The sequence below is a fragment of the Equus przewalskii genome, chromosome 2, assembly GCF_037783145.1.
Source record: "Equus przewalskii isolate Varuska chromosome 2, EquPr2, whole genome shotgun sequence".
Lineage (NCBI taxonomy): Eukaryota > Metazoa > Chordata > Mammalia > Perissodactyla > Equidae > Equus > Equus przewalskii.
Window position 1 is genome coordinate 117,262,006 of NC_091832.1, and position 144,179 is coordinate 117,406,184.

Below are 144,179 nucleotides of genomic sequence, written 5' to 3' on the forward strand. Positions count from 1 at the left end.
CTATGTGGGATGCCGCCTCAGCATGGCCTCATGAGCGGTGCTAGGTCCATGCCCAGGATCTGAACCAGTGAAACCCCATGCTGCCGAAGTGGAGCACACAAACTCAACCCCTTGGCCATGGGGCCGGCCCTCTGGCTTTCTTTTTAATCTCAATTTTCATTTCTATTACAGGACTATAAACATCACTAAGAGGGAAGGCAAGAGAGAAGGGGGAAAGCATCCTCTTGACTAAAAACGGGGAGTTACTTTTGAAATCTGACCCAGACCCCTGGTGCTGTCTGAAGGAGAGTTCAGGGAGGTGAGTGGACAGCAGCAGTGAAGCCAGGCCCTGCTGCTCCGCCCGACTCGCCCTCTCTCCTGAACAGCGGCTGCCAGACCCCGGAGGCCGGCCTAAGCCCCTGGGGCTTCCTGCTGAGGCTTCCTTTGCAGCCCAGGCGGTGGCCACCGGCAGTAGTTGGTCCTTCTTTGGAAGCGGAGGACCTGACCGGTGCTTCCTTCTCCCCACGGAGCTCTCGGTGGAAGCAGCTGTGCTCACCCGCGGAGCAGAGGCCTGGGGATGGCGCTGAGAAGCCACTCTCAACTCCGTGTTTAAGAAGAGGATGTTCAGACTTCCCTCCTGATCCCAACATGATGCCCGGAGAAGACTTTTGAAAACGACACAAGAATGTTGAGAGGCCAGGCCTTTGGCCTTTCAGGCAGGCTAAACATGCCTGTGAAAACCTCAGCCAGCAAGGATGGCTGCCCCCAGCCCCGAGTCCTGGCAGGCTGACGGTCCCAACCCCGAGATCCCTCCTTCCTGCAGTGCAGAGGCCAAGAAGGAGCCCTGCCACTTCCAGGACAAGGGCCCACGTCCTTCGGGCACTCCCGTCAGAGAGAGAGGAAGTGAAGCCCCTAAGCCCAGGGCTCATGTCAAAGGTCAGCGCCAGCCTGAGCACAAGCTGGCGGCCAGCAGACCACAAGGGTAACCTTCAGTCACGGAAACGGTGCTGGCGTCACAGGTGCTTCCTTTTCTCGTTAGGAAACATAAGAATAACCTGAAAGTTTCCTAAACCGGGCTCTATTTGTGGTAGAAAGATATGTACATATTTATTTTCCCATTATGTTATGGTAAGATTCCAGTAAAAAAAAATTAATAAACTCCCTTCTATCAGTCATGAAATGGAGTGGAAAAAACTCTCAACCATTAGAACTGTGACCCAGGACACCAGACGGGTTGGCCATTTCGAGGACAGTCCTGTTTGAAAGTTTGGATTTGAGATCTTCAAATTTGCTGTTTTGTATTTAATTTTATCATCAAAACCTGGCTCTAATCCCAGCTCTGCTACAAAATTCTGGAGCCCGTGGGCACAGCACTTAAGGTGCCAACGAGGCCACTGGCCCTCAGGGTTTCTGATGCTCTTCCAGCTTCAAACTGCCATCTTGAAGACACTTTCTCAAGCCAGTGATCAAAAGAAGCTTATGTTGCACTACTTTTCTTTCTTGGCAAAGAAGAAACAGATGTTCCTTAAACACTGTCTTCTGTGCCCTTGTGGTCGCTCTCCTGGTAAGAAGGCTGGAGTGGCAGCTGCCGGGGGCTGCATGTGACCGCCACCCCGGCCCGGGAAGATGCGGGACATTCCTCCCTAAATGATCACTCTTTACTTTTATAACCATTTAAGCACACTATGATTTTAAATTATACATGTGTTTATTTCGATTCAAATTTTCATAGGTTAAAAGACTGCATTTCATTAGAGTCGATTTACAGGCAGCTTGCATCAATGATTTGTCACGGAAAAAAGAGAGACAGACAGTCATCATTCAGATTTCGGGTGTGAATGAAACCTCTTCCTGCAGACCAGGCACGGGAGATGGTCCCCCCACTCTGGCAGCAGCGTCTTGAGGATGAGCTGGAGAAGGACGCGACATCTCACGTCACCCCCGGCAGGCAGGGCCAGGCCTGAAGCAGCAGGAGCCAGTGGTGGCGCAGGCCCGGGCCAGAGCTGCTCATGGCAGCGCCTCAGACACACACGCGATGGCTCTCGACACTGCTGCGAGCAGGGACGGACACAGCATGCCCTCGGAGGAAGTGCTTCCCTTCACAAGGGAACGAATTCAGGCAATTATTCACGAAAATGACAAGGTTCAGAAGAAATATTTGCTCCAAGGCACCAAGGGTGTAAAGCTTTTTAGAAAATACACAGAAACAAACAGACTAAAAAAGGGAATTAGTTCTCAATGGAGAAATCTGCCGTTACTGTAACTAGTGTAAATAATTACTTCAGAGAGATTACAATCAAGATGCACACAGGACAGACTGTGCCATGGGAGGGAACCTCTGACCCAAGGGTGCTCCTGGGCGCCCGAGGGCTGCTGGCGCTCCGGGGTTCCTCCGGGAGCCAGAGAAGCTGCGCATCACTTGTATTTGTAATATCCTTCTCCAGTCTTCTTGCCAAACTTGTTCTCCGCCACCAGCTTATCCAGGGACGAGCTGGGCTGGAACAAGGGGTTCTTTGCATCCATTTCATGCCACCCTATTGAGAGAAGGGAAAGGGCTTAGGATGAAGGGCTGGGTTTGGCATTCCCAGGGCCGGTCTAGAGGCAGAGCCTGGGGAGAAGGCCCCACTCTGTGGTGGGAGAGCTGCTCGGGCCAGCACCAGCAGAGACCGAAGGCAGGCTGAGCTGGCGCAGCCACATGGGCCCCAGAGCAGGTGTTCTGCCCTTGGCTGCACTGCTTGAATCCTGGTTCCACCATGGCCCTCCTCTTGGTCCAGGCCGTTCCTGGAAATCGCTGATGCCAGAGGCCCAAGGACACAAACAGAACCCATTAACCTGCTGGTTGGACCCCTGGGTGGCCCAGTGAAACAACTTTCAGAATACAAGCTAAAAATCTGAATTTGCTGCCATTGGGATTTTGCATCCTCATAAAATTCAAAAGTTCACGCTTCAATTAGAACCCTCTTTGCTCCTCCCAAATACATAACTATTTTTGTGAAATTTGGTAGTATGAGCTACATTCAACTTCAGTAGTCCAATTTCAGTAATTATTTTTACCCTGTCCTCAGAGCCACCATAGTGAAATGGACACATTTTTAAACGCTGGGTATCTTGACTGCAGTGGAGGCTGCAGAGATGGCACACGTGCAGAAGGACACGGGGTAGTGATGTCAGCTTCCTGGTGTTGTTGGACTGCAGTTATGTGAGATGGGACCACTGGGGAAAGTGGGCAGAGGGGCACACAGGACCTGTCTGTGCTATATCTGAAACTTCCTGCGAAGCTATAATTATTTCAAAATGAAAAGTTAAAAAAAAAGTGACCATGTGAGGAGACACCAGGCAGTCACGTCTTTCCTTCTCCCGCCCTCTACTAACTTGAATCTTTATGCTGGCAGGGCAGGGCTCTGAAGGCCCACCAAGACCCCTTATAATTTCTTTTTAAAATAGGCTTATAATTCATAGTTGAGAGACTACCTCAACCCAATTACAGAGACAACAGAGAATTCCAACTCCTACCGTCCAAGATGAACTTTGTGGTATCCAGCCCAACGTAATCGAGAAGTTCAAATGGGCCCATGGGGTACCCGGCACCCAACTTCATAGCCGTGTCGATGTCCTCCTTGGATGCGTCACCTACAGGAAGAGGGCAGCACTGAGTCTCCACCATCGTGCCCACAATTCTCCTCGTCATGCGGTTATCCCAGAATTACTGGAGTTCCACATATTTGCAGATTCAAAACACATCTGGAGTCAGGATTTCTGGTGTGGGTAGATTTTGTCTCTGAGGTACATGCCAAATAGGTCACCAGATTTTTGAAGCTATTCCGCCAAGCTCTTCTGAGAGGTGTGTTCTAGGCCACTGCCAGTGTTCCCAGAGACGCCCCGCGGCCTGGAGACACTCGTACTTTCCAACACACTGGGATGCTCCAACTCCACAATGATTTACTAAAATAGCACTTAGAGCCAGAGCATATTTTTGATTGATAAATGGACTTTTTTCAAAAAAGAACTAAACATAAAATAACTCATGTTTTTGTACATATTGTATGTGTACTTTTTTGCCCAGCTTTCTTTCTCATTTCTTACAAGTAATGAGTATTCCTGTGGAATCGCATTCACATAACCCTTCAGTCAAGATAACATTTAAAGACAAGCCCAGACCTGACACGGAACTGCCCGCGCATTTGAGAGTGTTGAGCAGACGAAGACAAGGGCCCGTGTGCTTCTTCCTTGGAATTTTATCCTTAACGTACTGTCCTTAGGCCACAAGAGGTCTTTACAGAGAAAAACGTGTCCCCTTTCTCCAAAATCGGGAAAGGAAACAGTCTGTAACAAGTGGCTATCTAGGATTTTGTCCTAAACATTAAATAAATGGTCAAGTATACTAAAGCTAAGAAAAAAAACTTTAAAATACTCAGATTTTATTTCATATAATATAAAAATATTTCAGATTTTAGGCACAAGGAACAGCGACTACTTAAACGTCTACAGACATCCTTTTTCAAAAGCATATGAAGTCCTAAAGTAATGCCTAAAGATTTCAAGGCAGGTCAAGGTGACTGAAATACCAACAGACGTTTCTTCTGGGTGACATCGGCAGTACTGCACTTACTGACCGACCAGAGGACCCTGAGGCCCACGGCTGGGTGTCAGCCGTAGAGAGCAGAGTGCAAAGACGACCGCAGACGCCAGTGCATCAGGGGGCCCCACTCATTCATCCAACCGCTTTTCACACCTGTCACGTGCCAGGCCCCGGAGCCCTGGACTGGGACAAACACAACAAGCATCAGGTACTCCTGACATAATGGGGGGACTTCGATGTAAAACCAAACGTTTCATCCTAACTAAGCTGGAGACTCATGTAGATTCAAGAAGATTCACACGGCTCTGTGTGCACAAAGATGGGAGCTTTACCCACACTGCTGTGTCTTCACCAAAACCACCAGCCAGGATGTCCTGGAGAGAATCCCAAGGGAAGAGTGGGGGGAAAGGCATTCCAGGCGGTGAGAACAGCAGTGCAAAGGTGGGAAGGAGAAAGAACGGGGCAGTTAAGTGGATTCTGCTGGGAGGAGTCCAGGACCCCGAAGCCTCTCCGGCGTTAGACCCCTGCTGGCCTCTCCGGCTCAGCACGCAGTGCCGGGCACCCTCTGTGCACAGACAACTGCAGGCCTCTGCTCGAGCGTCCTCTCACAGAGCAGACCCCACACGCACACCGGCAGCCGTCTGGCTCATGCCCACCTCCCGCAGCCCTGGCTGCAGCCTCCCTGAGCTCGTCTCCTGGTCACTCTGCTCTGGCCATCTCCCCTCAGGAGGGGATGGACCCCTCACAGCACACGGTTCCAACTCACCTGCAGCCTTTAACCTCATCTGTGTTCAAGGACAGACAGTGAGCCCTGGGGGCAAGACTGTAATTCCAGATTCAGAGACTCACTGGACTATTTCAAAACACAATGTGAAGACACAGCATATCAGAAAACAATCTGAACAGTTTTACAAAGGCAGCACAGCTCTAGAACTTCTGTTCTGAGTCATACAGAGCAAAAGAGGCAAAAAGAAAAGAGAGAGAAATAAAAGACACTGATTGGCGAGCGCAGTGGGAGTGGATGTGGTGCCGTGTTCCAGACCCATGGTGCCTCAGCTTCTGCAGCCAAGCTCTCCACTGAGAACCCGACGCCCTCCCCCGAGATGTGCGCGCACACAATCGTGCGTCAACCTAGGAGGGCCACGGGGGCTGCCCAGGTCAGGGCTCTAACCCCAGCAACAGAGACCAGCCCGCTGGCTGAACTCCCAGAGCCTCTATCTGTGCGCCTGGCAGCCAGGGACCTGCTCCAACACGTGGCTTCTGGTGGCTCGTCGGCACCGCCGCCCACCGTTCTTGGCGTTAACAACAAACCAGGGCCACAGCAACAAGGACCGGCACAGTGGGCAGCACAGCCACCATCCCTGCTTTATCAACAGCCACTGGCACCTGTCCCTACAAGCGCCTGGGTATGAAGGTGAGCCCAGTACCATCGCCACAGGAGACAGCAGCAGGGGGAGGACACCGGCCAGGAGGCACGGGAGAGAGGGGCACATGCCTCAGGGAGAGCTGGAGTGGATGGAGGGTTACGACAAAACAGGTATGAACGTGAGCACGCGGCTACCAGTGCCACAGGAGACAGCAGCAGGGGGAGGACACCGGCCAGGCGGCACGGGAGAGAGGGGCACGTGCCTCAGGGAGAGCTGGAGTGGATGGAGGGTTACGACAAAACAGGTATGAACGTGAGCACGCGGCTACCAGTGCCACAGGAGACAGCAGCAGGGGGAGGACACCGGCCAGGCGGCACGGGAGAGAGGGGCACGTGCCTCAGGGAGAGCTGGAACAGACGGAGGATTACAACACAGGCAGATCCACGTGCAGCACGAGGACCTTCAGGTGGGGCCTGTGAGCGAGGCAGGAGTGAGATGGGTGGTGATGGGAGGGACGGAGGTGAGGAGAAGGAAGGTCCCTGGCAAGGGCAGTGCATTTGGTGGGCTAGCACAAGCCGCTGAAGGTCTGGAGCAGGATGGCATACAGTGACTGGGGGACAGGCTCGTGACACTCCCGGGCATCAGCCAAGGGGAGCTAACCATGTGGCCCTACCACCCTGCCAGAGCTGACTCTGACCCGTCAGCCATCTGCAACTGGGCACCAGCCTGGTCAAAGGTCTGCAGAGTGACCGCTGACCCCGGGGGATGAAGGGGACCAACCCCACCGATCAGGCCTCAAGTACAGTGGGAACAAACGAGAGCAACAGAAAGAGTGAGGACAGGAGCTGAGGGACCACGAGCCTCAGTGGCAGAGCAGTGGTGAGGGGCCGTGAAGCGCCCCCAGACACCACGAGGAATTGGCAAGAAGCACTGGTGGGGCCTGTGGCATCCTGGAAGCTGGACCATTGCCCAGGAGGCCCAAGTGGACACCAGCTGAGATGACTGTCAGCTCTGACGCCCACACATCCTTCTGACGAGCCCGCACCACGAGGAGCAGCGTCCTGCCAACCCCAATCGCAGCATCTTGTGAATGCAAAGCACTCATGCTCCAGGGGTATCAGTCATGTCTGTTGTGAACCGAGTGTGTGTGTCCCCCCAGATTCATACACTGAAGCCCTACTCCCCAGGGTGATGGCATCAGGACAGGGCCTCTGGGAGGTGATCAGGATTAGATGAGGTCATGAGGGTGGAGCCCCCGTGATGGGATTAGTGCCCTGCAGGAGTCGGGAGAGAGCTTGTCCCCTCTGTCTGCTCTCCGTGGTGTGAGGACAAAGCGAGAAGCTCCCCATCTGCATGGGAAGAGGGCCCCCACCAGAACCTGGCCGTGCTGGCTCCCGGACCTCGGACTTCCAGCTCGAGAACTGTGAGAAATGAGTGCCTGTTGTACCCACCACCCAGTCTACAGTATTTTGTCACAGCAGCCCAGGCTGACCCAGACAGCGCTGTACAGAGACTTTCTCCCCAGACGAGTCCGGACAAGGCCAGCCTAAGCACACTCAGGGTGTCGCCACTGTGCGACTCTGCTGCCGGGCCGGGTTCCCCGGCTGTGGAGGTGGCTGGCGTGCGCCTCCTGCTGGCCCCCGTGGACGGCGTGACGCCTGTCAGCGAGCACAGCAGAGGCGGTGGGTTTGGAAGAGACAGAGGGGACGTGAAGTCTTCTGCTGCCTGAGGAGGAGCCTTGCTGAAGCAGCTGACCGGCACAGGCAGGGGAGCGGGGACGACAGGGAGAGACGAAGCGACAAAGGAGCAGACGTGGCAGGCAAGGGAGGGTAATCCAAGATGGCTTCAGGTCTCCGAGCAGAAGAGCAGGTGAACGGAAAGCGGCGGGCGGGCACGGAAGCCCCACTCTGTGTTGGCTGGAAGAGGGCAGAGCCTTGAGGTGGCAGAGGGGACGTGGTGAGAAGCCCGGGTGCAACACGGGAGCCCAGGCCATGATGGGCTTGCTGGGAAACAGCACCGCCCAGTCAGGGCACCCGGCTCCTCCAGCAGCATGTGCTCCGGCTCACAGGCCCCATGAGGGCCGCGGGCTAAGAGGCCAAGGGACGGCAGTGACAGGAGTCGAGGGCAGCGCCAAGGCAAACCGAGTGCTTGCCCATGGGGTCAGATCCCCTTCCAGCCTCAGCTCACAGGTGACGGCGAGGGTCACCTGCCCAGAAAGGGTCACCTGGCTGGGGGTCAGACGAGAACCTGGCCTTCAACTTACAGCCAGACATGCGCAAGTACAGCAAAGGGACAGGACATTTCAGCGAGGAAACCACCACTCAGAGGGGCTCCCCATGCTCCAGAACAGGCAAGGAAACCCCGCCTTCCAAGGTCAGGCAGGACGCTTCGCACCCTGTGAGGGGTAATTGGGCGTATTTGTTGATGGATAAATGCAGAGGTGTTGCGTTTGATCTCAGAGCAAAAGTGAGGCAAACGCTTCTATGAAACAGAAAAGTTTTAATATTTAAAGCACATTTTGAGGAAGCAAATGTGCTTTCATCTCCGGAAGAGCTGGTGTAAATGTTTTGTTTCAAACATGACATTCTCTGGAGCAAGCATTTGGGAATGAAGCAACCGAACACAATTACACTCGCTTGTCATCCAGTCCTGTTGGGACCTGTGCCTCGGAAGCAGACAGGATGGCCACCCTTCCAGAAATGCAGTGGGGAAGGAGGCAGGAAGTATACAACCTTCTGTAATCCGGGACCAAGTCTACAACAGGGACAATCAGTGTTTGTCAATCAACAAGCACTGAGGAAAACACTGCAGACCGTTCTCAAGGTTGACAAACCTGCATGCTTGCATCATTCAGTAGGGACCGAGGGGGGAGTCAGAACAGTCCCCACCACAGTTGCTTCCCGTCACCTGTCACACAGTCACAATCTTGGAACCTTAACAAACTTTAAAGGTTCCCTAGCCTAGTGATTTTTACCTTGTTATTATTATTATTTTAAGCAATAACCTTTTAACCAAAAGCAGAGGTCCAGGATAGAAACCTGGGCTACCATGCAATTGCTCTGGCTGGGCCTGCAGTGGGGCCCCGGGCACAGCTGAGTCACTCGGCTAGAGCATGGACGCTCCTCCCGACTGTGCATGGCCCAGCCCCTCCTACAGACCCTGCGTGACAACTCCAGAGAACAGGGCCAGGGCTGAGGCCCGAGGCTCCCGGTCGGCCAGGTCAGGACGCCTACCTCGTTCATACAGCCTGACCGCTTCCAGGAGGTATGGCACAAGGAGGCGGTTCACAATGAACCCAGGCGTGTCCTGGTTAAGGAGAGAAAAATAACAGTGAATTTTCACGGCACTTATCCCTTGTGAAGCCACAGATCGCCCTTCTCACCCGGATCATGTTGCCCACAGTTCTCAAGCTGGACATTTCAAGGTGCCAGCATAGCCTTACTGCTGTATTACATGACAGTTTATCCAACAATCACAGTACTTAAAAACACACAGAACCCCAGACGCCCCCTGCACTCTGAAATAAAGGCAGATCAGGTGGCGGAGTCACTAGAAAGAGCACGGCTTCGGGGACAGCAAACCTGGGCTCCCACTCTCACGCTCTCTGACCACACTTCATTCTGAAACTCAGCCTCATCCGTGAAACCACAGTAAGCAAGATACACCAGGAAACCTATATGCTATGCACACAGCCCCACGTGCAGGGGGGCCCCTGCCCTCCTCTCCTCTCCCTCACCCCAAAAGGAACCTGGAGAAAGTAACACTCCGTCTGGAACAATCCTCAGAGGAGCATCACCCCCGGGCTCCCTGGAGCCCTGCCTGGGCCACTCAGGATTTGCCCACTTGGCGCACGGGCCGAACGGTGGGGTTGGGGCTCGTGCAGGACTACTGAGCGGCCCCCCGGCAGTACACCACCTGAGACCCTTGCCCTGGACCGCACAGCCCTTTCATCATTTCCTCCTCGTGGCAACACTTCACCATCTCTCCTGGAGGCCAGAGTGGGATCTCTGCTCATCTCTTCCGGGGGCTTGTGGGGCAGGCCAGGCTGGTAACTGTCTGGTGCTACTTATGTGGCGCTGATGTCCATCAGGTGCACTGCACCCCACGTTTAACACAGGCGGTGACCTTCCTCGGGCAGAAATCCTCACCTGGCCCCAGGCCTGGTGTTTCGTTTCTAGCACAGCTAGGCAAGCCCTGGACATCGGAACGACAGAAGCCTCCTGCATCCTCCGACAGCTGACCTGACTGTGCTGTGTGGACGGGGAATGAAGCCAAGGGACCTGCACCTCCTTTATTCGGACAAGCTGAAGCCACCCCACTCCCCTCTCCATAGGAACACAGAGAGGCACAAAAGGGCTCCACCAGTTTAACCAAGATTGTATGAATGAAATGACGCTGATTTTATGACGAGGGCAAGAACACTTTTCAACTTCAAAAAAGTTATTGTAGGAACTCAGGAGAGGGTACCCAACTGCCTGCAATACACCACTTACAAGGCTGGAGATCAGACAGCAGCCTGGGGAAAAACATTTGCTCCAATTATTATAAACAGACTTTTCATAGAGATACTTAATATGGTCTACATAAAGAGCTCATGAGCTCAACGAGGAAAAAGTGCTGAAACACAAAATATTTAAATTCACTAGGAATCAAAGAAAGTTCATTAGAACAAAACAGCATTTTGCCAGTAAGATCACCGGCAAAGGGTTTTCCATCCTGGTAACATTCAGTGCTGCTGAGGACCAGAGGGGCTGATCCTCCCACGACACCGGCAGAGGGCAAAGAGACACAGTCCTTTAGTGAAGGAATTTAATTTTATGTAATCATACACTTGGCATTTTCATACTCATTTATCATTACTCGTGTATTTATTAAATATACTTATACACTGTACTTACTATGTGCCAGGCATGGTTCTAAGTACCTGACAAATATTCATTCATTAGTTCCTCATAATAATCCTGTGAGACAGCCACTATTATTACCTCTCTGTGAGGCAGAGGACACTGCGGCACAGACAGGCTGAGTAGCTTGCCCAGGTCGCACAGCTAATAAATGCCAGAGCCAGCCCTGACCCAGTCAGGCTGGCCCCAGAGCCCATGGCCTTCACCTTCTCACGCCACGCTCTCCCGTGAAGCCTCACTATGCAGAAAGACACCATCCAGGCACATTGATGCCCTTCCCTTCTCCTCTATCGAGTGTGGGGAACCTACAGTTCCACAGGCCAAATCTAGCCACAGCTGTTTGAGCAAGGTCCCCCTGGAGCCACAGCTGCCCTCGCTCCTGGTGCCCGTGGCGCAGCATGCCTGCAGCACGGCACAGCTGAGTGGCCACCAGGAGACACCTGCCCACGCCGTGTGCCTGTTGCCCCACTGTGCACAAAGCCCAGTCTCACGCGGCTGCCTCATGTAGCAAGGGCCTGAATTCCTGATCCAGAAAGATTCAGGAAGCCCAAAGGTGCTGCTGAGAGAAAGATGGTTTTGCTCTGGCGTGGCAAGGGCGGCTTCCAGGACCAGAGCTCCCAGCCCTGTGCCTGCTGGGGCCACTCGACGCGAGCACAGCTCATCACTCCATGGATCCAAGACCACCCCTGGCCCATGCCCGCCCTTGCACGCTCATGCCCAGCTTCTGGCCTGCGCCACACTGCTGTTCCCTCCCACACCACCACTCCTTCCTGCCACTATCACAGCATAAACCGGCAAGACAACACAACAATGACATCTGGGATCAGTGTGGTTTTTAACAATCCACAGGACCTAAAACCACAGAACTAAACAAAGAGCAAACAAGATCTCTAATAACACTGTCCTCCTGGCCTGGGAGGATGGCCAGTCCCCGCTCTCTTTGGCTACTGGGGTCCCATCAACAGATGACGTAGTCTGATGATTCATGAACAGGGGTTTCATGGGTTAATGCAATACTATGAGCTCCCACTTGGGACTATTTTAGAGAGCAAAAGTTTGCTAGGAGAAGAACACAGTGATACAAAAGACCATGGTCAGAAAAGTAGACGGCCTGTTTGTAAAAATCTGCAATGGTGTGGCACTTCTGACACGGATGCCCCTTTAGAAAGCTGCCTCATCATGTGGAAGCGTGGTCCTGAGCTCTGGAGGAAGTGCAGCGGAACTAAGGCAGGTGGAGAGACGGGCATGAGGACGCAGGAGGCGGGCTCCGCGCCCCACCAGGCTTCTCACTGAACAACCAACCAACCCGAAAGCAGCCTGCCGCTGACCCACCGGGGACTCGGCCTCTGCCTCATTGCTTCCCCCGCCACCTGTGGCGTTCCTCCTGAAGCAGAGCCCGGCTTTCCGCTGGGGACGCAGGGGACACGGGCTGGCCTGACACCCACAGCCCGGCTCCTGTGGCCCAGCAGATGCTGAAGCTGATGGGGAAACGAAACGGTGCAGGGAAACAGCCGTCCCCAGAGGACGAAGGCCGAGCTCAGGAGAAGCCCGAGTTCACTCTAGGGGATGCCCTGGGTGCTGTCTGGATCCAAACCGTCCGCCGGAGGCCTCAGGTGTGCTGAGGGGGCTTTCCTGGCAGGCAAACCAGAAGGGAGGGCAGCTGGCTCTGCACAGCCTGTCACAGGCCCGCGGGACACGTGCACCATCACCCGTCAGGAAGAAGTCCACCCAAGGTACCATCACTACCTTGCAAGAAACAGGATGCTTCCCCAGGGATCTGCTGAAGTCGATGAGAGATTCAAAAGTCTTCTGGCTGGTCATGGGCGTTTTAATGACCTGGAGATGCAAGACAGAGATGATCATCACAAGAGAGCCGGCCAGCGAGTTCAAGAGCGGTTCAAGGAAACACTGATCGAAAGGTCCACTCAGGTGGCAAAAACAACTTTTAGTCTCAGAATAGAAGGCAGGCTCAAGCCAGAAATAACAAGTTTAGGGGAGGACTTTAAGACTTTAAGACAGGGGAGGACTGCAGCCCGCACAAAACCAAGGCCCAAAGTATAGGCGTGCGTGTGTGTGCAGGCGAGGTTTACAGGCTTTGTCACTGACACAGGCCTGGGTTCAAATCCCCTGGCACCACTTCCGGCCCAGTGCCGCCAGGCATGTTTCTTGAACTGGAAATGACACTGAAACCTCTCCCTGACCTCAAGGACCCAAGGGGAGAAGAACAGAGTGAGACTAGGAGGCAGAGCGTTCAGTGCGGCTCCAGGAGGCTGCAGCGCTGGGGAGGCTGCTGGCTGTGCTGGGGTCTCGCTAGCTGATTGCTTCAGGGAGGCGAGCGGGGTCTGCAGGGAAGTGCTCTGTGGAGCCCGCCTCCTGCTACAAGGAGAACCGAGCGACAGGCCCAGGTCACAAGCATCCTCCCCAGGACTCCACCCTCGCCCACAGACGCCCCAACCTCGACAGCTCCCTTCGCTGCAGAACAGGCTCAGCCCACAGAGGAAGGCTCCCAGTGCCAGCACACAGGGCCTACGGCTGGGATGCCACCTGCCAGGCACCAGGAAGGCTCCTGGCAGCCCTCCTGGCCTCCTTGGAGGCGGCTGCTGGCACCCACCAGGGGCGGCCCCAGGCCCCCTGCTTGGCAGTCAGCCCTCAGAAAACAGAATTCCCCCGTCAGGAATTAGATTTTGGTAAATGGAGAGAGACTCAGGTAAGTTTAAACATAAAAAAATAGACACATAAATATGTGACATAAACGCGAGTTAAGGAACTTCAACAAGAGTCACAGCCAACAGGCTCTGCTTCTGCTTCAGCCCCTCCCACAAGCTGGGCGCGTCCCCCAGCCCTCCGAGCCAAGCCTGTCCCCGGGAGACGGGCGGTGTCCGTGGCCTGCAGTCGCTGTGCTAGGAGGCCGCAGGGAGCTAGTCCATGCAGGACGAAGGGTGCTGGGCTCACGAGGAGCATGAGGACCGTTCATGCAAGTGTGCTCCCAGCTCGGGCTGGTGGCTGCTGCGACACCGAGGAGGCAGACAAGTGGACAGAGAAAGAGCACCATGAAGGTGGGGAGAAGGCAGGGGGCGAGAGGGGCCAGAGACCGCTCTGCGGGCGGCACAAACCCACCCGTGCAGAGCCTTCAAAGTCTCCGTCAGAACTGGACACACGGAGCCAGGACAAAGGCAGCTCCCCGTGGGGTTTAAAAGTAACTTGTTGGTTTAAAGAAGTGAATACTGAAAGTTGTTCAACAGAAAGGATATTTATTCATTCGTTCATAAACCGAAATGTGCGGCAGATACTCTGCTTATAATCCCAACAGAGTCTGGGAGAAAAATAGATATAAATGAGTCCAGTTCCACACAAAAGAGAAGAGCCAATCAACTTACGCTACAATTCTTCTTGGTGCTCACCACCAGCAAGACATATGTGAGAGTTAAAGTTAAAGAATAAAAACCGAAGAGAGAACAGCACTTTTAGAAAACGTTGTCTAGAAAATGCGCACATTTGCTAAGCCTTAGCTGTTAACAACCAACGTGCTACATTTCCAGAGACACAGAGGGACGTTAGCAGATAAATGCAGTGGAAAACAGTAGAGTTTGAAGTGAATCTATAAAATGTCTCTATCTCCAAAACACAGGCGTACATGATCCAGTAACTAAAGAAGGTAATTAATCCCGACCGACTGGAACATTGACCCCTCCACCCCGCTTCTCTGCTCTTTCCTGCACAAGGATAAATGCTTTTCCTTCTGTTCCCTCACCCTTCCCCTTCATTCCTCAACTTCAAGAACAGCCTTAGGGGGTGGAGTCAACTGGCAGAAGCTGAGGAGCAACGTCAGTGGAACAGAGACGTTCCCATCGTGAGATGGGTCAGAGTCGTCCCCTGAGAGAAACTACAGGAAAATACAGTCACTGTTAAACAAGAAGGAACGCTGAGACCAGGGGGTGTGAGGCGATAAGGGGGGAAAGGGGCTCAGAGCCGGCGGCAGGGGGAACACGGACCCCGAGCCGCTCTCCAGGAGGCCCCCGCTGGCCCAGGTCTGCCTGGCCCCACAGCCCCCACACTTCGCATGGCAGGACCTTCTCATGCCCAGAGCAGATGCTACTTTAATGGCGGCTGCTCCGCAGACCCTGTCATTAGTCCCCCCGAAAAGGCAAGCTACCACAGTTCGGGTGCAAATGATCTACTGTGGCTCCCTAAGTCTCCGAGCAAGCAGCAGCAGCCCCGCAGGAACGCTGGGGCAGTCCTCCCCGGCCACGTCCCCACAGAGGGTTTGTGGTCAGGAGGTTCATGGCTGTCAGGAGCTGCTTCAATAGCTCTGATCACATATACAGGAGACGTGCCTCATCTGGGGACAATACCAAGGCCCTGTTACATGGGGTCGAGATCGTGCCAGGAACCACGGACAAGGTGGCACAGTGGCTCTTATGTAACACCAGGCTGTCTGATACGAATTCCATTTACAGCCTGGAGCCAACCGACCTCAATGAGACAATGTGAGCACATGTGGCTCCCCCCGGTCCCATCAAGCCAGTGGTCTTCAGTGCTGCCCCCCAGTCTGACCCTCTCTGCACTGCCCATCAGCTCTGGCACAAACAAGTAAATGACATTCCACAAAGTGAGCAGCCTTCCTGGACATCAGGGGCCAGAACACAGGGCTGCGAAGAAACAAAGCACAGGGCCTTCCTGGGTATTAGCTGCTTTTTCTTCCTTTGGCTCTGAAAGGACAGACGGCGGCCAGAGAAACACAAGGACAACCTTCCCTCCCATTAAAATCCTTTCAGTGCAATCCCCAGTGGCAGGGCAGGTGCGACTCAGAGAAGCAGGCCTGAGCTGGCAGAGCAGGCAGACGCGCACAGGCAGAAACCCACTGACCTCCACAAGCTTCATCAAGGGCACTGGGTTGAAGAAATGGAGCCCGGCGAATCGGTCCTGTCTGGTGGTGGCGTTGGCTATGCTTGTAATCTGCAAAGAGGAAGTGTTGCTGGCAAAGATTGTGTGTCTGTGGAGAGAAGGATGGTGGAATGAGTCCCATCTTTGGACACAGGGTGCGACGCACAAGGCGACGCACCCTGCCCAGAGCTGCTGTCAGAGAAAAGACACATCTTCACACAAGTGCTGAGATCAAGTGACCCGGCTCATTTAATTTAAAATGTTCTATTAAATAATTTAAAGGTTACCTGTTTCAAAGCATATTTAATCTTTACCAATCTTTCTGTAATTTTAGGGAGCAAAATTTCTCGTGTCTACTTGTACTAGATAATCTTCATGTATGTGAAAAAAAAGGAGGCAGCTGCTTAACCAACCTCAGCCACAAAAGGAACCCTAAGAGATCAAGGAGCAACGAAAGAAAGAAGGGTGCGCCCCAGACGCTCCAAATAAAACACCCAAGCCTCAGCAGCAACGTCTGATAATAAACACAAACTAGGATCTTTTCCCCTCAAGTGAAAAGCTTTACTTTTCCACCGAATTGGAATTAAAAAGAAAACAGAAGAAAACCAACACGGTGGAAAGAAGTCTGAAGGCGACACAGGCAGAGCTGGGGACGGAAGGATACACGTCTGTACTAGCTACTCTGCTCGTAAAACCTCCAGGAAAGCAGTACCGTCTTCTGTCGTGGATATAAAATATTAAGTTATTAGTTTTTAGAAATCCAACTGACTTAAACGAAAGTAACTTGTAAGACCAGGAAACCGAGGGTGCCGAAGGCCGGGGCTTCCCTGCAGCGCCACCTGGTGGACTCGCGGCGCTCTGCGGCCCCGACCCAGGCAGGGGAGGGTCCCTGCTCCCCGGATCCACCTGCGGACCGGGCGGTGGGAGGAGAAACAACGCGGAAGGAGGGCAGAGCCAGGGGGCCCCTCCCAGGCTCGCCAACACCCGCCTCTCAAACCACTTCCGACTCCGCCAGTTTAAAAGCAGATGGGCGGCTTTTCTTTTTTTTAAAAAATGACATTTTTGAAGTTTAAAATTCCAGTTTTCAAAGTTTTTTGCTTTTTGATCAACGTGGGAAATAATATAAACTACCGCCTATCCCAGAGAGCGATGAGAAGACCTCTGCAACCACCACGAGCGAGGGGCGAGGCTGACAGCGCCGAGCGGCCGCGCCCCCCGCGCTGACGTGATGCCTCCACAGGGCACCTGAAGGGCAACGCGCCCCCACAAGCGGAAAGGACGGCACATGGCTGGAGGGCACGTCCGTCAGAGGACAAAGCAGCACAGAGCCCAGGCCCGGCACTGTCTCCGCAGAGGGATGCCCGCCGCCTCCGGCAGACCCCGCCGCCTCCGGCAGACCCCGCCTCCCCTGCAGGCTCCGCCCTTCGGCAGGCCACGCCTTCCCTGCAGACTCCGCCCCTCCAACAGACCCCGCCCCTCCAACAGACCCCGCCTCCCCTGCAGACCCCGCCCCTCCAACAGACCCCGCCTCCCCTGCAGACCCCACCCCTCCAACAGACCCCGCCTCCCCTGCAGGCTCCGCCCTTCGGCAGGCCACGCCTTCCCTGCAGACTCCGCCCCTCCAACAGACCCCGCCCCTCCAACAGACCCCGCCTCCCCTGCAGACCCCGCCCCTCCAACAGACCCCGCCTCCCCTGCAGACCCCACCCCTCCAACAGACCCCGCCTCCCCTGCAGACCCCGCCCCTCCAACAGACCCCGCCTCCCCTGCAGACCCCGGCCCTCCAACAGACCCCGCCTCCCCTGCAGACTCCACCCCTCCAACAGACCCCGCCTCCCCTGCAGACCCCGCCCCTCCAACAGACCCCACCTCCCCTGCAGACCCCACCCCTCCAGCAGACCCCGCCTCCCCTGCAGACCCCACCCCTCCAGCAGACCCCGCCTCCCCTGCAGACCCCGCCCCTCCAACAGACCCCGCCTCCCCTGCAGACCCCACCCCCTCCAGCAGGCCCCGCCTCCCCAGGAGACTCCACCCACTTCCAGCAGACCCCCACCTCCCCCTGCAGGCACCACTCCCTCTAGCAGGCCCCACCTCCCCAAGAGACTCCACCCACTTCTAGCAGACCCCCACCTCCCCCTGCAGGCACCACTCCCTCTAGCAGGCCCCACCTCCCCAGAAGACCCCGCCCCCTCCAGCAGGCCCCGCCCCCCAGGGGCGGCGGGCTCTGCCAACGGCATCTGCACCGCCTGCCTCCAACACGAACACACTGCGGAGACACGGGAAACACGCAGGGCTGTCTTTATCTGCACAAGAATTACGCCCTCACATCTTCCGGGGACCACTCAACCCTCTGGCCCGTCTTTTGTCTTTCCCTTTCTAACACTCAGGTACCAAAACAGCGACTCCTCTCGAGCGTACTAACAGAAAACGGACAGCGCCAGCTTGCCGATGGCCGCGCGCCCCCAGGCCTCGGCATGGAGAACCCGACACTGCGGCCGCTCTGTCCCTGCCGGCCAGGGCAGGGCCACTGAGGGCCCAGCCAAGCGCGCTCGGACCATGAGGGCGCACGCCCTCCTCCTCCAGGACAGGCGCCTCATCAGGGCCTCCGCCCAGAACATCATTCCCGAACACTCGCCTCCCGTCATGGCATCCACCTGCACATCTCAGCAGGCGGTCGACAGAGGCGGAGACTTCAAATGGGCACGAGGGCGGGAGGGGGGCTGGCGGCTGGAGCAAAGTGCCCCTTACGGCATGTGCTGTCCTGTGTCCCGTGGCCCACATAAACTGAGGCACAGAGCCTAGTTCGGAGCCCAGCCCACAGCAGGCGCTCAGGAGATGGGAGCTGACTCTCCCCAACCGTCCTTCCGTTCCTCCATGCTGACAGAGGGCACACAGAGCTGTCCCTGTCACTAGCGAATGACCAACACTTCAATAACGGGGCAGGTGTTTTATTATCTTGGAGGGCTCCCTGCTGACTTGAGGGCCACGCCCCCACCCAGACGACCTGCTGTTCCTGTCCCAGGTTCCGCAGCAGCCCCTAAACGCCAGTGTACAGAGCGTGAGCATGCTGATGAGCAGAGTGAGGGACAGGGGACACGGAGACGGTCGGGTATGGCCTCTCCAGACACAGGCCACGCAGCCCTGGGGGTGACACTCCCACAGGCCTCTCTGCAGCTAGGTGAGGGGGTCTCTGTACTGCTGCTCAGTGCTCGCTGCCTAGGAATCACTGTTGCCGTATCTTACTCTGACACTCAGTTCCAACCAAGAAGGGTAAAGGGTGGCCAAGCAAGCCACAAGGAAAATGAATGAAGCAGGCAGGTGTCACACCTGCCAAAAGCCGAAAGTCAGACCCAACGGAAGCTCCGGATTCTGAGAACCAGGGCTGCGGTGTGTGCCAGCTTGCAGACACCACACAGTCCTGAGCCCCGCCCTCCCGCATGCCTGACCCACATGGGGCCAGCTCTCCTCTCCCATCCTCTGCCAGGAAGCCTGGCAAGAACTCCATGCTCCTTTAATGCTCCCAGGAGTGTTCTGGTCCAACCCAGACAAAGCCCGAAGCAGGAGAGTCCTGCGGAACTCCGTGTAGTCAGAGGCGTCCATTCCCTTCAATCACACTGTTGTTTGTGCCACCCAAGAACAGGGACATGCGAAAGTGCTCTAAGGTTCTTCAGCGACATTAAGGACATGCCCAGTGTCCTCCATCCTCTGGCCTGGGAGGGCCCATGACCCAGAGGCTGCAGGAGACAGAGGCCTTCCCAGATGGCCCCTTCATTCTACTGTGGGAAATGCCACCTCGTCTGGGGACAAGGACCAGATCAGGGCAGCCCAACCCTCAGGGAGCAAACTGGGAGTGGGAGGATAGAGAACAAGGGAAGCAGTGTCTAGTCTTCTGGAACAGCTGCTGGGTAGTAGAAAGAGAAGCAGCTTAGTCTCAGAAGACTCCTTCCTGGGATAAATGCCCGAGCCCAGGGAGGGAGCCCTCAGACCCAACAAGAACGCCCAGGGCTCACGTACTCAGCGGCAAACTTGTCCAGCCTCGTGAAGAGCTCGGTCTTCACCTTCAGATTCTCCACGATGGCCTCCACCACCAGGTCCGTGCTGTGGACCACAGACGCTGCGTCGGTGCTGGTCGATATGCTGCTCAGGGTCTTATCCACAAATTCATCACCAGCCTAACACAGTGGGAGGAAGGAGAAGACGACAGTCACTGGGCGCACCGGAAAACGGTGTGTGATCTGCTGCTAAGGCACAGGAAACAGGAGGGGGACGACAGGCCGGCACACCTCCAGACACAATCTGAATGCGCCCTGAAATTCTCAGAAATAAAACTCCCCCTGTTTTTGCTTAGGGATGATGGCATCTCAATGTACTTCCAGACAGCAGGGCAAGAACCAGCTTGTGAACAACCCCAACTGTTGGTCAACTGTCACTGCCATGTATAGCTCGTCTTCTTTCGAGTTCTTAGTCCTGTCACTGAACTGTCTCTTGGGGGTCCCTGCATCGGTCTGCTGGGCCAGTTTCTGCGGGAACACACTGCCATGCATTGTCCCGGGGACAGGCTTCCCAGAGGCCACAAGCTGTTCTTCCAGAAAAGGCAGAAGCTCCGCTGGGCAGCATGCATTAGTCTGAGAGGTGGTGCTGACCGTTCCCCTCTCACGGGAGGCAGAGACAGCTGAGTAAGGGCAAGAGAGCTGACCCTAGCGCTCACTCATCAGATGAGAAGCGCCATCATGGGCCAGCAACTGGCGTTTCAAAACACGCCAAACACAGCCTCTGTGCTCAAAGGGCATGCAGTCCCATGCTTCCTCGTTCGTGACTCCAGGTCTCCACAAACAGACCTCAGTTAGGGCAAAACCAGTGTCTTTATCAACGGCCATTTTATTTCAAGATATAATTTGCCCACAGGGCATCAAAACGGTCATAATCAGCAAAGGAATCCAGAATCACCACGTTCAACAGAAATAGCGTGTGAGACGAGAGGTGATCTTAAATTTGCTATTGGCTACATTTTAAAAAGCGCAGAGAAACTGGTAAAATTAATTTTATTTAACCCAATATATCTAAGATACTATCATTTCAACATGTAATCAATATAAAAAATATCGAGATGTTTTATATTCTTTTTCTATTAAGTCTTCAAAATCTGGCGTCTACTTTACACTTATAGCATACCTCGATTTAGACCAGCCACATGTCAAGTACTCAACAGCCACTTGTGGCTAGTGGCTCCTGCACTGGTGAGCGCAGAGCTGGGACAACACAATACGTCAAGCAGGCAAGCTGAGGCCCACACGTCCCTCCTCCAAGCACGTCCCCGGCCGAGGAGAGAATCCTCAGGAGACTGGACCTCTGAGGAGCGGCCAGGCAGGAGCTGAGCATCCTGAGCACAGGCACCATCTGTCTACCCTCAGGGCGGGACCCAGAGCCCCTGCCAAAGGGGACAATGGGCAGAAGTGTGCAGAGTAAACAAGTGAACAGCGCAGGTTATCTGGGTTCAGACTCTCTCTGTCCTGCGCCCCAGCCCTCAGCCCAGGGCTCTTAAAGCCCATGCCTGGACCCTCATCACGACACGCCCTGTACCAGGTCCCCCTGTCATTAAGAAAATGAGGCACAGGTGACGGAGATCTTAATCTCTCTCTGATAATTATTTCTTGGAGTTCTTCAGGGAGAGGGTAAAATTATCTCCACCTCTGCCTCTGATTTTTAAAAGGTGACTAGACATTAAGAAAATGCAAACCAAAACCACAATGGGATACCACTTCACACCTCCTATGATGACTCTTATGAAAAAAAAGGAAAATAACAACATCCTGTTGGCCAGGATGTGGAGAACTCAGAACCTCTGTACATCGCCTGCAGGTGTGTAAAATGGTGCAGCCACCATGGAAAAGTCTGGCAGTTTCTCCAAAAGCTAAACGTAGGATTGCCACACAACCCAGCAGTTCCACTCCTAGGTATACACCTGCAAGAACCGAGACAGGGGCTTGAGCACACAGTGCACCCAAGTCCACTGCAGCACCATTCACAATAGCCCGAAAGTGGAAGAACGCCAGCGTCCACTGACAGACGAGTGGATAAACAAAACGTGGTGCATCCACACAGTGGAACGCCGTTCAGTAAGAAAAAGGAATGAAGTTCCGACATGTGTGACAGCCCGGAGGAACCCTGAAGACCCCAAAGCAAATGAGATAAATCAGTCAAAAAGGACAAATACTGCAAGATTCCACTGCTAAGCGGTCCCTGGAACAGGCAAATTCAGAGACAGAAGGCAGACTGGACGTCTCCCGGGCGGGGGAGGAGGGGAGGCGGAGTTACTGCTTAGTGGGTACAGAGTCTGTTTAGAAAGATGGAAACATGTTGGAAAGAGTGGTGATGGTTGCACAATAGTGTGAATGTAATTAAAGTCACTAACTAAATTGTACCCTTAAAAATGGTTAAAATGGTAAATTTTACCACAATAAAAAATGTAAAAAGACAAGTAGACACATTGCTGTGGACACCCGAGGGGAACACACGACAAACCCAACTGCACCTAGTCTCTGCCTGTGACAAGGAGCCCATGGAGCTGCAGGGGGATGAGGCCCCAGCTCCTGTACCGAGGCGGCGAGGGCAGGCCACACTTCACGTGGTGACCTGTGCGGTGTCTCTAAGGAAGTGGGGACAGGTCGGCACACCGGAGCCCACCCTCCGAGGGCCCCTCGAGTGCGGGAGCTCTTCTGCCGTGGGATGGGGAACACAACTCACTCTCCATTTTCCTCTCTTTATAAAAAGTCGTCACGATTCTCTATCTAAATGCCACATTTACGACAGCATTCTCTTTTCAACTTGCAACTACAAACATTATCTTCCTGTTTCTCCCTCTTCTATCATTTTAGCAAAATAACTGATCTTCAATCCCAAATTCTCAGCGGAGATAATGAGTTCACTACCTGCAGAATCTTTCTCCTCAACCTCAAAACCTAGCCAACAACAAGGTTATTTACTTCACGTGTTTTGTAATCAGCCCCCAGGGAATGTGCAGTGACCGTGTTATCGGTTATTTACCTCTCCTGTATCAGTCCCCACGGAATGTGCAGTGACCGTGTTATTATATTGGTCTAAAGTTAACGGGGAAGTAAGTTTCACACAAACAACTTGAAAAGGCAGAGCAAAGGCCAGAACGGCTCACAGACATGACGTGGTCAGAGGACTCATCTTGAGGACATCAATGACAAGAAGTCACCTTGGGGTTTTCTGCAAACTTCTTCTTGGCCACTCTCCTAAGGCTTTCCTCAATTCCCTTTCTCGATTTTGCCAGGATGTCCTCCGTCTGATCCACCAACACCACTGTGTGGCCAGTTGCTGCAGCAACCTAGAGCAAAAAAATACAGAAAACATAAAAGTTAAAAAAAAATGTAGTTTCATATTCCACGTGAACTCTACCACTATTCTATTCAAAATACTGAGTCAACACAATAATAAGCCAACATTAAGTAAACACACACTTCTTGCCAGACACGGCTCTAAACCCTTTACCTGGATGACAGCAAAGCCTCAAAACAGCCTTATAAGGTTAAGAAGGGTGCCCTGGTCACACGGCGGGCAGGCGGCAGTGGGATGTGAATTGGGCTCTCGAGGCCACACTGGAACCACCTCCCTGACTGTGCTGCCCAGCATGGGAGCCACTAGCACACGTGGCCACGGAAACTAAATGGAATTAAAAGCCAATCCCTCAGTTGCACCAGCCACATTCCACATGCTCGACAGCTCGTTCACAGCACCCACTCCCCGCCCACCACCTGTCTCCTTAGACCGGGAGCACCTGTGCAGCTCTAGCCCTCAGCTCGCTTCTTCTGTAGTCCTTAAACCAGCAACAGGAAAGACTCCAATAATGGTGGCAAAGACTCCTGTCCCCAAAGGCTATGTAGTGACAACACTCTCAGGAAAGCAGGTCCCTGGTGCTCAGCCAGTTCAGGAGGGCGATTCCCTCCCCCCACGCCCACCCTGGCCGCACAGTGAGGAGGTTTGGGGAAGTCGCCCCAAATGCACCTGGAGCTGGCTTACTTGGGCCACAATCAGTGACAAGTCAATCCCTATTTCATCACAGTTTGCCAACAGCTTTCAAAGGACTACGGAATAAGTAGTGTGGGTAAACACAGCTCATCGGTCACATTCCAGGCGGGTGTCCTACTGAGTTGAAGCATCAGTAAGAGGATAGACAGGACCTAACACAAATACACGTGATGCAGGACACCAGCACCACTGCCCCTCAGGGTCCAAGAAGACCCTCAGAATCCCTGCTCTGACCCTGTGTGGACCAGCGGTGCATACGAATGGACCTGCTCGCAGATGACAGTACAAAGTCACTGTAAACCACCATCACGGTGTGAGATTTCTCAAACCAGGCAACTAAAACTCAAAGCTGAAAACCAAGGAGGAAAAGCAACAGAAGAGCAGAATTCAGAGGCAAAGAGGTTCAAACCCCACGGCAAGATTTCCAAAGAACGCTTTAAAAATGGGGAGCCAGGCTTTAAGTAGACGTGAATCACACCGGCGCCTACAGCTTCTCCCCAAGAGTTGCACAAGGGCTGCGAGCCGGGGCCTGTGGGGCCTGGAGGCAGCATCAGCACCGCCAACGCCCACAGCCCACCCGGGCTCCAAGAACAGGAAGTGCTGCCAGGACTGGAAGGCTCGACAACCACGGCGGGGTCGGAGGGTCACCGACACAGGCCGGTGGTGAACCTGCCCTGTGGGCAGAAGCCCCGGCTGCCGGAGCCCCGGATGCAGGCAGGCAGGCAGCGCGGTCAAAGCAAGACAACGCCCCAGAAGCAAAACACCCAGCAATCTCGACCTGAGTTCTCCGTAAGCAACAGAGAACAAGGCCCACGTGCCCACACCTCCAGTCCACGCACAAGAATCTGAACCTCCAATTCAGTAAATCAGAGTAAACAAGCAAGAGCAAATCCAGAAACGGTGCCCAGGACAGCACAGCAGGCCTGAGATGTACCCTCAGGAAGGCCTTGGTGGCATGGGGAACAGAGTGGAGAGGGTCCAGTGATAAGAGTGGCTCGCTGGGCCTGAACTGCTTGGCAAGGTGATTTATGCCGACGCCTGCTTTCCTTCTGGGAGCCAGGAGTTTGGCACTTGCCAGGCAGAGGTGCCCATGTGCCAGCCCCAGTGAAAACCCTGGCTCTGGGTCTCCAAGGAGCACCCCTGGCAGACGACACTTCCCAGGGCTGTCACCCTGGCGCTGGGGGAATGGGGCGTATCCTGTGCGACCACGGGGAGAGTGCTCCGGAAGCCCGCCGGCTCTCTCACGCTCCGCCCCGCGCTTCCCCCTTCACTGATTCCACTCCAGCCTTTGGCTGTAGCAATCACAGTATGACTTGTGAGTATGACGATGGGCTGGGTCCTGTGGGTAAATCCCAAACCTAGGGGGGCAGGACTGAGTGGGGAGCCCTGACATGGAAACTAAGAAAATAAATCTCAGTTCCAGATGCAGCTGGTGATGACACTGAGCCGCTCACAGACGGGCACCCCGGGGCCACAGCTGACTCCGTTCCCAGGTTGGGAGGCAGAGGTGCGGGCTTGGGCCTCCCGCTCTTGTTCTGGTCCCTGGGCCTGACAGTGCCAGGGAAGAACGCAGGTGATTTTCACTTGATTTCTCTTAACCTCTGACCTGTGTCATCCTTTGAGGGACAGGACTCCTCTGATTCCTACTGGCCCAGGTCCCAATCTGCCTTCCCTCCTCCACCTCCAGCAGGCCTCACTCGGGCTTTCTGCTCCTCAAGGAGCTGGGGAAGAAACTTCAAGTCCATCTGGCCTGAGACGGTGCCGAAGCCGAAGGGAACAGAGACAAAGACAACCAGGGCAGAGTCCTTTAGCTGAGAGACTTCAGAATTTCACTGACAAAACATTAAAAAAACCCAACTCAACAACAGAAGGCTCCACATGTGGGATGTCAAACAAGATAACTCAAGTTCCTACATGACATGCAAGGCCCTCAGGACGGAGACGGCCTCCTCCCCACACACCACTCCCTGCCGCCTGACCCCCAGCACCACCCCAAGCCTTCGGCTCCCGGCACCTGCTGCTGCCTCTCCCCTCTGGCCTCTCACTGTCCACGCCTCCGCCCGCTTCACCGCGTTACTAAGCCTGAGTATTACCTCCAGATACTACATAAGATCACTTCCCAATCTTATACCTCAAGATCCTCGGGGTCCCAGGCTGGGTCTCCCCTCCCTTCATGCTCCTGTAACACCCATGCGTACCCTGATCACTGCACCACCCCACCACACTGTGTTATCACAGGCTGTTTAGGTGCCGTCGCCCCCACTGCAGGCCCCGGAATAAATGTCATTCATCTTTGCTGAGTACCGAGACCCCGTGGCCTGGCTGTGGCGGGTTGCCAGGAAATGCTGATGGAACAAACACATCTGGTAGACAAGCCAAGACGAGATCAGGTCTCCTGAAGGTCCAGGGCTCTTGTCATCCATGTAGCTGAGGGGTTCCTCTCACAATGTGAAAGTAACTACATTATTCAGGGCTCTTCCTGAGAAAAGAAGCTCGTGTGTCCTGGATGCAAGAAAACCAAGCACAGGCATTGTTCTCTAATGAAGCCACGACTGCGCCCAGGGGGTGGCGGAGGGTGGACCACAGAAAGAAGAGGACTTTCCTCCTCCTCCCAGAGTCTGTCATGTCTCCACTAAATAAGCAGGACTCCTCCTAGCACCAACCTGAGTGACTGCAACTTAGATTGACCGCTGAGATCTCCTGTTTCACATGATAGTGACCAGCACGCTGTGAGACGTTGAGGACAAGCAGTCCGCAGTGGAAAAAGTTTTATTTGAAGGCTATGTCCTCAGCTCCAGGACTCGCTAGCCTTGGTGGAAGGCAGGCTTAGGCAGAGAGAAATATTTTTAGACTAGGGTGCTTCAGACCTGTAAAAATAGGCCGAGTGAACAGCACGCTTGTCAAAGGCCCTGAGTACTTGGGCCGCAGGGCCAAGTTGACATGCCGAGCAGAGGCACGCTGGATTCAGGTTTCTGCAAACGTACCACCAGATCTGAAGCAGCTTCCCTGAAGCCTAACTTGAATGGTGAACTACTGAGAACTCCATCAGCTGGTCCAGGGAGGTGTCCCATCTGCCCCTAACTACAGGAGGGCTGAGTTTCATCAGCATGTTCTCTCATAAAAACTGCAGGGGCCGGCCCTGTGGCCTAGTGGTTAAGTTTGGGGTGCTCCGTGTCAGCAGCCCAGGTTCGTGGGTTTGGTTCCTGGGCAGGGACCTGCACCACTCATTAGCCATGCTGTGGCAGTGACCCACATACAAAATAGAGGATGACTGGCATATAGCTGGCTCAGAGCAAATCTTCCTCAGGGGGAAAAAAAAAGAAAAATTGCAAAGCTGTGCAAACTCGCTGACACACCCAAATTCTGAGTTCCTCCCAATCCTCAGAATGCACGCAGCAAGTCAGCACTCTCCATGCTGACTGCGCCCCAGAGGCAGCTGTGCCTTCACACCAACGCCTGGCTTTGGGTTCTCATGACTGGATCCAGGGAGGAAAAAGTCATAAATCAGGTGTATCTCTCAGATCTGGCAGCGCTGGCTCATGCTGATCTCTGTTGCGCAACCCCCTGAACCCGGTCAGCAGCAGCAGTGGTCTTCAGAAACTTCCACATCAGAAAAGGGCACTCTCCTGAGGCTTTCAAACACCGCCACCACCATAACCAGCTGGTTTGTTCTTAAAAGAGTTAAGTTCATTGGCTGGCCTCCTTTTTTGGACTTGGATATTTATATCTCAGAAAGTATTTCTGAAAAGCCAAGGATATGTGTCTCCATTTTTAGACAAGAATTCTGTTAAATTCACAATTTTTTAAAAAATTCAATAAGCATCTGGATTTGATAACAGAGAAAATATCTTCTCTCCCAGGACACTCCCCTCCCCTCTCCCACAAATTCTGGAAAGGAGAAGGGATAACTGGCCATGTTGATGTCCAGTTATCCACCAACTCAATTATATGGAAGGCCCTCTGAAAGAGGTTGCCACGACGGACACTTCTGAGCAGAGGAGAGAGCTACCAACCCAACTTGCCCTCCGGGAAGACGCACATGGCAATGTGTGTCAGGATGAGTAGATTTTTCCCATTAGTTTTTGCTGAAAAGGACCAATCAAAAGGCTCTCTCGGGGCTGGCCCCATGGCCTAGAGTTAAGTTCGGCGCACTCCACTTTGGTGGCCTGGGTTCGGTTCTTGGGCACAGACATACACCATTGGCCAGCAGCCATGCAGTGGTGGCGACCCACATAAAAAATAGAGGAGGACTGGCATGGATGTCAGCTCAAGGTGATCTTCCTCAGCAAAAAGAAGGCTCTCACAACAATGCAGGTACCGTACCAGTGCCTGGTCCAGGAATCACAAAGCAGAGAGCAGGGAAAGAGCCCTCCTCAGAGAGGAGAGCCCAGAGCCTCTGCAGTATGCAGGAGACTCTGACCCCGACCCCACCCGCAGATGCACGTGGCTGGGGGAACAACAACGGCAAGGACAGAGGGAGGACGCTCTCCAGGAAAGCTGGAGGGGCACAGGGAGGGAACAAGATGCATTCACTAGGTCTTGGCAAGTGAGCTGGAGTCTGTTATGGACAGAAAGATGCAGCAGGGCATCCAGAGGGAGACAACCAGCAGGTGACTCATTTTGAGTCCAGAGCTGAGCAGAGGTGAAGCTGACACCTGTTGATCCCAGACACCCACAAAGGATGCCCTTGCTCATGGAGGCCACACTTCTCCCCACAAGACAGCAGAGGCCAGAGGTGCAGGCAGAAATGTGATCTTCTCAGCCTCGGGGTCTCTGGCCAGCAGCACAGGAGTTGAGAGACCCCAGACCCAGCCCCCTGCTCTGCCTCCGACCCCTGACCCCAAATGCCATCTCTGCAGGGGTGATTATTATAACAGTCGCATGAAATGATAGAAACATCAAACTACTCTGAATACAATAAAGTGTCACATTTGTAGAGTGTTAGGTGCGAGGCTCTATTGAACCTGAACACGTAACACCCAAAATCGCACAAACGGAACACTAAGATCCTCCTTCTCAACAACCCACACAACAGTCTTAAACCTTTAGCGCTGTTTGAACTCCCCATCAAACATCTTCAAAGCCAGTTAGGAGAATCTTTGTGTGTATGTGAGGAAGATCAGCCCTGAGCTAACATCTGCTGCCAATCCTCCTCTTTTTGCTGAGGAAGACTGGCCCTGAGCTAACATCCATGCCCATCTTCCTCTACTTTATATGTGGGACACCTACCACAGCATGGCTTATCAAGCAGTGCCATGTCTGCACCCGGGATCCAAACTGGCAAACCCCGGGCCACCGAAGCAGAATGTGAGCACTTAACCGCTGCGCCACTGGGCCGGCCCCAGGAGAATCTTAAATGAGAGAAGTCATGCCTGGACCAGATCTGATGGATCTACATTTCCTGAAGGGTCACCACTGAACACGCTGGGCGACTCTGAGCACTTAGCTCCTCGGACCCTCACGACACTGTGAGGCGGCTCCCATCTCTCCCAAGAAAGGAAGAGGCAGAGAGGGGTTCGGTGACGGGCCCAAGGTTCCCACAGCCAGGAGAGGAAGGGCCGACACCTCCCTCCTGCCCACTTTCAAGCGCTGCACCACGCTCAGCAGAAACCAGCACACTGCCTCACTAGGTAACCCAGGGGAGACATGGCGTAGAGAGCAGGGGCATGACCTTCCTGGCCCCAGGAGACCCAGGCAGGGAGGGGGTGCCCAAGGTGGACACAGGGAGAAGAGAGAAGGGGGAGGAAGGAAATCAGAAACTCAAGCAAGGGTCAGGCAGTGCGAGGCTGGACCTAGGGGACCTGGCGGAGAAAACCCACAACCTGACCTGGGTGCCGCTTACGCTCTACAACACCCAAACTATATCCCGGGCTTCTTTCTTCTTCGCCTGGCAGCCGTCCTCCTCATGCAGCATCTGCGGCCCTGTCCCAGGGGCAACAACTACTACGCTGCCAGAGGCTGGTTTCCCCATCCCAGGACATCACGAGAGCAGAGGAGGGCCCAGGGAAGAAGTGGCCACCCCGGGGATGAGCGGTGAACTTCCTGACAAGCACGATCACACACCCTCGACGAGGAAAGAACACCTGGGAACAGAAACGCTCCCTCCCAGAAGGACAGGAAAAGGAGAGCTCACAGCCAGTGACTGCGCCATCTCCTGCGACCCTGAAACTTGTCCCAGGCCACCGCAGTCTCCAAGCAAACTTCAACAGAGACGCGCTCACTGCAGCAACAGAAAAGAGGCAAACCAAGAACAGCACAAAGCGATGCACACCACGCTTCTCTTCGGCACCAGAAACTCCAGAGTCGGGAAGAGATGGAGTCGGAGAAGAGATGGGTGAGCAAATTCAGCGGCTGGGGAGAAAAGCAGCTTTGGGTCCACGGGAGTCCTCCTCAAGCACGGCAGAGCAACACCAACGCCGGGGAAACATCCACCTGCAGCTTAAGATGCCCCCCCGCCCCCAACTTCCGAGGAGTTCTTTCCAGAAGAAAGGTGTACTTTTGGCTCTTTAAGAGGGACACACACACAAGCTTTGGGTGAGAAGGACCGGGCCCCAAACCCCTTCAGGACGCAAACTCTCTCACACCCTCGAAGGTGTAGGTAGCGCACTAAGGAAGGCTGCACAGAGAGCGCTGAGAAATCGGGGCCCTGAAGTGCCATTCCCGGGGAGCCCACGGGCTCCTCACCACACACTGGGGAAAGCTCCAAGCTCCCTGGGCCCCTTGGGTGGAAAAGGCAAGGGCCGAGCAGAGCTCAGAGAGGACGCGTTCTATAAACTGGAGAAGCGCACCGTCAGCAGGTTTCTTCTCATGAAGCAAAAAGCAGCCTGTGCTCCCTCGCGGGTCTTTTAATTCTGTACACTTTCTTGCCACCTAAGTACCAGGCTAAAGATAAAGTGGCAATCAGAACCAAGGCAGAGGCACATAATGATGCCCACATAATGGGCAAACACACAAAATGCGTTAACCTGACTTAAATATTAACCTGCAGGCTGAGGGATTTTTTTTTTTTTTTTTTAATGTAAAACAAACAAAAGAAATGGCAGGCCAAGTAGACCCTCCCGGAGAGCACAAATGGACAAATGGCCCGTGCTCTGATCAAACGTAACCAAGCACAGACCTCACTCATCTTAAATTGCTTAATTGCTTGAGATAAGTGTCAGGCTCCCACAAAACCTATTCAAATTTTTTTCATCCTACTCAGCATGAACTGGAACATATGGCAAAACGATAAATTTTTAAAAGATTAAAATTGTAAACAGAACTATACCTTAAATAAAATTAAAACTGCAGGGGCCCCATGGCCGAGTGGTTAAGTTCAAGCACTCCGCTTCAGTGGCCCAGGGTTTTGCTGGTTTGGATCCTGGGTGTGGACCTAACACCGCTCATCAGGCCATGCTGAAGTGGCGCCCCACATAGCAGAAGCAGAAGGACCTAGAGCTAGAATATACAACTATGTACTGGGGGGCTTTGGGGAGAAGAAAAAAAACCAGGAAGACTGGAAACAGATGTTAGCTCAGGGCCAGTCTTAAAAAAAAACCTACAGTCACTTGCCACATAATGATGATCCGGTCAAGGACGGACCGCATATATGACGGTGGTCCCATAAGATTGGTACCATATAACCTAGGTGTGTAGCAGGCCATACTATCTAGGTGTGTGTAAGTGTACTCCATGATGTTTGCACAAGAAGGAAACCGCCTAACAACACATTTCTCAGAGCATGTCCCAGGTTGTTAACGACGCATGACTATAGTTAGAGACAGTTCAGGAGAGTGAACATAAATGCATAACTTAGATGCCAGCCTGTGCTTATGCTTTTAAGGCTTTTCTGAGGATTTACACTGCGGGGAAGATAAAAAGCGCCTTCCCTCTTTTCAGAGGTCCCAAGCTGCAGTATCAACTGGCACGTACCTCCAAGATTAAGCAAGATGCAACAGAATCATGACCATTATTTTCCATCTAACTATGACACCTACCTCAGCAGCAACGATCAGAGATGGAGTAGATAAGAGAGCAGAAGGACAAGGAGAACTGCCAGAAGATAACAATCACAGAGGCACCTAACATTGTGTGAACTCTTATTAGACACCATGCTGAGCACCTGACACGCACTAGTTCGTTCATCCTCTCCATCTCCTGCGAGGCTAGCACTAGTTATCAGTCCTACTCTACAGATGAGTAAACCGAGGCTTTCCCATGTCAACACAGCCAGCGTGAGGGAGAGCCAGCATACAGGTCGTCCCGTTGCCCCACACTGCACTGGAGCCAATCTACACGAAAACACATTAACTAACTAGTTGGTGGCACTCAATAAGCGAAACAGATTCACCCTGTGCAAACGCTGTAGGTCAAGGAGCACAAAGAATGAGGCAATACTCCTAGAACGACAGGCTGAAGGGGAGAGAGGAGAACAGATGAGCTGACCCACTGGAAACACCCCTGAAATCAACCAGCTGGCTGACAGCAGCACAGACGTTTCACAGGAAAGCATGAGTCCCCTCCACAGGATTAGAGCTGTCACCTAAAGTGGCTGAGGCTCTTTTAAATCCTGTTACGTACGATGGAACTACTGTTCCTTACGACCGGCCACTTTTAGACTTCTGGTCTTCAACAACTTTTAGAACAACAGCTCCATTATGTTTCCAACCTATGGGGTAAATAACTCTCTTTTTCCCCCTTAAGTTTGAAAAGGGACTCCCTTGTCGGACTACTTAAGGATTTGATCTACAAGTCTGTGTTCCTATCAATGTCAATTATTTCTCCTCCCGTCGCCTCAGATGAAAGCTCCAATACCATACCCATCATTTTAGGTGCTACCTCTGTGCTTTTTCATGCAACCTAACACCCTTTTTTTATGGTATCCAGTAATGGGCACAGCATTCCAGGTTCTGAGCTATCCGACTTTGTACAAAAGTTGAGGTGATGCGTTCTACCTAGTTTCTACTTAGTTTCTAACCCTCTTCCATGGATGCCTTCAAGACACGGTCCACAATCGTTTCTGCGTCCATTTCCTATGTTGTCACTTGAGGCTAAAAGCCCTAATACCTTGTCAGTAAGATGTTGTCTAATTGTTTTTAAACAAATACATTATTTGATACCTGCACACAACAAATCTCACTCTCACAGCCTTGGGAAATTCTGTTGGAGCAGGGGTACAAGTGCACTCAACCCAAACTTCCTCCTAGGATCACATACTATAATATATGGAACTTTAAAGAGACCCACTCCTCCTCATGTGTCACACAGATTATGGGGACACCACAACCTAGCAGCCAGGGCAACCACACCATAAAAAGAGGAATGTATGTCCAAAATCATGATCTCAGAAGAAAGAAATGGAGACTGTAAGATGCAGACCGATAAAATGGTTATGAAATACACGTTAGGAGAAAATGCGATCAAATTAATGTGTTGCAAAAAAGTTGCAGGGAGGGGAAAACCAAGAAGCGTAATAAAAGATTTTCTAAAAAGCAAGCATGGAAGTGTGAAGTTGGTAGGAGACAGACACTGAAAAAACTAAACTCTTCCACGACTGGAGCCACTGCACCTGAGCCCTCCGCTAAAAAGTTAGGTAAGTGCCGCCCCCAACCATACAAGTTGCAAAAGGGCTGAATTGCTAAAAATACAATCAGCTAAGATAGGAAAATCTATAGGTTCTCCAACAGGAGCTGGAATGTAACCACTAAAAGGAAGTCAGTGACAGGCAAGTATCCCAGCATTCGGGTAACCAAGTGCGCAACGACCCTGAACCACAGCTCAGCTGGACCTGGGCAGAGTCCCGCAGAGCGGAGACTCCTCCCGGCCCTCACCCCTTTATCTCCCCCGCCACCCTCCCCAGGGCCCAAGCCGCGCAGCTCCCGCAGAGAGGGCACGAAGTCAAAGGTCGCCCAAGCACTGCAGCTGCCAGGATCCCAGGACCTGCCAAGCCCTGATTAGGAAACTTCACGCTGTGCTACAGAGGTGATGACTTTGTAACCCAGCAAGCAAAGGAAACCCCCGGCGGGAAGAAAGGAGACGCGTCAGGGAGGGTAGAAAGCCGCTCTGACAACGACTGCAGAATTGCAACAACTGATCGAAAGGTCCTGGAAGCCAGCGGGGCTGACGGCGAGCGGCCACTCCACCCGTGCACATGCACACTCTCTTCTCCGCACCGCTCGGGCCAAAGTGCATGCCCGACTGCGCCTGGACCGCCGTCGGGCCCGGGAGCGGGTGGAACCCAGGGACCAGGAAACAGGCTCGGCCCGGGACCCGGGCCCTGGGGGCGGAGACTCGGGCCCGCACTCCGGACCTCCAGGGCGGGCCGGCCGACGGCCCTCGCGCTCCCATCCCAGGCGCGCGGCACGGAGCGGGCGCTGCGGGGGCGCTCACCTGCGCGATGCCCGCGCCCATCAGCCCGCCGCCGATGACCGTCACGTGCTTGACCATGATCTTCTTGGCTGCGGCCGACGCGGCGGACGAGGAGGACATGGCGCGCACGAACTGCCTGGTGACGAAAGCCATGGTGCGGAGGCGGGGGCTGCGACGAGCCGGGCGGAGAGGGTCGGCGGGCGCAGCAACAGCAGTTCAGACCTCGGGGGCGGAGGCCCAGGCGCCCGTCGCCCCGCGCCCAGGGCGTGGCCGTGACGTGCTCGGCGGCGGGGCGGGGACTCACGGCGCGCTCCTCCCACTGGCCCAGACGAACCCCGCCCCCGCGCCCCGGGCGTGGCCGTGACGTCATCGGCGGCGGGGCGGGGACTCGCGCCGCGCTCCGCCCATTGGCCCAGACAAACCCCGCCCCCGCGCCCTGGGCGTCGCCGTGACGTCCTCGGCGGCGGGGCTCGCGCTCTAACGTCCGGGCCGGGCGCCGGGCTCACGTGGTCCGCCTGGCACCCTCTTCCGCCGCCTGGCGGGCTGGCTGGTCGCGGGAGAGTGTCCGCGCGGGGTATCCCCTCCTCGGAGAAGCCCCCGCCGGTACCCGATGGAGACGGGGTCTTGCCTGCTACCTTCTCGCCGTGAGACTGGTGCACTTCTCGGCGCCGAGTACATATGGGCTCTTGGCTGCGGGCATCAGACCCCAAATGAGCGCCCTGCGTTCACGTCACCGAATACCCAGCTCCAGGGATGCTCTTAATCCTGCGCGTATTGATTCCACTGAAACGGAAGGAAACAAACTGCCCACGCCCAAAACAAATGTGCGGAGACCAGGAGTCCCGATGCATGGATGAGGCCCAGGGCAGGGAGAGGGAGTGACCTTGGGTCACCCGTGCAGCTCCGTGCGGTGGACATGTGATCGCTCAAGGTCGAGGAGCGATCTTTGTGGTGGAACTGATAATAGAATCATGGGAAAGGGATGTCTGTCCAAGGAGTGCAAGACTTGATACCAATCAGGCCAATCTTCTGTGAATAATCCTTCGTTATTGTACCTTAGTGATAGAGAATTATTGCTTAGTTTTTAAATATGTGATAAAGATCCACAACCTCACCCTGCAAACAGGAGTCAGCCTCCCCCATTGGAAGTAACCATGGTAGTGAATCCTGTGTCCACCATTCCTTTGTGTTTCTCTCATTTTTATAGATAATTCTGTAAGAACATGGGAGAAGCGCTATTGCTGAGCACTCGTTAGGCTTGGGACAATACAAAGAGGATCCTCCTGGCTGAGGAGACAGTGTTACATCCAAATAATGAAAGTTCGTGGGGTGCCAGAATGTAGGGAATGCAAACGCCCATGGGACTAGAAATGGAAAAGGAAGATCACAGAGAGAAACCTAGAGTTTCTAGAAGTTGAAGCATGAGTCAATTTTTGAGGAAAAGAGAATTCTAGGAGCAGCAGCAGCACATGCAAAGGTAGAAAGAAAAGAAAATATTGCCACGGAAAAAGGGAGAGGAATTGGGTGTGGTTAGAGGTGAAGCTAGGATGGTAGATGAGGAGGACTCCCTGGTAATTCCTCAGGTGGATTTTAACTTTTTGTTCTCGTTTGCGAGTTGTGTCTAATGCAAAGCCAAACATTCTAAAAAGAGTTGTAGAGGAGGAATTGTCTTCCTCCACCCTCTAGGTCCTTCTGGCTGGTCTAAGAATTAAATTGACATGAGGCAGAATAACAGGAGAAAATGAAACAAAGTTTAATAACATGGGAGAAACCCAGGAAAACTGAGTAACTTGCCAAAATGGCCAAAGCAACCACCTTAAGTACCATCTTCAGCTAAAGACAAAGGAGGATATTGGGGGTAGTAGTTTGGGACTTCCAAGGGGAGGAAGGCAATTTACTGGAGATGGGAAAGCAAATGTTTAATAAACGGGTGTTTGTTTGACTGCCTATAGACAATGTGACCAGAGAGAGAACTTTGATAAAAATGGGCTTAGCAAGGATCCTCCCAGTCTATCACACTCTGGAGTTATCTGTGGTGATGGCCTGTCCTGGGGACAGGCCTTCTGTCTTGAATTCTTACAGGCAGTTAGGGGGAAGGTTAAAGTTTCTTTCAGAGTCTTTTGTCCTTAAAAATAATGAAGCCGGGGGCTGGCTGGTGGTGAAGCACTTAAGATCATGCACTCCACTTCAGCGGCCTGGGGTTTGCCAGCTCAGATCCCCGGGCATGGAATCAATGCACCATTTATCAAGCCATGCTGTGGTAGGCATCCCTACCACATCCCACATATAAAATAGATGAAGATGGGCACAGCTGGTAGCTCAGGGACAATCTTCCTCAGCCAAAAGAGGAGGATTGGCAGCGGATGTTAGCTCAGGGCTAATCGTCCTTAAAAAAAAGAAAACAATAATCAAGCCAAAGAGACACATTTTGGAGTGGGCAATTCTGATCCCCCCCAGAGTGTCGTCGCCATAAATTTTTTCAAATGTATCAGTGCCTGAGTATGGTACACTTTCAGATCTGTGATTTGTTTTCCTCAGGAAAGAAAGTATAACCGTGGCCGTGTTTCTTAGCGATTCTCGAATCTGAGGCCGTCTGTGTTATGTGAAGCTATGATGTAATGAAAGGAGCACTGGGCTGCATTAGGAGGCCTGGCTCTGTCCCCTGTGTGCAGTATGACGTCTGCAGACAATGCCCCTCCCTGCGCTCCAGAGTCCTTGTCTCTCGGAAGAAATGGTTGGACGGATAGCTTACATTCTAGCCACGAAGAACCAAAGTTGCTTTTCCTAACTTCTGAATTATCTTTCATAAAGATCCCAGTTGCCAGTTTATTTATAAATGCATTAAAGTCTATAATTTTTTTACTGTACTTTGATGATGTAGTATTTGACTATAATTCACAGACATCTTCAGAGCCCAATGTTTAGAAGAATGAGACTGATAGTGACTCTTTGTTTCATTTTTAAAAGTAAAATCCTTGATTTTGGATTACAAGTAAGTTCTTCATTGTTTTATGTGAGCAAGAAACATGATCCTAGGGGCTGGAAAAATCAGAGGTGACTAGAACATGATCTTTGCCTTCAAGCCTCGTAATTTAGAAGGAATAAACATGGAAATACATCATGACAGCAGTGTTGTAAGCGCTTTCCAGAGGGGAATGCAGGGGCTGTGGGGTCGGGTTGGGCAGTGGCAGGGCGGGTCGGGGGGGGGGGTGGGGCGCGGCGCAGTCACAAGGGTAAAACTAACATTTAATGAATGCTCAATTTGCCAGACTCTGTGCTAAGCATTTCACGTGTATTTTCTCATCCACTCCCATCAGTCTTACGGGGTATGTCACTATTTTTATCCTCATTTTGCGTGTGGACAACTGAGGAGGGTCACTCACCTGAGATCTGAAGGGGGAAGTAGGGAGCCTGGTCTGAAACCCAGGTCTTCCTGAGGGTAAAGTGGTTGCTCTCAACCCATGTCCAAAACTACTTCCTCATGAGGGAGCTGTTACAGCCGAGTCAGGAGGATGATTAGAAGGTTTCAAGCAGAGAAAGAGTTATAAGGACATGCCAGACAGAGAGAAAAATGTGTATGTGGACTGAGGAGGAACCAAGGATGGAGAGTGGTCTGGAAATACAATTAATGTAGAATAACCAGACAGGGTTCTTCTAGGGGAATGAAAGTGGAATTGAGAAGGGAGGCAGAGGCCAGATCAGGGTGGACCTTTTTGTGAGAGTCATGACCACAATTACTTTTAATTTTTTTCAATTTTTTAATTTATAAATAATTACAAACTTGTAGAAAAGTTGCAAGAATAAGAATAGTGCAAAGAAACACATATACGCCTTACCCATATTTACCTATTGTTCATATTTTACTGCGTTTGCTTTATCACTTGTTTTATCTTATCTATTATCCCTATCTACATTAGCTATCTATAATAGATAAGAATTATATAATATAAAGAGAGAGCTATATAATTTCTGAATCATTTGAGGGTAAGTTACACACATCGTGGTCCTTTATTATAATATTTCAGTGTGTATTTCCTAAGAGCTGGGTGATTCTCTTACGTAACCACAGTACAGTTATCAACTGTAGTAAATTTAATATTGATATAGCATTTCTGTGTAATAGATCACTTGTATTCTAATTTAATTAATTGACTCAAAAATGTCCCTTATTTATTTTTTTTCTTCCCAGTACTGAATCCAGTTTAGGGGCAGGTATGGCAGTTAGTTGCCAAGTCTCCTTCTCTCTTTTTTAAAACAGCAGCTTTATTGAGGTTTTAATTAGTTGGTTTTTATTTTTATGTTTAGGCCCTGGCTTTTCCATGAACATTGTGTTTGTGTACCAGGAAACTATATAAAGGGCTTAAATATCCTTGGAAGAGATCTTTCAAAAACTATAATAATTGACAACTCACCACAAGCCCCTAAGTATCAGGTGGGAAGGCGTTGGTAAACAAATTCCGATTGAAAACATACAGTGAGGACAAATGCTGCCCAACAGATGTGATGGGAGAGGAACAGAAGTTTCACTGGTGGAATTTCCCCATTTAGTGTCATCTTTTAGAATTAGAAACGCCAAATTGGGATATTCCTTTTGGAAAATTTTCTTTTAAGTGAAGCACAACATAAATGAAGAAAAATCTGAGTAGCAAATCTGAAGAAAAAGGAACTATAAGATACATGTCATTTAATAGCATTCTTACCAGCTGTTACATTAGTAATTTAATCATAAACATATTTGAGAATTACAAATAGCTTCACCATATTCTTCTGGTCTGTTTGATTTGACATTCTGAAAGATTTTCTTAGACTATTTTGTCAATATATTTGTACCCTTTGTCAATGTTTCTTTGAAATACAACTATAACTGGAGATGAGCCATCCTTGCAAAATGTATTTTACCTTATGAATGTATTCATGTGATATGTCTGTGATTTGTTTCACAATAAATTAGTGCAGAGTGGGGATGGTGGGAAGTGGGTTAGGTAGAGATGAAACAAAATTGTCCTTAACTTCTGTATGTGTTTCAAAATGCCCATAATGAAAAGTAAAAGAAAAGAAGGGGAAAACTGCTTATGGTATTGAAGTGTGTTCCATATCAGACACTACCTTTATTTCTTGCATTTTGAAATATGTTTTTAAGAATTTCTTCTTGGTTCCTAGATAAAATCATTTCAATTATCCTTCATCTCAAACATAATATTCAGCCTAAATGTTAAAGATATGTTATCCTAGAGATTATTTATTATGAAACAAACATGGCTTGCATTCTTGTTTTCAGACTCCTCTTCAATGAAATAGCTTCAAGTCAATATGTTATGTTCCTACCATGTTTCAGGTTATCGGCTAGTTTTTGGGAATGAGATTTATTTTACATATAATAAAATTCACCATTTCAAGTGTGCAATTCAATAATTTTTACCAAATGACACAAGCATCACTATAAATCAGTTTTAAGACATTTTCATCCCCCCAGTAAGAGCCCTATGCCCATTTATTCCCACTCCCAGCCCTGGGCAATCACTGATCCACTTTCTGTCTCTATATATTTACCTTTTGCGAACACTTCATGTAAACAGGGTCATATCATGTGTAGTCTCTCAGCGTAATGTCTTTAACTGTGATTTATTTGTGGCATACCACGTTTCAGTAGTTTGCTCCTCTTTGGTATCAAATAGTATCCCATTGTATGGATCTACCACGTTGTCTATTCAGTCACTGGTTGATAGACATTTAAGTTGTTTCCAGTTGCAGACTATTGTAAATAATGTTGCTATGAACATTCACAGGCAAGTCTTTGTGTGGATGTGTGTGTTCATTTCTCTTGGGTAGACGCCTGAGGGTGGAATTGCTGGGAGGTATTGTAGTTTAACGTTTAACTTTTTGAGAAACCCCCAAACCGATTCCAGAGTGACTACACCATTTTATATGAGCATTGTCGACACGTAAGTGTTCCCAATCCTCCACATCTTCACCATCACCTGTTACCTTCTGTCTTATTTGTTATAGTCACTCTAGTGTGAAATGGTATCTCCATGGTTCTATTTTGGATTTCCCTAATTACTAATGATGGTGAACATCTTTTTATGTGCTTATTAGTCACATGTTGAGAACCACTGATCCAGCTGAATTCTATTCCGTGATAGCAAGGGACCTCGAGGCCCAAAGAAGTGAAGTGCTTACCAAAAGTTACACAGAGCAAGGAGTTGCAGAGCCAGGGCTTCACTCCAGGTGCCGTTTTCCAGTTCAGTTCTCCTTCCCCGAACTGTATTTACTCCTGGATGCGTCACTATAGATGAGGAGCAGAAAAGCAGGGAGGAAAGAGATGCCCAGAAACCCAACTCCCTCCATATGGGAGCTGCAGAAGGAATGAGGGGCTATGAGGTTATTAGTTCACGGACACAGCCGAGGTGCTCGACGTGGGAGGCTGTAATGAGGGGGTAGGAAAGCCATGCAGAGACCTCAGAGATCCCCTCTCCAAACCTCTGACAGATGAGAAAACTGAGGCCCAGAGACGTCATCTGGCCAGTTGCTGGCAGGGGCAGGACTTGGGACCCAAGTGCGCCACGCTCCTAGTCCAGTCCTCATTATCCCACTGTCTTCGCCTTTCATCCCAGCTCCACTCACCTGAGGCAGCAGCTCTCAGCACCAGCTTGAGCTCTGGTCCCTGGGAGTTTCTGCCTAACTTATTGGAAGGAGCAGGGCCTCATTGTTTTCCATACAATTACATTTCTCACTAACAGAGCAGAAAGAACGCACCACTCATACAGCTAAGTGGTATTCAACTGATCTCAGGCCCCAGAGAAAATATCTTTAACTTGCAATGTAACTCTTGCCATTAAGACTTTTTAATAGGAAGATCTTTATTCCTCCACAATTGAGCAGCAAAGAGCTTTTCAACACAGTTTATAGAGTGCTTAAAACCTGATGGTGGTAGCACTTCTTATTTTTAAAGAATCCTCCTTAGGCTTTTCTTTTCTTTTTTTAATGTACAGGGAAAGAATTATAAGGATAGCTTTTCATTTAGGCCAAATTCTTCTTCATCTTAAAGTTTTTAACAGAGCTTGGTATATACTAGCCATTGAACATATTTCTTAGTGAATAAGTGAATAGTTTAAAATAGATGAACGTTTAAAAACAATACCATTTAGCTTAGGTGGCAGAAACAACAGGAAGTAGGAATCCTTCCTTTGATGTTTTAGGTTGATCCTTAAAATTTGGCATTTGCTCCCAATTTTTTTTGTCCATATGGTCGAATCAGACAAGGTGTCAGAACACACAGGTTCTGGTTCTGGGTCCACGAGCCCTTGGGCTGGTCACTTCACTTCTGAGCCCTCCACCTCCTCATCAGTTAGGAGAATAAATTACATCATCTCTACACTTCGTTTTAGCTCAAAATTCTGTCATTTATAAGCCCTAGCCTATCACAATTTTATACTAAAAAAATAGACAAATTTGACTTCATCAAAATTAAAAACTTGTGGGCTGGCCCGGTGGCATCATGGTTAAGTTCCCAGCTGTGAACCTACACACCGCTCACCAAGCCATGCTGTGGTGGCGTCCCACATACAAAATAGAGGAAGATTGGCACAGATGTTAGCTGAGGGACAATCTTCCTCAGGAAAAAAATAATAAAATAAAATAAAATAAAAACTTGCACATCTAGGGGCACCTCTGCCCAGAGTGGAGGAGATGGCGGGAACTGAGGGTTTAAATAAGCAGGTTAATGTTAAAAGTGAGGACAGCTCTGGAGGAAATCATGTGGGTGATGGGATTAGGGAGGTCTCAGTCCATTCTGGCTGCTGTAACAAAAATACCACAGACTGAGTATCTTAAATAACAAATTTATTTCTCACAGTCCTGGAGGCTGGGAGTCGGAAATCAACGTGCCGGCAGATTCAGTGTCCGGCGGTTACTTCCTGGTGCATGGACAGCCTTCCTCACACTGCATTCTCACGTGGCAAGAGGGGTGAGGGGCTCTCTGGGGTCTCTTTCCTAAGGACTCTACTCCCATTCATGGGGCTCCACTCTCATGACATAATCACCTCCCAAAGGGCCCACCTCCAAATACCATCACACTGGGGATCAGGTTTCAACAACTGGGTTCTAGGGGGACACTAACATTCAGTCTAGAGCTGGGAGCTCTCAGGAAAGCCACCCTGAGGAGCTGACCTCTGAGCTGTGACCTGCAGGAAGAAGAGCGGCATGGGAAAGGCCAGCAGGGGCTCATCTACAGGTCAAATCCATAGGTTCAGGTATTTAAAAAAACTCTTCTTCCAGAGCTGAGAAGTGTCACGGAGACAAGCAGTCAATACTTGGCCGCAATGAGCTCGTGTGGACTCATCCTGCCCCCAGATGATTCCAGACTTTGACCTGGGAAATAACCCTGGGCTGGGATAACTGTGCTCTGAGAGGACACTTTAAAGGAATTCTCCTCCCGACTGAAGACGGTGCTTGTTATGCTGTGGCCATCTCTCTCTTTGCAGAAGCCTGTTCCCTCTTCCATTTCCTAACCTCATAGCTGGTAAAATGGAATTCCGTTTAGCAATTAAAACAAAAAACCAGACATGACACTATCTCAGTTAAAATAAAAAGTTTAATAAAAGCATCAAAAACTATGCTAATGAGGAAGACAAAATTAGGTATTATGCAGACTTATAAACAAAGTGCTATTATTTTTACATTTCAAATAAATCATGATTACAAAATTATAAAATATCAACATGTGTGAGGAAAGAATTAGCATTTTTTTCAGGGATTTACTATTTAAAGGTGTTTTTAAGGTGCTACAGTTTAAGGCATTACGTTTAAGAGTTTAATTAACATCTGATTTCAACATAATCTCACAGAACAGTTTTTTTCTCAAGTAAGCTGCAAACTTTTTGGTAGTAATGCTGAAAATACACGTACAAATTAAAGAGTAATAAACTTGCTAGTGCAAAGTTATTAGTGCAATTGAAAAGCATATGAAATTCCAGATCAGGAAGAAACTCTCCTGTGCAAGGAGCGGTGTGATCCACACACAGCTCAGCTCATCTAGAATCTAGACAGCAACGTCTCCATTCACTCACAGTTCCTAGGCATTTAGTTTATTCATTTTTCTTTCCTAATTAACAGAAGTCCTCGAAGCACCTGAAGATTAGCCTGTATTTCCTTTATCTATACTGAAAATGCAGAGGGTGGACTCCTCGGGGATCAAGCGGTGGCAGGACAGAGAAGCGGTTCAGAACGAACTGTCCAGTCGCAAAGGTGGGGAGGTTTGAATGCACAATGTACCTTTCAACTGTGTGCCTTCCCTTCTCTAAGCCTCAGCTTCATCAGCTACAATACAGCATCCTCTGGATAGAGTTTCTCTAAAAATTAGGTCATCATACAAGTAAAGCACTAAGTATGGTGCCAGCATGAGGAAGGGCTCAAAAGTCGAGCTGCTCATGTGACTATCATGATTACATCTCCATAAGGAGCACCCTGGGACCATAAAGGAAGGGCTAGTCATTTTTGGAGCATGATCTCTCTGGGGGAAATACTGGTGTACCAGGCAAGACAATTCTTCATTGTATAGGACTGGTCAGTCATTCAGCATCCTGGCCTCACAGCAGCAAAAGGCCAGGAGCTCGGCCATCATTGTGATAACCAAAAATACACCCCCACATTTCCAAACACCCCCTGAAAGGAGTCATTACCTTTTTTGAGAACCGCTCTTTGAGAGGGACCTTCTTCATTAGAAAGGATTCAGTTCTCCTCATAAGAATAAGAATGCCTTCTTGTCTTTGGGAGTATTCAAGGATGACAGACCTTAGGCCGGTGGCAGGGAGAATAGGAAAGGAATGTTCAGTACGGTTGGAATCCTTTCCTGGTAGATCCCAGGATCAAAATTCCCGAGTTCACTGTGCAGGGCTCAAGTCGAAAGCCAGAGCGACATCTTTGCAAGTAAACCCAGCAGAAGGAACTGTGCCCTGAAGCCACTTCTTCAGTAGGCTCACTGCTCACGTAGTTGAAGTAGACATGTGAATTCAGAAAATAACCTTTCCTCAGCATCCTAAACAAGGCTCCACTTCATCCCACGTCTACAAAAAGCAAAACCTAAAATAATAAACAAAAAGACCACAATAACAAAACGAGCCCCCCAAAGTGACATAGGATCTGTGCCAAGAAAAGCTCCGATTCCTTATAACGTAAACCACATCCATCTCTGACCACACATTCAAGTCTGAACGCCACCGTCACACTGTCACGCGTATGAACAGGGAGGTCTTCCTTCTACTCCTGAATCTGTTCTCCAGAGCTTGACAGTGTTTCGTCAGTCAGAAGGGATATGGGGTATTTGACCTTCATTAGTGCTGAGGCACAGAGAGAAGGTAATTTTTGTTACCCTCATTTCACACAGGGAATGACTGAGGCACTGAGATGAGAAGAAATGCCCACTGAGGGAGGCCACTGGGCATGAACTCCAGATGCCCTGCTCCCGGTCCAGTGCTTTTGTCCTCACCCCCTGAGTCACAGACACACACTACTGAAGCGGCTGAAGTATCTCTGAGGAACCCCCTCGACGAAAGCTCCCACACGCTCCCCGCCGCCCGCCCCCCCCCCCCCCCCCCCCAATCTGAGCCTAACACGGGTCCACTGTCAACTGCACAAGGAAAGAGGTGCTTAGAAGGACACCAGTTTACACTCTGTTTACCATCTCTTCTTGGGGATCTTCTTTATCTCTTTGAAATGATTACATTAAATGGATGTGGGGCTAAAGTGAGACCGTATCTTCCAGTCAGGAGGGGCGTCTCAGAATCCTTAGGTAAAGCAAACTTGAAACTCTGGATTAGGCTCGCAAACATGAGGAATAATTCCATCTTGGCCAGTTGCTCTCCCATACACACCCGCTTCCCTAAAAATGAGATCAGAGCAAAAGTGATGATTATGACACCATCCCTATTCCTATGTCAAAAGGAGAAATTTATATTAAATTTGTTATGTATTAAATTGTTTCAAATACAGATAGAGTCTTAAAATAAAATTGCCACATATACCACATGCCCTCCCACAGTATATTCTGATCAGAATTTTTACATACCAAGTTCACAATTTAACTCCTACTCATAACAATGTACTCTCCTCCTGAACAGGAAATAGTGACAGACTCGATGTCTCTCCATACCTACTTCTCTCTTTCCTTGCAAGATTAGGGAGAAAGTGAGTCAGATGAGAAGCTCTGGAGCATTGCTTTTCTACAGAAAGAATCCTACATGGCTAATCTCAGAACCTAAAGGAGGGACTGGTGAGAATAGGGAACCCAGCCTGTCACCCAACAGCCCAGCAGGACAGGAGCTGCCCTTCACCCCAACAGTCACCTGGGCAGCTCAGAAAGGAGGATGTCTACTCAAAGTTAAGGATTTAAAGCCAGTTGCTTTCTTTTTTTTTATTGAGGTCATATTGGCTTATCACATTGTGTAAATTTCAGGTGTACATTATTATATTTCAGTTTCCATGTAGACTGCATCGTGTTCACCATCAATAGTCTGGTTTTCATCTGTCACTGTACATATGGGCCATTTATTCCCCTCTTCTTCTCCTCTGCTAACCAGTAATTTCTGTTCTCTTTGTCCACGTGTTTGTTTATCTTCCACATGAGTGAAATCATAGGATATTGTCTTTCTCTGAATTATTTCACTTAGCATAAAACCCTCAAGCTCTATCCACGTTGTTGCAAATGGCACAATTTTGTCTTTTTTTATGCCTGAGTAGTATTCTATTGCGTGTGTATATATATATGTCACATCTTCTTTATCCATTCATCAGTTGATGGGCACTTGGGTTGCTTCCATCTCTTGGCTATTGTGAATAATGCTGCAATGAACATAGGGGTGCATAAATCTCTTTGAATTTTTCATTTCATGTTCTTTGATAGATACCCAGTAGTGGGATAGCTGGATCATACTGTATTTCTATTTTTAAGTTTTTGAGGAATCTCCATACTGTTTTCCATAGTGGCTGTACCAGTTTGCATTTCCACCAGCAGTGTATGAGGGTTCTCTTTTCTCCACATCCTCTCCAACATTTGTTGTTTCTTGTCTTGTTAAGTATAGCCATTCTGATGGGTGTGAGGTGATATCTCACTGTAGTTTTGATTTGCATTTCCCTAATAATTAGTGATGTTGAAAATCTTCTCATGTAGCTGTTGGCCATCTGTATATCTTCTGTGGAAAAATATCCATATCCTCTGCCCATTTTTCAATCAGGTTGTTCATTTTTTTGTTGTTGAGTTGTATGAGTTCTTTATACATTTTGGAAATTAATCCCTTCTTGGATATACGATCTGCAAATATTTTTTACCAGTTAGTGGGTTGTCTTTTTGTTTTGTTGATGGTTTCCTTTGCCTTGAAGAATCTTTTTAGTCTGATGTGGTCCCATTTGTTTATTTTTTCTTTTGTTTCCCTTGCCTGAGTAGACATGGTATTTGAAAAGGTACTGCTAAGACTGATGTCAAAGAGTGTACTGCCTATATTTTATTCTAGGACTTTTATGATTTCAGGTCTTACATTCAAGTTTTTAATTCATTTTGAGTTAATTTTTGTGAATGGTGTAAGATAATGGTCTACTTTCATTCTTTTGCACATGGCTGTCCAGTTTTCCAAACACATTTAAGAGACTTTCCTTTCTCCATTGTACATTCTTGGCTTTTCTGTCAAAGATTAGCTGTCCATAGATCTGTGGTTTTACTTTTGGGCTTTCTATTCTGTTCCCTTGATCTGTGTGTCTGTTTTTGTGCCAGTACTATGCTGTTTTGATTACTATAGCTTTGTAGTATATTTTGAAGTCAGAGAGTGTGAAACCTCCAGCTTTGTTCTTTTTTCTCAGGATTGCTTTGGCTATTTGGGTTCTTTTGTTGTTGCATATATATTTTAGGATTCTTAGTTCTAGTTCTGTGAAGAATGTCATTGGGATTCTGATTAGGATTGCATTCAATCTGTAGATTGCTTTAGGTAATATGGGCATTTTAACTATGTTTATTCTTCCAATCCATGAGCATGAATATTTTTCCATTTCTTTATATCTTCTTCCATTTCTTTCCATAATGTCTTATAGTTTTCAGTGTATAGGTCTTTCACTTCCTTGGTTAAATTTATTCCTAGGTATTTTATTCTTTTTGTTGCGGTGGTAAATAGGATTGTATTCTTGACTTCTCTTTCTGCTAATTCGTTATTAATGTGTAGAAATGCAACTGATTTTTGTATGTTGATTTTAGATGTACAGCAACTTTGCTGTAGTTGATTATTTCTAATAGTTTTCTGGTGGATTCTTCACGGTTTTCTATATAGAGAGTCATGTCATTTGCAAAGAGTGAGAGTTTTACTTCTTCCTTTCCAGTTTGGATCCCTTTTATTTCTTTTTCTTGCCTAATTTCTCTGGCTAAAACTCCCAGTACTATGTTGAATAAGAGTGGCACATGTGGGCACCCCTGTCTTGTTCCTGTTCTCACAGGAATGGCTTTCAGTTTTCCACCATTAAGTGTAGGTTGGCTGGGGGGTTCTCATATATGGTCTTTATTGTGTTGAGGTATTTTCCTTCTGTATCCATTTTGTTGAGAGTTTTTGTCACAAATGGATGTTGGATCTTGTCAAATGCTTTCTCTGCATCTATTGAGATGATCATGTGATTTCCATTCCTCATTTTGTTAATGTGGTGTATCATATTGATTGATTTGCAGATGTTGAACCATCCCTGCATCTCTGGAATAAATCCCAAGTGATCATGGTGTATGTGCCTTTTAGAGTATTATTGTATTCAACTCACGAATATTTTGTTGAGGATTTTTGCATCTATGTTTGTCAGCGATATTGGCCTGTAATTTTCCTTTTTTGTGTTGTACTTGTCTGGTTTTGGTATCAGGGTAATTTTGGCCTCATAAAATGAGTTAGGAAGCATCCTGTCCTCTTCAATTTTTGGAATAATTTGAGAAGGACAGGAATTAAATCTTCTTTGAATGTTTGGTAGAACTCACCAGAGAAGTTGTCTGGTCCTGGACTTTTGTTTTTTGGGAAGTTTTTGATTACTGTTTGAATCTTTTTGCTTGTGGTTGGTCTATTCAGATTCTCTATTTCTTCTTGATTCAGTTTTGAGAGGTTGTATGATTCTAAGAATTTATCCATTTCTTCTAGGTTACCAAGTTTGTTGGTGTCTAGCTTTTCATAGTGCTCTCTTATAATCCTTTGTATTTCCATGATGCCCACTGTCATTTCTCCTCTTTCATTCTGATTTTATTTGAGTCTTCTTTTTTTTTTTAGTGAGTCTGGCTAATGGCTTGTCAATTTTGTTTATCTTCTCAAAGAACCAGCTCTTAGGTTCATTGATCCTTTCTATTGGTTTTCTTTAGCCTTTATTTTATTTCTGCTCTGACTTTTATTATTTCCTTCCTTCTACTGACTTTGGGCTTTGTCTGGTCTTCTTTTGCTAGTTCCTATAGGTATAGGGTGTGCTTTTTTGAGATTTTTCTTGTTTCTTCAGGTAGGCCTATATTGCTATAAATTTCCCTCTTAGTACCACTTTTGCTGCATCCCATAGGTTTTGGTATGCTCTGTTTTCATTTTCATTTGTCTCCAGGTATTTTTTTATTTCTCATTTGATTTCTTCATTGATCCAATAGCTGTTCAGTAGGATGTTGTTTAGTCTCCACATATTTGTGACTTTACCAGCTCTTTTCTTATAGTTGATTTCTAGTTTCATAGTATTGTGGTCCAAAAAGATGCTTGACATTTCAATCCTCTTAAATTTACTGAGGCTTGCCTTGTTTCCCAACATATGGTCTATCTTTGAGAATGTTCTATGTGCACTTGAGAAGAATGTGTATTCTGCTATTTTTGGACGGAATGTTCTGAATACATCTATTAAGCCCATCTGACCTAGTGTTTCATTTAAGGTCACTGGTTCCTTGTTGACTTTCTGACTGCATGTATGCATGACATTTCTGACTGCATGACATTGATGTAAGTGGAGTGTTAAGGTTCGCTACTATTACTGTGTTGTTGTTAATTTCTCCCTTTAGGTCTGTTAATGGTTGCTTTATATACTTTGGTGCTCCTGTGTTAGGTGCACATATATTAATAAGTGTTATGTCTTCTTGGTGGAATGTCTCTTTCATCATTATATACTGCTTATCTTTGTCTCTTTTTATCTTTTTAATCCTGAAGTCTGCTTTGTTTGATATAAGTATGGCCATACTTGCTTTCTTTTGTTTGCCATTTGCTTGGAGTATCATCTCCCATCCCTTCACTCTAAGCCTGTTTGTCTTTAGAGCTGTGTTTCCTGGAGGCAGTATATTGTTGGGTCTTGTTTTTTTTTAATCCATCCAGGCTTCTGTGTTTTTTTATTGGAGAATTTAATCCATTTAGCTTTAGAGTGGTTATTGATATATGAGGGCTTAAAACTGCCATTTTATCTCGTTTTCTGGGTGTTCTATATTTCCATTTTTTCTTTCCTTGTATTTCTGTCTGCCATTTCAGTTTGGTGGTTTTCTGTGATGACTTTCTCAGTTTTCTCTTTATTTATGATTTGTGACCATGCTCTGATTTTCTGTTTTGTGGTTACCATGAGGTTTGTATAAAAGATCTCATAGATCAAGCAGTCCTTATTCTGATAGCCTCTTCTCTCCGTTAGCCTATGCAGGTTCCATCCTTTTCCTCCTCCCCTTCTATGTTTTTGTTGTCATAAATTATTCTTTTGTATTGTGAGTTTGTGACTAAATTGAAGTGTTTATAGTTATTTTTGATGCTTTCTTTCCATTTATCCTTTATGTTACAATTGTTTGCTAACCTATTCTGATTAGAGCTGCAATTTTCTGATTTTGTCTATTTATCTTCTTGCTCAAGGCTTTGAAGACCTTTGCCTTTCTGTTTCAGGTAAGAGAGCTCTGTTCAACACTTCTTGTAGGGAAGGTCTGGTGGCAATGAACTTCCTCAATTTTTTTTTTCATCTGAGAAAGGTTTTATTTCTCCATCACATCTGAAGGATAATTTTGCTGGATAGAGTATTCTTGGCTGACAGTTTTTGTCTTTCAGTATTTTGAATATATCATTCCACTCTCTCATAGCCTGTAAGGTTTCTGCTGAGAAATCCACTGAAAGCCTGATGAGGGTTCTCTCTTGCCCTTAGTATTTTTTCTTTGTCATTGACTTTTGACAGTTTTAACATTACATGCTTTGGAGAAGGTCTTTTTGCACTGATGTAATTAGGAGTTCTACTAGCTTCATGTACCTTCATGTCCAGTTTCTTCCCCAGGTTTGGGAAGTTCTCAGCTATTATTTCTTTGAATAAGCTCTCTGCTCCTTTCTCTCTCTGTCTGCTACTTCTGGGATGCCTATAATCCTTATGTTATTTTTCCTAATTGAGTCAGATATTTCTCTAAGAATTCCTTCATTTTAAAAAAAAATCTTAGTTTTCACTCCTCGTCCACCTGAATCATTTCTATGTTACTATTTTTGAGCTCACTAATTCTCTCCTCCATAAGGTCTACTCTATTTTTAATGCTTTCTACATTATTTTTGTCTCATTAAATATGTTCTTCATATCCAGAGTTTGTCTGGTTTTTGTCAGAGCTTCAATTTCTTTGGCAAAGTACTCCTTCTGTTCACTAATTTTATTCCTGAGCTCATCAAACTGTCTTTCTGAGTTTTCTTGTAACTCATTGAGTCTCTTTATGACAGTTGTTTTGAATTTTCTGTCAGTTAGATTGTAGTCTTCTGTGACTTCAGGTTTGTTTTCTGGAGAGTTGTCATTTTCCTTTTGTTCTGCTGTGTTACTGTTCTTTATAGTGTTTGAGGAACTGATCCTCTGCCAGCACATCTGTGGTAGTCATCACCTTTTCTTATTTGGGTATGGCTTTGGTTACTTTGGCTCCGGTCGCCTGGTCTCGTGATCTTCCACTGGCTCTCCACAGGCTCAGATGCTGCTGTCCTGTGCACCACCTGTGCTGCTGTTCCCCAGCTGTCTGGGGGTGCTGGATGCACTGCTGCCAGGAGTGCTGGGTTCACGGGTGTCAGTCACTGGCAGGAATTTGGGGAACCAGGAACTTGTATGTAGCCCCCACTGCTGGTAGAGTTGGTGTTGAAGGTGCCACCACTGGGGGCTGGGTACTCCTGTCCCCTCTTCTCAGTTGCATGGGTCAGCCTGCTACCACTGCTGCTGCCCCACTGACTGTTACAGGACAGGGCATCCCCAGGAGTATTGGCACACATGGGGCCAGGCTGCCCTTGCCTCCACTCACAGGTGTGTGGGCTGCTGCATGAGGATCCATGCCCTGGATAGCTGACACTGGAAGTCTGGGAGGGGGCTGCCCCCCTAGTTCCACTGCTTTTCGGGGGTCCAGTCTGCCCACCGTCAGATGTATAGCTGCCTGAATCTCTTAGGCATCCTTGTGCTGTGTAGGGAATCCTATGCTAGTCAATGGATGTCTGTTTGGTTGTAATTCAGAGGGGAGAGACAAAGTGAGCTACTCCCTCCACCATGATGCTGACATCACTCTCCTGGACCTTTAAGATGTTGCAATTCTTTTACACAAATAGATGCATTAGACTTAGGAAATTTTCATCTGGAATACAGCTTTTCTGACTTGACTGACTGCATTAATGTGTGTAATGGATGGCACTCAGCCAGTATACCTAGATGGAAAGGCGGCTGGTCCATCCTCAAGAGGGGGCCAGTATTCAGGGGTGAGTCGCTGAAGCTAGAGATGAAATGCAGACCCCAGGGAGGAGGCAAAGTCCTGCTCCTAACCCCTCATTTTGTTTTTCAAACCTGAAACGAACATAGCGGAGATGCAGTATCTACATTTTCTCTTATATTTGCTTGCCAAGAAATAAACATTTTTAAAACAATATCACGAAATAGTAAAAGATACTTTTAGTGCTACTTCTTTTTTTATTATGCCATTAAAAAAGTAAAAGTTTAACTGACCTATCCCAAAAGGAATAAAAGCTTCTTTTTTAACAAGTTGTCCTTGATCATCCAGAAATCGATTAGGATGGAACTCATCAGGTTCCTCCCAAATGGCTGGGTCTCTGTGGACTGACCACAGGTTGGGTAGAACCACTGTGCCTTTAGGAATGGTGTACCCCTGGAGCACTGAAACAAAAACACAATGTCATGCAAATGCTTCTACCAACAGTTCTCCCTGAACATCACGATCAAAAAAATATCTAGTCACATACCTAGCATCTTAATTTGCTGAGACTAAACTTTGAGGGATCTGAGGGCAGGGCCAAGACCTTGTCAACTGGTGTCCTCTCCATGCCTTCCCAGGACCCAGCCTGAGACAGGGCACAGGAGGGGCTCTGATGGCTGTTGAGTTAATAAATTAAGTCAAACCATGAAAACATTATAATTAAGAGAAAACACTAAAACAGAAATCATAGGGCATTCCACATAAACTTTCCCAAAGAATTACAAATTCCTAATACTTGTACAAAACTTTAGAGTTCACAGTCTTTTATGTCTACACAACAATATGAGGAGGAAGGCAGAATAAGGTAAAGGGATGTACAGGGAAGCCAATACTGGCTCTTACAGCTGACAAGTTAATATGCACTTTAAGTAACACCCAGAAGACACGCACACACAGTGTTTCTAATTTGCACTGAGACACTGTGAAGTGATCCAGTGTGATTTATCAGTGACTTCCTCCCACAGCTGTCGTATACCTAGATTAAAGCCCATTCATTACATCCTGGGTGTCTGAAGAGGAGGTAAATTCCCTGTTCTGGGGGATGTTGAGGGAGTCTGGGGGGGCTGTACGGCAAGCACGTGACCAGATGGACACAGCTCACTGTAGGTGTGAGTTTGAAGAGGTGCCTTACAGATGGGCAATTCTGCTTCCGTGGCAGTTCCACCTCAGCTGCAGAACTGTGAAAACCGAAGTAGGATAATTCCCAGTTAGAATCCTTAATTCCATGTTTAGACTAGCTCTTCTGACCTCCACGGAGAGGACTGAGAGGGGCCCTTTTTAATTCTGGAGACTTTCTTCTGCCAGTGCAGCCACCTTAAATGGCAGCATGTGTGTGCCCAGCATCGGTGTGCACACTCTGAAGGCTGGGGGGCTGTTAACAACACACGCCATGCTGGAACGCCAGTGCAGGGAGCATGGATGACTGAGGGTGGAAGCCTCTGCTGCAGGTTGATTATCCACGACACAATGCAAACCCTCAGAAAGCTCGTGCTAGGCGGCAGCCACCACACGCTCCCCTCAGCATCTCTGGATCAAGGGCAGTGCTTCCCTCAGGGACGTTCTAAGGAGGAAGAGCCTGGACTTGCCTGTTGTCTCCGAGGTCATATGAGGAATGGAGAGCGGCACCACCACAGTCAGCCTCTGCACCTCCATGATAGTGGCTTCTGTGTAGGGCATCTGGGCCTTGTCCGTGAGGGAAGGGGCTCGGTCAGGACCAATGACCCTTTCAATTTCTTCGTGAACCTTTTCTATACACAAAAATGAAAGACTCAACCAGAGATGAGGCAGGAAAGCTGAGACTGCCCTCCTGTGCACACTTCCCACCACCACATACACACCACTGGTGCGTTGGTGGGAGGCCTGACTCAGCCTCAGTGGAGTGAAGCATTGGTCAGATATGCCAAGTAGAGGGGGCTAGCCAGGGACCCTGTACCACCCTGCGATGCAGAGGGAGGAGAGCAGAACAGATGCAGGGCAAAGGAGAAAGCACCCTGGATTCAGGGGCACTCTGAATCATTCTCTCACATGAACACTGCATTGACTCGCTAAGCTTTTATATGTAAGAATGTGCACTAGCCCAATATGGTGCCCAAAGGTCCCTGCCTCTCAGTGTTCACATCCTTGCTCAGTCCCCTCCCACTGTGCAGAACGTTGGTTTATGTGACCAACAGAATCAGGGAGAAGTGATGGCATGTCAGTTCTGAGCTTAGGTTATAAGCCACTGTGGCTCCCATCTTGGCCCCTCAATCTCTCTTGGGTCACTTGCTTTGGGGTAAGGCAGCTGCCAAGTCAAGCAGCCCTTTGGAAAGGTCCAAATGGTAAGCCTGCAGCTGACACTCATGTGGATGAGCCCTCTTGGGAGTGGATCCTCCATCCCAGGCAAGTCTATAGATGACTACAGCCCCAGCCAACATCTTGACTACAACCTCACGAGAAATCCTAAGCCAGACCATCCAGGCGTGGCTGCTCTTGGACTCCTGATCCTTAGAAACTATGTGAGATAATAAAGGATGGCTGCTTTAAGTTGCTAAATTTTGGGCTAATCTGTTACTCAGCACTAGTTAATACAAGGAAGCACAATCCTATGAGAGCAAGCAGAAAATAGTCCCTCAAAGATGTCCACACCCTAATCCCCCAGAAGCTGTGACTATGCTACCTTACACAACAGAAGGGACTCTGCAGATGTGATTAAAGACTTTGAGATGGGGGAGATGATCCTGCATTTTCCGGGTGTGCCCAATCGAAGTACATGGGTTCTAAATTTGGAGAACTTTTCCCAGTTTAGAGTCAGAGGGAGATGTGACTATGGGGAAATGGTCAGAGAGATGTAAGATTGCTGGCTTTGAGGATGGAGGAAGGGGACCGCCAGCCACGGAAGCTGGAAATGGCGAGGAAATGGATTCTCCTACGGAGCCTCCAGAAAGGAAGGCAGCCCAGTGAACCCCACATCAGACTTCTAGTGTGTAGAACTGTAACACAGCAAATCTGTGTTGTTTTAAGTCAGTAAATTTGTGGTTATTTGTTATAGGAGCAATAGAACACTAGTGCACTATCCTCGTCTGTATTCTCCCACTATGAACTGCCACTGACGTTCACCACCTATTGGTATGGATGTAGTGGAAATAGCTGTGTGATCTTGTGAAAGTCACATTACTTCTCTGGGCCTCTGTTCTCCATTTTCAAAACAAGATGAATAGGTTCAGATGATCCTTATGATTCCCTTCAGTTCTAAAATGTTATTCTTGGGGCCGGCTCTGTGGCCGAGAGTGGGTAAGTTTGCGCACTCTGCTGCGGCGGCCCAGGGTTCGGATCCTGAGCGCGGACATGGCACTGCTCGTCAGGCCACGTTGAGGTGGTGTCTGCATCCCACAACTAGAAGGACATGCAACTAAGATATATAACTGTGTACAGGGGGTTTGGGGAGATAAAGCAGAAAAAAAAAAAAAAGATTGGCAATGGTTGTTAGCCCAGGTGCCAATCTTTGAAAAAAAAAAATGTTATTCTTCTCTAAAGTTCTTTCTTCATCTTAGATTTTACACAGAATCAGACTTATAGAGATTTAAAACATGGGCAAGCAAGTTATGACATTAGTCCCACTGTCTAGAAATTTGGAGTTTCACCGTAAGCAGCTTAACAACTCCCTATGAGATGCAAGTATTTCCTTTTTTTTTCCCAGCCTGAAGACATTGCTTAGTGTTGGGAGCCACAGGACCACTAAGGTTGCTGATCCCGATTTTAATAACCTGGTTTTGTGATGAATAAAGGAAACATCCATCAATTACCTTGCACCTCGGGGTTCAGTGACATATACAGAAGGCACCAAAGCAGAGAGTTAGTTGTGGTATCAGTCCCAGCAAAGAAGAGATCCCCAATGATGTAAAATAAGTAATCTTCATTAAAACTACTATCGCTGTTACTTTTCCTCTCCTCCTCCATGTGGAGAAGGTACATGTCTATGAAGTCTCGAGGGTTCTCTACATCCAGAGACTCTCGATGGTCTTTGATGATTTTTTTAAGGAAAGTGGTTATATCCTTTTCAATTTGTCTTAATTCCTTAAACGGTCCAAAGGGGAGGTAATAAAGCCAGGAGCATATGTTGACCAGGAGGAGCTGGGTGTTCAAACAGATTTCCAACGCTCGTGACATAAGATCCAGCATTTTCTTAAACTCCGTATCGTTGTAATCAAAGCGCTGGCCGAAGCATAAGGAGCAGATGATGTTAGAGACGGCCTTGCTGACGATGGGGAAAGGGCTGAAGGGGACTGCTCCATGCTTCTGCATTTCCTCTTTCACATATTTGAACTCCTCAATAATCTTGGGCTCCAAGCTAAGCTTTCCCAAGCCAAAATGACGAAGAGTTGAATGAGAGAACTTCCTCTGCTGTCTCCAGACTGGACCATAATGTGCGAATACAATCCCTGCAAAAGGGCACCAAGAGGAGGAGGTGAGAGAGGGCAACCCTGACGGGACTGAGCAGGACCCACCGCGAAGCGTGTGCCGGGTCCTCAAGCCACCTGTGCAAAGCTCATGTGCAGATAAAGATCACCAGCCAAGAATGATTACCAAATTTAGTTATCAAGATAGTATACGTTTCTAATAACCCCTGACGGGACTGAGCAGGACCCACCGCGAAGCGTGTGCCGGGTCCTCAAGCCACCTGTGCAAAGCTCATGTGCAGATAAAGATCACCAGCCAAGAATGATTACCAAATTTAGTTATCAAGATAGTATACGTTTCTAATAACCCCTGACGGGACTGAGCAGGACCCACCGCGAAGCGTGTGCCGGGTCCTCAAGCCACCTGTGCAAAGCTCATGTGCAGATAAAGATCACCAGCCAAGAATGATTACCAAATTTAGTTATCAAGATAGTATACGTTTCTAATAACAAAAATCATACCCAATCTGATTAGTAAAATTGGCTATAAAGCTTATTATTTTAGATACTAATTCCTGGTGAAATGAAAAGCAATGAGTTTCCATTTCAAAATCTTATTTTCCTAAGAGTGAATCCAGGCTGAGAAAATATTTCAGGCTGGATACATCCATATTCTAAACATTCTGAACAAAAGGATAAGACTGTACTGAGGGCAGGGACAACATCCGACTGTGCTCACCACTAAAACCCCAGCTTCTGGGCAGTGCTGGGTACACAGGAGGAGCTTGTAAATAGTAGCTGAATAAATCAATAGTCCACCTGGATTAGAACCTTGGCCACCAAAGTTGGGAATTGAATAACTGGGGGGAAATCTGAAATGTCTGTTGTTGGCAGCAGTCCTACTTTAAAAACATCTGAACTCAAGGTCATCCACAACTCATCTTACATGATTCTCATTTATGTTGTAAGTTATACATCTTCCACCATCAAACCCACCAGAATGGCTCCCAGATGTTGCATCAAATTGTTCTCAAATACTCCTTGTTTCCTGTCACCTATTTCATCCTCCTATTTTCCACAATGTGCTATATTGTTTCAGCCAGTACTCCTTCTTTCCCACTTTTAATCAATTTCACTTCTGCTACCTTCAAGGACGTGATCACCCATGTAACAAATATTTCTGAATGCCTACGACGTGCCAGGCACTGGGGTGCTGTGAATACAGCTGAGGATGAAACAAAGACCTTTCTCTGTGGTTAAGTCTTCTCACAATTCTTAACACCTCTATAAAATGACTCCCAAAATAAACCTCTGTGTGGTCAGACGTATCAGACAATTTATCAGTTCCATTTTCCTCCCTGGAGTCTTCCACGGGTCTGCTCAAATCTGCAGTGGTTGCTTTCTAGCCCTCCTGTTCAGGCGTTTTGTGACTTCTGTTTGTCATCAGTTAGGAATTTTCTTAGACTCCTTCTTAGAAGCCATCTCCTGGATTCTACGTCTTCCTCTTCCTTGTTTTACTCCCTTACTTTGCTGAAGCGCGTCCCCTAGTAGCTCCCTGAGAAAGGATGCTATGGGAGACAAATTTCTAAAGATTTTTAGGAAATGTATTTATTGTACCCTTTCCATTCCTCAGAATCTTGAAGACACTGCTAAGAGTGGATTGATAAACCATAAAATATGCACATCTTCAATGTGACCAGACATTGCCAAATTACTCTCCAAAGTGGAGAGTCCACTGCAAGTGTACCCACCACAAGTAAATGAACATCCTCCTTTGTTCCAAATAGCTGCCATCACTTGGTATTTGTCAACGTTTTATTTTTCCCATCAGAGGGCTGAAATGTAGCTCATCTGATTTTAACTCCTTTTCTCTGACTGTTACCAAGCAACGGGCTCATTCTGCTTGCTGCAAGAGCAGCCAAAGAGTCAGGAGGCAAGTCAGTGGAACAGAAAGGGTTTATTCATTTTCACCAGCAAAGACAGAAGATGCTGGACTAACATTCTCAAAGCCCACCTTCCCAGAACAAAGACTCAGGCCAATTAAATAGGGCGGAGTACGTCCAGGCAAGGATGAAACTATTTTAGAACATGGTTTCTTCAGACATCTGGTCTCCTGGTGGGCCTCCAAGGTCTGGCCTCAGTTCCTGATAATCTTCTGTTTTTCCTCTCTTGTAACTGATGTTTCTGTTTTCCCAGAGACTAGACATGTGTCAGATACCAGTTCAAGGCCCCATACCCTGATTTAGCTTAAAGATACTAAGAACAAAGCTAAAGTCTACGTGTAACATAAAGATTATCGTTTAACTTGTTCTGCTTATTTGAGTGGCACCAACATGCTGGGTACCAGTGGGCTGGAGCACGTCTCAGATGGTTATTGGCCAGGTTTCCTGGTCTGTGATTTGCACTTAATTACAGCACAATTTTCTGTTTTTCATATATTCTAGATGCATAGCAGGCACCGTCTCCCATCATGCAAATTGTTTTTTCACTTTTTTAATGCCATTATTTAATAAAATAAGTTTTAAATACAAAGATATTGCATTTGTCAATCTTTTTCTTCATGATTTGTACAGCATGTCTTATTTCAGAAATCTTTCTCTACCATGAGTTCATAAACACATTCTCTATTTTATTGTAAAATTTTTAAATTTTGCTTTGTCAAATTTAAGTCTCTATAATCTACCTGGAATTTACATTTGTGTTAGGTATTCCTACTACTGGGAGGTAGGAATAGAAGACAGCTGCTTTCTCTTCTATCTATCCCCGTATTCTTTGTATTCTTCTATCCCAGTATCCCTACCCACTGGGAAGTAGGAATCCAACTCTTTCCCCCATTTAGGTAACCTCTTGTTCGAGCACCATTTATGGAACAGCCCCTCCTTTTCTCTGTGTTCTGCGCCGCCGCCTCTGGCACACGTTGTCTATACATAGGCAGGTCACTGTAAGGGCGTTCTAGTCTGCTATGTTGGTCTGTTCATCACTGTGTGTGAAGCACTTTGTCTTAACTACTGTTACTTTATAACAAGATAAAAACAGACTTTGTAATAGGTCTTAATATCTAGTAGGGAAGTCACCCCACCACCACCTTGTTCTTTTTCAAAATTGTTTTTGATTATTCTTGGCTCTTCACTCTTCTATAAAACTTTTAATCAGCTTGTCAAGTTCTATTAACAAAGGAGTGCCTTTGGGATTTAGATTGGAACTGCATTTAATTGACAGATTAATTTGAAAATTGACTTCTCTATGATAATTAGACTTGCTTGCAATCCAAGAATAAATCCAACTTTGGTTATGATACTTTTAGGCTTTTTAAAGAACATTGTTTGATGTGGTTTCCTATGTTAAGTTAAAAAAAATTCATATTCATAAATGAAAACGGCCTATAAATTTCCTTTCTCATAAGGTACTTGTCTGGATACACTGGCCTCCAAAAATGAGCTGAGTATGTTCTTTCGCTCTAGAAGAATTTGTCTAAAATTATAACGTCATGTTCCTCTTTTTTCCTTTGAGTTTATTCTTTTGTTCTTTTTTTGGACATATAAACTGGGTCGTCCTACATTAATTTTCAGACTTTTATCCTAATACTTTAAGGCTCTACAATTGCCCATGGGTACCATTGTATCTGCAGACCACAAGTACTGTTTGCTTGTATTTTCATTAGTTTAAGTTTAAAATTTTTTTCTATTATGATTCTCTTTTGCCACCTAGGTTCATTTCTCTTACACTGATTTTTGACATTGATAAGGCTTGCGTTTCAGCCTAGCATGTGACCAATTTTAATAAAATTTCCAAATAGGTTGAGAAGAATTTTTATCCAAGCGATTTTCGGGTAGAGGGTTCTCTATATGTCCAACAGAGAAAGCGTGGTAACTGTTGGAATCAAATCTTCCATATCCTTACCAAATTTTTATCTGCCTGATCTCGCAATGATTCAAATACTTATGTTAAAATATTTTGCTATAATGGTGCAACTGTCAATTTCTTTGTGCAGTTCTGTATGCTTTTGCTACATGTAGATAAATATCACAGCTATATATTTATATCTATATCTATGTATCTGTGTTGTTGGGTACATACATATACAAGATAATACTGTTAGGTACATTCAGGTTTAGGATTATTCTATCTTCCTGGTTAAAAAAAAAAAGGCTCCTTCTATCATTGTGTAAAGCTCTCCTTATTCTTAACAATGAAGTCCACCATAAAGTATATTTTGTCAATAACACCTCAGCTTTTCTTTTTTAAGTATTCTCTTGGTATAACTTTTTCCTTTCTTTTACTTTGAACTTTAATGTACCCTTATGTTTGGTGTATGTCTCATTTAAAACAACATATGTTTGGATTTTTTTAAAAAGTCCCCCTGGCAATCTGTCTTTTAGCCGGTAAGTTTAGTCCATTTACATTTGATATAATTATTAATCTATTTCTAACACGTTATTTTGAACTTTCTATTTGTCCTGCTGTGTCTACTCTTTCTTTCCTTTCCTTTCTCGCCTCCTTTTGCATTGAAACAGGGTGAATGCTCACCCTGAATTTTGAACATGCTTAAAGTCTAGCTAGGTGGTCAGCAAACTGCAGCCCATGGGCCAAATCTAGCCTGCCACCTCCTTTTATGTGGAGAGAGCTAAGACTATATTTTACACAGTTGGAAAAAAATCTAAAGACTCCTTCATGGTATGTGAAAATCAGATGAAATTCAAATGTCAGGGTCTCTAAAGTTTAACTAGAACACAGCCAGTCAACGAGCTGCCATAACTCATTTACATTTAGTCCATGGCTGCTTTTGCACTAAAATGGCAGAGTAGTTGCAACAGAGGTTGGAGGTGGGAGGAGAACATTTTCTCCACTGGGGTCGAGGCCAAGACCGGCAAATTTCCTTGTTTTCTTTTGCTGGTGGCCAAGTTTTTCGAGTGTTCTTTGTCTAATTCACACTTTCACTCAGAGAGAAGCTCTTCAAGAGTCCCCTCTTCCTCTAGAGGCAACTTTTCGTCTTGCGTGGTGCAAGGCCATCTCTCTGCCCCCCACTCTGCATCCCCGGCTGGTCATGAGGTCACTGAAACCCAAGGTTCTCCAGAACATCCACTTTCTATTTTCTGCACGCATGAGGGTGGTGATAAGGACCTGGTCTAACTGCATTTTATATGCATTTCAAACAACAGCTGTTTTCAGCCCACTGGCTCACCCCAGTCTCCCGTGATCTCTGTACCTCCAATTCCAGAGCCTTTCTGGGTTCTGGGTTCTGCAGGGTAAACTGTCTCACATTCCACTAGCATCCCCCTCTGTAGACACTTCCAGGGGGGTTATCCTCCACTCTGTGAGGTCATTTGCCAATCCTATGCCCACTTTTTGTCCTCAGATGTTGTGGTGCAGAATTGTAGATACTTTCATCATTGATGGAGTCTGTGCTTCTGTTAAAAGTCCCTTTGGCTTGGTGTGTGATTGTCAAAGCCAAAGAAGGAACAGAAATATCTAACCATTCCTGAAACCAGATCTCTCCCTTTGTTTAATAATGCCCTATAAACTATTTCCTAGGCAGCCATAGCTTAATCCCTCTTCCTGTCTTTAACCATGGCCAGGTCATTTCTGTATTCAGCATTCAGAGGCTAAGAGTTGTTGGGCCTCCCTCTCTTTTCTTGGAAAGATATTGTCTCTCACTCTGACTTCAAGATTTGATGCTAATTTTAACTACTGTCTCATTATTTATCACATATAACATTTCTGCTCTGTTCTATTTCTCAGAGAACTTTATTTTTCCTTTGTTAGGTCCTCAGTCTGTATCATCTCACCATCTTTTAAACTACACATTTGTATTTTAGAAATATTTTATCTAGCAAAATGGCCTTCTTCTATTAGTTTTCCCAATATTTATTTAGAGTCTCTTATGTGCCAGATACCAAGGGTGCAGACATTTAAAAGTCCCTGTTCTCAAGATGCTTACAGTCTTGTGAGGAACTGGGTAAACCAACAATTCTAATACACTGTAGTATGTTGCGTTATACTGAAGTTGCATTGTTGGACTATTGTACTGAATGTTGCATGCTGGGTTATATTCAAGTTGCATTGTTGGACTGTATGATGTTGAATGCTGTATGTTGGGTTATACTGAGGTTGCATTGTTGGACTGTATGGTGTTGAATGCTGTATGTTGGGTGGTACTGAGGTTGCATTGTTGGACTGTATGGTGTTGAATGCTGTACGTTGGGTTGTACTGAGGTTGCATTGTTGGACTGTATGGTGTTGAATGCTGTATGTTGGGTGGTACTGAGGTTGCATTGTTGGACTGTATGATGTTGAATGCTGTACGTTGGGTTGTACTGAGGTTGCATTGTTGGACTGTATGGTGTTGAATGCTGTACGTTGGGTTATACTGAGGTTGCATTGTTGGACTGTATGGTGTTGAATGCTGTATGTTGGGTGGTACTGAGGTTGCATTGTTGGACTGTATGGTGTTGAATGCTGCCATGTTGGATTGTTCTGAGGTTGTTTTGTTGTACTATTGTATTGAACGTTGCATGCTGGGTTGTACTGAGGTTGCATTGTTGGACTGTACGGTATTGAAGGCTGCGTGTTGGGTTGTACTGAGGTTGCACAGTTGGATGCATTGTATTGAATGTTGCATGTTGGGAGGTGTATTGAAGGTGCATTGTAGACAGAGGAAGGAGGACCATGTCAGCTGGGGAAGGCAGTACTTCTCAGAAGAGAGGACATCTGAGCGGATATGTCATTTGTACGTAAGGGTGTGTATGAAGGCACCTCTTAGAAAAATAAAGAGCTTAAGCAAAGTCAAAGAGGGTGTTTCAAGAAGGGCTAAACTATCTCCAGGAAGAAATCAGGTTTAGGTAAGGCAAGGAAGTGGAGGGAACCTTCTCAGAAGAGGCTAATATTTGAGCATTAGGGTTTTTGATGATGAGCTGACAGGAATAAAGTGCAAGAAGAGGTGACCAAAGAGACAGTGTCTGAGAACGCCAGGGATGAGAGAGATGGACAGAATTAACGGCCAAGGGTTTCCAAACTTTACAAGTAAGCACCATGTTAAGGAGCCAGAGTGGCTTCGGGTATTAGGAGCGTTTGAAGAGTTCAGTTGTTGGTGTCTTCTGCATTCTCAGCCTGGAAAAGCAAGGGTATGCATGGGTGGACACAAAGAATTCATCTCAAGGGGAGCAGGAACAATGAAAAATAAACATGGCTCCAAAGCAAAAACCAGGGCTCTTTCGGTTGGAAATAACAAAAATAAACCCTCAAGCAAGTTTAGCAAAAAGGCCAATTAGGATGTGTAAACAAAAAACACTAAGAGCCAGGTGTCCCCACCTCAAGGAGGACTAAATGCCCTGGAACTCTTTCCCGCTGAACCTGTTTCTCACTTCTTTCTGCTTGAGTTCATTCCTTCCTACTGCGGACCAGCTGGTCCACGAATCAGGAGCTGTCTTGAACATCTATTCTCCCATTTTCACCACCAGAGAGAAAAGCCCTCTGTTCTTCAGGTCCGACCTGAAAGATGTTAGGGAAGCATTCAAATGCTTTAGTCAGCTGTCCTATAATGATAACAATTTGGGACACCTTCCCTTTATTTTGCGGCTTAAGGTTTCCAAACTAGGCCACAAATATAAATTTTTACCCCAAAACCATGTGAGGATAGATCTGTAGCTATGAGTTCTTGAGTGCTGTGCCCAGCCCACACTAACCACTATTACAAAGAGGGGAGATATTCTGATCCATCCACCTTTGGTCAGCAGTCTAGCCCTCAACTTCTCATGGCAGCCAGGGAGGGGAGTTCATGTGAAGACACGGCATCTCCCGTTTCAACCACAGTTAATGGGTGTGGAAGGTGCTGGAGACCTAAGAAGAGGGTGCCCTTGTCAGAGGAACAGAAGCTGGACAGTTGAGACAAAATCCACATCAAGCCAAATAAGGGGTAGGCTAAACTGACCATCACAGAGGAATACCGCACCGCTGCTAAGAACTTTGCAGGAAAATGTTTAATAATATGGAAATACATTCACAACAATTTAAGGGATAAAAAAATTTAAAGAGTGTGAAGAATATGATTCCACTTTAAGGGTCATAGAATGTTCCTCTTAGTGGGAATCAGGCCCTGTTGACATGAGTATATAACCATTTTAAATACCTATTTTACTGCATTTACTACAAGATTCAGTTACGTTGTTCTCCTCACTCATTTTCAGATTCCCCAGATGAACTTTCATTTTCTATCTTCATTTCCTAATTTCACTTTCCATCTCGTTCTCCTTCAAGATAGTCAGTACTGACTGATCTATCCTGTACTTTCAAAATTTCCTTTGCCTTCCGTTTTTACGGCTTTGCAATTTGCTTTGACTCTTGCTCCAAATCTCTATCAGTCTCTCAAAATTAGAAATGATCTAATTTCTATCAACAGGGAAATAGATAAATCAGCAAAAGGTAGAAGTAGAAAGATACTTTAAATATATGACATATCTAAGTTTTTAAAAACATACCAAATAAAGCTATGTATTGTTTATGAACCTGGAGCAAACCTGAGTGTTGGATAAATGAGTTTATATTGCTCTCTGAACTTTATATTTGGAATATTTTATAATAAAATGCGATGTGCACAAACCTTTTAGAAGTAGACCACACTTAAAGCTCTCCTTTGGAAGCTTTCACTGACTTTGCAAGTTTGTTTCCTATTCCGGCTTCATGAGGATGATGGGCACCGCTAATGTGGAACACCTCCAGCGCCCATCCAGCTTACTGTCGTCTTATGGGCTTAAAAAGAACATCAACTTGTCTAAGCTTGGTATTTGAGAAACTCAAATATAATAAGCCCCCCATCCTGGAACTTTTCGGCAACGCGTTAACACAACTATCTGCAGCCTCTCTATGCACACCACTGTTTATGAAACAGTCACCTCTCTGCTAGATTTTAGTGGCAACGTTGTTAAAAAAATATCTTCTAATAAATATTTAATAATGTATTCGTATGCAGGCATTCCTTCATTTCTTGACTATCTACTCTGTGTCCATTAGTTGGGATACAGTAGTTAACAAGATGAATACAATCTTTGCCCTCATGGAGCTCACATTCCAGGGGTAGGTGGGGTTGGTAACAGGTGAAACACTTTCAAAGCGCTTACTGAGTGAAATATGAATGACACAAAGTAAGTTGTGGTACTGGGAAGAGTTCAAAACAGGACTGGAAGGTGTCAACTGGCCTGAGGGATGACAAGGAGTCAGTCAAGTAACAGGTTATTCCAGGCCCAAGGACGACAAACCCAGCAGCCTGAGGCAACCACAAGCTCCAGGAATCAGTATGTCTAGAGCAGCTGAAATGCACAAGTAAAGGGAGAGTGGAAAGAGATAAAGTCAGTAAGGCAGGAAGGCCCAGACTCTTCAGGGCATAGCAGGTCAAGCACCGAGATGGGAGCAACTGGTCTCAGCTGAGGAGTGACAGGGTTTGATTCATGATTTTTTTTTTTTTTTTTTTTTTTTTGGTGAGGAAGATTGTCCCTGAGCTAACATCTGTGCCAATCTTCTCCATTTTGTATGTGGGATGCCTCCACAGGATGGCCTGATGAGCAGCGTGTAAGTCCGTGGATTCATGATTTTTTAAAGCGATCCCTTTGGCTGCTGTGTGGATAAGAGTGGAGCAGGAGCAAGCGGGTAATTAAGAGGCTTCTGAAGTAGATGAGAAAGGGTGGTAGCGTGGATGAGGGCGCCGACAAGGGAGATGGAGAGAAATGGCTGGACGCAGAGCTCCCGTCCGCCGCAGGAACTGACAAGATGCGTCGACTCTGGTAGGGGATGAGCTCAAACAGCGGTATCTTAGAGGGCAGCTCCCCTCTACCTGAGGGTAGAGAAGTATGTCAGGGAGCACGTTGTCAAAGAGGTGACCTTTAAGCAGGTATGAAAATACAGAAAATAACAAGTGGTGGTGAGGGTGTGGACAAATCGGAACCTTTGTTAGTGCTGGCGAGAACACAAAATAGTGCAGCGGCTGTGGAAAATGGTATGGCATCACTCAAAAAATTCGCCAGAATTCCCACATGACCCACCACTTCTGGGTATATACCCCAAAGAACTGAAAGCAGCGACTTGAGCAGACATTTGCAGACGTACCATGTTCCTAACAGCATTTTTCACAACAGCCAAAAGGCGGAAGCCCCCAAGTGTCCATCACAGGACAAAAGGCCGAACACGACGAAGGCACTTCCCACACACGCCACCACCTGGATGAACCTTAAAACACTATGCCGAGTGAGACGTGCCAGTCCTCCGAGATGCCAGGCTGGTGGTGAGGACCCACCTCCAGGCCCAAGGTGACAAAGTCAGGTCGCCTCCGTTTGGATGAGCGCAGTGAAGGAACGTCCTAGGGTCATGAGACGGGTTCACAAGGGCAACTCGCTCCCCCGGAGACGCTCCCCGAGGGAAGGACTAAGTTCAAATTCACACCCGCCTGCGCGAGGCAGCAGTGACTCAGACAGAGCCCTCCGGGACCAGCCGATAAGACGAGGGGAAGGCTGATAAAGAAAGGGCAAAAGGCGAGAACGGAGCGGAGTTCGGGAAGGGGCAAGGGCGACTCCCCCAGGGGCACCCCGCTCCCGGCCCGGAGACCCCGAGCCGCACGCAGCCCGGGCATGGGGTCTGCCGACCGGCCCCCGCCATGTTTCCCGGACTCCCCACCTCGCGGGAAAGCGCCCTCCTACAGTCTTGCGCTCGAAACTCAGAAGGAGACCAGAACATCCCTCCTTCCCTCTAGCTCGGCCCCAGCCCTCCCCGGGACAGAGGCGGCGAGCGAGGCTGCCGTGCGGGCGGGCCAGGACGCCCCCGGACGGACGGGACCCCGCCGACCCCCACTGCCCGCCCTCCACCCCCGGGGGCCCGCTTCCGACCGTGCACCGCGACCGCGACACGACTCCGCCGCCGCTGCTGCTCGCGGGGATCCTGCGGCGCGGAGGGAAGGCGCCCCGCCCTCGGGCGCAGGGATGCGGGCGGGCGCGGGGGTCCCCGCGGCCCCAGGCCCGGCTCACCCTTCTCCTTGGTGACGAGGGACACGAGCGGCATGCGCGGGCGGTCGCTGAAGACCGCGGCCTGCTGCACGAGCGCCTGGCGCACGCTGCGGAAGTCGTTGAGGACCACCACCAGGTGCGGGCCGAGCGAGAAGCTGAACACGCTGCCGTACTCGCGGGCCAGGCCGGCCAGCAGGCGCGGCGGGCCCACGGCGGCGTCCGCCCCGGCCGCGCGGCGGTGCAGCCAGCTCCCCCGGCGCAGGCGCGGCGGCAGCAGCGCGAAGCCGAAGTTGCCCAGCACGGGCCAGGGCGTGGGCCCCGGCGGCAGGCCCCGCGCGCGCCGCCGCCGCCGCAGCCAGGCCCAGGCGAGCAGCGCGGCCAGGCCGAGCAGCAGCACCTCCGCGGGGCCCATGGCCGGGCCTGTCGGGTGCCCGCGGGGCCGAGCGCCGCCGCCCCGCGCTGGGGGAGGAGGGCCCCGGCGCCGATTGGCCGCATCTCCCGCGCGCTCCAATCCGCGCCGCCCGGGCCCCGCGCGCTCCAATCCGCGCCGCCCGGGCGGTCTGGGCCGCGGCGCGCGGCGAGGGCGGGCCAATGAGGTCGGCGCCCGCCGACGGTCTGCCGGAGACCCGTGCCCGCCCAGGGCCGTCCGCGTGACCGCCCGGAACAGGAGCGCTGGCCCTACGGTCTGGCGCCGCGACGGGCGGGCGATTTGCTTGTCACTCGTTGTCCGCCGAGTGCGTGACCGTGGGTCCACCGGCCCCCCGGTGACTCAGCCCCACACCTGCACCTGCACCTACACCTGCACCCTGAACTGGGAGGGTCCCTACCCGCCTGGGTAAAGAAAGACGCGGTTACTTCTGTGCACAAGGGGGTTCGTGTGGGGGGGAGCAACGGGTGTGCAGCGTGCGCAATGTATGTGCAGTGTGAGCTTGTGCAGTGTGTGTGTGAGTGTGTGGGTGTGCAGTGTGTGCAATGTATGTGCAGAGTGAGTGTGAGCTTGTGCAGAGTGTGTGGGTGGCTGTGCAGTGTGTGCAATGTATGTGCAGGGTGTGATGTGACTGTGTGCAGTGTCGGGGCGGCCCACGCTGGGACAGGACCGGCGGTGCAGGGCTGAGCGAGCCGGTGGAGCCCACCTGGAGGGAGGCAGAGCCCCGCGCCCGTGTACCCGCGGCTGGGGGAGGGGAGACCTATCCGGAGTCTGCCTGCAGGATTTAATTAGATAATAATATAGAAGAAAATTCATCGGGTGAGGAGGTTGTTGTGAGACCAGCCCTGAAGGGCTGAGGCTGCAGTATTAAGCATGAGTTGTGTGACACTTGAAGACAGAGTCTTTGCTCCTCTATGATAAGGGCTCCTGGGTGCTCCCCTCTGTCTTCTACAGGTGAAATCCTCTGGTTTCTCTTTTATGTTAGCTTGACACATAGAATTCTCCAGATTAGACCAGTTTTTATCTACTAAAAGGTCAGTTTTATATGAATCAGCTTTATTGATCATAAGGAACAAATCTGTTTCCCAATTTCTGATCCTTTTTGTTGTTCTCCATACACAAACTTTGAACACCACGCTGTACTTATGAAAGTGTGGCCAAAGCGGGTGAGCCCTCTTTATTCATTCTGTGATCCAGTCTAGTTTTTCTCTAAACTGTGATGCCAGGAGGATATGCTACATTTCAGTTCTACTCTCTTCAGATATTATTCTTGCCATGCTCTTCATAAGTTATCTTAAGCTTAACCAAAAAATACCGCACCTCATATCTTCTATAATTAGCCATTGTTAGATTACTTTTCTCCTTTTTATGAATTTAGAGAATTTTAAAAATTTAAACTACTTGTTTGCAGACATGATCTTCAACATGTCATCTACTTCTCTTCGTAGGCTTCTCTCGAAAATAGTAGCCACTAACATCTTTCCTTACAAGCAACTAAAATTCACAAATGTTTTAAAAATAGTCGAAGGTGTGACTGATGTAACAACTGTAACAGACACCCTCCTGTACAGGATATAATTTCATTCATAACTTTTTCCTAAATATCCTCTCATTTCGTTAACAGCTCTGTGAGGCAGGTAGGAAGTGTTAAGGGCTGAACTGTGTTCTCCCCATGTTCATGTCTCCTAACCCCCAGGACCTCAGAATGTGACTGTATTTGCAGATAGTGTCTTCAAAGAGGTAATTAAGGTAAAATGAGGTCATATGAGTGGATCCTAATTCTGTATAACTGGGGCCCTTATAAGAAGAGGACATTGAGACACGGACAGAAGACCGTGTGAAAACACAGGGCAGGTCAAGGAGAGAGGCCTCAGAAGAAACCAGCCCTGCCAGTACCTTGATCTCGGACTTCGAGCCTCCAGCACTAGGAAATTTCTGTTGTTTAAGCCACGCTGTCTGCAGGACTGCACTTTTTTATGGCAGCCCTTGCAAACTAATACACAAAGCTGTATTCTTCCTATTACTATGAACAAACTATCCTAAACATGAAGCCACATAGTTCACCCAGTGCTTCTTAGGGATGAATTTCCCCCAAATTATATTCAGGGCTTTCTTGCCAGAAAAAGGAATATTTTCTGCTCCATCCTTCCTATTTTAAGTAGGTGAATAAAATAATCAGTAGCAGTAAAATAAGGGAGAGAATACTAAAAGGTCTTTGGGGTAAGAAGTGAGGGGAAGGAAGACAGAGCATCGAGGAAAAAAAAATTTTTTATTGCATCCTCAAAGATAATTTTAAACCACTCACTTTCCCACTCAAATCCTTCTTGCTGCACATGGATTTTGGCCAGAATTGTTGGTAACAGTATATCCAAAATATCTAAGTACTTAGTATTTTGTTATCAAGTGTGGCGTTCAATTACTCTATTTGTAAAACTACAATTGTCCAGCTGGTTTGTAATTCCCTGGGAGGGAAGTGCCACACGCGACACCATCCAGAGTCAGTGAGCATGAACCGAGAAGGCTTATGCCTTAAGAAGAATTTGCAAAATGCTAATGAAAAGAGAAAGTAGAAATGCTACTGACACTATTTAGTTGCACACCTCCACTAGCCGTTTAAAAACTAATCCCCCCACCGCCTTTAAGTTCCTCTGACTTGCGTCATGTACGCTCCTTTGTCTTCTCCATACAGTGTCGATGCACTTCTCTGTGTGCTCTCTGAGCGTCCGTGTGCCCTGCCTGAAATCGGGATAAAGAATGTGCCTGTGTCAGTGTAAGGGCTGGAGGAAATAACCAGCACAGCGCCTGGCCTGGAGGTAAGGCTCAGTGAGCGCCAGCTGTAATGATGACAGCTCTCGTCGGGCCCTAACAATGCCTTCAACTCAGAAGGTTGGCACTGTCGCTGCCCTTTCCTCACCCCTGCAGCTTGATCTGCCGCTCCAAAACTAGATTGTGAGACCGGCCAGGAGAGTAACTTGTGTTCTGTATTCAGCCTCTGTACCTTGTGTGATGAAGGAATAAACTTGCCCGTCTTCAGTATTACCCACGTCCTTCCTCTCCAGGTGCACATATGTGCTATGATTTTCCTGGAGAGGAGATGGAGGGAGGGAGGCCCCGAAAAATCTAAATATCAGGGGAAGGAGGAATCTCAAAAGTAACAAAATTGACTTCCAAGACCTTTTTTTTATTTGGACAAAGTAGTGGTGCCAGCATTGGAACAAATATTTCGTTTAATGCCCAAACTGGCAACGGTCCAGGTGTCCCTCAACAAGGACAAGGGTGGAGGAAACTGGTATATTTGTAAAATAGACTACTGCTCGGCAATAAGAAAGGTTAGTGATGATACGCCCCACAGCATGGTGACTCTCAAAAAACGTGCTGAGTGAAGAAGCCAGACACAAAGGAGTGCCTATGGAATAACTGCCTTTATCTGAACTTCTAGAAAGGCACAAGTAACCTGTGGTGATAGAAACCAGAACAGAGGGCCGGACTGGCCGGGAAGGAACATGAGAAATTTTTCAAGGGTGGGAATGTTCTAAATCTTTTTTTTTTTAATTTTTTTTTCCTTTTTCTCCCCAAAGGTCTCCGGTACATAGTTGTATATTCTTCGTTGTGGGTCCTTCTAGTTGTGGCATGTGGGACGCTACCTCAGCGTGGTTTGATGAGCAGTGCCATGTCCGCGCCCAGGACTCGAACCAACAAAACACTGGGCCGCCTGCAGCGGAGTGTGAACTTGACCACTGGGCCACGGGGCCAGCCCTAGGAATGTTCTAAATCTTGACCAGAGTGTTGGCTACCTGGGTGGATGCATTTGTCAAAATCGAACTGTGGGGGCCAGCTGGGTGGCGTAGTGGTTACCTTCCCGCGCTCTGCTTTGGGGGCCTGGGGTTCCCCGGTTCAGATCCCAGGTGCAGACCTAGCACAGCTCATCAGGTGACACTGTGGCAGCATCCCACATAAAATAGAGGAAGACTGGCACAGGTGTTAGCTCAGGGCCAACCGTCCTCACAAAAACACCAAAAAAAAAAAAAAAAGCCCCACAAAAAACTGAACTGTGCATTTCACTCTAGGTGAATTATATCTCAGTAGCACAAATGTGAAAATAAAATCCAGTATCTTGGGAGAAAAGGACCTGGTGAAGAAGACAGCTCCCTATTGTGAAGCGGCTGTCCGCAGTGACAGTTAGGTGATGTATTGTTATTACGACAGTGAGGGGTAGTTTAGCATGTAAATAAAGAGGAATAGAAGAGAAAGTGGTTCAAGAGTAACATTCCTCTTAAAGAATAACCGTCCTCTCCCTGGAGGCAGCCTGGCCCGACGGACGATGTCGGATTTTCCCATGATTCGCGGCGCGGCCGAGCCGTGGGCTCCCTTCTCCCCGGGGTGCTCCCACCTCCGGTGCAGGAGCAGGTGCAAGCCGCCAAGCTCTGCCCGGACCTTGCTGCGTCGGCAAGTCGTTAACCTTTCTTTCTTTTACTTATAATAATGAGTGAAAAAAGCTTTTATTTCTGTGCGGTAAACACCCTTAAAAAATTTTTTTTTTATGAGGTGACATTGGTGACTTGTTTTCTTCCTGTGCTGAAAGGAGCGAACTGTAACACAAGGAATATGAGCTTCCATGGTCCCTGACAGCCGCCCTCTTAGGTAGATTGTCGGGGCTTTGCGCTTGGCCCTGATTAATGACATGTGTAGTCGCTAAGATCTGAAACAATAAAGTGTATCCACAAGGTCAGGTATGTGCCGGCCGCCCGGACAGCTGTCCCACAGCGCTGACTTGCGGCTGCAGCTCGGGACCAAGGGACCAACCTCTTTTCCAAGTCGAGCAAGAATCCGGTTTAGGAAGGATGTGGACAGGGTACCTAGTCCTCCCTTTAGGCAAGAACATACTCAAAGTAAACCAGATACTTGAAAGTCCATTTTTATTCTGATTTTAAAAAATAGTAACACATAGTTTTTGTAGAAAATTTGAAGTTGCAAGAAACTGTAAAGGAGGAAATAATAACCACCTTTTTATTTTTTCCACTCAGACATAATTTGTAATATTCCTGTATGTATCCTTTCAGTCTTTTTTATGTGTCTGATATTTTTAATCTTTATAAATACTTTCATTTACAATATTCACATATGTAATAAATGTATATCATTAAAATTTTCCACGTTGTTTTCCCATAAATCATTTTTAATTACTATATTCTAGTCCAGGCATTCAGCCACATTTCCAGGAAGTAGCATAGGCTCTGTGGGCCATATGGTCTCTGTCCCAGTGGTACAGCTCTGCCGTGGGAGTGGGAGGTAGCCGTGGACAATATGTAAATAAATGGACATGGCCATATTTCAGTAAAACTTTATTTATAAAGAAAAGACAACAGCTGGACTTAGGCTGCAGGCCATTATTTGCTGACCTCTGGATTTTAGAAATCTAGTCTATTGGTTAGGAATATTTCAAAATTTACCTGACCAACATCCTGTTGTCAACACACAGGCGATTTTCAATTTTTTCACTGTTATGAACAATACTGTGATATTTACATCTTTGATGACTTCAGTAGGATAAATACTGAGAAATGGAATTGGTACTCAGACTATCGTTACATGAAAAAGTACACATGTGCACATGGGTGAGCTTTGCCTTTCCACTTCTTGGACATAATCTCTGTTAAATGTGTGATCTGTAGGGGCTGGCCCTGTGGTGCAGCAGTTAAGTTCGCACATTCCGCTTCAGTGGCCTAGGGTTCCTTGGTTCAGATCCTGGGTGTGGACCTACATACTGCTTGGCAAGCCATGCTGTGGCAGGCGTCCCACATATAAAGTAGAGGAAGATGGGCATGGATATTAGTTCAGGGCCAGTCTTCCTCAGCAAAAAGAGAAGGATTGGCGGTGGATGTTAGCTCAGGGCTAATCTTCCTTAAAAAAAAAAAAAAGTGTGATCTGTATCCTCTCAGGTTTCTTGCACACTTTCATAGATTTTCCCCTGTAAGTGGCATCATACTGTGCTTTTGGTTCACTCACCTGCTCTTTTCACTCAGCGGTGTGAATTCTCAATGTTGAGAATCTTGCTGGGTGAGAGAGTAGTGATCTGCTTCATCCTTTTTTGATAGCCGTCAGGTGTTTCACTGAGTGGACTCATTCACTCAATAAACATTTTCTGAGCACTGAGTGCTGTGCACTGCTTTCAGCACTGGGGACACGCTGTGAACAGAACAGGTGTTGCCCTTCAAGGCGCTTATTCTCTGGGGGGAGAAGACAGAGAGAAGATGAACAAAGGTGTATGTGTCAGTTAGCGATAAGTACCATGGAGGAAACAAGGCACACAGGGAGGCTGGTAGGGATTGCCATCCGTGTGTGTGTGTGTGTGTAGCGGGTGCTGTCTTATATCAGGTGTTTGGGGAAGGCCTCTCTCCAATACTGAGCTGATCACCCGATGGAAGGCTTGCAGACACCTGGTGAGAGCAGTGCAGATAGAGGAAACAGTGCAAAGGCCCTGAGGCTGAATTGTGCAGGAGTTTTCCAGGAACAAGGAGCCATGTGGTTGGGGTGAGGAGGCAGGGGAGGGGTGGAAGAGATGAAACCAAAGAGGTGGCCAGGAGGGCATGGTGGAGACAGGCTCTGACTCTGTGAGATGGTGAGCCATTGAAGCATTTTTGAGAAGGAAACCATCATCCAGTTTGTGTTATCTTATCACTTTGGCTGCTCTGTAAAAGGGCAGAGGTGAAACCAAGACCACTAAGAAATCCACGTAAATCTGCCACAATTTCTTAGCCAATCCTCTGTTAATAAATATATAGGTTATTTTTAGTTTCTATTACAAATAGTGCTGGAATAAATATGGCGGGGTTGTTTTTTATTTATTGTGATGAAATTCACATGACACAAAATTTACCAATTTAACCATTTTTAATGTACAATTTGGTGGCATTAAATACATTTACAACATTGTATAACTACCACTACTATCTATTTCCAGAACTTTTTCATCATCCTAAACAGAAACTGTGTACCCATTAAACAATAACCCCCCATCTTCCCCAGCCCCTGGTAACTTCCACTTTCTGGCTCTCTGAATTACCAATTCCAGATACCTTCTATAAATGGAATCATACATTATTTGTCCTTTGGTGTCTGGCTTATTTCACTTAGCATAATGTTTTTAAGGTTCATCCATGTTGTAGCATGTGTCAGAATTTCTTTCCTTTTCATAGCTGAGTAATATTCCATTGTATGTATATACTAATTATGTCTATCCATTCATCCATCGATGGACATTTGGATTGTTTCCACTTTTGGCTATTGTGAATAATGCTGCTAATTCTAATGGCTAATGTGAACACTGGTGTACAAATATTTGTTTGAGCCCCTGCTTTCAATTCTTTGGGGTATCTTATTAGGGGTGGAATTTCTGAATCATATAGTAAGGGCATGTTCAACTTCTTGAGGAATCACCAAACTGTTTTCTGCAGCAGCTGTGCCATTCTACATCCCCACCAGTGATGACGAGGGGTCCAATTCCTCTACATCCTCACCAACAATTGCTATTTTCTGTTGCTTTTCTTCCCCCGTCATAATAGCCATCCTAATGGGTGTGGAGTGGTATCTCATTGTGGCCTTGATTTACATTTTTCTAGTGACTATCACTGAGCCTCTTTTCATATGCTTATTGGCCAGTTGTATGTATTCTTTAGAGAAATGTCTATTCAAATTCTTTGCTCATTTTTGAATTGAGTTGTTTTGTTATTGTTGAGTTGTATGAGTTCTTTATACATTCTGGATACAATTCCAGATATATGAATTGCAAATATTTTCTCCCATTTTGTGATCGTCTTTTCACTCTTTTGATAGTGTCCTTTGATGCACAAAGGTTTTTATTTTGATTAAGTGCAATTTATCTATTTTTCCTTTATTGCCTGTGATTTTGGTGTCATGCTTAAGAAACCATTGCCCAATTCAAGGTCATGAAGATTTTCACCTATGTTTTCTTCTAAGAGTTCTATATTTTTAGCTCTTAAATTTATGTCTTTGATCCATTTTTTAGTTAATTTTTGTATGTGGTGTACAATAAAGGTCCAACTTCATTATTTTGCATGTGGATATCCAGTTTGCCCAGCACTATTTGTTGAAAACACTGTCCTTGCCCCATTGAGTGGTCTTGGCACTTTTGTCAAAAATCAATTGACCAGGAGAGTGATGTCACCATCATGTCAGAGTGGGCTCTTCCTTCAGAATGTCCCCCCTAAGTTACAATGAAAAGGCCATTCACAAACCAACAGAGGATATTCACACATCACAAAAGATGTCTGAGAGACCCATGCATCCATTCACCTTAGGGTGAGGTGCTGGACCCCCCAGGAGGAAGAGGCAGGAAGTAAGGGGATCTCCTCTCCCTCCCTGGCAGTGACCAAGGGCATGGGACTGTTTGTGGCTCTGAGAGGCAGTGGGGAGGGGCAGCTCTCCATAGGAATGCCTTTGCTCTCCAAGTTCCCTCACAGCCCATGGGAAAGCCCCACACAGAGGAGGCTAAGCTATTGTGGGGGTGTCTTCATCAAGCCAGCACCCCAGGAGGGCAGATAGCACAGAGTGAGAATGTCCCTGGGATTACGCACGTGAAAGAAAGTGCCCCTACCCCCGCCTGGCATTCCAGCTAGCCCAGTCAGCCAGAGCACCTGTGCATACCTTAGGAAAGCAGCAGCTGCGAGCAGGCAATTGAACATGGGCCCTGTCAGCACAGATTCCAAAGGACAAGCACAGACACCATGGGTCACATGGGCTCAGAATACACAGCTGCTGACCGCCCCCCCCCCCCCCACCAGTGGTGGCAGGTGGCATCTGCAACCAGATACTACCACCATGCGAAAGCACAAATCTACCCCATAAAATAGTACTAGGAAATATATCAATACTCCAGACAAGAAAGAAAGGGACAAAAACCCAGAAATCACTACTGAAGTCACAGAAATTTACAATCTAAATGATAAAGAATTTCAAAATAGTTATCATAAAAAAGTCAAGTTACAAGAAAATTCAGATAAACAGTTCAACGAAATCAGGAACAAAATTAATGAACAGAGGGAATTCTTCACAATTGATTGAAACTATAAAGAAAAACCAATCAGAAATGTTGGAGATGAAAAACATATTGGATGAGATAAAGAAAAATCTGCAGTCTGAGAATTAACAGAGCTGACATTATGGAGGACAGAATTAGCAATCTGGAGGACACAAATATAGAAATGCTTCAGATGGAGAAGGAGAGAGAACTAAGACTAAAAAGAATTGAAGAAATTCTCTGAGAAATATCCCACTCAATTAGGAAATGCAACCTAAGGATTATGGGTATTCAAGAGGGAGGAAGCGGGAGAATGGGGCAGAAAGCTTCTTCAAAGAAATAGTAACTGAGAACTTCCCAAACCTGGGGAAGAAGCTGGAAATACAAGTAAAATAAGCTAATAGAACTCCTAATTACATCAATGTAAAAAGAGCTTCTCCAAGGCATATAGTAGTAAAACTGGCAAAAGTTAATGACAAAGAAAAATATTAAAGGCAGAAAGGCAGACGAAAATAACTTACAAAGGAACCCCTATCAGGCTCTCAGTGGATTTCTCAGCAGAAACCTTACAGGCGAGGAGAGAGTGGAATGATATATTCAAAATTCTGAAAGCCAAAAACTTTCAGCCTAGAATACTCTGTCCAGTGAAAATATCCTTCAGACGAGATGGAGAAAAAAAACGTTCCCAGATAAACAAAAGCTGAGGGAGTTCATCACCACAAGACCCCCCACCCCCTACAAGAAATGATCAAGAAGTCCCTCATACCTGAAAAATAAAAAAGAAAGGGTTTACAAAACCTCGAGCAAGGAGATAAATAGGCAAAATCAGAAAATTGCAGCTGTCTATCAGAACACATTAGCAAACACTTAATTATAACATAGAAGATAAAGGGAAGGAAAACGTCAAGAATAACTATAATCTCATCATTTTAACCACAAACTCACAAGACAAGATGGAATAAGTTGTGAAAACAATAATCTAGAAGGGGAGGAGGAATTGGAATTGGCTTAGACCAAGGAAATAAGAGGATATCAGAAAATGGACTATCTCACCTACGAGATTTTTTATACAAACCTCATGGTAGCCACTAAATGAATAATCAGAACAGAAACACATATGATAAATAAAGAGGAAACTGAGAAAACCATCATAGAGAACTGCCAAACTGAACTGGCAGTCTGAAATACACAGGATGAGAAACAAGGAAAACACAGAACAACCAGAAAATGAGTGATAAAGTGGCAGCATTAAGTCCTCATATATCAATAAGCACTCTAGATGTAAGTGGATTGAATGCTCCAATCAAAAAACACAGAGTGGCGGGATGGATTAAAAAACAAGACCCAGGCCCAGCCTGGTCGTGCAGTGGTTAAGTTTGCACATTCTGCTTCAGTGGCCCGGGGTTCACTGGTTCAGATCCTGAGTATGGACCTACACACCGCTTGCCAAGCCATGCTGTGGCAGGCCTCCCACATAAAACAAAGGAAGATGAGCATGGATGTTAGCTCAGGGCCAGTCTTCCTCAAAAAAAGAAAAAAAAAAGAAAAAGCAAGATCCAACAATATGCTGCCTCCAGGAAACACATCTCAGCTCTGAAGACAAACATAGGCTCAGAGTGAAGGGATGGAAGAAGACACTCCAATCTAATGGCAAACAAAAGAAAGCAGGTGTTGCTATACTTATATCAGACAAAGTAGACTTCAAAATAAAACAGGTAGAGGCCAGCCTAGTGGCTGAGTGGTTAAGTTTGCACGCTCTGCTTCGGTGGTCCAGGGTTTCACCAGTTCGAATCCTGGGCATGGACATGGCACAGCACATCAAGCCATGCTGAGGCGGCATCCCACATGCCACAACTAGAAGGACCCACAACTAAAAAAAAACAGAACTATGTACCAGGGGGCTTTGAGGAGAAAAAGGAAAATTAAAAAAATCTTAAAAAAAAAAAGATAAAACAGGTAAAGAGAGAAAAAGAGGCAGTAAATAATGATAGAAGGGACACTCCACCAAGAAGACACAACACTTATGAATATATATGCACCTAACACAGGAGCACCAAAGTATAACTATTAACAAACCTAAAAGGAGATATTAGGAACAACACAATAATAGCAGGGGACCTTAACACCCCACTTACATCAATGGATAGATCATCCAGAAAGTCACAAGGAAATAGTTGAATTAAATGAAAAACGAGACCAGATGGACTTAATAGATACATACAGAATATTCCATCCAAAACCAGCAGAATATACATTCTTCTCAAGTGCGCAGGGAATATTCTCAAGGATAGACCGAATGTTGGGAAACAAGCCAAGCCTCAATAAATTTAAGAGGACTGAAATCACATCAAGCATCTTTTCTGACCATAATGCTATGAAACTAGAAATCAACTATAAGAAAAAAGCTGGGAAAGTGACAAATATGTGGAGACTAAACAACATGCTACTGAATAATCAATGGATCAATGAAGAAATTAAAGGAGAAATCAAAAAATATCTGGAGACAGACGAAAATGAAAATACACCATGCCAACCCATATGGGATGTAGCTAAAGCAGTCCTATGAGGGAAATTCATAGCAATAGAGGCCAACCTTAACAAACTAGAAAAATCTCAAATAAGCAATCAACGTGATACACCACATCAACAAATTGAGGAATAAAAACCACATGATCATCTCAATAGATGCAGGGAAAGCATTTGACAAGATCCAACAGCATTTATGATAAAAACTCTGAAAAAAATGGGGATAGAAGGGAATTACCTCAACATAATAAAGGCCATATATGACAAACCCACAGCCAACATCATACTCCATGGGCAAAAACTGAGCGCCATCCCCCTGAAAACAGGAATGAGACAAAGATGCCCTCTATCACCACTCTTATTTAACATAGTACTGGAGGTCCTGGCCAGAGCAATTAGGCAAGAGAAAGGAATAAAAGGAATCCAAATAGGGAGGGAAGAAGTGAAACTCTCGCTGTTTGCAGATGACATGATCCTATATATAGAAAACCCCAAAGAATCCATTGGAAAACTTTTAGAAATAATCAACTACAGCAAAGTTGCAGGGTATAAGATCAAGTTACATAAATAAGTAGCATTTCTATACTCTAATAACTAACAGAAAAAGAACTCAAGAACACAATACCATTCACAATCACTACAAAAAGAATAAAATACCTCGGGGTGAATTTAACTAAGGAGGTGAAAGACCTATACGACGAAAACTGCAAGGCTTTTCTGAAAGAAATGGATGATGACATAAAGAGATGGAAAGACATTCCATGTACTTGGATTGGAAGAATAAACATAGTTAAAATGTCCATTCTACCTAAAGCAATCTACAGATCTACAGATTCAACACAATCCCAATCAGAATCCCAATGACATTCTTTACAGAAATAGAACAAAGAATCCTAAAATTCATATGGGGCAACAAAAGACCCTGAATTGCTACAGTAATCCTGAGAAAAAAGAACAAAGCTGGCGGCATCACAATCCCTGACTTCAAAACATACTAGAAAGCTACAGTAATCAAAACAGCATGGTACTGGTACAAAAACAGGTGCACAGATCAATGGAACCGAATTGAAAGCCCAGAAATAAAACCACACGTCTAAGGACAGCTAATTTTTGACAAAGGAGCTGAGGGCATACAAGGGAAAAAGAAAGTCTTTTCAACAAATGGCGCTGGGAAAACTGGACAGCCACATGTAAAAGAATGAAAATTGACCATTCTTTTTCACCATTCACCAAAATAAACTCAAAGTGAATCAAAGACCTAAAGGTAAGACCTGAAACCATAAGGCTTCTAGAAGAAAATGTAGGCAGTACACTCTTTGACATCAGTATTAAAAGGACCTTTTCGGACACCATGTCTTCTCAGACAAGGGAAACAATAGAAAGAATAAACAAATGGGACTTCATCAGACTAAAGAGCTTCTTCAAGGCAAAGGAAGACAGGATTGAAACAAAAAAAAACCCCACTAACTGGGAAAAAATATTTGCAAGTCATACATCCAACAAAGGGTTAATATCCATAATATATAAAGAACTCACACAACTCAACAACAAAAAATCAAACAATGCGATCAAAAAATGGGCAGGAGACATGAACAGACATTTCTCCAAAGAAGATATACAGATGGCCAATAGGCACATGAAAAGATGTTCATCATCACTGATCATCAGAGAAATGCAAATCAAAACTACACTAAGATATCACCTTACACTCATTAGAATGACAAAAATAACCAAAACAAATAGTAAAAAATGTTGGAGAGGTTGTGGAGAAAAAGGAACCCTCATACACAGTTGGTGGGAATGCAAACTGGTGCAGCCACTATGGAAAACAGTATAGAGATTCCTCAAAAAATTAAAAATAGAACTACCATACGATCCAGCTATCTCACTACTGGGTATCTATCCAAAGAGATTGAAATCAGCAATTCCAAAAGTCCCATGCACCCCAATGTTCACTGCAGCATTATTTACAATAGCCAAGATGTGGAAGCAACCTAAGTGCCCATCAACTGATGATTGGATAAAGAAGATGTGGTGTGTATATACACACAATGGAATACTACTCAGCCATAAAGAAGAACAAAATCGTCCCATTTGCAACAACATGGATGGACCCTGAGGGAATTATGTTAAGTGAAATAAGCCAGATAGAGAAGGACAATCTCTGTATGACTCCACTCATATGAGGAATTTAAAAATGCAGACAAAGAGAACAGATTAGTAGGGGAAAACAGACTACTGGGGAAAAGGTGGGGTGGGGAGTGGGCACAAAGGGTGAAAGGGTGCACTTATAACACGACTGACAAACAATAATGTACAGCTGAAATTTCATAAGATTGTAACCTATCATTAACTCAATAAAAATTAGAAAATAAAAGAATAGAAAGATATTCCATGCACATGGATTGCAAGAGTAAATATAGTTAAGATGTCCATACTACCTAAAGCAATCTACAGATTCAATGCAATCCCAGTCAGAATCCCAATGACATTCTTCACAGAGATAGAACAAAGAATCCTAAAATTCATATGGGGCAACAAAAGAGCCCAAATAGCTAAAGAGGTCCTGAGAAAAAAGAACAAAGATGGAGGCATCACAACCCTTGACTTCAAAATATACTACAAAGCTATAGTAACCAAATCAGAATGGTGCTGGTACAAAAACAGACACACAGATCAATGGAACAGACTTGAAAGACCAGAAATAAATCCACACCCCTATGGACAGCTAATCTTTGACAATGAGCTAAGAACATACAATGGAGAAAGGAAAGTCTCTTCAGTAAATGGTGTTGGGAAAACTGTACAATCACATGCAAAAGAATGAAAGTAGACCATTATGTCTTCCCATACACAAAAATTAACTCAAAATGGATCAAAGTCTTAAAGGTAATATATGAAACCATAAAACTCCTTGAAGAAAATATAGGCAGTACACTCTGATATAAGTCTTAGAAGGATCTTTTTGAATACCATGTCTATTCAGGCAAGAGAAATAAAAGAAAAAAATAAACAAGTGGAACTTTGTCAGACTAAAGAGCTTCTGCAAGACAAAGGAAACCAGGAACAAAATGAAAAGACAACCCACCAACTGGGAGAAAATATTTGCAAATCATATATCTGACAAGGGGATAATGTCCAAAATATATAAAGAACTCACACAACTTAACAACAACAACAAAAACCAAACAACCTCATCAAAAAATGGGCAGAGGATATGAACAGACATTTCTCCAAAGATACACAGATGGCCAATAGGCACATGAAAAGATGTTCAGCATCACTAATTATCAGGGAAATGCAAATCAAAACTACAGTAAGATATCACCTTAAACCTGTTAGAATGGCTATAATCACCAAGACAAAAATTAACAAACGTTGGAGAGGATGTGGAGAAAAGGGAACCCTCATACACTGCTGGTGGGAATGCCAACTGATGTAGCCACTATGGAAAACAGTATGGAGATTTCTCAAAAAGTTAAAAATAGAACTACCATATGACCCACCTATCCCACTACTGAGTATTTATCCAAAGAACTTGAAATCAACAATTCAGAGAGATTTATGCACCCCTGTGTTCACTGAAGCACTATTCACAATAGCCAAGAAGTGGAAGCAACCCAAGTGCTCATCAACTGATAACTGGATAAAGAAGAAGTGGTACCTATATATACAATGGAATACTACTCAGTCATAAAAAAAGACAAAATCGTCCCATTCAGAACAGCATAGATGGACCTTGAGGCTATTATGTTAAGCGAAATAAGCCAGACTGAGAGAGACAAACATATATGATTTCACTCATATGTGAAAGATTAACACATAGACAAAGAGAACAGAGCAGTGGTTACCAGAGTGGAAGGGGGTTAAGGGGTGGGCATAAGGGGTGAAGGGGCACATTTATATGGTGACTGACAAATAATAATATACTGCTGAAATTTCACAATGTTATAAACTATTATGACCTCAATAAAAAAAAAAAATCAACTGTCCATATATGCGAGGGTTTATTTCTGGGCTCTCCATTCTATTCCGCTGTTCTATATGTCCATCTTTATGTCAGTACGTGGTTTTGACTACTGTACCTTTATAGAAAATTTTAGAATCAGGAAGTGTGAGATCTCCAACTATTTCTTCTTTTTCAAGATTGTTTTTGGCTATTCTGGCAAATCTGCCTATACTGACAAAAAATTTAGCTATTGTTTTGGTGCCTTGGGATTTCATATGAACTTTGGGGCAGGTTTCTCTATTTCTGTAAAAAATACCATTGAGATTTTAATAGGGATTGCATTGAATCGGTAGGTCACTTTGGGTCATATTGTCATCGTAACAATATTAACTCTTCCAGTCCATGAACATGGGATGTCTTCCCATTTATTTAGGTCTTAATTTCTTTCAGTAATGTTTTGTACTTTTTAGTATACAAGTCTTTCACTTCCTTGGTTAAATTTATTCCTATTTTATTCTTTTTGATGCTATTGTAAATTGGATTGTTTTCTTAATTTCCTTTTCAAATTGTTCATTGGGAATATATAGAAATGTGACTGATTCTTGGTGTTGATTTTTGTATCCTGCAACTTTGCTAAATTCATTTATTAGAGCTAACAGTTTTATGTATGTGTGTGGAATCTTTAGCATTTTCTACAGATAAGATCATACCATTTGTGAACAGAGTTAATATTACTTTTCCAATTTAGATGCCTTTTCTTTCTTTTTCTTGCCTAATTGTTCCGGCTAGAACTTCCAATACTATGTTGAATAGAAGTGGCGAAAGTGGGCATCCTTGTCTTCTTCCTGATCTTAGAGGAAAAGCATTGAGTGTGATATTAACTGTGGGATTTTCCATATATAGCCTTTATTGTGTTGAGGTAGTTTCCTTTTACTGTAGTTTGTTGAGTGTTTTAATCATCAAACAGGGTGTTGGATTTTGTCAAATGCTTTTTCTGCATCAATTGAAATGATCATTTTTCCCTTTTTCATTCTATTAATGTAGCAATATTATATTGATTTTCATATATTGGACCATCCTTGCATTCCAGGAATAAATCCCACTGGGTCATGGTGCATAATCCTTTTAATACTCTGCTGAATTCAGTTTTGCTAATATTTTGTTGGGGATTTTTGTATCAATATTCATAAGGGATATTGGTCTGAAGTTTCCTTTTCTTGTAGTGTCTTTGGCTTTGGTGTCAGGGTAATTCTGGCCTCATAGAATGAGTAAGTATTCTCTCCTCTTCAATTTTCTGGAAGAGTTTGAGAAAGATTGGTGTTGATTCTTCTTTAAATATTTGGTAGAATTCATCATAGTAGCCATGTGGTCCAGGGTTTTTCTTTGTTGGGAGGTTATTGATTACTGATTCAATTCTCTTTATTAGTTATAGGTCTACTCAAATTTTCCATTTCTTCATGATGCATGACCAGTTGGCTTCATGTTTCCAGGAATTGGTCCCTTCCATCTAGGTTATTCACTTTGTTTTCATGCAATTATTCATAGTATTCTCTTATAATCTTTTTTATTCCTGTAAAATCAGCAATAATGTTGCCACTTTCATTCTGTTTTTGTAATTTGAGTCTTCTCTTTCTTTTTCTTAGTCAATTTAGCTAAAGGTTTGTCAAACCTGTTGCTCTTTTCAAAGAACCAACTGTTGGCTTCATTAATTTCTGTTGTTTTTCTGTTCTCTATTTATCTCTGCTCTAACCTTTATTTCCTTCCATCCACTAGTTTTGGGTTTAGTTTGCTCTTCATTTTCTAGGTTCTTAAGATGTACAGTGAGGTTATTGATTTAAAATCTTTTTTTTTTTTTTTAGTGTATCACCTATAATTATAAATTTCCCTCTCAGCACTGCTTTCACTGTATTGCATATGTTTTGGTATGCTGTGTCTTCATTGTCATTTGTCTCAAGGTATTTTTGAATTTCCTTTGTGATTTCTTCTTTGACCCGTTGGTTAATTTCCATATATTTGTGAATTTTCCTGTTTGGGCAATTTCATTTTAATAGTTCCAGCAGCAGATTTCTCATCACTTCTCTTAGGAAGGTTGTTGCATAGCAAAATGGCCTTTAACAACTTTTTCTGCTTTTACACTTAACTCTCCTTGTTATATATTAATCTCAAGACCCTTTGAGGCTTGCCCAAATTCTGATGTCCCCTGCAATACGTAGGCAAGTCATTCAAAAGTCAGCTCACTAACTTAGTTACTGGTGAAATCTAGTAACTTTGTTGGTGGTACGACATTATATCAGATATGACACCATGATGGACCAGCTGTAGCTACTTATGACTGGGATAAAATGACCACTCCTAATTCCATGATCAAGGGCAGCAGGGCCAAAGTGAACCACAGTTGACCTTTTTAAATCAACTGTCTTTTTTTAATTAGAAAAAAAATATTTCCACACTAGCAATTCATTGCTCGCTTTTCTGGATGTTTCTGAGAGATACAGCAAGACAATTCGTGTATCTGATTAGTGTACAAAATGTGGGAAAGGTAGGCAGAGTGGGGCCTTTGGAAACATAAGCCTAAACACCTGACGTTGTTCTCAAATGAAATCCAAAAGCTTGTCCAACATGACAAATATTCCTATCTTGTATTAAGTAGAAAATGTTTCATTTAAAAATTCTTCAATTCTTACAATTTAAGAATTCTCAAATGCCTTACAATAAAAACATTTTAAAAATCCTGTGAATTTATTTTCTGATTCGACTTTATCATATATTGACATGAGTCAGGCAGTCTCTCGCTACACCCCGTCTCTGACTGTCACCGTGAAGCTGGAGGCAGGCTTCTTCACTCGCATGTCAGAGGGGACATGATGGCCTCAGAAGCTGAGAGAGATTTGTCCAAGGTTGGATGTTTGGGAAGCAACTGCCTTAGGAATTACACCCAGGGGCCGAGTCCAGAGTCTTTGGATTTCCCACTTCAGCCTTCATTTTTCAATCCATATTTTTGGCCAAAATATCACAAAATACATATGATATGATGGCTGCTGAAACATTTTCAAGTTATAAGCATCTCATGGTTTGGTAAATGCTTCAATTATTTTAAAACAAATTATTTGGTGGCATGATGGGCAATTTCCTTTTCTTTGAATCTCTGTGAATTCTGTTAATCCAAATGCACAAGACGACATTTTAAAAAATTCATTGAACAAATATTGCTGAATATCCTGTATGTGATAAGAACCTTATTAGACACTGAAATGAATACTAAGACAATCCTTCCTCTTAAGGAACTTTTATCTTATGGAAACAGGATCCGTATTTTAAAAATCTTAAAGCAGTGTTTGTGTCTCGCATTTTGGCAGTTGGTTTGTATGTATCTTTTAGGGAAGATTTCAGAGGAGAACTAAGGTGCAGCTTTCAGGAGCTCAGACGTCTGGTGAACTGTCAGGGTGGGCACGACCTGGATAGACGTTAATAATTCCAGTGCGGAAACTACGTACCTAACATAGCTCTTACCCCTCTGAGTGCCCTCAGCTGTGCAAGGAGCATCTGGGGCTCCCTGGCACCCATGCTGTGTTAGATAAGAGTAAAGCAAGGAGCAGTGCCTGGTACGTGGCAGCTTCTCAAAGGAGTGGCTTCTTTTCTTTTTACCAAAATAAACACATTACTCAGGGAACTTAGAAAGAAAAAGAGAGAAGCGCTTGGATACAAGCCCTGAAGTAAAGTGCATCCAGAAGCTTGGCCAGGAGCAAGCAAACATGTTGGTTTGGACAGATTTTGGCACAGGGAACTCCCCAGTTCATGGCAGGACCAAACAATCCTGGGCTTCGCTCCGGTCCTTTGGGGAGTTCAGAATCAACCCAGTACAGTGACTCCCCAGACCCCGTTCCATTTCCTCGGAGCTCTGCTGTCCTTTGACAGCAGGTCATCACATCTCCTGACGTTCCCTCGGGAGCAGTCCCTGGGAGCCACCTTGAGAGGCAAGCCCCATGCAGTGTGGTGTCCACTGTGTCCGCCACGTGAGACTAAAGCACACTAAAATGTGCTCCTCAGGGACGCTTGCCCTGCGTTTGCTTCAGCCCACCACGTGCATGAGCTCAGACACTTGGGGATGCTTTGCTTTCAGGGTCATTGTGCACTAGAAGCATTGACTTTTCTCCCCTCTGAAATGTAATAAATTGCAACTGTCCCTCTTAACAAACTAACTAGTGGGAGAGGGAATAAATACCCCCCGCAAACACGAAACAACAAAACCTCTAACAAATGGGGAGGATGAGCAGAGTAGTCAGGCCAGAAGGCAGCAAAACAGAGAACACAAAACTTATGAGCCAGCTCCTCCACAAAATGGGGTCACCACCTGTTTCCTCATCACCTCACAGGGCTTTGTGAAGATTAAAGAATGGATGTCAGGCATAAAAACTGTAAGATGCTATCCTCATCACAGGCGCCACAGATGAATTAAATGTGCACTCTACAGACACAGCAGTGCACCGTCCACTACCACTCTGACTTATATTAGGAATTCAGGATCATGCTTCTGATATCCTCATATATTTCACTAGAAGAAAATGGAATGTCACATGTCAAGGTTTGTGCAGCATCGCATCGGTTCCCCGTACAATGCACAGATTAGGAGTCTCTGAGGCTATGGCCAGCAAAATCAGCACACCAACGTTTCAAACAGGAGGACAGGACCATCACTGTGAAGGGATTTCATCCGAGGCCTGGGTGGGGGTGGCAGAAAGACTATTCTGATCCATACTCTATCATATTTCCCGATAATCCAAAGACAAACCCTTTGGGCTGTCTTAGTTTATCTCACTCCCCTCCCCCACTGAAGTGCGTTCACTAAATTGGTCTTGCGGGTCCTGCCGTCATCTTCATCAGGGGGTCCACGAACACTCACTGCCACCTACTGTTGCAATGACTGTCGACTTCTAGTTGAGGACATCACCCTAGTGCCCCATTGCTGAGGGCATCAGGATGACAGTTCTTTCAGAACTGACTGACAGAAAGGACTTTGCTTTTCTTGAAGAATTAATGATTTTGTCCCCTTGTGAACATGGAGAATCAGAATCATTGAGTGCGTAACTGATTTTTCCCCCCACGAGTGGCTTTATATTGCTGTGAATTATTTTTCACCTTAAATCCAAGGGCAGGAAAAATAGCACAATCCAGTTTGTTTACAGGTCCATTAATTGAAGGTTATCACCTTATTTTAAAAATAGTACTTGAAGGAAATATCCCTCTTGTGGTTTTAATAAGTACTTAAAACCAAAAAAAATTTAAAAATCTTTAAAGGAAACAACACATTTTTTAAATTGAAAGAAACAGTAATACTAAATTTGAAAAGAGTGTTGATGTCACTGTGGTTTATTGGGTAAATACAAAGGATAGGCTCTTGCTTTTTGTTTTTTTTAAGCAAAGCCAAAGATATTAGAAACCAAGTACACATATCTTCTTTAGAATAGAAACAGAAATTAGTTTTAACTATTAGGCACTTAAAATGTAAATGTCAAGTGGCATTTTAGAAGTATAAACTGTGGTTACACTCCTAAACTCCTCCTAAAATGTCTTTAGGAGCACAAAAGCACAAGCAGGGAAAACATATTTCTAAACAAAGATAATTTCCTCTTTTAAGAAAAGAACCTGAATTCAAATCTCATATGAGAAACCAATGATCAAGAGATTGGTGGGGGGGGTGGGGGGGGGGAGAAGAACTTCTGAAATTTACATATTTGATTAAAATGTAAGCATTTAATAAAACTATTACAATAGCATACAGTATATATCATAATGAAAAATATATGTCAGGAAAATAATGAATTCTAGACTTAAAATTTTACTTTACAACAAGGCACTTAACACATTGAAACAGTACAGTAAATTTCCGAAAGAATGCAATTGGCTCCTCTCAAACCTTTAATATTTCTTTTGTGAATATACTGTAACATAACCATACATTTTGCAGCATTAATCATTGCATAGGAGGTAAATTAAATAATGAACTCCACCTTGGCAACTAGCTTAGCTTATGTTTACAGTTTCTTCTTTTTCTTTTAAAGGACAGTTTTAAATAATTCCACAATAAAGAACTATTCTCATTCATGATTCATTTAGAACACAGCATAGTTAGACTAATGAGTAATAAAATAAATCAACTTATAAGGTGTATATCTGTATAAAAACTTATCTTTGGGTACCTGTGACATGATTTTCAGTGTTTTAGGTAGTGAAGTCAAGAGCACTTCTTAATAGAAGAAATATTTTTAGCAAGTAAGTCAAAGGAGTTAAATTATTGCAACACAATGACATTAAAGAAAATACCAGCAATCTTTATACATACAAATAGAAAAGCCTTCAACATATGGCATATTACTTACAATATGCTTGATTTAAACATGTAAACTCATTTATTAGCAAATTCCTTCTCACACTTCCTTACACTACAGAAGTGAGTGTGTTAAGACTGGTTTAAATTTTTAATCAGTTTTACAGTGCAAAACAAAAACCACAAAAAAGGGATTAAGAAAGAAACGTTCAAAATATTCAAGGAACAAGAGGGGAATTTCCAATTAAAAAAGAAACTGCGTGAGTTCCAGCACACAAAAAGAGAAAAACGACAGACAGCCAACTTGGTGTTTCCAAGCACACAGCGCGCAGGGGTTATAAAGGGAGACATCACTGATTGTGGCGGTGAGAGGTAAACAGTCTGCAGGTCTTCTTTGATCGAATGGATACGAGATGAGAATTGCACCTCCCTGGGGTCTAAGCACATTTTCCCTTTGGGAAAGGTTTAAAATGCCTTTCAAATAATTCCTTTCACATGATGCTTTCAGATTATTGGCAAAACTAATGAAAAACAAATGCCTTTTAAAAACTTGAAGTGGCAAGTTTGTGCTCCAAGTCATAGAACGTATTTCCACAAGGGGGCACTGGAACACAGCAAACACGCTTGTGTAACGTGGTCCGTGGCCAGACTAGAGACCAGGGTCTCTTAAAACAGCCTTTCTTCCACAGCAAAACTTGTGTCCCGGGATGCCAGTCAATTAAACAACAAATTCACAGTTTCTTTGGGTGGAACTGGGGATGAATGCTTTCTTTTCAGAGCTAGTGGAGGAGCTCAAAAAATCGAATCTGAGAGGAACTTATTTCCATGTGAAAGAATTTAGAAAAAAATATGGCATAATTTATAAGAATTATATGTTATAGATATTGCACAGAAGGACTAAATTACGGGAAAAGCTTCAAACAGGAGCACTGGTTTACAAAAACAAGGATAATGCATGAAATCTGGTATCTTATTTAATTAGCAAGGAATGGGGGCTCTGAAAATTTACTGTTTCAAAGGCCGGGTCATGTGTATGTTTCATGTCCCCAGGCGGCATGTTGGGGTAAACCTCAAGTTTGCTTTCCCAAATGTAAACGAGTTTCACTATTTCTCTTATTTTCCCATCCTGAAACTTTGATATGTCCCCCCTTATTTTCAAACCACATGCTTCCACAGCATCTATTAGAAAGTGATGACACATATGCATAAAGAACATGGGAGCAGTATGTCCACGTGGGGGGGGGGTCATAGATGTTTTTAAAGTTCTTTAAAAGGTGATGGTATTATTATTATTATTTTTAAACTGGATTATTTGACTAAAATGCAAGGTTGACTGTTTCAAAGGGTCTCCAACAATCAATACACCACAAGTTTTAAAGCTTAAACACTTTTCCTTATTTAATTTGAAGAAAAGTGGGTTATCCGAAGGCCTCTGAATAAGGCTCGCCGGTCCCTCAGGCTGTTTCATGTGAGTGAGAGGGTCTGAAATACCCCAGTGTCAGGAGGGCAAACCCAGGCCTTGGGGTCCGGGGCTCTCCCTACAACCAGATCGCAGGAGTTTCAACTCTGTGTTTTCAAGCACAACACCTTGTTCTACCCCACGTCAGTATTTAACAAGGGAAAATTATGTAGAATGATGGCTGAAGGCACCAGGTAAGCCACAGATATGTTTCTTATTGGTTTAATAATTAATACTGGAAAAATCTGCATTTCAAAGCCTGCCAAGGATGTTTTGGGTTTTAATTCTTGTTTTAAATAACCAGATTAGAGAGTTTTTCTTCCTGCCTTTGAATTCAACTAACTTTCCTTTAGTGATGCTCCTGTTACACAGAGAAAGCCATATGGAAAACACACCCAGAATTTTAGCACCAAAGGATAATGACCCTTCTGAACAGATCTGTATTGTGCTTCTCTCGAACAATGAAAAGTTCAATTTTGTGTACCGAACCAAGGTTGACCAGTTTATGATGACAGATTTAGGGATGTTTTTCATTCTAAGTGGAGGGAAATCCTCACCTTCAATAGAAATGTAACTGCCTCCTTCCACCCCATTGGCCTCTCTGCCCTCTGACCTAGGGTTGGTGATTTTGTAACCTTAAATCTTTTTCTAAGGTTACTAGAAGTCTTAAGAAATTAAGCCAAGAATTATCCAAAAGATTCAATAGCATTAAACAATGCACTAAAACTGATGGCATTAAATCTGATCAGATTTCTAAAACTCCATCTTTTTTTGCATCACCTCAAAGAACTTTAGAAACAATTATCCCCCTTAATCCCCTTCACAGCGTAGCTGTCTAACACGCCGGCCCAAGAGGAGGTTATAGTGCAGCACCGTGGTGTAATCTCAGGGTCAGAGCAAAACTGCTCGGTTGTGGCGTATGTCCTCAGGACCAGTTTGTAAGAGGCTGAGTCTCTTGCTAAAAGGCAAGGATGCATTCAACTTTTGGACTCCATCTCAGTTTTTTCACAAAGCACAATGTAACTGGGAAGAAATCGTTTTCAGTGAAGTGTGACCAATTGTATTTGAGTTCCAATTAGCAGCTCTAAAACAGATCTGGGAGAGAAACGTGGGCTTGTCCCCAGGTGGCAGGGCCATCGGCTCGGCACAGAGGGGTTTCCAGCCTGTGCTCGAGCAGTGGGCTGCCTGTGGGTACGAGGTGCAAGTGTACCGGGCAGACAGTGTACAGGTGCATACACAGGGCCCCCCGGTAACAGAAATAGCCCTCAGTTTCCTATGTATCTGTCAGATTTTAAAGTGAAATATTTACACATGTAAAAGCCATGGGGTGAGGCAAATACTTCCATATTTACTTAGATCATTTTCTTAAAATAAAATTATCAGTTAAAAAAAAAGTAAAAGTGACACATAGTGCATGGGGCGGCCGCAGCGTACCTTCCCAGATCTGGGCCCGGCCTCGCCCACGAGAAGGCAGAAACAGAGTTCTCTTGAGGCTTATTTGCAACCCAGCATCTCCCCTCACTAACGAGCCTGATGCCAAAAACCACTCTCAACGTAGGTTATTCTATTTACATAGTAGCTGTATATATCCAGATATTTTATTTAAAATGTTAACAAATTCTTCTGACCTTGGAAGAAAAAAATCCCGAAAAACTTCCGTCGAGGGCTTTAGTGGGGAAAGAGCGAGGAGAGGACCGCGTCCTCTGGCCCGTCTTTAACAAGCTCCTGAGTAAACTCCCAGCGTGGGCTCGTCACCAGCGGAGGAAAAGCTGCAGCAAAATACGTCTTTCTCAGGATTAATAAAAACCAGTCAAAGGCTAATACTTCGTTCATCTTTCTAATCATTTGCACAAAATTTGGTCCACTTCTTCATTTACCAGTCAAGTTCTCCTAAAATAAAAAGACAAAACTATACCTTTGGTTACAGCGTAAACGCTTTTGGTATCAGAGCTGGTGCCTTTGTTTTGCTTTTCAGGTAGATTTCTCATTATCTTCACCGATCTTCTGAACCCGTGAATACTTTTTGCACGAAGATTTAAAGCAGCCAGGAGGCCAGGAGAGGGGCCAGGAAAAGCAGCAAGGAATTGAGCCTTGTACGTTTTTCTCAAAAAAATAAAAGATGGGGAACCACCATGCTCGAGACAAGAAGTTAGTCTGTGAAGAGACCTTCAAGTTCTGTAAAAGGCAGGAAAAAAGTAAAATGAGGCATATCTTTCATGATTTGCATCCTAATTTTTTTCTTAATTAAACCGTCATTCGTTGTAACGTAGCAGAGAAAGTAGTGGAATCTGGATCACGAGGCAGAAACTCTTCGTGCCTCTTCCCTAACTCTGACATGACTGTCCCAAATGCCCTTTCTCCTCTCTCTTGGTGGCTCCAGCCATTTCTTCTGCCTGCACCTCTAGTAAGAGCGGAGACTCAGGAGCGAATGTGAGCTATCCACAAGGAACGATGCTCAGGATGTGTGAGTGGTCAGATCTATGGCCAAGGAAGATGGAAGAGGAAAAGGAGGGCCGACAAGGGTGCATATTTCAGAGGAAAGAGGAAAAGTTTGGTTCAGTGGCGTCACTAGATGTCTAGATGGAAGTCTAAGAAGGAAGATGGCAACAGGAGACTACAAAATAGGAAACAGAGCTACAAAGACAAGGAAATCCCAGAAAAGGCATTTATTAGTGGACAGCACTACGTGAGAGTTGGATTTAGATCCTTTGGGAAAACGCTATTTCAATCCCTCACAAATTCTCCAAACATTATATGCATCAGACAACATGGCAAGACTATCCAAAGATAAGTAAGTCACGGTACACTGACTCACTCTATTACACCAAGGACGTACACCAAGGCCAGGAAAACTCAGAGAAGGAGAGGAATCATTCCATTTCGGGACGAGAGGAAGAGAGCAGCAGTTAGGGAAGGCTTCCCAGAAGAGGTGGCATTGGATCGAGCTCTTTTCAGAATGAATAGGTGAGGAAACAAGGGTCATCCAGGAACAGGAGGCAGCAGAAACAAATAAGGAAGGATAAGAAGGGAAGGCAGAGAGCACAGCACCACCAAGACACGCCCCAGATCCAGGAACTCACAGTTACTCATTTCGCCTGACTTTTTCAAATAGTTGCCATCTTTTCCTCAAAATTAAGTTCTTTGAGGGCAGGGAGTGTCTTACATAGCTGCACCACAACGCTTCTAGAGAAGGTTCCTAAATTTTAATTTCCCGTATACACTACTTCAACTCTCGCATAAATAGTTGAATTAGTACAACACTGCTAATTATAAAGCATCTTTATCCTTAAATGTCATGCATATTTGTGACCTTCTTTCTTTCTTCTTCTCCCCACAGCCCCAGTACATAGTTGTATGTTCCAGTTCTAAGTCCTTCTAGTTCTTGTCTGTGGGACGCCACCACAGTGTGGCTTGACGAGTGGTGTGTAGGTCTGCACCCAGGATCTGAACTGGTGAACCCCAGGCTGCTGAAGCAGAGCGTGGGAGCTTAACCACTATGCCACTGGGCTGGCCTCTATCATGTTCTTTATTTTAAGAAGCAGTAATTGGATATAAGTATAAGTGAATTCGCCTAAACCATACAATTGGGTGGCAAGAGCAGTTACTCCCATTAATCTCTCTAAAACCCTGCTATATGAAAAGGGGTCCACTGCGTTCAAAGAAAAGAAATTATCCAAGGACAATTTCACTGCTCTCACCTTTTCATTGGCCATTGAGTGGTACCACCAGAAGAGCCGTGTTGTGACATAGTAAGCAACGATCACATCGACAGTATAGTGTTCATGTGCTACAAGAATGCAGATGATCCCGGCAGCACTCAGCAGCCAGCAGATTAGATGGTACCACCAGAAGTGACGAGGCGAATCTGGACGGGAGAAGAATCACAGAATTAATAAGATTGCCTGAAAGGAATTTAATGGTTACAGCCTAACCTGATGACCTTAAGCAGAATAATCTAGGACCAGGAAGTCAAGGGAAGGAGAAAACTGATAACCCAAACGAGTCACCATGAACTGCCCAGTATTTGCTCAGGTAGGAAGGGGGAAGGGGACCACTGGCGGCAGGTAACAGTCACTCACTGGGGAGGCTGGCGACACTAGACACGCCTGGCCTTGCCCACTGCTAAGCTGCTCAACAAGGAGGACAGAATTGTTTATTAGGTTGGTTGGAATCGGCTCAGACTGGCTCTCATAAGGGACCCTACTGGAAAGGAAAACAGTAGGGGTCAGAAGACAAGGTAGTTGTCTATGAAAATGGGGAAAATGAGAAAGCAGGAGCAATTTCAGGTCTTATATAAACTTTGATTTCTCCAGGGGGAGAAAAATGGCATTGTGGCTGGCAATATTTTGATTCTCAGCAATTGTACACAGAGCTTTATAACAGCAACTATAAAACACTCCCAATGAAAAGCTTAGGATTCTTGCCCATTCGCTTATGGATTTCAGCCTTCCCACTGAGGCTCCCTACACTGATCGGTGGTGAGAGAGAACGAGAGCACTCACCAGGCTAAATGCGATCCTACACCCACGGCCTCCCCAGCAGTGACAGTGCCACGGCATGAACAGGACCAGAGTCCACTGCTAGTAACGTTGTCTTTTTTTCCTATTTTAAAGCTTTCTTAGCTCATAATCAAAGTTAATGATCTAAGAAACTGAAATTCATTTCGTATTTAACTGTGTTTACATTTATAGTGATATTTACTTTCAAGTGTTGAAGAATGGTTGAATAGCAAAAGGATCCATTTTCAGAACTTTAGATGAAATATCAAATCGGGTATCCTTCAAATAAAAAATATTTTTTGGTAAAATAGCTGTTGCTCTTTTGGTCTCAAGTGGAACAGTAAGACAATAAACCTGTATTTGCATTTGAAAGTCTGATTTTCTAATTCTAAATGTGCAATTCATTATTTCTCATTTGGTCCAAGCTGCCACTACGTTCTGGCAGATAACTCACAGAATCCTAGAACTTTAAAGCTGAGAGAGGCCCTACTGTTGTAGCCTGAGGGGCCAGACCCCGTCCTGTAACTGTTCTGTTAGGCTCCAAATGTTAAAAATTGAACTAACACTTAGCCACCTGGAGATTTCACTAAATATGCATTCTCCAGCACCACAGACCTCACCCCTCTCTAAAGTCTCACACCAACCCTGATTCCCTTGCTTATGAGTCATGTGGTATTTACCTTAAAAGTTCAAAATGTTCGGCGAACCAGAACTATTTTTATTTGTTTATCCACAAGAAGCAAAGCCAAAGGCAGTAAGGAGTGAGAAGGTGGCCTGATGGTCATTTTACTACCAGGGGAATTGAAAACGAGGTTTAAGGATGGCTGGAAACACTAGCACAGCTCTCCGGTAAAAACGCTTCCCCTTTAGGCTACCACACTGGTGCTCATTAACTGAGAACACTGGCTGACCCAAAGAAAAGATTTAATAGAAACTATTTTGGGATGAAAACAGCAAAATGGTAATCCTCTGCTCTCTCATTTTACCCATAGAGATAACACTGAGCTAAAAGATGATGACAAGTACTAATAACTCTACTGTCTGTGGGGGATCCTGCCCCAAGCATCACTGAAGAACAGACACCACGGACTTTACGTGGCAGCAAGGTAAAAAGAAATAGTTCTCTCAACTGGCAAGGCTCTTGGTCCTTCAGGTACGCTGCTTTCTCAGGCTAATTTTATAAGGAACGTAGGCCCCAGTGGTAACATCTGCACAACTGTGCAAAGCCCTCTCCTGTGAACCCGCCAAATCATCCTGGTCCCATGTTCTCATGATGAAATTCAAATCTACTCATGACAACGGAGCAAACAAGGAAAGAGTCCAAACTGATCAAAGGCAGGAAAGCAAAAACTACATAAATGATGCATCTAATTCTAGAAGCCGACTCTTCACAGAAACCACTGGAACCAGTGCTGACTCAGAACAGTAAGACACGGTATAATTTAGAAGGCGATTGTTTCTCCTAATTGCATAGGAAATGGGTATAAACATGGAATGCCCTGTTTATGCCCAGAATTGACTCTAAAGTGGAGTCTGTAGTAAGCATTACAGATTTGCCATTTTATTTCTCACCAAAGATTGGAAAAACCAGAATGCAATTCTTTCCCTGACATATATGTAAACTTACACAATTTTAAAATCCTCAAGCAAAAATCAGGTCTTGGGAAGAAAATGTGTCTACATAGTGCACTGTCTTCATTAAAGGACAGAAGGAGTCACAGGTGGCCCTGCCATGAGGTGAAACAAAGAACCGGAACAAGCAATACACCCAGACAGTTCCCCGGCATCTGTAACATCAGAAAACTTGAGTTTCCAAAAATCCTCGACAGCCCAGAAATTAATAGCGTGGCCTCTGGATTGTCCTGCTTGAGTCTGAATGCCACATCCCCCAATTCCCACTGTGCCCGTGGCCGGCTCACTATCTCCACACTTAAGCGTCCTCTCTGACAAATGGGGCTAATCAGGGTCTCCCTCCTAGGGTGGCTGCAGGATCAATGAGCTCACTTGCATCAAGGGCTTACAACAGCTCCTGGCACAGAGTAAGTACTATGTCTATTTGCTGGTACTGTTAATGTCACTTGGTCTTCGGTTATTTTATAAAGCTGACTCTCAGTTCCCTGGGTGTCTTCTCTTCATCACTCTATGGTTTTCAACCTCCAGGGGCTTTGCTTGACGTGTAAGCCCTGCCCGTCCCCATCCTCATCAAGCGTCTTATGATCCTCAGATGAGAGAGATGATCCCACAACTCAAACACACCTCTGCACTGGGAGCGATTGCTCTTCCACACAGATGGAACCTTCCTCAGCAAAAGTTCGAGTCAGAAGCACACAGAGCACAAATCCTCCAGCCACTCCCCACAACCAGTAACTAGGTATTCGAAATGTAAGGAAGAGACCCCGGGGCAGAGACAGACCTGGGTTCCTCCCCAGCGCCACCTCCCAAATAGCACGAGAGTAGAAACAAGGGGAGAGGTGCAGAAGGCCACCCTGTGCCTTGAAGTCACGTAGGGTGAAGGCCGCACACTTAACACGCTGCTCCCCACTCCAAGTTCCTATGTAGCATTTACAAAGGAAACAACTTGGAAGCTATACAATTCTTACCCAAAAAGACTCTACCTCCTTTACTAGAGAGAATCTCAACTCTGTCATATTACCCTCAAAGCAGAACTTAAGCCTAAAACCCCGGGTGACCTATGGTGCAAGAACTCACTTTGACCCCACTGGAAGGTAAACCTTGGTGGCTACACCTGTTCGGATGGATGACAGCCAGGAGAGGACAGAAGAGGCGGCAGGACAGAGAAGGGGCCCGCCTTCTGCTGGTCTCTGCAGAAAGAGCTCCTTTGCAACACGCCAGGTAAGTGAAGAGAACTGAGATCAACCTCGGAAAACACGGGCATGGGGCATCTCTGAACTAAGGATGAAGGTTAACCCGGACCAGCTTTGCAAAATGGAGGGAGAAGCGTCAGCACTTCAAAAGGATTTTGAGAAGATGGACCTACGTGTATAAACCTCAGAAGTCTACAAGAAGGGGATCTGCCAGGCAGCTAGAACCAAATACAGCCGCACGATGAACAAGACATTGTTCCCGCCACCGAAGCTGCTGGACGCACCAGGATGCCTTACAGTGGGAACTGAGTGTGTGAGTATGGAAAGACATCTCTTCACAGTCTGGCCTCCTTGTTGCTTCTAAGAAGAAAATGACCAGTATTGGCAAAGTGTTCCTCCCATGAAGACGCCTATGAAAGCATAGAAGGCAGTGGGAAAATGATGAAACTGCAATAAAGTGGGACAAGGAAACGCTTTAAAAGGGAGAAAACAATTATCTGGAATGATGGAACGGAAGTTTCACAGAACGCAAGTTCATTCAAAAGTCCTTTACATTTGGCTTTAGAGCACACTGATTCTTGTTGCAATAAAGTCAACAGTTGTTGTTCTTAGTTCTAACATTGAAACAGCTTTTCACACCTCGAGAAGTACTAACCAAGGAGGGAGACCTTCGGGAGGCATGCTCCACGTTTGAGAGAAGCCAGGGCTGGTTCTAAGCCTTCAGTGCTCCCATCACACGTGACTAGTTGAAGTGACTTAACCCCCCACACGTATGTCTCTTTCACAGCTAGAATTCCAACAGAATCAGGGCTCCCAGCAGTTTCGGGGCCTTGGGATCCCTCCCACTACAGCAAACGATCAAGTGGGAATGAGTTATCACTTACATTCTTTGATGAACAAATAAGTTAGTGTCAGCACAACCGTGTGACCGCTGAAGAGGAAGTCTCCGCACAAGATATGCGATCCAGTTATGGACAGTCCCCCGCCGGAAATCAACCGCAGAATCCGCTGCACTTTCGCCTGGGAGTCTCCGTTGAGCTGAGTGACACGAGAAGATCAGGAAGAGAATTTACAAGCTGATAAAATCATATTTCAGCCTAATTTGTGTGATACTCAGAAACGTCACCAGGTTGCGATTTTTTTTCTTTTTCACTTAAAAAGTCAAAAAGAATGCAATGGGGAAGCTCCTCAAGCTGGGTTTTATGCACTGTATTGGCGAGTTTTAGTGACACATTTTAAATTATTCAGTATGTTACTAATAATATGTTTTGGTGGTGTTGTGTCCTTGGGCAAAGCTTTTAAAAATATTAATAACCAATGACTTCACCACAGTTATGCACTAAAAGATGAAAGCCACTTTCTTTCCCCTTTGCAGAGGAAGTCAGGGCTTCCAGGGTCAATATTTGATTCAGCTGCATACCACGTTACTGAGATTCCACAGTGGACGCGTACCTTGCGTTCAGTGGGCAGCCTATAGCTGTACTAACATCTGATCAAAACACTTACAGTCAAAAAGTGAGCTGCAACACATTACATAATTGAAATAGGTTGGAAAATGATGTATTAGGGATGTGCTGGCAGCTTTAAAAATGGAAAAACTGAAATGGAAACATGGAAAAAGCGTTGATCAGGAAAAACAACCCTCAAAGAAATAACCCATGTGCTGTGGCAGAGGGTCAGGAGGGAGCTCCCTTGAAAGAGGGTTAGAAGGCCCTCAAAGCCATCATGATGACATGGGAAACATGATGGGCGAGGGCAGGAGTGGAAGCAATAGTCAAAAGTTTACATCCGATTAAAATTTAAGCGAATAGGAAGGAGGAGTGGACTGAGTTTGTCAAAATGGTAGGTGTGGAAAAGTGGAATACTGAAATGTTGCGGGCCAGCTGGAGGGCTGCAGATCAGCGTAGTATCAAGTGAGTTGGCTTAGAAAATCAAAGAACAATACTCAGAAATAAGATCAAGTGACAGAACGCATGAGAACAGAAATATAGAAGAGAATTAATGACCATTCATTTGGGACGCGGGGGACAGCTGAAGGACATGCTGCCTTTTATACTCAGTGATGATCCTTCTGGGCAACTGGCCCCTGAAGCCCAGCCCGCCCAGCCATGATAGTGGTTAAACTGTTTCGTGGGGAAGACGGCAGTGTCTTGTCCAAGTGGATGCATGGTGGTGAAGGAGGGTAAGATGTGTAGAGATGGACGGGAAGAGAGTCAAGGAGTAGAGAAAGTGTCAGCCTCCAAAGCACGGGGAAAACCACTCTGACCAGTACAACAAGGAACCGGGGCAGGATTCCTTGCCTAAAACATCCATATCAGGGTGCCTAGAACTTTCCCAATTAAAAGAGTCTTACGGATCTGGAAAGCTTTCTGGAATTCGGGTGACCCTTGTCAAAAAGCAAACACACCATGACTGGTTGGCAGTTGAGAATAAGGCTGTACAACAGAAAATGACGGAAAGCAGGATTAGAGGGCAAGGTGAGAAACTGGAGGCTATGAAGAAACTTGACCTTCTTCAAAAGTTTGCTTAGGGCAAGCCCAGGTGGCAAAAACCAAGAGAATGTAAGTATTTTATCAAGAGCTGACAGTCCTTAAAGCAAACATGCCAAGTAACAGGCGATCCTGCCCTGAGAAGACAGGAGATAGAGGGCAGCCTGGGACCCACACCGAGGGAAGGACTCTGACAGAGCTGCAGGGGCGTTTCAGGTGTCCCCCAGCAAGGAAGGACTTGCCGGCTCCACACGCTAGTGCGACATGCCCTTGTTGTGGGGACAGACTCTAGCCCTGCGCTCCATCAGACCACCCACAGCACTTCAGGAACGTCTTGTCACGCGGCTAGTAGAAACAACCGTCAACACTGAGATCAAACAGAAAGGTACAGACACTCTGCCTGGCCATCGTGTTCTGGTTTAAAAGGATGCCTTATTCTTCATTCCAAAACCATCATAATGTTTTATCCACTCACCCATCCTGACTCAATACCGTAATTTTCTAAGGGCAGAGACGCTTAAAGCCATCAGTCCCTTTAAGACTCAGGGTGACATGGAGCAAAGGTATACACACAGAGGAGCTACCCCGAGCCCCATGCTTTCTCTTCCCCTCTTTTGTCAGGAGGCCTCTGACAGCCGCTGACAGGGTATGCCATCTCAGACCAAAGGACTCTCTCCATCCCTCAGTCCTGCCCCTGCTGTCCTGAGACGTCAGATCATGCTCAGTATAAACGTCAGCAGAACCTCAGGAGAGGAAGAAAAGAGGAGGGCAGAAGGCAAGCTGAGCAAGGGGACAACAGTGAGAGTCAGGATTAACAGATTGTTTCCAGTTCTGTTCTGGTTCACTGGGACCACCACCCCCACTCCTGTCACCCTTATCCTATATCCTGTTAATCCCCTCATTCTTCACACCCTCTCTATGCCATTAACGCAGCTGTAGGAAAGCAGGAGAAACAGCTGTCACAGTGGCCAAAGCAGACAGGGGCCCGGTGCTCTAGGGTTCCTCCAACTGTGACCTCCACACACCAGTTCCCAAAAAGTAAACCAGGCACAAGAGTCCAACGTGGCTGCTGCCAAACCAGAAGCCTTACCATCCACACTGCCCCTTCAATTAAGAAGAGAAGCCCTTTGGACATCGATGGCCAGGGTGAGGCAAGCTTTCTCAGGGGAAGGAATGCAGCAGTGTCGGCCCAACATTCCTGAATGTGGCAAAATGGGTTTAAAAAGCTAAATCATTTCACATGAGTCCTAATAACTGGGCCAAAATTTAAACACACTTTTCAGAACACAAACGTTGTGTCTTAAGCTAAAGCTTGGGTTGGTGAGTTGAAGCAAGTTGTAAGCAAAAGACCTAAAGTGAACCATGGGACATAAGGGAGGAGGCAGCTGGAAAACCGAAGGCCAAGGATTTCACCAGGGACTGTCCCCGCAATGGCCCTTGTGGTGGTCGCATCCAGGGAGGGCAAGTTGACTTAGGCCCATGACTAGGTCTGACCCCCTCCCACAGCGCGTGGTTTCAGTATACACATGCTGTTATTGCTCATAGTCACCAAGGGTGTTCTACAGAGTCAGCAACAAAGGAGACGAGGAGCCTATCCAACAGCCTATAACCACAGACATCTGAGGAGCGCTCACAGCACTGAGAGCGCAGTTCTGACTCCTCCAACGCCACGTCACCTCTAGTCAAACAGAGTGGTTTGTGGTGGTTTTACTGAACACGACTCAGCACCTATAGCCCGCTTCTGCGTCAGGAAGAGGTCCTGACGACTGAACATGGGAGCCGATTAGTAAGGATGCCACTACAGCGTCTGTCGTGAGTATTTGTAGCTCGGTTATCTAGGGGTATGTTTACTCCTGTGGCTTCCGAAAATTGCAACTCTTCCACGGAGGATGACCTGTAATTTACTTTCTGTCTGTGATCACAGTGATTCATCCCTGCAAACCTACCCATTACTCGGATGGGCTTGCCTTCTCTTCTGTGGCCATTTCTTCATTTAACACATTGCAATAACTCCTTAGAAGTGTTTATTATGCTTTTGAACTTCTCCCATGCCTTAAATTGGTTTCACTAAAAATCAGCCAATGTTCAAATTCAATATGGACCCTGTTTTAACCACAGATACTTTCTGCTTTGATGGCTTTGGGAAACTACTGCTTCTCCAAATTACACCTGTATTTGGTGAGGGAGACGGTCGACTTCTTCGGAATGACTCTATTCTCCTTCCACTCCGGACATCTGCTCGGCGTTCAGTAAAATATGTTAGATGTCATTCCCTTGTCCAGAAAGCACATGATCTGCAAGTTTCCTTTTTTATAAACCAGAGCACACAGGGGTCTAAGATGATTAACAGCTGTCTCAAGAAATGACTCTACCTGGAGAAACTACAATTTTGCTTGTGACGGTTTCAGCATCCATTCTCACAGCAAAAGGCCACTCATCTTTTCAATTGCTAAAAACTTTGGGGTCATCCTTGACTTCTTTCTCTTAAACCCATGTCCAACTTATTAGTACATCTTGTTGGCCCTACTTTCAAAATGCATCCTGAACTGAACATCTCAGTTCCGCTGCCACCACTGAGGTTCAAGTTCCTACAGCAGGCCACAAGGCCCTACAGGATCTGCAGCTGCACCTCCTCGAAACTTCACAACTCTATTCAGCCACACTGGCCTCCTGCTCTCCCCTGAACCCACTGTGACTAAGCCGCTTCCTTGGCCTGGAGCTCTCACCCCATCCACGTGGCTCACTCCTCATCTTGGTTCCTGCCCAGAGGCTTTCTCATTAAAGAAGCCTTTCTGACCTCACCATAAAAGAGCCTCCACCCTCAGCGTCCCGTTCACCTCACTCGGTCTTCCTGTTCTTCATCTGACAGCACCCGACTTACGCCATGTGACAAGCCATGAGTTTTACTTATCAGTTATCATCCCTCAATAGAATATAAGCTCGAGGAGGATAAGGACTTTGTTTGGGTCGTTGCCATTCCTACAGTGCCTGGTGCACAACAGGAGCTTCATGACTGTAGAGTGAATGCATGAAAGAGTAAGTGAGAGGGCAAGAGGGCAAAGGGTCAAACACTTCATTGTAACTCTCAGTGAGCAGAAAATGAAGTTTTTATGGACAAAGATATACATTTTATGAACGTTTTAATTTCTTCCCAAAAGATCTAAAGAAAAACAAAATATGCTAGATTTCAGTTAACACATATGCAAATGTCTAGAAGAATGTAAAGCCAGCCCTGGTGGTCTAGTGGTTAAGAGTGGGCGCTCCTGGTTTTGTTTCCTGATCAGGGAACCACACCACCCGTCTATCGGTTGTCACACTGTGGTGGCTGCGTGTTGCTCTGATGCTGACAGCTGTGCTAGTGGAATTTCAAATACCAGCAGGGTCACCCATGGTGGACAGGTTTCACTGGAGCTTCCAGACTAGACAGACTAGGAAGAAGGACCTGAGCCACTTCCTCAAAAAAAAACTGGCCATGAAAACCCTGTGAACAGCAGAGGAGCACTGTCTGAAACAGTGCTGGAAGGTGAGCGGATGGAAAGACAGGCAGGGCTCCCTGTGCTGTCCACAGGGGCGCTGGGAGTCGGAACCCACTGGACAGCGCTAACAAACAATGAGAGTGCATACTAGAGAGCAGGTGTCCAACAAGTGCTTGCTTGGTTTCCTCTAAATGGTTAGGAGAGGGGCTTACCTTCGGAGCGCACTGGAAATGCATTCCGGGCACAGGCAGAGTAGTGACGTACATGGTAACACAGCGATACAGGTATAAAGTTCCAATGATAAAAAAGAATCTGCGCCCCACTATTGACCTAAAGGAAAAACAGGCACGGGAACAAATAAGTTCACTGGTTGTTTCTGTTCCTAACGCAATATAAAGCAATGTTTAACAGAATAAAGAAGGATTAACACAGAATGACATTAACAGACCAGCTTCCCAGTCAAAGGCGTGTTTGTGAGCTGCCCATCCCCACCATCCCACGGAGAGGCTGCCCTGCCGCTTTCAGCAATGAGACTCACACGCTGCAACGAACGAGGGCTGTGGGGGGCGGGGAGTGAAAGCAGACTAAGGCTTCTAGATAACCAGCCCTCCTAAAAAGGCACTCTTTGCCGGAGAACTCAATGAACCCCTCGATGTTGTCAGTCAACTGGCTGCGTTTTAAAATCCTCTCTTGAGAATGTGTCAAAGGTATAAGCGAGCACAGTCTCAAAGGAATCAACTAATGAGCTAAGGTGATACGACACAGAGGAAACGGGATGACTCATTTAACCTAAGTGACATGAGCAAGGTTTATTTGGGGACCATCCAAAAGTATTCTGACAACTTGTCCATGAGCTGTTTTGTCTCTGATATATAGATTTTTCAGAGAATTATATTTCGAAGATGTCCAAAGTGTCCTCATGTGTTTAAAGACATTTAAAGTGAGGCTGTAAGCTGATTAGTTTACCCTTATTTTATTCAATCTTTATCAGAAAAGGCAAAAACACCCCACCCCACAAGTCCTCTTCCATTTTATACTTTTGGGTGGAGACAGCCGTTTGACTGACATCAGTCCCTGCCCTTTGGCCCCGAGGCCTCAGGCTGAGGCAGCGCCCCGGGGCTGACTCCGAGCACATGGTCCTCAGTGTGGGGAGGGCTCTGCCCAGGTGCATCCCTGCCCGTGGGTCCCTGAGTGGGCATGGGGGCTTCCGAGAGGCCTCACTTCCAGCTGGAGATGGCAACTCCTTTTCTGTTGTGTAGTTAGGGGACGAGTCTATGAACTCTGGGCTCTGGGGACTAGAGAAGGGGGGATCCGTAAAGCCCTGGAATTGCCAGCTGTAACTTCCCCAGCTCACCAACTACAGCACTCCAGGCCTCCCGTTCTCAGAGCTCTCAAACTTTCAAACTAGTACTGATCAAAGACTTCAGGCATGTGGCGTGTTTTAAGTTTTCTCCAAGACTGTGGCCTGACGTGGACTGAGGCCTAATTCAGGTAACTGTTGGGACTTCTCATTTAAAGAATTATGCACAAATCTAATTTTAGCTGCCTGGCTCCAGTAGCTATTTTAAGAAGATTCCAGGGTTTCTGGGGTCAAAATATAGAGAGGAACGCCACCTGGACTAGCAGATGAAAGCATTTATTTGTTGCAAGGCATTCCTCTCAAAGGCCTGCTACTCTAGCTCTGCCTTTTCTAGAACCGAAAAAGAACGGGTGATAAACAGAGCTGAGTCTCTCCATTTGGTTAAGAGAAAAACAATTCACCCCTTGATTCACCCCCCGGTCCCAGAGGAGTGTTCGCTTGCGCTCCATGCTGTCAGACGAGGCGAAGGAGTGAGGAGGAAGTATGTTAGTTCTGTTCAGTCCAGCACTGAGCTCAGCCGTACTCAGAACAGAAAACTAACTTAGAAGGTGAAACATGTACTCTGCAGCCTTATTTAGAAAAATACCCACTGCTAATGACTTTTTTTCCATAGCTTTGAAGGTGCTTTTAAAAGAGAGAGAGCAAGTAGGATTTCTCATTCAGCTGGGATGTTCAAAACAGGTTATAAAAATTACTCTGCTAGTTACTAAAATATAAGACCCAGTTCTACCTCAAAAGTAAAAAAGAAAATTAGTGTGATTTCCCCAACAAGTTTTGGATGATGGGTTGTGTGGCCAGCTGTGTGACCCCAAGTTTTGCCATGGTGAAATCTCAGGCGGCAGTGGACAGGCAGTGAACAGCAACTCTCTGGATGGAGAGGCAAAGAAACAGACTGTACTTAGGGCAGGAGAAGCTCCTCACCAGACGCTTGAAACTTTCCCTCTTCACACACACGTGAATAAAACGTTGCTCTAAATTAAAGGAGAAAGCAAACGTCTTTGGCCCAAGGAGGCTCTCTTGTATTCAGTGTCAATTCCAGACACTAAAAAGAAAAATGCTAAAGTTCAACACATTTCTTGCTTTTAGCATAAAGATGCCATAACCAACAACTTCAGCAGCAGAAAGTTCCCGTACTAAGTAAAAGACAATTGATAGCTATGTCTCTACACATATTAAGGAAAATGCTGAGGAATGACTTCAGTTTATGGAATAAGTTTTCAAAACTGCAAACTTGCACTTGGGGAATTCTTTAGCAAACATAAATCGAATTCGTCTAATCTCAAAGCAACAACGAACTGAAAGAACAATATAGCATAAATTCTCTTCTAAAAATGATCTTGGGGCATTAATGCTGAAATCCTATTGACTTTGAATTTTTGAATTTTATCGACTAAGCCTACATTACATTTTCAAAAGCCTCAGTTTATGGGCAATGTTTTGATCAAACATATTTTAGTGATTTAATTACTAAAATCTAAGTAGAGAACAAACATCTGAATGATGAGTGAGAGGAAAACGGGAACTGCAGGGCCTTATCTTTTACGGACCAGCACTCAGAATTCACCGGGAAGCAAAAATACCCTCTTCAGAGCTACGTCCTATTTTTACGTGTCTTCAAAGCCAGAGCACCTGGCTTCCTACTTCCTGACTCCTGCTGTTCCAAAGTGGGGAGACGGAAACCAGTGAACTGAGAGCTCCTTTGTGGTGCCACAGGGAAACCAGACAGCACGTTTACTTTAGAAATCTGAAACCAAAACCGCAAGGACCCATTTCTAAATTCAGTTTCTTAAACAAACCCTGGAGACCGGATTGCCAATAGGCAAAAGGAAAAGAAACGTAAAATCTGAGAACTCCTGATCAGAAGCGAACCTCAACACATGCTATAGACTGTGGGCCCACGTAGTCATCATATTATGAGCAATGGAGGAAGCAGCTCCCTGGCCAACTCCTTCCACGCCCACCAAGAGCCTATAATACACGAGAAGTCAGTGTCACTCCTTTCCAAGCCTCCTGCTTTATCACACAAGTAGCACAGCGCCAAGGTGCGTGAAATCAGGAACTACACCTTCAATCATAAACTGAATCAGCCGCCACAGCACTTCTGTACATTCCTACACAGCTGCTCAGTATGTGCTTCTTGAATAGTGACTGGATTTGCTCAATGTGGTAGAGCTTTCTATTGCTTCCTTTCATCAAATGCCTGGGTAAGACCGAATTTACCAGATAAAACCAAGAACGTTGTTTCAATTACATATCTTCTCAGTTAAATACACAGTAGCGGCGAACCCAAAAAACACCTTAGACCTACTTACTTGTATCTCAGAAACAGCCACTGGGTGATCCATAATCCAACTAATATAATCCCATTTATTTCTGATACAGAAAATGCCCATTTCACCCGATCAATGTAATCAAAAAACTTGTCTGGGAGTGGAGGGCTGAGCTCCTTGGGAGGGACCCTCTCGTGTACAACTGTGATCATGACGGTTGTCAGGACGAGGTTGAAAAGTGCGTACACAAAGGCAATGCCTGTTTTCCACCACTCAAGGGGATATTTGCTCCTTGAGTCAGTGGGCATGGCAATTTGGATGTAGTCCGGGTACTTTTTGGCACCTTTCCGCAGCCCATTGGACAAGCTCTTAGGTTTACTGTTGCCATTTTTGTTTTCCTCTTCAGCAGGTTCTGCAGGTCTTGTGTAAGTGTTTGCAGGATCGTTGGTTTGATTTTCTATGTGTTCTTCAAGTTTTGCTGTTTCTATGATATCCATTGTCCCCAGTCTTCAAATCAAAAGGGAGATGGGAAAGTTCTTGTTCTTGGTGGAAACTTAACTTTTTTTAATCCTTCTATTTCCAAGATCAACATGGATTCTTACAACTGATTCTGTTTTCTAGCACAAAACAGAGAAGGTGGTCAACCGATTATCGTTCCTGCCATGCATCTCTGCTGTACATTCACCACCTTCAGGAAAGGAAGCCAACTCTCTTTCCCCAAAAGATGTTAGTACCCCACCTGTAAAAACAAAACAAAAGTATGTTCAGAAACTGTGCTCGTCCAATTGCCAACCATCCAAAAGAAAAACATTATCAAAATAAGGAAACAAATACCAGAGCCATTTGCTTTATAAATATATCGTCAGAACATAGTTAAAGCTGCTGAGATGGAGTTTATTTATAAAATATTGAATTGTTTTCTTTTGGAATTCTTGTCTTTTTGAGCTGGAGTCAGTATAAATAGGAACATTTTAGAAATCAATTCCTTTTAAGTTTCTTTAACTAAAAGTCAGGACCCAACATTACAAACACTGCACCAGACGCTGCTGCTTGTTGCTAACCATGAAGTCATAATAAGCCAGAACCTCCCCTCGGGTCTCATCATTCCTTCCCAAGGCTGGACCTTTTCTACGAACCTTAAAGAAAGAATAGAAAACTGTGATGGGTTGCTCACATGCATTGAATAATTGTTACTCTCTGCACTTGTCAAAATAGTCAACTCTGTTTTCTTATTAAAAACTGGAGTCTTTTTAAGTGACCACTTTTAAGAAATGATCTAAGAACTATGCACTCATGATATTTGAAACGGCACTGCTTCAGTTTATCCTTTTATATTCAGAGATGCACATCATACAAGAGGAAAGCTGACAGCCTTCAAAGCAACACAGTGAAAAGATAAAGCCTTCGCCATGTCTCACTTAGGTAACAAATTCTACCTGTTACCTGGAGGATAAAATAATTTACTACGATCGACAAGGTGGATTAGTAACTAACAACATTTTGATGCAGCCACCACAATTTCTACCAAACAAGAGAAACTGGTCCCCAGAGGCCCCGCTCAGGCCCTTACCCACCACGACATCGAGGAGGACCGGGCGCCTTCGGCTTCAGCTCCACAGGCTCCAAAGAGCTAAGCCTGCTCCCCAGCCCGGGCGCCAGCACCAGCTCTTTTATACTTGCTGGCCACACGGCCCCAGCTGTTCTCAATTTAGGAAAGCAGTATTTTAGTCGTGCTGCAGAACCCAACCACCTGAAGAGGTTTGCAAACCTCGTAATTAGTCCCCACCCAGAGAACACTGCACAATTTAAGCATAATCCTTTGCATTTCAAAGGCTTCCCTTTCAGTAACTTAGAGAAAAAATAAGGGGGAGGAAAAACTCAAAGTGGTGACAGCTAAGCCTTTTTTAATGAAAGAAAAAAGAAGTTAACATGGCCCAGTCAATCCGAACAGGCGGTATCTGCGGACAGTGGTGAACGGCAAGGAGATCCACCACAAGTGTTCACTGTGCACCTCACGCCCCAGCGCTGAGGGCTACGCAGGGGTAATTAATTAAAAGGAGTGGAAACCAAAAATACAGTGACCTAAACATGGCCCCAGACCTGGCCGTCTAACTGAAGAGACAGAACTAGAACTGAATGGCACAGTGTAAAGGAAGGAGGCGGCGAGCACCAGGCAGGGCCGGAGCTTTCGAGCATCCCTGCTCCCCGGCAAGAGGCATCCCGAGAGGCGCCGTCCATTTTTGAGGAGGTGGAAGCAAGAGGACGGCGAGCCTGGCAGAGAAACGGAGGCTCGCCGGAGGATGGAGACGGGCTGAGAGGCATTGCTGAGGGTTTCGGACACCTCACCTTCCTCTTGTCCCTGTGAAGCCCCCAGCTGCTAAGATCAGAGCAGGATGAGAAAGGACCAGCGTCCTCTCTGGAAAACTGGACTGGCAGCTTTCTCCAGGACCCCAGCAACAACGTTGTGGGAAGAGTCAGCATAATGAAGAAGGGCCTCAGGAAGATATTTTCAAAGGCAAACCTTCCACGGCCCGGATCACCACTTCTAACGGAGGTCCCAGAGCACTAGCTCGGCCATCGCCCTCTGTCTCCACCAGCTCCAGGCCATCCAACGCGTGGCATCCTGCCAACCTCCCATCCAAACTCCCTCCGACTTTACTCCCCCACATCTGCTCTGAGCTTGGGGTTTGTATGCAAAAGCGGCTGGTGACTCTGAAAGCCAGGGCCACCCGTGGACATACGGAGGCTCTTTATAAGGTAGCTACTTAGTTCTAGAACACAGAATGTAGAACAGAAGAAAGTACAATTAATTTCTTTTTTTTTTTTTTAAAGGAAGCACTCAGTCACCCACCTCATGGGACAACGGTGAGAATGACTGAAATAATTAATCATGAAGCGCTTTGTGCTCCCAGGAGTAGGAGCACTCTGTGAGAGCCAAGCCCGTTTACTGTCATTAGTGGCAGGGTTGGTATTTTCCTTGGGATTTCATTAAGAAGATTAAATATACAAGGCACACTCATCATGTGTCAACCAATCATGAGACGCAGTGTTTCTCATCAAGGTGATGATTACAACATAGCCATTCCTATGCTGATCCTTTCCTACCGGTAAGTATCTGGGAAAATGACAAAAGCCACAATAGTTCCTCTTGGAGGATGGCAAGCCCATTAGTTCATTTGTCTATGCCAGAGCACAAAGCAGAGAAAAAGCTTTCCAAGTTCTCTTACATTGCAAAATACTGGAAGTTAACCTGGATGATATTTAAAAGTTAAACTAATCTTCCTTTTGTAGGCAAGTGCAAAACTCTGAAACTTTTAGTACACTGATGTTTTGTTAGTATTTTTTTTAGAATTAAGTATGATTTATTCCAGAAATGCAAGGAAGGTTTCAAATTAGAAAATTATTGTAATACAATACAAACATATATAAAAAGAAAAGACATGGTCATCTTCGGGGCTGGCCCCATGGCGTAGTGGTTAAGTTTGGCGCACTCTGTTTTGGCGGCCTGGGTTCGTGGGTTTGGGTCTCGGGCACAGACAAACACCACTCGTCAGCCATGCTGTCACGACAACTGACATATAAAGTGGAAGAAGATTAGCACCAATGTTAGCTCAGGGCCAATCTTCCTCAGCAAAAAACAAACGAAGATATGATGATCATCTTGAGTAAAGTCAAAAAGGCATTTGATAAAATTCAACATCCACCTGGATTGTTGGGAGAGAAAGTATTCAATAGGAGGAATAGAGGCGTATATAGCTACACTCTTTCAATGCCAATATCACATCGTAGCTGTGGAGTATGCATTCTAACATTTAGAGGAAAAGTCCTCCACTGGTGCTCCTGTCTTCATCCTTAAGGGAACTTTACAAGAAAACATATTGTTCTGCTTCTGTTTTATTGCCACCACCTCTATTATACCATAAAGTGTTTGGCATTACCATATTAATACAACATTAGTCATTTTCTCTTAACAATACCAACAGGCTTTTCCTGTAATTTGAAAAAATGATTCTAAGGTTTACCAGGGAGTAAAATGGGAGAAGCAGCAGAGGGTTTGCCCCGTAGATGTCAGACTACATTATATAACTAATATCAGGGAAATGGCAGCCAGTTATTCCATTTTGGGAGTTTATCCAAAGGAAATAAGGATGGATGTACACAAAATATTTCTACAAGTATGCTTTCAACACAGTTATTTATAAGAGAAAATTGGAAATGGCCTAGTATCCAACAACAGGGTATTGGTTAAATTATAATTAGATAAATTATAGTTATCTTAATATTATGAAACCTGTATTTTGATATAGTAACTGCACAAAACAGTGAGACAAGTATATAAATACCACATAAGACGGACACAGTATCCAATTAAGTTCACACTTAGATCTGAATAGGACATGTAGAATGTAAATCATTCACATCAGAGGTTATGGTTTACGAAAAACAGGTCAGGGGCCACATGGCAGATACTCAAGGCTATGAGAAAAGGTCCAAGTGTGACTCATGACCCCCCCACCCCATGAGGCTCCCACAGCAGTTCTGACCTGAGGCTCACTGATGGCATCCGCAGAGGACACTGAGCACAGACAGGAGCTCCTGCCCGAGGGCTTACAAACACTTTGCTAAATTTCTATGTTGGCCTGGTTGTGCATTTGCAGTAGATAAGAAGGTAAGATGTATTAAATGTGTAAGTATAGTTTAAAAATCAAGGAAACTTATCTAAGTTTATATATGGTTTGTAATATTTAAAAAATGTAATCTGTTGAAGACGGAAGTTAAACGTTGTTGAAAGAAAATATTTCTACTATTTACAAATTGGAATTATGAATAAAAATTATACAGTGTTTAAAGGCTTGAGAAAAACTAGGTCTTAAAACAGAACTGAATTAAATATCAATGGAAACAAAGAACTGACGAGTTTAACAGACACACACAATCTTTCTCAAATTTTAAAAAAGAAAACCCAGTTGTCACCATAAAGCCATTAAAAAGTCAAGTTGTAGAATCAAACAGCCACAATGTAACATTCTCAGCCGATGTTACTTATGTGCCAGGTACTGTGTTTTGTGTATTATCTAATTAATCCTCATAACAACCCTAGGAAATATTTCAAAGAAAAGAAATTGAGATAAAATGAGATGTCCAAGGTCGGGCAGGTAAGAAGTGGCACGGCGCTGATTTGAACCAGAAATCAGACCTCAGGAGCCCCTGTTCTTTTTTTGAGGAAGATTAGCCCTGAGTTAACATCTGCTGCCAATCCTCCTCTTTTTGCTGAGGAAGACTGGCCCTGAGCTAACATTCATGCCCATCTTCCTCTACTTTATACATGGGATACCTGCCACAGCAATTTTTATTCAGAAAACTGAACTTTTTTTCAGAAAGAATTTAATATGTAATTCCCATCTCTTACGGGGAGAAGAAGGGAGTCTGTTAAGTGTGTCTCTGTTACCCTATGTGCCATTTAATTATAGTTACTGTTACTAATAAATCACATTAAGTTCATAATATAGATATATCTCTATGTTAACAGGATCTAGTTTAACTAAATTTCATACCTATAAAATTTCTTCAGAGACCAGCACATCTCAACTTTTCCTTATTAACAGTGTTAGAGCTTAACTTGCTTGTACAAATTTTCCCACCTAAAACAGCTGTGCATTCACACACTTACAGATGCAAGGCGCCTTGAGAGTCGCAGCCTTCTATTCCAGAAGCACCCACAAAATTTGTTAAATATTTTTACTAAGAAGTTCTTGAAAACTGAAAAGGAGATCCCACTGCTTACTAAAAACTTATCACGGATATTTGTAAAATACTTTCCCAACAAAAGTAACGTGAAAAAGAGTCTGTTTTAGATCATTCTAGCTCTCACATCTGCATAGCTATGAGAGATCGAAATTAGGGAAAGGGGCAGGCTTGTAAGAGAGCTTAGTGACACTATTCTGAAAATGGATTGAGAAAAAAAATTTTTTTAATGTAAAAGATAGAATTGAAAAAGCAGCTACCAGTCATGCACTTCTGAACCTTGGGAGACAGATGCTTGGGTGGAGAAGAGAGACATTTTGATTCCTGGTACTTATTTATTATCCTGTGTTAAGGAAGATCGGACAACTTCAGCTCTGCATCCAGTTGTTACAGAAAGACACAGCCTATCAACAGTGGTTGCCTGTGGCTGCTGGTGGGAATGGAGAGTGACTGCAAATAGGCCAGAAGCTTCTTTCTGGGATGACAGAAATGTTCTAAATTAGATAGTGATGTGTTTGCACAATGCTGTAAATTTACTAAAAATGATTTAATTGTACCCTTAAAACAAATGAATTTTATAGGATGTAAGTTATAACTCAATTAAGCTGTTTTATTTAAAAAAAGCTATAGCCCACTGAGATACAGTTTCTAAATAATTAGAAAACCAAGGAATATTCCATGCTCTGTTCTCATCCTCCACGCTCACTTATCTCTGTCCAGTGTTGTGCTTATCAGCTGAGCGTTCTTTAGCTGTGATTCTGAAATACACACTTCTAAGTTTTCTACAGACAAGATCAAGAACCAGCCAATAAAAAGCAAACTGTTTAATAAAACTTGTGTAAACTGTGCTCTAAAAATAAACTTGTAACTAAATAATAGGAAGTGACAAAAAACAGATGGATTTTCTAACAATTCATCAAAATCTAGGAGTTGGATTAAAAGGAAAAAAAGATGATCTGTTTTCTTTCTCACTAAAAAAAATGATCACTTTGGCAAGGTAGACAATTTACACTTGTTGCAATGAATACTTATTTACACAGCGCAAATATTAGCTGTGCATATTTGAAGATAGATTGTGGGACTGGGAGTATTTCCTAAGAAGCGATAATCCGAGGTCCAAAGTACGGCATGTCGAGAGAGTAGAATAGTACTCAGCCTGCATCAACTATTTCTGACTTAACTAGAAACAATAAAGTACTTTCACTAGAACGTGACTTGCAAAATGTTTCATAGGATGTTTTAAAACTCGGCTTCTACGTCCTAGCTGTTAATCTTTTTATTGGAGGCGGGAGAATTCCGATGATCAGATCTGATTCCAGTCGAGTTTGGAAAGACAAAACTGCAGCCCTGGGGTTGAAGGACAGAAGCTAGCCTGCAGGAGGAGAGGAATCTCAGAGAGAGGAGGCGTCACAGGGAAAGACAACTGAAGGATCCGTGGACGACGTGGAACACTTGGTAAGGCGGGTGACTGAACAAATGAGTGAATGGGTAGACAGACAGACTAGACAGACACACATCCCCATTTTCCCAAATTCTGCCTCTCGCTTGCCCCAAACTCCCTTCCCCACTCCATTCCTGATACATCTGCGAGAGCTCAGAGAATTTCTGGAGGGTGGGAGTGGGGGGACTCCCCAGGAGGTTTCTTCCTCCTTTATCTAGGTGTATTCAGTGTTTAGTAGAAAGAACCAGGCTGGAATTTTCTATTTCCCACCCTCCCCCACCTCTCTGATCTTTCTGCCAGTGAAGGATGATATTCCCATGGCCTCAAAGAATAAGATGGGTTGAAGGCTTGTCTTTGTGTTAAAATACTTATTCACTTTAGCAGGTGAGCAACGGAAGTCCCCTATAATTTAAACAGATATTTGTGCTTTTAATAATATGAGTGTAATTCTGTTAATTCACGAGAAACCGTGCAGAATGGACGTCTGGTCACAAGAATCGTTCTGCACTAACAGGCACTACCTGTTCCAGATTTAATGGTCAAACAAAAGCAGCCAGTGCTTGCTTAGCATGAACGCCCTGGGGGCTTTATCAGAAAGGTTAAAGCTAACAGCCTACCTGCACCACAGTGATAATTATCTGCTTCTACCTTCCTAGCCTCCCTTATATACCCCAAAGATTTATACACCTAGAAACCGACTCCCGTAGGTTTTGGACTTATTACTCTGTAATAGGAGTTTGCACAGATTACCTACTGAAGTGAGAGGTTTCTGAAAACCATAAAATAAACCACTCAATAGTTTTACAAGACATTTAAGTCTGATAGTGGAGCTTATATTTTCTCCCAAGAACAGCGGCTGGTCTGAGAGAGAAGCAGGAGCTGGGTCTGACAGCCTAACTTTATACTCCCCACACCACAGGACATTTTCTAAATGATATTGGAGATCTCATTCTAAGTAAATAGATTACAATCAAAGTCAACAGTATATTTCCTTGCCAACAACAACAAAAATGTTTCTAGATTTGGAAGCATAGTATCTTATTACAGGAAAACCTTGATAAGTAATGAGAAGAAAAAAATAGTTCCTTAAAAATAATTTCATAATTCTCTACTTTTATTAATAAAGCTCATTTCTACCATGCCCTTCAGATTATTTAGAAATGACACCTATTGATTTCTCTCTCTACCACATGGTGACCAAACTGTGTGTATATTTTATACGATTTCAAAAAAGTTTGCACAGAATAATATAAACAGGCTACTTAAACAGGTATTTAAAAGCGACAGCTTGAAATGTTGCTTGCTGTTTACCAGTGCATAAGAGGAGAATATTAGCATTTTCTTTTGAGATTTACCTTTAAGCAAGAATCTATAGAAAGGAGTTAAAAAATCCTGTTATAGTGTGGAGGCAAAGGCAAGACTAGAAGAAACATTTAACCAGGCCCCTGCAGTTGGTACACGTGGTTCCAGCAGGAGGCAGATGCCTCAGAACAGGAAGCTTACTCAGTCTCCAGTGCTCCTGCAGAAATGACACCTAGATACACTCTAATACAATTTCCTTGTAGAGGTGTAAAGTCCAGAATTAGACATTTTGATACGTATTTAAAAGAAATGGTTGCTGGTTATTATATTTCTGCTTAGTGCTCTGTGTCAAAAAAACAAGTTCAAGAAATAACTGAAGACAGCCTGAGAGATTTAGGGTAGTACTTCCTGGTAGCAAGAATTAAACACTGAAGAATTAGGGAGAAGGAAAGTTCTAGAATTTGCACCTTCAGCAGGTTAGTCCCACCTGCTTGTTGCACCTTAGGTGTGATGTTACAAAGGACATGGCAGAGGGCAAATGCGAGCAGGAGCATGCAGCCAAGACGACTCTTTGTGCCTTAAATCCTGTGCCTCGGCCCACCTGGCTTCCTCAAGGCAGATCACGGTTTTCATCATAAAGAAATGAAAAAATAGGAAAAGAAAGAGACCGTGGAAGACCTGGAAAGCACTGTGCAGCCTACGTTTCTCATTCTCTTATGCCCACCACAAAAATGTTCTACAGATGAAGTAATAAAGAATGTATTCCACTCATACATGGTATATGCTGTTTTCAGCTTCCATCAAAAACACGGGGCTGTGTGTGTTCTGGAACTGCTTTTGCATGACTGGCTGAAGAAGCCATTGCTTTCCAAGGGTTGGAGACTATGAAAAGCAATACTTTCTCCAAATCCATTAAGGTCAGGGTATTTGGCTCTAGATTTCCCCAGAATTTAAACTGCTATGTTGTATTTAAACAAATTATTTGTCTCTCAAAAGCACTTATTTGATCAATTCTTCCAATCTAGGCTTTGGTTTCTGCAAATAACCTACTAATGGTGATTTATGTTTCCTAAACTTGGGTCTATGAAGAGGAAGCCAGCTTCCCCAGCAAATCCAACACAAGGAATAGCTCACGTGGTGAAGAGGTGGCAAAAGAAGGACCTAATGATTAACATCCTGGGTCTAACCGAATGCCACTGTAACAAGCTTAAGGAACTCAAGTGACTGTTATATTGGTATCTGAAATATACATATGCCATATTTATCTATTGAATTTTCGCCTACCCTAATAAATTAAGGAAAAGAAACTGCCACAAAGTGTCCATTTCTATCATTTTCACCAGAAAGTTTATATATGAAAAAAGGCTCATTTGAAGGAAATAAAGAAATGTGGTTTATACAGCATACTATTTAAATGTTGTTTTAGAAAATACTAGTGGCCAAGTATCTGGGTATTCAGAGTGACTGCTAACAGACATATGGTTGTGAGGGGACAATGAGGTCCCTCAGAAGTAAATCTGACGTCTTTAGCAAGAGCAAGTGGTCCAGATACATCAAAACGCTTTGAAGCATCTGTCTCTCAAAACAGGGAGAACAGCTCACTCAAGACTTTTTCTAATTATGACCAACTGTGCTGGTTCACAAAGTTGCAAAGCAAAGTTTCTAATAAACAAACATGCCTTTTGTTGCCTACTCTACTAAATGTCCCTGTCTGGAACTTGAACACTCCACCAGAGTGTGGGCGGCTGTTGGTATAACAAGGATCCTGCAGTGACTGTTTGCACACGGTCGATTATGTAGTGATCCTTAGCCAACTGCCCATTTCCCTTAAGCAAAAAAGGAGAACAGGATGCATGGCTCTTTGCATTTCTTTTGGGAGGAACATAACATGAGAAATTTGGTCCCAATATTTCCAAGCTGTGCCTCCAGGAGACAATTAGAGAATGGAAAAAGAGTTTGGAAAAGAAAAGGGATAGCAGAACAAGAGTAAGAGTTTTGCATGAAGCCTTAAAAGAGAAAGAAAATATGGGAAAGTAGAGACAGACATCAGAGCTGCACCTCAAAGGCTCTGAGGTCCCAAACGAAGGCACGTTCTGTAAAAGCCTGGGGAGCAGAGAGGCAGTGAAGGTGAGCATCAGTCTCTGTCATCAGGACAGGCAGGAGAGCCCTGAGTGTTTGGATGGAAAACCAAACTGGTAAGGCTGAGGGGCAGGTGCTGTTCACAACACCACAGCACTGAGAACCCGGCCGCCTATGCCGAAACACTTCCAATGGTAAACACAACCACGGTTAGTTAATGTGGCACGTAAAAAGGGGCAGCTATTCTATGTAGCAGAAACTATGTCAATAAACAAATAACCATATAATCATAACATAAATATAAATGGTACGTAAATCATATATTAATATATTATGATTATTTAATCAATGCTTTTCACGTGGGGCCTCAGCTCTGCTTTTCCTTTGCACATCAAGCCAGCTTTTCATGCTCGTTCTTCGCAGTAGGGCAGGCGCTCTCAGGACCCAACCTGAAGTCCACCCTCAAATGCCATCAGGAGAACATGGAAGGAGCAAGAGGCACAGAGAGTGACCGCAGCTGCGACACCCACGGCAGACAGGAAGCTGGGAGAGGATGGAACACGGGCTCGGGCCAGAGCTCCCCTCCCCACTCTCCACGCGGCACTGGCTTCCCCTGCACCTCCGCTGACAAATCCAGGCAAAAGAGGTCCTGTGACTGAATGTCTCCCAATTATTAATGACAGAAGCCTCCTGCAGAGTGTCTCACTGACAAATTCACACTCAGGCTTCTGCCTGAGTACAGGGAAAGCTACCCTGAAACAAAGCGCGCTGAAACATCATTGAAGCTACAGTCGGCAAGGAGCGTAAAAACCGCCATGAGCTGCTGGGAGGGTCGTTAAGTCGGTACAGTTCTTTTGAAAATCCTTCTCTCTTTTTTTAAACGATAAGATTTTAAAATGCTTACACCTCTTGATAAAGTAACTCTATTACTTAGAATTTACTTTGGAACAAGTCTAAAATACAGAAAAAACATTACCAAAAATATACTCGGTGAAACATGAAAATAATCCAAATGTCTCCAGTAAGAGGCTGAAGTATCTATGAAATACATTAAATTTATTGTTTAAAAAACAGTACGATATTCTTATTTTCATAAAAACGTAAATGTATGCATTTTAAAAAGACTGAGTTAATAAATACACCAGAAGAATATCAGATGTTACTGCTGGTGGGAAGATGAACCAGTGATTTTAATTCTCTTTTGTACTTTCCTATTTTCCCCAGTAAAAGCATTCATCCACGTATCTGCATGCAAAGGTATTTTCAAATAGTTTATAAAAATTATGTTTAAGTTTGGAATGGTGAGGACATCGCAGTATGAGTTCTGCGATGTAAAGATGTATATTACATATATGAAGAAAATATACATATATAACACTGCCTGATGAATTTATGGGTGATTTTTTTCTTTATTCTGGATTACTTTCCTAATTTTCCACAATAATCATTCTTATAATCAGGAAAATACTAATGGCTATTTTAACTATAAAAGCACTGACAGAGTTAACAGGGAGAATGTGCTTTTGTTTTAAAAAGGTATTGTGTTTTGCACAATTTCAAGTATGTAAACAATGCATGTACAGAAAAGTCAGAGCACTAGTACACGAAAATATTAACACTGGTTGTCCAAGTGGTAGGAGTAGGAGATTTTTTCCTTCCTACATTTGTGTATAGCCCGCATTTAAAAATAGTCTCATTGTAAATGTGTTATTTTATAGCTGAAAGTGTCAGAAACCATGGATGGTTGTTGTTGTTGCGTTTATAGAAGCATTTATTAACCAAAATCTCTATTTTGGGTTTTCACTCAGCCTCAGTTAACTGCAATAAAAAATATATGTTTAGAGTGCTGTGTTTTGGGGAAGTCTGCATTATTGCTGCTGCTTTAGAAAGCCCAGTAAACTAGTAACGACTTGGATGTTACAGCCCTACCATGAGGTGCACACACAGTTAAGGCAGCCTTTACCTAGTGTCCCCTTCCAAAAAGAGACTTCACTGCGGTAGAGTGTGACATCTTTTGCAGGGTTTATGAGCAAGAGAGGGGTGAGGACCACTTTAAAAATGAATTGTTTCCATATAATAGATGTCACTCAATATTTCACAAAACAAAACCAGTCGCTTCTTTGCTGTTGTTTCCCTGAACACAATCAGCCGCCAAACAGCAGAGAACCAGACAGAACCAGATTTGAGGGAGGAGACAATTCAGTCAAAAACGCAAATCCCCAAGCCCTCTTTCGCAAATATTGGTACTTGCTGTGCACCATGGATGTTTGAGTCAGCTTGTGTACTTAAACATTTTAGAAACCTTTTGCCTGACATTTGGTGATTTTTGCTTTATTGTACTCATTATCAGCTAACAGTTTCTGTCCTCTGCTCTCTGTGACAACAAAACTTTGGAGATAACCTAAAATTACCAAAATGCTTAGTTAAATAAATTATGGCTTTCAAAAGAGTATGTACACTATATACAAAAATTACTTTTAAAAATTGAATGATTGGAAACATTAATTTAAACCAGTTTGCAAAAAATTCATTAACATATTACTGAATAACAATCCCAGGTGCTCCAAAATTCTAATTCCATTTCTTCTTTCTAAAAAACGTATATACTACTTTTCTCCCTAATTTCAAAAGCTGCACGATACCTCCTTTGAATCACTTCTTGGAATGTATATTAAAGATACTCGCATAAGCATGAAAAGATTGTTTTCCAAATCCACGCGGCAGGATTTTGGGGGACAGATGCATTTTACAATTCCGCGCTTTGGATTTTGGACAGTCTGTGGGTACGCGGAGCAGATGCTAGCTCACACAGCTCACCACGACCACCGCCCACCCTCCTGGGCTGGGAAACAGCAGATATTCAAACATGAAGACATGTGAATGACGCATACGGGTACACTCACACTAAGGCGGATGAATAAAGACTATAAAGAACTTCCGGTCAGCTCAAGAAGGGTTTTGACATCACAGGTTATCAAGGGAAGTAGGGAGGGAGGGATGGAAGGAAGGAAGGACCTTTTGTTTTCAGACGTTTAGATTTTGAAACTGCAGATACGTGATTCTGGACCTGTTAGGCTGAAGCCACACTGTCCATCGAGATGGGAGTGGTTACATTATAAATGTTTTATTTGCACCATAACATACTATCATACAATGTTAGGTGAAGGAAGTAAGTTGTAAAATGGTGTGCACAGCCCGGACTCTTTATTGTGGGGAAAAACTGTGTTATGTATAAATAAGTTACATGGCTACCTGGAAGGTGATACTACCTGGAACATTTACTTTACTTTTTCCCTTTTGTACTGAAAAAACAAGTAAGCAACATGTTTTGATTGTACTGCCTAAAAGGACAAAGACTATTACTGACTAAAAGGACTATTCATTCCACAATATTTAGTGAGGACCTATCTACTCTGTCCTAGGCACTGCTGAAGGGACACGACAGTTTAAAAAAAGTCACTTACCCCATTCTCACATTTTGCTAATCGACATTAACAGCAATAATAATAACACAAAGACTAAAAGTGCTATAAAGAAAAATAATGCAGGATGGAGCAATCGAGTAATGGGAGGGCATTCAAAATAGGATCACCAGATTTATGAGGTAACACTCAACTTATGAATATTCATTATCAGGAAAAAAATCAGTGCACCATCAAGTCAAAAGAATATCAAGAGCATCTATGTTCAAGGGGCCGGCCTGGTGGCGCAGCGGTTAAGTTGGCACGTTCCGCTTCTCGGCGGCCCGGGGTTCACCAGTTCAGACCCTGGGTGTGGACATGGCACCGCTTGGCAAAAGCCATGCTGTGGTAGGCGTCCCATGTATAAAGTAGAGGAAGATGGGCATGGATGTTAGCTCAGGGCCAGTCTTCCTTAGCAAAAAGAGGAGGATTGGCAGCAGTTAGCTCAGGGCTAATCTTCCTCAAAGAAAAAAAAGAACATCCAACCTGCTGAGACCCAATTATAGTAAGTAGCTTCTAGAAACCTATACAAATAGAGCTTTTTAAAACTAAGAGGGGTTTCCACTGAAAATGTTCCCATACTTACTCAATTATGGATTTTTGTCTTTGAGTTCTTTTCCGTTTCTAATAGATCAAAATAATGTGTATGGCTAATATTCTAATTATATTGGTCCTAATAGACTTTCATGTAATTGACTACCCCAGTGCTGTCTTCTCACAAATGTTGAACCCACGCGAGGCTTTTAAGAAAAGGTTAAAGATGCAATTTCATAAACACAGGAAGAATAAAAACAAGGACATTATATGGGGACAGAAAAGTTGAAGCTATCAAATCTCTAATGAGGATTCAGAATTCAATTTGACTTTCAATGCAGAAATTTTATAATTTTATCTTAAATAGGTGAGACATAGAAAACTTTTTAAACTGTACCCTGAGTTTAATGACACAAAATGACAACCTCCAGACACGCAGTACTCGAGGGTTAAATATGAAGCAGCTGTTGTACTCACTGCTGAAAGCCTGGGCTGTAAGACAAGTAAACGGACGGCCAGCAGAGAAGGCAGGACTATTTCTGGCCTTCCATTCCGTGCAGACTTGCACTCCAAGTGCCAAGGAAGGTAGAAGAGAAGGCTGCCTCCTATCCTCAAGGGAGTTTTGAGCAAATAACTCCCCCCACCCTTTCCAACCAAGAGTCACTTTAAAAGACCAATGAGCAATAAAAACAACTTTTATAAATCACAGAAGAATCTGAAATAACATCTGAGGTTCAGTAAAACCATATACCAGATAGAAATAAAAATGAAAATTCAAATAATGAACACAAAAGGTAAAGAAAAAAAGAGACTGATTATATATAACTTACGCAGGAATTTTAAAAGTCTAGGGTATATAGATGAAACTGAAAATGAAATTTTAAAACGTAAAATTTTTTAATTAAAGTAGAAATTTTTAATTGAAAATTCCTTTTTTTTTTTAAATAGCCTTTAAGAACGCCACGCTCTGTAAATCAGTAGTGAATAGAAATCAGTGTTGTTCTCCCATTCAGTTCAGCACCGGTCTATCCTGGGGAGTAAACGATGGTCAGAACTGTCTTCCACAGAGGGAAGCAGGTTTGAAAAAACACAGGATGACTGACAGTGCCGTCTACACCTGAACCTCGCACAAAAGGCACTCAGGAAATGCCACAAGCCCAATGCTCAATGAGCATCAGGAAGCTTTAATCTCATTTCCATTCAATCTAATCTTCATTGATGACCCTACATAAATAACAGTATTTGACTATAAATAATCATTTGAATTTTTTTTTGGTGGGGGAAAATTAGCCCTGAGCTAACATTTACCACCAATCCTCCTCTTTTTGCCGAGGAAGATTGGCCCTGAGCTAACATCCATGCCCATCTTCCTCTACTTTATATGTGGGACACCTGCCACAGCATGGCTTGACAAGTGGTGTGTGGGGTCCTCGCCCGGGATGCGAACCCACAAACCCCAGGCCGCTGAAGTGGAGTGAGTGAACTTAACCGCTACAGCATGAGGCTGGCACCTGAATTTTTTTTTAAACATACATTTGCTATCCAAAACCTGGATTGAAAAAATACCCCAAAGTAACAGGCTAGAAAATGAGAAGTTATTTGTTTTCTGGTTTAGGGGTTTTTTTGGTTCTAAAATATTTCCTGTAGTATAATCTGCAGCAATAAACAGATTAAGAGACTGGGAGCCCATTTCCAAACGCTGGACTGAACAAGACCAAAAATGACATTCTGGTTACTATGTACCCACACTTCAGAGGCACATTTTAAGAATGTCAAAAAGGATTATGGGTTGATGGGGTCTCTTTAAAGGAAAAGAGTGAGTTCCATCTTGAAGGGTTCACTGCCCTGAGAACAGGAAAAGCAGATGCTCATAACTCATGTCCAAACGGCACCTGTCACTTGCGCCAACAGACCGTGCAGCCCCTCCTCTGTCTCTTATCTCAGGAAACTGTACCCCCATGCACCCGTTACTCGGGGTGAACGAAGCCTCGCTCCTCGGCGCCCCTGACAATCCCCCCTCGTCCCCCCTGGTCCTATCCACTGTCATCTCCTGCCTATTTCTCACCTCCGCTCTGTCTAGCTTACTTCGGTTCACAAACAGGGCAGGAATTAGGCCAGATATATCAACAGCCACAGCAAATTAAATCCATCCACTGGAAAGAGACATTACACAGTCATTTTTTTAACAAAAAGAAAGCTGACATAGTACAAGGAATACCTAGTATTTTGTACTACTAGAGCACAGAGTCAAAGTGTTGGGAGAAAATGGGTCCCAGAGATCAGTTCACGGGAAGATAGGCTGTCACCACCACTCCACACAGGGAGAAACTGAAGCACCAGCACAGCCGTGGGAGGCGACTGACGGAGCGTTTAATGCAGCACTTGCTCCCTCTCTCCTTGTGGTCCCAGTCCGTTTCCTGCTTTACCAGTTTCTTTAGAGCCCTTAAGCGGCTCCTCATGGCCAAAGGTCCATTGCTTATTTTGACTTTAAAAGAAAAGAACTTGTAAGAGAAAATTTCAAACATGGCATATTGGAAGTAGGAAGAACAGCATAGTGAACCTCATCAGCTACAATCATCATGGAAAATCCTTGTCATCTGTCTTCTACCCTGGATTTTGGGGAAGCAATCCCAGAGATCATGTCATTTCATCTGTAAATATTTCAGAAGGCCTCTTTAAGATAAAGGCTCTCTAAAAAAAACCTGAACGCTGTTGTCACCCTAAACAAAACGAACACAATTTCCGAAATAACAAATATCCAGGTCACCTTTCCCTGGTTATCTTATTTTTTCTCCAGATTGCTTCTTAGATGGTGGTGCATCCTTCTTACAGCTGACACTACTGACAAGGACCCTCACGATCTGGCCTCTGTCTCCTTTTCAGGCTTTTTTGAGACTTGTTTTCTTTCTTTCCCTAAATCCTGTGCTTTCAGCCATGTGTACTTAACTCCTGTGTCCTCTACAGGCAGTCCCCCCTCTCAGCAGGCCTTTCCACATCATGTGCAGCGGCCCAAACTCCCTCCCAACCCACCCTCCTGCTTCCATAGCTGCCTCTCAGCTGAGCTGCCACTTTCTCCAGGAAACCTGTCCTGCTGCAACTCCTGGACCCAGAAATGTACCGTCAGATACAGTGCTCACTGCCCAGCGAGGGCGAAACCCAGTGTCCCCTCTCCCCAAGCTCCCATTTCAAAACAAATGCCAATTTATAACTTCTGGCTGGTTAGACACTAACCTTTCCCTCTGGGCCACTTCTTGTCCAGCATTTTCAGGGAATGGTTACCCTCCCCCCCCCCCCCCCCCCCGCTTTTTCTCCCCAAGTCCCCCTAGTACACAGTTGTATATTTTAGTTGTGGGTCCTTCCAGCTGTGGCATGTGGGATGCCGCCTCAGCGTGGCGGCCTGACAAGTGTTGCCATGTCTGCGCCCAGGATCCAAACTGGCGAAACCCTGGGCCTCCGAAGCAGAGCATGCAAACTTAAGCACTCGGCCATAGGGCGGGCCCCTGGTTATCCTTTTTCACATTTACCTTTTGACCTGTATATTCATGCATGATTATTAGGCAAACCTCTTATCAACGGTGTTCCACAGTGCGAATCAGACTTTAGTTCAAAGACTGTCAATAGCAAGAAAATTACAGAATTACTTAAACATTATATTTAATAATCATAAAGCCTTTCAAATGTGAATTAGGTATTTGGCAAATATCTGGGTGTGATAAAGAGCTAGTGGGAAAAGGAGACCCTGACCCTAAGCAGGGCTCCAGGCTCCTGTTGTCACAGAGGCAGAAAACCGCTTCATGTCATTCTCCAAGTGGCACCAACGCCAACACACAAAAATGCACCCATCAAGGACACTGCTGTTTCTTCAACAGATAACTGCCTAAATAAACAGGTTTTCCCTGCAAATATTTTCACCAAAGTGCAACCAGAAACCTGTATTTGCAGACGAACTGTCAAAAAGAGTCTTCTAGGAAATGCTGGTTGACCACTTCGAGTAGCTCTCCTTACCCACAACAAGGGCATGTGTAACAATTAGAGAGAAGGGGAAATTTCTCTGGGGCCTTAGCAAATCGTATTTATATTGTGAAGCCAATTAATTATTATATTTTTGGCTTTGTAGTTATTTTAAGAAAGCTTTTGTTCAGAAAAGTACTTACAAATATACACTTTAAGTCATTTTTATCAAGATTATAATTATGCAAAGCTAACTGGGATTTACCACCATCATGCTATATTCTCTTTGCCAAGAAAATATATATTTTTACTTAACAATGCTAAATTGGAATATTTAAGTGTTAAAAAATTTTTGAATTTGTCTCCCATTAGTGATTTAAATTTATATGGCCTAGACTTACTAATGTTACAGCTAACACTTGTAGAGTACCTACTATTGCCCGAACACTATTCCAAATGCATGACTTATTTAATCTTCGCCATGACTCTATGAGGTAGATATTATTACTACCCACATTTTACAGATGAACACAGGGAGGTTAAGTAAATTGCCCTAGGTCACCAGCTAGTAAGTAGCAGAGCCAGCATTTGGTACTTCGGTAGTGTCTGATTCAGCACGTCATTCCCCATTCTGCAAAAAGCATCTACAGATGAGCACAGAGCTTCAGGATGAATTCTTACAGCAAAGGAAAGGAAACGGACGGCACAGCCCTGCCAAGTCAGGAGCACCGGCCTCGGAGATCAGAGGAGTCTCACGGCCAGACCTCCCCTGCAGCTTCCTCTGGACACGTGAAAACGTTCCAGGGTCAACCGGGAGGAGCCAGCATCTCCTTCATGGCTGGGATCCCAGGCTGGGTCAACTCACCTCCTCACACTTTGCCATTTGTGTTCATTTTCAGATCTGGGGCCAGAAATGCTCTAGAGAAGTAGAACAAGAACAAGACCAGGTTTAACTGGGGGGAGAGAGAGATGGGCCACACACCCTATCTGTGCTAGGAGCCACGCTGGGAAGAAACGAGTTACAGGGCAGTGTCTCAGGGAGACCACGGGGACATGTCTCCAGGTCCCCATCTTGCTTCACCCAGAGGAGCTCTGCTTTTCTTTCTATGTTGGAGGGTTACCAAAATCTCATCTGAAATCTGGGTTCCATGGCTTAAAAGTTTTAAAACTAACGGTGTCACCGCAAGGCCCTGGATCCTAAGTTAAGAGACGAGAATCCTCGTCTCTGTTTAGCAGAAACAAGCCACAGCCAGTCCTAGGTACGCAACAGAGCAATCTTCAGCTGTCTCATTTAATACGACTCCATCATTTTACAGATTTCGAAGACTCTTTCCGATATTAAAATATGAAAAAGAAAAAAAAGATATGTTCGTGATGGCCTCAAAGACAGTTCAAGAAGGTAAACAAAATCCACGTTTCTCACAGAAAGAAAAGCAGTAGGTGAGGTACTTATGGATAAGGAGTGGATGAACCATCAACACACCAGGTGTTTCCTCGTGGTGCTCAGGACACCATCGTGAGACTGGTCCTCAAAGATTTAAAAATTTGGGGTGTTTTACCCTAGCTTCACATAGACAATTTAAGGGTAACAGGTCCATGTGGGTGTATTAAGACAATGAACAACAAAAGTTCCTTCAAAGGCATGGCCCTACAACATGCCCTCGCTGATATCAGGAGCAAATGAAACACAGGTCGACCCTGGTGGTAGCATCTTGGAATTCTAAGAGCCAGCGTCTAAGCCTGACTTGACCGTGGGATGAGAAGCAGCGCCACGCCCTTGCCCCTCAGCTTCTTCTGCCCTGCCTTCCTCATGTTCTCAAAGAAGGGATACGGTAAATCACTGGCCACTGGCATATTACAGTTAAAAACATGGTTTATCTTGCATCTTTATTTCCCATGGTCAGAAATCACACTGCCAGAATAGGCCACGCGAAAAGAGAAATTTATGGGAGAGTATTAGGTTCCACTCACTATTTAGGCATCTGAATGAAGGAGACTACTACGGGGGACCCGATGCAGAACCCCCTTTCCCACCAGGGCTAAAGCCAACTAAGTAAGATCTTAAGGGAGAGCTCCTGATTTCAGGTTTATTAGAGAAGAAATGACATTAAAACTGAAAAAAATAATTTTATGAGGTTGAAGGCGAAAGGTCATATCCCTGGAACAACAGCTGGTTAATTAGATGCAAGGTCAACAACAGGAGGCTACTGGGTGAGCTCAGAGGCCAACAGCAAAGGACAGAGAAGGAGAAAGTACTGTGCTTTATTACACCAAGTGACCATAATATGGACGCAGATCCAAAATTAGGAAATAATATAACACAAGTTAGCATAAACTATGTTTAAAATAGTTGGAGTTTAAAAAGGTCTCTTCTGAAATATTTAAAATTGAGAAATAAATATATTCCAAGTAATCTGGAATTGTATATTTTGATTTAAAGAGTTAATCTAGTCCACTAGGATTAATGTTTAAAGGCAGAAGACATTTACAGCATCAAACAAGACTGGACTTCTCTGGGAATGCATTAGCAATCATAGATGTTCTTTTCCTGGGTAGCAGACGATTCCAGTTTTTACCCCAGACATGACACACATACACCTGAGCCAAATAACTTTGGAAAAGCAGCTGATCGTGTATTAGAACTTTTTAGGGCCAGCCTGGTGGCATAGTGGTTACGTTTGTGGGCTCCATTTCAGTGGCCCAGGGTTTGCAGGTTCAGATCCTGGGGGCAGACCTGTGCACGGCTCATCAAGCCATGCTGTGGCAGGGTCCCACATGCAAAATAGAGGAAGACAGGCACAGATGTTAGCTCAGTGACAATCTTCCTCACCAAAAACAAAACAAAACTTTGTTAATAAAATAATCCCTACCTGAAATAGTTTTGGAACAAACAAATATAACTAAAGTAAGTGAACTCCATCAAAGTTTATTTGAATCATTTGAAGCATGTTTTATGGCTTCCTCAGTTTTTAAAAATAAGTTACGTTTGTTCATTATGAATAATGGTTAATACTGTTTTCCATCCAGAAACATAAAGGTTCCTGCTGAAAAACTGTGAATCAAAGTTAACAGAAAACTCTAGGTTCTTTATAAAACAAACCAAACTTAAAAGCATTTCCCCTAACTCAACAGTCTACACTCGTAGAAAGTTATCCAAGGTATAAGGTTGTATACAAAACACTATTTACCTTCAATGCTGAATCCAGTGAAGCACTATGTATTGTGGCTTCCAGGAAAGTCAGAAAATTTTAGAGTTAAACGGGTTTTTCTGCTACTTTGATAGAGATCCAAAAGTTAACCTTAAGTCAGTAGGCTATTATTTTGGTAATAAAGAAAGCTCCATAGGTACTGAGATACCCTGAGAACCCGTCCCCTAATCCCTTTCTTCCTCTTGGCTGTACAGCATATCCCTCCTTGGGAAACCCCTGCACCTGACAGAACCAGACTCCCTGCGAGTCCAGGAGGCAGAGAGGTTGCTAATCTCCCGGCTGCTCACAGCGCTGCTGGATCAGTGCAGGGCATCCTCCAGGCTCTGCTGCCCTGGCAGCCCACACGAACCAGTGACACTCTGCTTTCCCTTCAAAAATAAACTCAAGGCAAGTCAGAACTCTAAGAAGATCAGATGCCATGGCTTTCTCCCCGCACCTATGCCCCCCCATTTCTTCAGTCCAGCACGTGGTTCTGGAGTCTGCAGCCTACGCAGGGCGACCTCCACTGCTGGGTTAGGAGGAGCGAGGGCAGTCCCCACCACCATGTCGCTGAGCACCAGCCAAGTGCCTGGCATCCAGAGGCCTCGAACGGCTGCCAATGAATGTGTCCGCCCACACAAACACGCCAAATCCAGCTTACCCTTCTCCAGAGAACCTCAGGTGCCTTTCTGTTTCTCCATGAGTCAATAATGAGTCTGCATAACTAGGATTTCCATATGTGACACAAAGGCCTAAAAATTTCATTCAATTTACAGTGGTTTACTTAGAGTGACTGCATTTTTTACTATAACGTATCTTATATAAAAAAGGAGATATAACACAAAGTATAAAAAATAGTAAAGCAAAAATTCGTCCAGCTTCAGAAAGTTCCAGGTACCTTGGAAGACCCCAAGCCACTCTCCGTGAACACACCTCAGCCCCTGCATAAGCCTGATCTCGTCTTTCAATGTATTATAATTTTCAAAGTACCTAATGTTGAAAACCTTTGGAGAGGTTTCTTAAATGATGCTATAATTTCTATAATTGCAGTTCTCAAAATCATAAAAGAACAGATAAATCCTTGAAAAGTTCTCACCCATCTTGGGGTTTCCTTCATTCCTTCACAAATCTGCTTCCACTTCTTAGAGTTATCTGGAGGGTGGAGGGCATGACAACACGTCCCCACAGTTTAGGATTACAGACACTCGTGCTTCCCAAGCATTTACATGTTAACATGCACACCACTTTATGGGGTAGGTACCACTATCTCCACCATGTGAGGCATGAGGAAGTGGAACCTAGAATCTAGCAAGTGGGCAGAGGTGGGATTTGAACCCAGGAAATCTGGGTCCAGAATTTATGCTCTTAGCCACTATGCTATGTTGCAATTTTCCAGAATCTTGGTCTTACTTTTTACAATTAGGAATGTGCCATTATTTTTTCTTCCCTAAGAGAAATGGATTTCCCTTCCCTCTGAGTCCTTCTGGGGAGTGCTTCACCCCCTGCCCCAGTCACTACGCAGGTAACAGTGTGTTTTCCCTGTGAGGTGATTTCCTCCCAAATGCTAGCCATCCCCACCCTCTAACACACAGCTACCAGCTCTGGGTCATCCGATGCCCTCGGTATCCGTGAGAGTGTTTACCCAGCTCCCCGGTGACTTCTAAGAGGGACATTTCCTGGAAATACCGCGGAGGGAAATTTCACTGTGGTGAGGTGTTTAGAGTGTGCATCACTCCTGTTGCCTAGAAACCTGTTTGTGTGTGGCAGGAGGAAGGTGACTCAGGCCCAGGTACAGTCAGATGTTGACTCAGCACGAATTCCTCCCAGCACTAGACTGTTGATTTCACACTTCACCTGGAAGCTGTTCTTTCCCAGGTCACAGTTTGTAGAGGCTCCTCCAATTCTTTTCAAGTCAGGGCAATTCAAAAGGTGTGCTGTGCACAGAGTCAACAGACCCCTTGTAGCTAAAATACACGCTACGCTATTTTTCCTATTGAGTTCTGAAGAGAACTTTAAGACAAAAGGTAATTACAGGAATCTTCATATAAAAGAGAACTGGAATTATACAGTGCCACAGAAGTGACTTGCCATCCCTCTGAGGAACAGGTCTCCCATGAATTCACAGTTAACGTAACCTACTCCTAATCAGCACTCAGTCACTAATTGTGACCTCCGAGTCCAGAAAGAATTTTTTCCAGGCAACCGTGGGGTTGACTCATTCGGTAGGCTACATTCCAGGCCAGAAAAACTGTTATACACACACCTGTCTCTTTCTTTTTGTTTTTTGATAACAAGAAAGAATTGATAAGCACATATAAGCAGCTTCAGAATTGACGGGGTTCACTCTCAAATGCCATAATGAATATAAAGATATCAGACTTGGCCTAAGGTCACCTTGCCACCTTTATCTTCAGACTTCAGTTAGCACACCCGGGACACTCCAGAAGTCAAGAATCTAGAATGAAATGCTCTGGGCTTGCGTTCCATATAAATTCTCCACCACTTACTGCTATTCCCTAATACTTTGTGGCTCCCACTGACTATTTTTCCTAGTCATTTCTATGCATTAACTATTCAAAGGAGGAAAAGTGGTTAAACAAAGGCAGACACACATACACACACACACACCAGACACTGTGTTTTTGTCCACCCATGTCTGCTGAAGACCCAGAAAGTAAGACCTACAGGCATGCCTACATGTCACCTCCCATCTTCACAGGAAAATCCAGAATCCTAAATTTACTTATGTTTATAGACTGAAGGATGCAAAGTAGTAATTTAGAAAGTTTTCTTTGTTCTTCCCCTCATCAAATAATATTCATCCTACAATAGGGGTTACAGTATGCCTGATATGGATGCGTATTATTAAAAGTCTAATAGATGATATAAATTTTACTTTGTCTTTGACAGCTACAAAATCGGCATGTATATAAGTTCATTTAGCAAAGATTTTCATCTTAAACATACGTTAAAACTTTATCTTCTCCAAAATATTTTCTTTTTGAAAGGCATCTTTAGGGAAAAAAATCTTTTCATGTCTAAAAATTTCTTAAAGTCCAGCAGACAAGCTCCATAACAGCTTTAAGAAAAGGGCACTCACCATCTAGAACTGGCTTACTGTGAGTTACAATTACTACTGGCAAGCAATGTGGGCGTAAATTGCTCTCCAAAGTGTTTTAAAGTCCTTAACCGTGTCTAAGGCAGGTTCTCCCAATCTGGGGTTCACAGGCGGTAAGTGGATCTACGGCAGCCCTATAACATGTTTGGGCTCATGAATATAACTGGAGACAGAAAGCTCCCTTCTTCAGATTTGCAAACTAGAGTAGTCACAGGGAACGAAACTACCAGCAGAAAGCTCAGGATTTAAGTTCAGTTTTGTGGCTGACTACCTGCTTAATGCAAGTTTCAGTAACAAAACAAGAATATTTGTTCCCATGCTATAACTAAAGGTTTCTGATAATTAAATGGGAGTAGAGCCTCATCTCATAGAGAGCACAGTTTCTTGCATTTCTCTACTCTGAGAGCTAAATTACTATTGATTCTGTCTCACCCTTTTTTTTTAATTTTAATTTTTGGTGAGGAAGATTGGCCCTGAGCCAACATCTGTTGCCAATCTTCCTCTTCTTGCTTGAGAAAGATCGTCACTGAGCTAACATCTGTGCCAACCTTCCTCTATTTCGTAATGTGGAACGCCGCCACAGCATGGCTTGATGAGCGGTCTGTTATGTCCATGCCCAGGATCCAAACCCACGAACTCTGGGCCGCCAAGGAGGAGTGCATGAAGTTAACCACTATGCCACCGGCTGGCCCCCTCTCTCATCTTTTGAAAGCTTATTTAGCCTTCAGTTAGACATGTGAAGGTCTGTTGCACCAAGTCAAGCAGACAGACCTGCCCCTGACCTCAAAGAGTTTGCAGTCCAGCTGGGGAAGCAACCATAACACAGGGAGATAAACGTGTGGATAAGTAAAAGTCCAGGAAGCTATGGGAACACATTGCCAAGGCACATCCCCCCAGTCTGGGAAGGTCTGGGAAGACTTCCGGAAAGAAAAAGGGCCTCTCAACTCAGATCTGAAGGATGAAGATGAGTCTGGCAAGTTGGGACAGGGTTATTTAAGGCAGAAGGAATAGCATATGCAAGGACCTTGAGGAGCAAAGGAGAATGTGGTTTGTATGTATGGGAACAGAAGGAAAGTCAGCCTGGCTGAAGTGCTCCTGAAGAGCCTCATAGGGCCTTGTTATGACATTTGGATCTTGCCCCCTGGATAATGGGATCAGGGAGTAACATGCTCCGTTTTGTGTTTTATACGGATCCCACTTATGATTCCTCACACTTAGAAACCAAGGAGATGAGCATTTCTTACACTCAGCAGAAAACACTCAGTTCATCCCCATAGCCAAGGATAAGTGTATAAAGTTCTTTATTCAACCAACTTTCCGCAGCACCAATGAGATATTACCATGTGACCCAGGACAGCAGAGCGCCTAAGAACTCGGCCTATGAAGGTGACGACCTGAATTCAAATTATGGTTCTACACCGTTCTAGCAAGCCACTTCACTTTGGGCAACTCATTTAAACCCTCTATGTCTCAAAGTGGAATTAATGGTAGCTACCTCATAAGGTTGCTGTGACAATTAAATGAGGTACTATATGTAAAACATTAAGAACAGTGGCTGCCACAGGGTCAATCTTAGTTATTATCATCAAAAATATACGGGTCAACTGTGAGCACCAAGACCCAGTGCTCTCGACTACATTTAAGACTTAAACCAAGTAACTATAAACTCTTCTCTTTAGACACCATCTAATTTCTTTAGGAAAAGCAGCTTAAACAAATAAATCTTTATGTTTAACACTTTTATCAGTTTTCTATTCGAATATGCAAGAATTTTAAATGAGATGCTAATACACAATTATACAAAAAGAAAGCTTTATTTCAAAATTTGAGAGCTTTGAGGCCAGCCTGGTGGTGTAGTGGTTAAGCCTATGCACTCTGCTTTGGTGGCCTGGGATTGGTGGGTTCAGATCCCAGGCGCGAACCTATGCACTGCTCATCAAGCAATGCTGTGGCAGTGTCCCACATAAAATGGAGGAAGATGGGCACAGATGTTAGCTCAGGGCCAATCTTCCTCAAGCGAAAAAGAGGAGGATTGGTCACAGATGTTAGCTCAGGGCCGACCTCCCAACCAAAAAAAAAAAAAATTGCAAGGTTTTACATCCTATTTGGACAAAGATCTGCTGTCTGGAGTGAAGTTTTTAGGACGCTATCTGCAGACACGCTTCAGAACCAGGGCGTACTCAGAAATCAGACTGCTTAACTAAAATTCTGTGGCTATGAATCCAAAGGAGTTTGAGTAAGTCCATTTATCTAATAATCAAATTATAGAAAATTAAAGCAAGAGGCTTTTAAGCCTAAATACGACATTGGGGGGACCAAAGAAGCTGTGGGTTCACCACTAAACACAAAAACGTTCACACCCGGTGGCCTTCTTGCTGCCTCCATCTGTAGAAGCAAACGCTGAACCAGTGTTCAGAAATCTGAACTATTACACACTTTACAACTGAACACAGAATACAAGTCAAGATATAATGCCAAAGATCAGTTAAGTGCATACTAAAAATATTTGTGTCACCCGCCATTAATATAGACATATTAAATAGAATATTAAAATCTTTGCAAAGCTGATTGTGTCGGGTCTCCAAGACCACTTCTAGTTTGATGATTCGCTAGGAGGACTCAGGACCCAGCATCTAGCCACACTCATGGCTAAGATTTATTACAGCAAAAGGATACGAGCAAAGTCAGCAAAGGCAAAAGGCACAGGGGACACAGCCCGGAGGAGACCAGGCTCAAGCTCAGAGTCCTCTCCCAGTGGAGTCACACAGGTCATGCTTAATTCCCCAGCAATGAGCTGTGACAACGCCTGTGAAATGTCATCTACCAGGGAAGCTCATTCATGACTCAGTGTCTGGGGTTTTTATTGGGGTTGGTCACATAGGCACTTTCTGCTGGGCATGTACCCAAATCCCATACTCCTGGAATGCAAGCAGGTATTCAACATAAACCATACTGGCTGCACAAACAGTCGGGCACAGTGAGCCGTTATCAGGGGATGGTGGGGACCTTCCCCAAATCGAGTTCCCAGATGCCACCCAAGGGCCAACCTTGCAAGCAGGCCTTTCGAAGGAGAGCCGTCTCAGGTCTGTGGTGTTAACTCATTTTTGTACCCTGTCCTATTTCAATTTGCCATAATACAGCACCAAATTATGGGAGAAAGGCCTTACTCTTCTCAGCAGGTCACCGAGGTACACCACGAGCCTGAGAAACACTTCTATCCTGGGTGGTTTCAGTATTTAAAATGCAGCACTTTTAACATGGACAAACCTTGTCTTAAATTACAGAACAAAAGATCTAAGACGGCTTTTAGTGGTCCTTTTGTACAATAAAAAGAGATGAATCCTCATCCTGTTTAATTTTCTGAGCATTTTTTTTCTTTAAAAGAATACCACTGAAAATTCTGAACAAAGAGTTCTCCCAAATTGAAACTACTTTGAGAAACCACTGAACCTACCAGATTGGCAAAAAGTCCAGACCCTGGTGAGAGTTGCTCTCACAGGTTTCTATGAGGGATAAGAACAAGAAAAACGCCCTCTGGGAGGTCATTTGACAACATCTATCAAAATCATACACACACCTTGTGACTTGCCATTCTGTTTTGCACATTTCTACAGTTGTAACTGCATACGTGCAGAATACCTTATGTATAAAGTTATTTCTTGCAGCTTTGTTTAAGCGCAAAGGATTGGCCAGAACCCAAATGTCCATCAATAGGTCACTATTTAAATTGTGGTACATCCATACAATGGCCTACTCTGTAACTGCTGAGAAACAAAAGAATGAGGACGCTCTCTCAGTCCTGATGTGTTAAACCCTCTTACACACCCTGGGGAAAAACATACATTGCAGAGAAGCGTAGTTTGCCATCTTTGACCTTATGAAGGGGGCAAATAGGACTTCATATTCACACTTGAAGTCATATTCGTTTGTGCACAGAGAAACTCTGGAAGGGTACCTTAGACACTGACCACCGAGGCTGGGAGGGGATGGGAGATGCAGAATTTAGGCAAAATCTGTCAATCTGAAAAAAATGTATAAAAATGGTATACTTGGAAAGCAATCCTTCTTTCTCTTCTAAGCCCAAGTTACATCAACCTGGCATCTTTTTGTTTCTTTGTTGTTTTAATAAGATTCTGTATATTTGCAGTGATTAAACTAGGGCAGAAGATTGCTTTATCCTCTTTTCCATATCAAGTTCCACTCTCTCCTTCTCGTCTTGTATCCGTCTGCCACCTGGAGGGGCTTGCCCCCAACACCTGAGAGGCCAGGTGCTCAGAGCCTCCCCTCTCCCACCCGTTTACTGACGACGTCGGGAGCTTTTTAAAAGCTCCAGGAGAGCAGGGATTTTGTTTTGTTCACGGCCTTATTCGCAACGCTGAAAAGAGCATCTGGCACACAGAAACTGTTCAGTGAGTATTTGTTGAATAAATGAATTATTTTCTTCACCCAGCCTCGATGGGACAGACACTACCAGACAAGGGGAGAGACATCACGGGGGTCAAATATTTAGAAATAGTTGTCATTCCTGGTATCAGCCCAATACAGGCATTCTAATCCTAGCCACATTCCTAGAATTATTGTGAATTCTACGGAAGACAAACAAACAAGCCTATAGAATGCTGTGCTGAACAATGACTCTTAAATATTCATAAAAGTTTATTTTTAATTAACTTGGGATTACACGGCCCTGGGGTCCATCGGAGGGCTGAGTCTTCTCAGGCAAACAGCACACTAGCAACGATGAAAAAGCACGGCCACCCTAAGAGCCACGTGAGCCCAGTCGCAAGGCGGCCAGAGCTGCAGAGAAGAAAGAGAACATTAACAACACAAGCGCTGTGTTTATCCTCGAGAGTAGGACTGCCCCTGAGGTTAAAGAAAAGTTAGTAAAGACAGTGAGCCGAGTTGCACAACGTCAACTGCCAAGCAGACGCCTTCCTTCCTCCTCAGCGGGCACAGAACAGGTCTAACCAGCACATCTCTTAGCCTTGGCTTCAATTACCATACACAGGGAAGAAGTGCCAGTAACAATGTCAGTAACGCTGCTGAAAAGGCGCACAGCTGACTGAGGTTTCTTTGAAGATTTCTAACGCCACCAAACTTCCTCAAGGCTTGGCTGAGGCAGGCACGGGTGCTGTCTTTCGGCACTAATGCAGAGAGGTTAGGAAATTTTGACGTTATCCCTGTTTTTCGTGCGGTCATTTAAGACAACGATCCAATGAGTGAGGAAGCATGCACTCACCTGAAACAGCTTGAAATCTAAGACTCTCCTGAAGATAAAACAGAAATTTTCAGAGCTAAGGTATTTATGAAATGTCTTCACTGGAAAAGAGAAGACAGCAGAGAAGATACAGGACAACTGGGAGGCAGCCCGCCTTCAGCTGATGCGAACTCTACCTCCGCTCTCCACCAGGAAGCCCCACCCTGCTGTTTGAAGACGGCAGCATAGTGACTCCTACCTTGGTCCTCGCACGGTCAACACTCACAGTCTCGTGGCAGCTCCTTTCTGCGAAGAGTGGGATGGGGCAGAGGGTGATCGCTCTAAAAGAGGGAAAAAGGGAGAGGTTAAATTACAATGATGCTTTGTGGTTTTGCTTTGTTGGTTGTCTGGGGGTTACTGGTTGCTGTCCCCCAGGAAAACATTGGCTCTAACGGGCACCAGCATCTCAGGAGGAGGAAAGGAACTTGGCCATTCACCCACTGACATTTACTTAACGCCTTACAGCCGCTGTTCAGAGGTGGAGCAGCACAGGAAGCAGATTCCCTTCCCTCGTGGGGTTGCTCATTCCAACGTGGGAACAAACACGTAGTTAAACAAGGGGACTGATAAAGGCCACTCAGAGCAGTCAGCCAGAATCAGGGCAAGGTCGGTGTGGCTGATTCAGAGCAAGAGGCCAGGGAGTCTCTCTGAGGGGAGGCTGTTTAAGACTTGATAATAATGGGAGGGCAGCACTGCATCGAGGCTGAGGGAGCAGCTGGTTCAAAGGCTGGGAGGCAGGAATGAGCTAGAGAGGTTTAAGCAATGGAAAGGCCAGCACTGCTAAAGCGCTGGGATGGAGGAGTAGAGAGGCGCAGAGGAGGGCAGAGGCCAGTCCCCCAAGGGCTCTGGGACCAGGCAGAGGGACTGCTGACAAGCAGGGAAACAAAGTATCCAGCAAACTCAGGCTGCTGCACAGTGTACAAGCTGGGACCTTCAGACCAAATGGCAGAAGATTCCCTTTGAAATGCACAGAGCTGCTTGATCTTTTCATGGATTGTTTTACTAGACTATTTTTCAGAGTAGTTTTAGATTCACAGTGAAATAAAGCAGAAAGTACAGAGACTTACCCTATTTCCTCTGCCCACACATGTGCACAGCCTCCTCCACCATCAACATCCCCCAGAGTGGTACATTTATTATAATTGATGAACCTACACTGACACATCGTCATCTGCCAGAATCACACACCTCACGTGAGGGTTCACTCTCGGTGTTGTACATTCTCTGAGTTTGGACGAATTTACAACGATGTGTAGCTACCACTGAATCACACAGAGTAGCTTCACTGTCCGAAAAATCCTCTGTGCTCCACCTAGTCCTCCCTCCCTCCCCTCCTTTTAATGGCTTTTAAGTAGCTGAAATTTGGTTTGTGGGTGGAAGTAAAATATATGCTGTTGTCCAGAGGTCTACAGCTGACAGAACTGCAATATGAATATCCTAAGACAACAGCCTCAGATCAACCACCAAACTGCACATGGTACACACACACAACTTAGTAGTTGATAGATGTATCTTTAACTGCCTAACAAATTTCATTAAAATCTATGTTGAACAATTACAGGATATATTGGGGCCGCCTCATGGCCAAGCGGTTAAGTTCACACACTCTGTTTCGGTGGCCCAGGGTTTCGCCAGTTCGAATCCTGGGCATAGACACGGCACCGCTCATCAGGCCATGCTGAGGCGGCATCCCACATGCCACAACCAGAAGGACCCACAACTAAAAAATACATAACTATGTACCAGGGGGCTTTGGGAGAAAAAGAAAAAAAAATAAAATCTTTTTAAAAAGCCCAAAAAACACAATTATAGGATATATGATCATCTGCAACCAGAAACTGATTTTCAATTGAGATCCCACTTTCACCCAAAATACTCAACTGTTGGAAGAAACTCAAGAACGAGTGTGTCAGTCCCAGGTACATACCCAAGAAAAACAAAACCACTAGTCCACACAAAACCTTTCACAACAATGTTCATAGCAGCATTGTTCACAACAGCCCAAAAGTGGAGACAATCTAAATGTGCATCAGCTGACAAACGGCTAAAGAAAATGTGGTCCATCCATATCCTAAAATATTGTCTGGCATTGCAAAAAGATGAAGTAGTGATGCAGGCCACAGTGTGGATGAGCCCTGAAAACACTATGCTGGATGCAAGAGGCCCGTTACCAAAGACCACACACTGTTTGGTTCCATTTATATGAAATGTGCAGAACAGGCAAGTCCATAGAGACAGAAAGTACATTAGTCGGTCCCAGGGGCGGGGGGAGAGGGGTATGGCAACAGAATGCTAACAGGTATGGGGTTTCTTTCGGGGGTTGATGTAAATGTTCTAAAATTAGTGGCGATGGTTGCACAACTCAGTAAATACACTAAAATCACTGAATTGTACTCTTTAACAGGGTGAATGTGAGGCTGGCCCAGTGGCGCAGTGGTTAAGTTCACGTGTTCCACTTCGGCGGCCCAGGGTTTGCCAGTTTGGATCCCGGGTGTGGACATGGCACCACTTGGCAAGCCATGCTGTGGTAGGCGTCCCACATATAAAGTCGAGGAAGATGGGCACGGATGTTAGCTCAGGGCCAGTCTTCCTCAGCAAAAAGAGGAGGATTGGCAGCAGATGTTAGCTCAGGGCTAATCTTCCTCAAAAAATAAATAAATAAAAATAAATTAAAAAAATTTTTAAAAAGGTGAATGTTATGATATGTGAATTATATCTCAACAAAGCTATTATGAAAATAAAAGACCAAAAGTGCATCTGAAATGCTCTGTAGAAATGAAATAAACATCTATGGGTCAAAAATGCTACATTCCAGCAAGGCCCAGGGTGAGAGGTAAGCAGCTCAGTTTTATTCTTCACCGGCCGTACAATCCTCTCAGTGGGACACGTTCACCCCTCAGGAAAGACCACAACACACCTGGAGGACGTTTTTCTCGTTTCACTTGGAGCCTTACTCCAGCTCTGACCCTCTCTCTTGACTCCACCCACACGCCCACTAACCTGCCCTGTTTCCAGCTGCCATCACATTTCCCCCGGATTACAGTAATCTCATGATTTTCCAAACTCAGAGAGAGTGTGCATCTCCATGTCTGGGTGTCTCAGGAGGAGGGGGAATGGGGAACCATGTTTTGCAGCCCAGGGGAAAAAAGCTTCTCCCAGCACCTACCTCTCAAATGCTCACTGTGGGTCTGTCCACAGGAGGCAATAAGCAATGGCGCAGACCAGGCAGACCCCCGTGTGACGTCACGGGGTAGTTATCCATTGTGTCCCTCAACAAACTCCACAGCATAACTCTCTAGAGTCTCTTTGGTAGGAAGCAAAGGCAATGAGATCTAATGAGCAACTCTGATGGTCTGGCGTCCAGGGGCACAGCTGTACCAGAAATCCACCCTTGACTTCCACGTCCCACAGCCAGGCTTCTGATAAAAGCTGAGGAGGAGACAGTTCCAGATTTGTGGAACAAATTATCTAACATTAGGAGATGGCCATAACAACGCCACATAAAAATACTAAGTAACCTGATGCATCGAAGCCACTTTCCCCAGAAGCATCTGTTTTTAAGTCTAATGGACTTGAGAGTCATTGTCTGGCAAAAGAACAGCCATAATCATCTCAGGGGATTAAACAACTCAGAAGAATGTTCCTATTTGTCATAGTCGTCTCAGGCTCTACCCCACAGTTAAACGTGGAGCTTTTCCAAATCACAAAAGCTATGGTGGCTAAGGCACATTTCATTGTAAGTTGGAAAATAGACGAATTTTTATTTTTAAAGACTAGTTATCAGAGAGCCGATTAGCTAGCAAAGGCCCTCCGTCCCTTCAGGTGTTCCCATACTGGACACGGGAGACGTGGGGCAGGTGGGCGTCCACGGCCTTCCTGCAAGTCTTGTGAATAAGCCGACGCCCCCAGAGGTCTGTCAAGCTTTTTCATTCCATCAGGCAAAGTCTTTCTTCAGATAAAATGGCGTCATCTGAAAGTTGTTAATTAACTACAGCAATGTATTTTCATTTTCATACTTGTGGGGTATTGCTAAAGCCACCAGAAGAAAACAGAAATAGATTGATTCCTTGCAGTTCCCAGGCACTAAATGCAGCATTCTGCAAGGAAGGAGGGGTGGCAGGTGCAATCAGTCCCCACGCATCCCTGGACAAACATCACTGCTTAGAGACCCTTCCAGGCTGAATCAGGGCCCCCTTCACCTGCTCCACACGACTCTATATTTCTCCTCCATCACAAGAGTTTGCTAATTGTAATTACATACACAATTATTGGTACAGATTCACTCGTCTCTTTTGTCAGACTGTAAACTCCATGAGGGAAGGGACCACATCTGTCAGGTTTTCTGCTGTCTTCCTGGCACACAGTCGATGGTTACTTCTTCACTAACTCCCTCTTTTTAGGACAGCCAGCTGTGTTCCTAAAGGGGCCCATGTAAGCTCCTTGCAAGCAAGATAATGAAGTCACCCTACAACAGGGGAAAAAAGGAAAGCACTTTAATATTATAAAACCCACACATTTGATACCTTGAAGATTTTCAGAAGCAGGGTCCTTGGATGGACATGTGCAGATATGAACGAGAGAGGGAGAGAAATAATGAGGGGGAGGAACGACCCACTAATTCAGATGGGTTCTTTGAGAGTAAAATTATATTACGAGAACTCAAATAGTGTTTCTAACTATAGACTCAAATTTAAAATATCTTGAAAGGTCCCTCTGTGCTTCCCTCTGCCTAATACAGACTGCATGCAAACATCCCAGAAATAGGAGTCTTCTCTTTTTTTTAAGCCCAGAGAGGAAGATTTAAAAGCCCTGAGTCTCACAACCTCTGCTTTCTACAGTTTTCTGTTAAGTCTTCCATAAGAAACAATTGCCAATCTAGTTCTTTCCTTCATGACACAAAGTTGCTATTGCTATAACCAAACTCCTAAACTCCTTAGAGTAAAAGCCATAAGAAATTATAAGAAGGTCACACAGTATCATAACAGTGAAACTTAATTATTTAATTTTAAGAAATGCTTTCAGACCTTCTGTGACAAAAGAAAATAACCCCTTTATACTTTAATACCGAAAGTGAGCGTTTAACCTTACTGGTGAGCAAAGAAACTCAAATCAAAAAGCGAAGATACCATGTTTTCACATGAAATTGGCAAAAAAAAAAAAAAAAACCCAATCATCAAGCTGCTCTTCAGGACTAGTGTAAAATACATTTCTTATATTTTACAAACACCCTAAGAATGTGAACAAAGATTTACCTCTGAGCCTATGACACTGTTAATAACAGTGAAAAAACTGGAAATAACTAAGTGTCCAACAACAGGGGATTGCTTAAATAACTTGTGGTGGATGGGTACAATGGAATACTGAAATATTTCTTTATAATGTTTAGTGGAGAATGACAAGGGGTTCATGATATATTCATGAATACAAAACAATGATTTGTGTATGACCCTATTTATCCTATTTTTAAAAGTTTCATGTGTAAACATAAATGCTGGAAAGATAATGCAAAACGTTAACAGGTGATAGACTTATAGATGACACAAATTTTCCTTCTGCTTATCCAGGTTTAAAATTTCCTAAAATAAACATGAGTCGTCATTATAATTAAAAAGTTAAAGAGAATGGGGCCGGCCCGGTGGCGCAGCGGTTAAGTTCGCACGTTCCGCTTCTCGGTGGCCCGGGGTTCGCTGGTTCGGATCCCGGGTGCGGACATGGCACTGCTTGGCAGCCATGCTGTGGTAGGCGTCCCACGTATAAACTGGAGGAGGATGGGCACGGATGTTAGCTCAGAGCCCGGCTTCCTCAGCAAAAAGAGGAGGACTGGCAGTAGTTGGCTGAGGGCTAATCTTCCTCCAAAAAAACAAAACAAAACAAAAACAAAAACAAACAAAAACAAAAAGTTAAAAGATAAGGCTAAAACTCCCAATACAAATTTCCAAATAGCTAGGGCATTAACAGTCTCTAAAAAAATATTTATTATGATAAGCACATAGTCTGTTTAATATCATCATGTACTAAGGATAAAAATAGTAAACCTCATTTTTCATTTTGGTCACTGTGTGTGGGGTAAGCAAATAAAAATATTCTGTCTTGAAAATTTAGAAGTTTTCTTTTTTAGGAAGATGCCATTTGTGGTGATGTACCACCAGGCAGCAAAGAGGTCAGCCTCTCCGGTTAAACATAGCATAATTACATAGTTCATAAAATTAAACTAAAATGTACACATTTTACTATGATGATTACTCTTGCTCAAATAAAATCCTGTCTTTGAAAATAAAAAT

At 45.2% G+C, this 144,179-nt stretch overlaps 3 protein-coding genes and 2 long non-coding RNA genes across 10 annotated transcripts; 1 reads left to right on the plus strand and 4 right to left on the minus strand.

The window, feature by feature from the left end:
- Nucleotides 1–1,668: 1,668 nt before the first annotated feature.
- Nucleotides 1,669–34,993, minus strand: HADH (hydroxyacyl-CoA dehydrogenase). The gene is made up of 8 exons (XM_008529375.2): nt 34,134–34,993; nt 22,936–23,064; nt 19,728–19,885; nt 15,696–15,822; nt 12,576–12,665; nt 9,159–9,231; nt 3,493–3,609; nt 1,669–2,513 (listed from the first exon to the last, which is right to left on the minus strand). The coding sequence occupies exons 1-8, from the start codon at nt 34,263–34,265 to the stop codon at nt 2,395–2,397; spliced, it is 945 nt and encodes a 314-aa protein (XP_008527597.1). The 5' UTR covers nt 34,266–34,993; the 3' UTR covers nt 1,669–2,394.
- Nucleotides 34,994–42,687: 7,694 nt separating this feature from the next.
- On the minus strand, nt 42,688–67,691 carry CYP2U1 (cytochrome P450 family 2 subfamily U member 1). The gene is made up of 6 exons (XM_070611767.1): nt 67,202–67,691; nt 55,602–56,237; nt 53,406–53,567; nt 52,053–52,220; nt 44,791–44,991; nt 42,688–44,192 (listed from the first exon to the last, which is right to left on the minus strand). The coding sequence occupies exons 1-5, from the start codon at nt 67,590–67,592 to the stop codon at nt 44,813–44,815; spliced, it is 1,536 nt and encodes a 511-aa protein (XP_070467868.1). The 5' UTR covers nt 67,593–67,691; the 3' UTR covers nt 42,688–44,192; nt 44,791–44,812.
- Nucleotides 64,729–66,418, minus strand: LOC139082089 (uncharacterized). The gene is made up of 2 exons (XR_011537812.1): nt 66,291–66,418; nt 64,729–64,940 (listed from the first exon to the last, which is right to left on the minus strand). It is a non-coding gene; the product is annotated as an uncharacterized lncRNA (long non-coding RNA).
- A 56-nt stretch (nt 67,692–67,747) lies between the features above and the next one.
- On the plus strand, nt 67,748–117,627 carry LOC139082088 (uncharacterized). The gene is made up of 6 exons (XR_011537811.1): nt 67,748–68,015; nt 70,297–70,420; nt 96,395–96,508; nt 110,655–110,929; nt 114,853–115,022; nt 117,336–117,627. It is a non-coding gene; the product is annotated as an uncharacterized lncRNA (long non-coding RNA).
- Nucleotides 88,471–110,594, minus strand: SGMS2 (sphingomyelin synthase 2). 6 transcript variants are annotated; one of them, XM_070611771.1, is made up of 7 exons: nt 110,169–110,576; nt 107,865–108,561; nt 104,405–104,522; nt 99,112–99,265; nt 94,602–94,768; nt 93,719–93,850; nt 88,471–93,078 (listed from the first exon to the last, which is right to left on the minus strand). In XM_070611771.1, exons 2-7 carry the CDS (start codon nt 108,317–108,319, stop codon nt 92,875–92,877), a joined length of 1,230 nt encoding a protein of 409 aa, XP_070467872.1. In that variant the 5' UTR covers nt 108,320–108,561; nt 110,169–110,576; the 3' UTR covers nt 88,471–92,874. The 6 variants fall into 6 exon arrangements, 4 of the variants coding, with proteins under 4 accessions (XP_070467872.1, XP_070467870.1, XP_070467871.1 ...); XR_011537810.1 differs by lacking the exon at nt 93,719–93,850 and having other exon boundaries at nt 88,851–92,672; nt 92,819–93,078; XR_011537809.1 differs by lacking the exons at nt 93,719–93,850; nt 110,169–110,576 and adding an exon at nt 108,657–108,886 and having other exon boundaries at nt 88,851–92,672; nt 92,819–93,078.
- Nucleotides 117,628–144,179: the final 26,552 nt, after the last annotated feature.

Coding starts and splice junctions, on each gene's coding strand:
- CYP2U1 (XM_070611767.1), bottom strand. CDS start 67,592: ATGGGCCCCGCGGAGGTGCTGCTGCTCGGCCTGGCCGCGCTGCTCGCC. Junction 53,568..55,601: donor ACTGAACCCCGAGGTGCAAG/GTAATTGATGGA, acceptor TTTTGTGTATAG/AAAAGGTTCACGAAGAAATT. Junction 52,221..53,405: donor TATGACCTCGGAGACAACAG/GCAAGTCCAGGC, acceptor TTTTTGTTTCAG/TGCTCCAGGGGTACACCATT.
- SGMS2 (XM_070611771.1), bottom strand. CDS start 108,319: ATGGATATCATAGAAACAGCAAAACTTGAAGAACACATAGAAAATCAA. Junction 104,523..107,864: donor TGGCTGTTTCTGAGATACAA/GTAAGTAGGTCT, acceptor TTTTTCCTTTAG/GTCAATAGTGGGGCGCAGAT. Junction 94,769..99,111: donor TTATTTGTTCATCAAAGAAT/GTAAGTGATAAC, acceptor TCTCCCGTCCAG/ATTCGCCTCGTCACTTCTGG.
- HADH (XM_008529375.2), bottom strand. CDS start 34,265: ATGGCTTTCGTCACCAGGCAGTTCGTGCGCGCCATGTCCTCCTCGTCC. Junction 12,666..15,695: donor CCTTGATGAAGCTTGTGGAG/GTCAGTGGGTTT, acceptor TTGCATCTCCAG/GTCATTAAAACGCCCATGAC. Junction 3,610..9,158: donor GGTCAGGCTGTATGAACGAG/GTAGGCGTCCTG, acceptor CTCTTCCTGTAG/GTGACGCATCCAAGGAGGAC.